This window comes from Sceloporus occidentalis, unplaced genomic scaffold, assembly GCF_023333645.1.
Source record: "Sceloporus occidentalis isolate IW3139 unplaced genomic scaffold, rSceOcc1.0.p SCAF_3, whole genome shotgun sequence".
NCBI classification, from domain to species: Eukaryota; Metazoa; Chordata; class Lepidosauria; order Squamata; family Phrynosomatidae; genus Sceloporus; species Sceloporus occidentalis.
Window position 1 is genome coordinate 8,812,177 of NW_028316983.1, and position 110,732 is coordinate 8,922,908.

General features: G+C 42.6%; 2 protein-coding genes and 1 non-coding gene across 10 annotated transcripts; all 3 read left to right on the plus strand.

The window, feature by feature from the left end:
- The first annotated feature begins 2,891 nt into the window (after positions 1 to 2,891).
- Positions 2,892 to 33,641, plus strand: PCMTD2 (protein-L-isoaspartate (D-aspartate) O-methyltransferase domain containing 2). 6 transcript variants are annotated; one of them, XM_089513600.1, is made up of 9 exons: positions 2,900 to 2,980; positions 8,484 to 8,608; positions 8,938 to 9,064; positions 10,355 to 10,539; positions 12,665 to 13,003; positions 17,268 to 17,370; positions 25,990 to 26,161; positions 28,155 to 28,278; positions 30,095 to 33,641. In XM_089513600.1, exons 5-9 carry the CDS (start codon positions 12,697 to 12,699, stop codon positions 30,472 to 30,474), a joined length of 1,086 nt encoding a protein of 361 aa, XP_089369726.1. In that variant the 5' UTR covers positions 2,900 to 2,980; positions 8,484 to 8,608; positions 8,938 to 9,064; positions 10,355 to 10,539; positions 12,665 to 12,696; the 3' UTR covers positions 30,475 to 33,641. The 6 variants fall into 6 exon arrangements, with proteins under 6 accessions (XP_089369729.1, XP_089369727.1, XP_089369726.1 ...); XM_089513601.1 differs by lacking the exon at positions 8,484 to 8,608 and having other exon boundaries at positions 2,894 to 2,980; XM_089513604.1 differs by lacking the exons at positions 8,938 to 9,064; positions 10,355 to 10,539.
- An 11,008-nt stretch (positions 33,642 to 44,649) lies between these two features.
- Positions 44,650 to 109,239, plus strand: LOC149315532 (peroxidasin homolog). 3 transcript variants are annotated; one of them, XM_089513606.1, is made up of 23 exons: positions 44,650 to 44,885; positions 58,775 to 58,846; positions 68,394 to 68,465; positions 70,239 to 70,310; positions 73,939 to 74,010; positions 75,088 to 75,159; positions 78,469 to 78,638; positions 79,795 to 79,912; positions 81,567 to 81,736; positions 83,533 to 83,805; positions 85,596 to 85,712; positions 87,514 to 87,672; positions 87,798 to 87,910; positions 89,949 to 90,105; positions 91,437 to 91,545; positions 93,286 to 93,443; positions 94,503 to 96,006; positions 97,527 to 97,661; positions 99,093 to 99,301; positions 100,551 to 100,665; positions 101,159 to 101,252; positions 103,159 to 103,270; positions 104,974 to 109,239. In XM_089513606.1, exons 1-22 carry the CDS (start codon positions 44,722 to 44,724, stop codon positions 103,255 to 103,257), a joined length of 4,224 nt encoding a protein of 1,407 aa, XP_089369732.1. In that variant the 5' UTR covers positions 44,650 to 44,721; the 3' UTR covers positions 103,258 to 103,270; positions 104,974 to 109,239. The 3 variants fall into 3 exon arrangements, with proteins under 3 accessions (XP_089369732.1, XP_089369733.1, XP_089369734.1); XM_089513607.1 differs by having other exon boundaries at positions 105,229 to 109,239; XM_089513608.1 differs by having other exon boundaries at positions 107,328 to 109,239.
- On the plus strand, positions 56,091 to 56,206 carry LOC149315533 (U5 spliceosomal RNA). The gene has a single exon (XR_016280762.1). It is a non-coding gene; the product is annotated as a U5 spliceosomal RNA (small nuclear RNA).
- Positions 109,240 to 110,732: the final 1,493 nt, after the last annotated feature.

Here is a 110,732-nt window from a genome sequence, read left to right on the forward strand (position 1 = left end):
GAAGGCAATGGCAAATCCCATATGAACAAAGCTTGCCCAAAAACCTCTGTGATAAGGTCACCTTAGGATCACCATAAATTGGAAATGACTTGGAGGCACACAACAACCAAAACAAGGCATAATGTCATTAATTAGCATGTATATGGAATTTTCATGTGTTCAAAGTGCTTGATATTCTGTTGGAAAGTTATCAATGCCAATAATTGTTGGAATGTGCTGAGTGCGCAGCCTGCGTGGATTTACGCAGAAGCTTCACGCCAGGAGAGCCACCAGGCAGACTGTCACGGAGCTGTGTGGCTGATTGGAATCTCCTCCTTCCCTGCAGGTGTTGAGAAAGCACACTGAGGACCTTATCAGACAAGGGAAATTGGAAGTATAATCCAAACGCAATCCGAACACAATCATGGGGTTTCACGTTATTGCGTGATAGACTACCACACACAAATTCGGGCAATGGCATGCTATTTTTGGGCAATGGGAAGCCAGTTTGAATGCAATTCGCATTCATGTAAATTCGCTGAACTAGCAAATTCACGTAAATGTGTTCTGGCCCCACTTTCTTTTCATTCAAAATTAAGAGAAATTCCTGACATGTGATAAAGTCCTGAGACAGGCGTCTCTTCAAAGAGGCTCTTTAATCTTCCAGTTGCTATATACAGAAACCAAATGCCAAAGGTACACATCCACCACTGACAACCAACAAACCCACACTGTACAAGGAGGGCCACCTGGACTTTATATATGCTTTTTCCATGCGGCCACTAAGTCCAGCCTTTTCCTGCTGTGTCACCTTAATTGTTGTCCCCCAACCAAGATGACCAAGCATATTTCGTTAGTTTCCCAACACTTCACAGTGCTTTCCGGCACACGATGACCTTGCAGATACATCACAGGTCCTGTACCGGCTGTAACCAATTCCTTGGTTATCAGGCTGCAAGTGACCCATTGTTACCTTTGTCAGTTTCTCCACATCTGAACATTTTATTTCAGGCTTTATTCCCTAACAATACTGCCATCTTAAGGGATTTGTGCAGATGGGGGACTAGGGCATGTGCTGAGGCTAAAAGATTGTCACTTTCCTAAACTGCTTGGAAAAGTTACATTTTCGACTACAACTCCTAGAATCCACCAGCCAACACGGCAAATGGTTTTCCAAATGACATAACCGGACTCCTTTTTGTTAGTATCACCAGGCTCTGCTCCCTGTTGCATCACAAGGGATCATCCCTAGGTCTCAGGGTCTTCATCTGGCAACCCAGATTTTACTGCAAAGGAATGACACAGGCAACCAACATAATAAGGTAAATAATAAAATGAAGCATCTTTTTAGGAGAAAAAGCTACAATACGAATAACATTTCTAATGTTGAGGTGACGGTGGGAGAAAACTAAGGAAGGGATATAACATACTTATCAAAGGATGAATGGACTTTAACTACCATGGCTGCATCCTACAGAATCCTGGGATTTTTAGTTTTGTCAGAGAAAGCTAAAGACCTTGTAAAACTGCAAACCCTAAGAGTCCATAGGATGGAGCTGCCACTCTTAAAGTGGTGTAAAATGCATTAATTCTTTAGTGTAGATGCACCCTTTAGGCAAAAGCAAACTGCTGCAGCCTCTCCTGGCTTATATGTTCTCCTCATGAACAGCTTTAGCCATCTTGACCACACTCTGATGTTGCTTGGCTGAACATGTCCCAGTTTTCATTTTCTAAGTACAGTATATATGTGGGCATTCATATCAGTCGTTAAATAGTGTGTGTCTGTGTGTTCATATCAGTCTTATTTGTGTGTGTTTTCATATTCGTGCTTAAGTAGTGCACATGTCTGTGCGTTCGGATCTAAGTATGGTGAGTGTATTTTCATATGTGTTTAAGTAGTGCATGTGTCTGCGTGTTCAGATCTGCCTGATTAAGGAGTGTGTGTGTGTGTGTTTTTGTATCAGTGTTTAAGTAGCGTACGTCTGTGTGTTGAGATCTGCCTGTTTAAGGAGTGTGTGTCTGTGTGCTTCCGTGTCAGTATTTAAGTAGTGCATGCGTATGTGTGTTCAGATCTGTCTAAGTTGTGTATGTGTGTTTTTGTATCAGTGTTTAAGTAGCGTATGTATCTGTGCGTTCAGACCTGCCTGTTTAAGGAGACTTGTAGTGCTGTGTTCCTATCTAAGTATAGTGTGTATGTCTTCACATCAGTGTTCAAAGTGTGCTATAGAGAGAGAGAGATCATATCTGTTTAAGTACAGTACGAAGTTTGACGTCACTGTAACTGCCGCAACTCCCTCCAACAGAATCCTGGGATTTGTAGTTTGGTGAGAAGCACCGGCGCTATTTGGCAGAGAAGCCCAATGACTTTGTAAAACTACAAATCCCAGGATTCCATAGGACGCAGCTGCAGAGGTAAAAGTGGTATGGAAGTGCATTATCTCCACAGTGTAGGTGCACACTATAGGCAGAAGTAAGCTACTGCTGCAGCCTCTCTAAGGCTGCATCCACACTGGAGAAGTAACCCAGTTTGGCACCGCTTTTAACTTGTCTGGGTAAAGGCTATGGAATTCTGGGAGTTGGAGTTTGTTGTGGACCCACAACAAACTCCAACTCCCAGAATTCCATAGCCTCGAGCCAGACAAAGAGAGTTAAAGCGTCTTCGAAGTGGTCTATTTCTGCAGTGCGCATTGCTGCCTCAGAAGCCATTCCTTCCGTCCCCCCTGAAAAGAGGTGACAATGGTACGCCCCGTCGCTCCATCCACTTCGTGCTCTCCCCCTCCCTTCAGGGCCCGAATGGTACGCTCCCCCTTCTCTCCTCTCTTTTTCGGCGTCTTAGTCGCGGCTGGCTCGCGTCGTCCTCTGCGCCTGCGCAGTGGCGCTGCTACTTGGAGAGCTGGGGGCTGTTCCTTCTTCTTCTGACTGTTTACAGCTGACGGGGAGCTCGGCGCGTGGCGCGGCGGGGGGAGTGGAGGCGCAGAGGAGAAGAGCCGGCGGGGGACAGGTAGAGCTGCGCCCGGCTGTTCCGCCTAGAGGGGCTCTCCCCCCCCCCCGCTGCACCTCCAATTGTGAGGAAGAAGCCCAGGGTGCAAGCCCCGCCCCCTCGCTCTCGCCCCGCCCCCAAAACTAAAGGGGGGGGCTCTAAAGCCTCAGAAGGGCTGCTGGCCTTCCTCCCTTCGTTCCTCCTCAGAGACCCCTGACTCTCTCTCTGTCTATATATATATATGTGTATATATATCCCACCCCACAATCCCACTACAAACAGTCCCACCCCATAATCCCACTACAAACAGTCCCACCCCATAATCCCACCAGAATAAAAAATAATAATAATCCCACCACAAACCTCCCCATCCCCAAAAATCCCACCACAAACTGGTCCACCGCAAACCCACCGCTAAAAATCCCCCCAAATGCCCACCGCAAAAAATTGCACCACAGAAAAGCCCACCACAATCCCACCACAAATAATGCAACCCTACAAAATGTCCACCACAAAACAATCCCAACCAAAATCCCCCCACAAGTCCACCACAAAAAAAACCCTCACCCCAAGAGCCCACCACAAAAAGACCCACCACAAACAATCCCACCCCACAATCCCACCACAAATAAAACCCCACCCCACATTTCTTCCCAAAGTGAGAGGCATTAGATTAGGACTTCTCATATGTGTCTGTGTATTCATACTTGTGTGCTTAAGTATGGTGTGCGTGTGTGTTTTCTGTCTCTTTTAAGTATACTTTGTCTGTGTGTGTTTTATCTGTCTCTTTAAATATAGTGTGTGTGTGTGTGTTTATACTGTATCAGTATTTAAGTAGTGTGTGTTCATATCTGTACATATAGCAGGTGTATGTTTTCATATCAGTGCTTCAGTACAGTGTATGTGCACGCGCATGTGTGTTTAGCTAAGTATAGTTGTGTGTTTTCATGTCAGTATTTTGTGTATGCATGTGTGTTTATATCTAAGGTCCAAAACACACTGCAGAAATAATCCCAGAATTCCCTATCACTGAACCAGGGCAATTAAGACGGTCTCAAACGGGATTACATATAATGTGTGTGTTTTAAGTACTGAGTGTGTGTTCATATCTTATCTCCATAAAGTATAGTGTGTGTTTTCATATCAATGTTTACGTACTGTGTGTGTCTCCCTTCATATCTAAATATAATGTGTGTGTTTTCATATCACTGTTTAAGCAGTGAATGTTTGTGTGTGTTCATATTTAAGTATAGTGTGTGTTCATATCTGTCTATTGTATTTTCATATCAGTATTTAAGTAGTGTTTGTTTGTGTGTGTTCATATTTGTTTGCTGATACTCTGTGTGTTATCATATCAGTGTTTGTATGTATGTGTGCTCATATCTCTGTGTTGAAGTGGTTCCTGTGTGTGTGTTCATATCTCTGTGTGTGTCTGTGAATGTGTTACTCTGCCCTCAAGCTGTTTGTCAACTTACTTACACTAACCTCATGACTTCCAAAGGCTTTTCTTAAGGAAGAAATACTCACAGATGGTTTTGCCCTTGACTTCCTGCAGCCCTTGGCATTCCTTGTGGTTCCTCATCCAGGTACTATACAGAGCTGGTTCTGCTCAGCTTCAAAGATCAGACAGGATCCAGTGCCTTCAGGGTGTTTAGTCTGTGTTCATACCTATATGTGTGTTCATATCTGTGTATCGGTATGTAGAGAGATCTTGTAGCACCTTTGAGACTAACTGAAAGAAAGAATTTGGTAACATGAGCTTTCGTTGACTTGAACCTACCTCCTCAGATGTATCTTCAGATGTATCTGAGTAAGCAGGCTCAAGTTTGCAAAAGTGCATGCTGCCAACCTCTGTGTTTTCTGCCTACAAAGAGGCCTGTGACCAGCATTGCCAATTTCTGGGGAATTCCTCGAAATGCGGGCAATTTAATTACTTTCTTTCCAGGGATTTTGACTGAATATTCTGGTAAATATTGGGGAATTCCAGGGATTTTGGATTTTGTTAAAACATTCCAAGGAATATCTTCAAGGCTTGTTGGCAACAGTGCCTCTGACCTCACTGGAATGGAGACATATTGGATTGAAAAGAGGGGTCCCTGTTGAGATACAAATGGACTTTAAATGTCCTGGCCTTTGAAGATCTCCCTATTGCTGCCTGGCCAGAAGGAGGAGGAGGAGGAGGAGCCTGCCTGCCCAAAATGTATCCTCTCCAGTATACCCTCTTTACTAAGGACTGAAACAACATGCAGGCATCTGACTAACATCTCCAATTGTTTTGTTTTGTTTTCCCCTCCTGTTTGGTTTGTAACATCTTGCCTGATGAAGAAGCCCATGGAGCTTCGACAGCTTGCAACAAGTATATTGTGCATTTTGGCTGGCCAGTAAAGGTATCACTAATAGATTTTTGTTTGCATTTGTTAAATGGCCAACACAGCTACCCCTGAATGTTTTCCCTGTCTTCGGTTTGTGTTTTTTGATAATGAAATCAGTGGGTGTGGTGTGTTTTGATGTGTGTTTTAATCTGGTTTTAATGTTTTGATTGTTAAATCTCATTTTATCTTTTGTATCTTGTGAATTTTTAACAATGTGTTTTTTAATTTGTTATAAGCTGCTTCAAGTCCTGAACTGGGGGAAAGGAGGGATAGTAATAATAGTAATAATAATATCATCCTGTAATTTCTCTCCTTCTACTTGAACATCAGTCTCCAAAATGAATATAACACTTCATTTCTTTTCCACTCCCTTTCCTCCAATCTTGTGAGCATGAGATCGGTTGCCTCTTTATAATGTGTGTTAGGCTCCTTCACTCATGTGTGTAAATACCCTGTTTGATCTGGGAAGCTAAGCAGACTCAGTCGTGGTTAGTGCTTGGATGAGAATCTGCCAACAGTTACCAGGAACTATAGGTTGTATTTCTGAGGAAGGAACTGGCAAAACTGATTACTCCTTGCCTAAGGAAACCCTATGAAATCCATGGGGTTGCCATAAGTTGACAGGTGACTTGAAGTCACATACCCACATGCTCCAGATTAAGAGGTGGAAGGTTGTCATGTTAGCTTCTGTCACCCAGGGCAATGAGGTCCATCAAGTTTACCTGTAATCTGCATCTCATCTCTTTCTGTCCCTCCTCTCCAGTCTCCAGTGGATGCCAAGCATCGGTCAATCCCTTTCCCTTGTTAAGCCCTCTCTTGTGACCATGGGGTCATGTAATACCTGCTCTTTCTACTGTCAATCCCACTGCTGGGCAGTGGGTGCAAAGCCTAGCTGTTACTTTCCCAACTTTGTGGTGGTATAGTCAGCCAATCTGTCTCTCTCCTGTCTGCAGTAATAGGATAGTTTTCCTAACAGTAAAAACGACACACACAAACCATAACGTTCTACTGTTTGGGATCCCTTGCTTACCCACCATGTGCTTAATAACCTGTATAATGGGGCTTATTTCTCTTCTTCCTCTCTCCAAAGTTTTAGGACAGTGCTTCTTAAGCAATCAGATATAGAGGCCTGGCAACTCCCACCACCTCCATGATCCAAGTGCTGTATTTGTGCCCATTGGCTACAGTTATTTCTTTCTGCCTTGTAAGATATTGAGGACTTAGCAGAAGATGTCTCAGGGACTGGCACCAACCTGCCAAGCATCACTTTGAGTAGTACTGTTTTAGTGGTTGTACTTTTCTGCTTTGGCTCTTTCTGCACTGTCTCCATTTATTGTAGCAATAATTTGCTGTTCTGTACAGACCGAATTGTACACACCTTTTAGACATAAAGTGTTCTGCCTTTGTAGTAAAGGGATTACCCAGCATCAACTCAGCCTGCTAGGTTAAACCTTTTGCAAAGTTTTAACAAGTTCCCCCATGCCATAGAATAGGATTTTGGTCCCCCTGCCTTCATATTTAACATTACTTCTTCTTTCTCCATCTACCATAAGAGGGCTTAGTTTTTCCTTCTCTCATTTGTTGTTCTGTACGTTCAAGTCATTTTTTGTTGTTGTTTATGGCAATCCTACCATATGGGGTTTTCTTGGCAAGATTTTTTCAGAGGTGGTTTGCCATTGCCATCCTCTAAGGCTGAGAGCGTGTGACTTGTCCAAGGTCACCCAGTGGGTTTCATGGCCAAGCTGAGAATCAAACCCTTGTCTCCAGTCGTAGTCCAACACTCAAACCACTATCCCATGGTGGCTGTCATCTCCAGCTTAATCATAGCAGTTTCCCTGCTTCTTTGCTTCTTTCTGTATTGCTGTTATCCTTTATCTGGATTCTTGTAATCTGAAATATGCCAAAATTGTCCATAGTGACACCTTCGCTTTTGGATGGTTCAGTTGTAAAGTAACAATTGTTTTTTAAGTACCATTCTGACCAGTGATGGTTCTATCTGTTTTTTTGGCCTCGGTTCCAAGGTCCATTCGCTCTCCAGCCTGATAAACAACAATAGATTCCCACAGTTAACTGTCACAGAGAAAGCTGCTATAGAAATTAAAAGCAATTGTATATTCCTTGCTTGACCCATCCTAATAAGGCTATTCCCCCTCCCCTTCCAGAAATTTTTCTTAGGGTTCTTCAAGACAAAAGGAATCAAAACACATTGGAGTTTATCACACTAGCAAGATCCCGTAGAAAAACGGGAGTTAAACGAGAGTTAAGTTAAATTTGAATTTAAACAGAACTTGCAAATTCAGAAAGTTTATCACAGTAATTGCTCCTAAAATGAAATAACGCAAAGTTAATCCACAGTTAAAGCGGAGGAAACCAGCAGCTTTTTAAGCTGCTGGTTTCGTCCGCTTTAACTGTGAATTAACTTTGTGTTATTTCACGTTAACTGCAATGTTGTGTGCTAAACTTTGGGCATTTCCTGGTTATCTTCATGTTATATTGTGTTTAACTCCTGTTTTCCCTCGGGATCTCGCTAGTGTGATAAACTCTATTGTGCACGAAACCAGAATAAAAACCTCATCTGAAGACATTATAATCTTTTTACAGTGTTGCTATTTTCATTGAAAGCCGAGCATTTGTCCTACTCATGCACAGGAAAAACTATCTCCATTTTTCAGGTGGCATTCTGGGGTTATCAACACACTAATGCAAAGTTCTGTAACTCTGCTTCTTTTTGGTACCGTAAGTTTCTTGGTTTGTAGTCCAGAGAAAGACCATAGAGAGTATTCAGGCATTTTCTTGTCCTTGATGAAAAAGATGTGCCAAAAAGTAGTCAGCTGCTGTGAGAAATAGTTGTTTGCCCCTTTCTGCAACTAAAAAGAACAAGTGGGGGATTTTCCCTCTTTAATTTGCTCACAAATGTTGTATTTTCACCCCAAAAAAGTCCTTCAATGTGAGAAACCGTACAAAAATGCACAGAACACTCACAATCTCACCCACCATGGAGAAAACTTTTTCATTTTCAAGTGCAAGAATGAAATGAGGAAAGACGGACATCTCTACTATAAGGCATGGGAAAGGTGCCAGAGACTTTAATTGTAAGGGGGCTGATCCTTGGGTGGTTGTAATTTCATTTTGAAACTCTGGTGTCTGTGCAGGTCTTGGCTTCAAAGTGAGTCCTGGTCTGTGCTGTGGGAAGACTATTCATTGCCACCCTGGACCCCTCCCCTTGTGCTACACAGCTCTTCTGTGAGAGGGCAATGAAGACAGGAGACTGTTTTCAGTAAGTGTGCCCTGAATTGGCTGCAAACCAATTATCTCTTGTAGTGGCACAACGGAGTGCGCAGAGGCATGCTAATAACCCTGTAACTGGACCGCAGCCAGGTCAGAGGGCAGCTGTCTTGTATTGGGAATCTCTGTGACTTTACACTCAAGGCAGTTGGTGAAAAATGGGAAACAAATAAAAAATGAAGTGGTTGAGGCCCTGCGCTTGCGTGCTTGAAATAAGCATTAAGCCTGTAAAAGACCAAGAAAAGAAGGTTTGGCAGAGGTGCTTTCATGCTTAAAATTACATTCAAGGCTCTTATTTTTTGTGTTGTTTTTTTTCTTCAGCTCTCCAGGCTCATATTTTTTATGGAAGGTGATACTTCATGTTGAATATTCATTCTTCAGTTAAGAAAAAAAATTTGAAAGCATCACCTGACGATAGAGAGGCTGTAGGGGAGAGAGAAAAAGTAAGGTATGAATGTGAGCAAAACGTGCTTTAACTTTATTTTAGTTAAAAATTAAACAGACAGTTGTACTACACAACTGTACCCACAGAGCTCTGATATCACCTGAATTGTCATGCCTTCCTCCTGTGGAATCCTGGGATTTGTAATGTAATGAATTCTAAGTACCTCATTAAACTACAATCTATGGTTCCATAGGAGGGAGCCATGACAGTGAAGGTGATTTCAAAGTGCTGTAATTCTAGCATGAAAAGAAGCCTAAGACTTCATGGGAAAAAGTAGGCTTCACAAAGTTACTTGATATTACAGGAAAGTATGGCACTGCGTGTGCTATCAATATCTGCAAAAGTCTGTTGGGATCACGGGTTATGGAGTACCAACTGAATAAGGTGTTCAGTTGGATGTCACAGAGTCACATCTGGCTGGCCGCTGTGAGAGGCAGGATGCTGGACTAGATAGACTCAGATACAGCTTTGGTAAGAGGGGGCATTGTTTTATGGCTTTTTGGCTCTGTAGAAATGACCTGTTAGGCCCAGTGAATCAACAGCTAAAGTAGTCAGAAGGTTGATCTGGAGCAGAATACAGAAACAGATTGTCCTTTTGACCATGTGCATGTTTGGCGGAGTCTGAAAGCACAAATTGGCTGGCTGTCCTTCCTGAAAGAAGGAAAAAGGCAACAAGCTGTGCATATCGTGCCCTCCTTCTTATGTCCATATAACCTATAAACATCCTAGATTTTTTTTTCCGGAGTTGGAATTTACCTTTTAGCTACCAGAGGAGATTGTTGGATAGAGGCCAATACAGTCCTTGACATGTCTCTAGCCTGTCACTGTTACCTTAGCATTCCTGCTGTTTCACTATTGTCTTCTGGGTTCAAGTTATGCAAATTAAGAAAGCAGGGGCAAACAAAGCAGTTTTGCATAAACTTTCAGTGTGATGTATTTCAAAGCAGACTTTTATTCAAAGTTTGGTTTTTCTAGTACTAACCACAACTGCCTTTCTGATCATACTTAAATGCCAGCACTTTGTATCAACATAACAGTTCAAATGTGTGCAAGTTACATCCCTTATTCAAATTCTGCAGTAACATCAGGTTTTGTTCTTAAGTTGTTGTTTGTGTGTGCGTTTTATGTATAAAGGTAGCATGTTGTTTGTGCTGAATGTGTGCAAAAACTGAGCTGAGGCAGAACATTCTAAGCTAGGCACAAACACAGAATCTGCCAGTTATGCACTTTTTCTCAGAAAAGCAAACCGCTACTATTTTTTTTAAAAAAAATCACATTGTTTTCTTCCTACAGAGAATGTTAACAGAACAGTTTGCATTGCTGAAATCTTGACCTCCTTAAAAAAAACTGGTATTGTCTAAAGGCTGTTGCATGTAGCTAATACCCCAGAGGACAGGATCAAGATTCAAAATGACCTGAACAGACTAGAAAACTGGGCCAAAGCTAACAAAATGAAATTCAACATGGAGAAATGTAAGGTACTGCACTTAGGGCGGAAAAATGAAATGCATAGATACAGGTTGGGGGGACACCTGGCTTAAGCAGACTGCATGTGAAAGGGATCTAGGAGTCCAAGTAGAGCACAAGTTGAATATGAGTCAACAGTGTGATGCGGCAGCTAACAAGGCCAATGCAATTTTAGGCTGCATCAATAGAAATATAGTGTCTAGATCAAGGGAAGTAATAGTGCCACTCTATTCTGCTTTGGTAAGGCCTCACCTGGAATACTGTGTCCAGTTCTGGGCACCACAATTCAAAAAGGATGTTGAGAAAGTGGAGCATGTCCAAAGGAGGGCGACTAAAATAATAATATGTTTTAAAAATGTTAAAAATGGTGAAAGGTCTGGAAATCATGTCCTATGAGGAATGACTTAGGGAGCTGGGAATGTTTAGCCTGGAGAAGAGAAGGTTAAGAGGTGATATGATAGCCCTGTTTAAATATTTGAAGGGATGTCGTATTGATGAGGGAGCAAGCTTGTTTTTTGCTGCTCCAGAGACTAGGACCCAGAGCAATGGATGCAAGCTCCAGGAAAAGAGATTCCACCTCAACATTAGGAGGAACTTCCTGACAGTAAGGGCTGTTCAACAGTGGAACAAACTCCCTCGGAGTGTAGTGGAGTCTCCTTCCTTAGAGGTCTTTAAACAGGCTAGATGGCCATCTGTTGGGGATGCTTTGATTTAGATTTCCTGTATGGCAGAATGGGGTTGGACTGGATGGCCCTTGCAGACTCTTCCAACTCTACGATTCTATGATCTATGATTCTATGTTAAATTTGTGTTGCAGTAGCTGCAGTGATCTCTCCCTGTCTCCTGAGGTTACTGTGGTTATCATGTGTTAGACTTCATAGCAATACCTTGCTTAAAGTCAATTTATCATCACCTTCTAATTGTTTTTTCTTTCCTTATCAAAGGCTGAAATTTTCAGTTGATTCTAAAACTGAGATCCATGGAGCTCTTTTAAGCACACCTAGGGTTTAGGGGGAAAGTTTTTTCTTCTTCTACCTTTAACATTTAGGCCTAATTTCTATTTCCCATTTGGCCAGGTGATTGACCAAGACAAACATGCGTATCCATTTTGGTCCATCTCAGACACTGTAATTTATATATAAAACATGCATGCATTCACAACTGCAAAAGGCTTACACATATTTTCTCTTGTTTTCACTACCACTATCTGTCTTGCATCTTCCTACGTACATGTCAAGTCTTCGTGGATCCTGATTATCTCTAAAGAATGTCTTCTTAAATGCCAAGGAAGGCTTATGTGGGAGTCCATCTCACTTGGTAGGGGGCCCTGAATCACAGTTTTCCCTCCAGCAAACACCACTGGAATGATATAAAAGAGAATACAGAACAAAAGCATTTTTTCTTTCTTCTCTAATTTGAAGCAAGGGTTCCTCAGCTAACAGAAATACACTTTCTAATCAGATTGGATCTTCTTGTTCACAAGATTCACCCACCATTCCTAACTTCTAAGCTAAGTAGCTAGATCTCTTAGGACTCCTCCTTGATCCCCAGTGGCACTTAGAAAACCAACAAGAAGTCAATTAGACAAAAAAAAAAAAAAACAAGCTGAAGGCAAATTATTAGTTACCATATCAGAAGCCTTACAGACCAGAAGACTCAATCTGATTTGACCATTTGGCCTGAGGTTCTCCTCTCCTTGTTTAAGGGGGTATTTTCAGAGTTGTTCAATGATGGAGGCAAATAGTGCTTTTTTTACTTTGAATGTTGGCCAAAATTGAACATGCTTCTCTGTGTTTGGAAAAATGCAATATATAACTGTCAACTAGAATCCATGTTTCCATATCCAAAAGCATCTAAAGAGAACAGCTGACAATGCAGTAGAACATGTTTGTCAGGAATGATCACTGGTATGTTATTTCAAAGGTTGTTTCATTGTACTAATGAATATACATATGAAGGGAAAATCTCTAAACAACAAAAGAGACCTGTGGTTGTAACTGGCAATCTCTACATATAGAAAATTCCTTTTGAGTCTATTTCTTTTTATGTATAGAATGTGCCATACATGCAGCTAGTGTCTTCTTATTTCTTTCAACCAGTAATGTTTATATTATTCCCTCTTCCCTCCTTCTTCAGCTATCCAGAGTTAATTTTTGCATCTGTGAACAATGGGAGGTGCTGTGAGTGCAGGAGAGGACAATGATGAGTTGATTGACAATCTAAAAGAGGCTCAGTACATCCGGACAGAGCTGGTAGAGCAGGCCTTCCGGGCTGTGGATAGAGCAGACTATTACCTTGAAGAGTTCAAGGACAATGCTTACAAAGACTTGGCTTGGAAACATGGGAACATTCACCTCTCTGCTCCCTGCATCTACTCAGAGGTCATGGAAGCTCTAGATCTGCAGCCGGGGCTTTCCTTCTTGAACCTGGGAAGTGGCACAGGCTATCTGAGTTCCATGGTTGGGCTTATCTTAGGTAAGTGAGCTTTCTTATCGACCAAATTGGCCACGTGAATCAAAAATTCTTTCTTTATTGCACCAAAACATACTCTTCTCAATATTGACAATACACCAGACATATGCCATGTTATTCATATTATGCATTTCACCACAGCCATGATCTATCCTGTGATTAGTACTCGTTCTGCAAATCAAAGAATGTCCTGTATAAGGAGAGGTTGTATGGCTTGGAATAAATGCAACTCTCAGTGGGCTGTGGTTGGTTATGTGTCTGCAGCAAAGCTTGGGAAAACAACTCCAAGCTCTGCTCTGGAAAAGCATCAGTTTTCCAAAACTGTTATAATAATACCTGTATGCAGTTTCAGAGGCTGAGACTAGGCTTGCCATATCCCACCTGGGGGCGGGACTTTCCCGGTTTGGGGCGGGGCCACACAGTCCCGCCCCAGTTTGGCACCTCCCCCCTCCAGCAAGGCCCTGGAGGCAGCTCCAGCCCTCCCCATGGCTGTGTGCCACCCTCCCCGCCTGGCTTAGCCTAGAGAGCAGGTCTTCAAGACAGCTGCCACTCAGAGCTATTGCCAGCCCACTTGGTATATATACCCTGCAAAAGGCATTACTTTCAGGTTACAGTGAGCAAAGAAAAAAAGGCCATCAATCGTTCCTGTTTCCCTGGGAGTCTAAATGCCTCCTCATCTTTTAAATGTCTACCACTCAGTATTGTTGTAATTCTTTATCACAGGGTCGTTTTTGAGGCCCAAAACACCTTTCCTTGGAATATGCAAATTTCTCCCGAAGCTGACCAATGGGAAAGAAGCAATCAGCCCTCCCCTTGGGTTGGTTTTCAATGGCTTGGAAGGAAGAGATTTTGCCTTGCAAGTTGCTGGTAAATAATAGAAGGCTTTGGGGTAGCAAAGGCTGCAGAAATAGTTTGACACCCCCCTTAAACATCCATGGCTCAGTGCTATGGGATTCTGGGAATTGTAGTTTCTTGTGGCACCAGAGCTCTTTTGACAAAAGGAGACTGAATGGAGGCGTTGCCTGGCTGGGGGCAGAGCCTCTTGCCAGCAGTGAGAAGGCTGCGATGATGAGGAAAAGCAGGGGCTCCTCTGATGGTCCTGGCCACTTCCCTTGGCTCCCTCCCTCCTCCTCCTCCTCCTCCTCCTCTCAGAGCTCATTCACACTCCCTGGCTTTTCTCTCTCTCCCCCCCCCCTCTGCACTTTGAGACCCCTTTAACTGCCAAAGGTCAATGCTTTGGAATTCTGGGGTCTGTGAGGCATTTGGCCTTCTCTGTCAGAGAGCTCAGGTGCCACAATAAACTACAATTCCCAGGATTCCATAGCACTGAGCCCTGGCAGTCCAAGCAGTGTGTTTTGGACACAGAGATCCTCCAAATGAATCCAGTCCCTAGCTTTTATATCTCTCACACACACTGCAGGAATAATAATAACCCACTTTGAGACTGCTTTAACTCAGTGCTAGGGAATCCTGGGAATGCGAGTGTTTGGGAGACATTGAGACTTCTCTGTCAGTGATGGCTCTGAGGCCACAATAGACTACAATTCCCAGGATTCCCCAGCACTGAGCAGTCTCAAACTGGACCATTTCCTCAGTGTGGATGCACCTGGGGAGGAATTCTGGGCACTGGGGCCACAGTGTACTACAATTCCCAGCATTCCCCAGCACTAACCCAGGACAGTTAAGTCACTCTCAGACTGGATTATTTCCTCAGTGTGGATGCAGCTTTGGTGAGGAACTCTGGGCATTTCAGTCCAGCATTGTTTTATTTCTGCAGTGTATTTTGGACCAGAGACAAGGTGACCAGGCATCCTCCTCCTTTTCCAGGACATGTTCTCCATTTGGATCATGGTTAAGAAGCATGGATTTATAATTACATGGGTGTTTTTAGCTTTTATTTTTGGCCATGTCCTACATATTTTTGCTCGGGTGCCCTACATTTTGGGGTGAGGGCATTGGTCACCTTGGTCAGAGAACTTTCCAGGGGTTAACTGCCATTCTGCTGTGGTGCTGGAACAAACCACCATTCCCAGAATTCCATAGCATTCAGGCAAGACAGTTAAAGTGGTCTCAAACCAGATTATTTCTCCAGTGTAGATGCAGCCCAAGCCTTTTGCCTCTCTTATGCCTGAGATTTCAAAGCCCAGCCTTGGCACCACAACAAACTACAAATCCCAGGATTCCATAGGATGGAGTGATGAGAGTGAAAGCAGTGTGGCAGCAGCCTAAGTGTGCTTAATGCAGTTCTTAACATGGTTCACCTCTTGCCTACAGAGTCTCACAAGACTTTTTTGTTTAACAACTTGTACCCATTAACTCCATTTCATGTCTCCTTTATTTAGTGGGGAGGAATACAGACAAAACAAGTCAAAATGAAGAAAAACCAAAGTCCCTTGACCAAAGGGTTTGTTTGTGGAATAAGCCTCTGAAATATGCAAGAGGCAATGTTAAAATAAAGCCATGTTCAATGCTCAAATGTGCTGTTTGGAATGGGGAGAGGGGGTTGGCCAGAAAGGGAAGTACATTTCCGTGATCTGTCTACGAATAATGTCAAAATGTCCTCCATTTTGATCATGCCTAAGAAACATGGATTTATATTAACATTTCTAAAAAAGCCTCAATTTTTTGCGTGTCCTCCATTTTTAAAAAATGTGTCCTACATTTGAAAATGTTGTCCTGCATTTGTCCTACATTTGTCCCGGTTTGGAGGTCCTCACTTATGGCAACCCTAGCTGAGACCCACTTGAGAATTTAAACTAGGAAGTACTCCCAATGGTTGCCTGACTTCTGGTTCTGTTTTGTTGGGAGGACGTGGAGGGAATGAATGTTTATTATTACTTAAAGCATTTCTATCCTCCTTTACAACTTTAAACAAAATTTGCAGCACATTTTAGAGCTGTTAACAACAAACTAAATCAAAAGTGAAACTATAAATGAACAGTATTTCATCCAGCAGCTATGTTTTCAAGAACAGACTTTTCTTCAACAGTTTCTTCTTAAAGCTTTCTTGACCTACAGTCCATCACTTCATTAGGTTTTACACATGTATTTAAAGTTTAGCCCACACTTTCTCAAAGGTGCTAAGAGTATGTTATGCTTTTCCCTTTATCTTCATTGCATCCTTATAAAATAGGGCTAGTAAGAAAGAAAATCAAGAGTGTGACCAAGGTTTTTTGTGGGTTTTTTGGGCTATGTGGCCATGTTCTAGAAGAGTTTAGGAATAAACTCTTCTAGAACATGGCCACATAGCCCAAAAATCCCACAAAAAACTAAGGATGCAGGCCATGAAAGCCTTCGACTTCACAAGTCTGACCAAGGTTTCTTAGTACATTTTTGAATGATCAGTTTCAACTTAAGTCACCCCAACTTGAGTCCACTGTCACCACTATAGTACATTGGCTCTTGTTCGTTTTTTGTTTGTGCATAATTGAAATGTGGCCATGCATTCAACTGCTAACTGGAATGAATGTATCTAAAACAGTGCCAACAGTCCTAGCTCTTTTGGATTCACATGATAGTTCTGGAGCAGTTCCCAGGTTCTATAGATTTGAAAACATTTTTGCTGCCATCCATGCCTATCACTGATGTCATTAATCATAAGGACTACGAGTACCATTTTCACTCCACCCCTAGCATCTGTTAGCATCATAGGCAAGCATTTGCTTGTATCCACCTATTGACCATCTGTCAGGTGTACTATCTTGCACTTCCTTTGTAATTTTCCTCTGGGTGCAATTTTCTCACATTCCTTCCCGGCTTGTCACTTTTAAAGTGGATTCTTCAGAGACTTTGGCCTGTTACAGACTGCCAAAATAAAGCTGCTTCGGGTCTCTTTGGAGGTATGCTGTTTAAATGATGCATGGGTCCTAAGAGTCCGGAGGTCACGCCAAAGCCACACTCCATTCCTAAGCACCGGAGTGCAGCTTTGGTGCAGCTTCCAGATTCTTAGGATGCATGCATCATTTAAACAGCATACCTCCAAAGAGACCCGAAGCAGCTTTATTTTGGCAGTCTGTAACAGGCCATGGTTAGAATAGACCTCTTCTTCTTCCTGTTCTATTTCACATTTAATGTGACTGTGATAGTAAGTAAAACTCTCTAGAAAGATTCAGCTTGTATCTCCATTTTAATGCGGCACTGAAGCAGCAATCTGCGGTGACTCTTCATAGATCCTTTCTGAAGCTGAGATAAACATTTTGAACTGTTGCTTGTTCTTCATCTTGTTACCTTTGAAATGTTTTTTTCTTTGCATTTCTCAAATATTCAGGTCCGTTTGGTGTTAATCATGGTGTGGAGCTTCACTCCGATGTTATAGAATATGCAAAGCAGAAACTGGACTTCTTCATCAGAACAAGTGACAGCTTTGACAAGTAAGATCAGAGGACATGTTTTATTTGCACTGAAATTGACTTCCAGGACAGATGTATCACTTTGGATGTTAACCATCAGTTGTAACATAAAATGAATTCAGGGTGACTGTTTCATTTGTGTGATGTTAGCTGCTGGAAAGCTGGAAGATAACAGTAATTTCTTCTGCTGTTAAACTGTTAACTTTCGTACCAGGGGTGTCACTGGGTGGGGTGGGCACATCAGGTGACACCCTAAGGGAGTGAGACCACTGTTCCCCAAACATCTGTCTTTTGGCAGAAACAGGCTATGGTGTACACCAGTGTCCCTTTAAAACACTGAAGAGTGGGGTGAGGCTTAGTGGGAAGAGAAAGGAGAGAAAGGAGAGGCCCTAGTGTATGTGTGTGTATACACACACACACACACACACACATATATTCAGATTTAAAATATTTTAAATTTAAAATTTTAGCAATTATCTTTAAACTTAATTTTTTTTATTTTTAAAACTAAAATTTAATGTTTTAAAAATATTTTTTACTTTTTTAAAAAAATAATTTTTAATTATTCTTTTTAAATTTTCCCTAAAAACATCACATCTTTCCAAATGTTCACTTTAATCACATGAAACTTTGTACAGTGTGCCTTTGTCTTATGCGGGGATCCGTTCTGCCCCCTCTCCCCATGTAAGGCAAATAGCACGTATGCTCGAGCCCCATTGGATGTAATGAGGCTCATGTATGACACATGGCACACGCACCAAGGCTGCGCACGCCATTGTTTCTTCCGCATATGACACGGGTGCACTGTATATGTAAATACAACAAGGCTGTGTGTATGATATTGTAATTTAAAGATATAATGCTAATATTCGTAGTTGTTTATTTCACTAATATTGCTGTTACATTTATGATATATGGGAATGATGATTTATGAGTAATATTAGTACAAAAACATTAGTAAGGATTTTGTATGGGGTGGTATGGGTGGGAGTGGTGACACGCATGAATTATCGCACTAGGTGACACCAACCCTGGTGACGCCACTGTTACATACTACACAGTTATAGCTCTATAATTCCACTTTGTCTGAAATGGCAACATCCTTTGGAATTATTGGGTTCAGAATTTGGTGAGGCAGTTTAACTCTTTGATGAGAATTGTTAACAATTCTTGTCTACAGAAGGGTGACCAAGATGATCAAAAGTCTGTAAACCAAGCCTTATGAGGAATGACTTAGGGAGCTGGGTATGTCTATCTTCGAGAAAGAGATAACTTAAGAGGTGACATGGTAGCCATCTTTAAATATCTGAAGGAATATCATGTAGAAATTATACCCAGCATGTTTTCTGCTCCTTGAGAAAACAGAACACAAACAAATGGATTCAAATATTTTTTTTTTTAAAGATTAAACATCAGGAAGAACATCTTGACCAGGCATCGGCAACCTACGGCCCGCGGGCCGGATCAGGCCCGCGGAGACCGTCAGAGCGGCCCCAGGCCGTCCCTGCCGCCGATTGCCGCCGGCGGCGCCCCCCTTCCCCCGCCCTGTGAGAAGGCTTCGGCCTTCCCAGGGGGCGGGGAGAGGCTGTGGGGCCGGGGGCCTGGTGAGAGGGAGGCGGGGGTCCCCCTCGTCCTTTTCCTCAAGCCTGCGGTTGCTGCAGAGCCGCGGGCCTGGCGAGAGGGAGGCGGGGTTCCCCTTGTCCTTTTCCCCAAAGCAAGAGGCAAAGCAAGGTGGGAAATCACCCTCCTCAGGGATTTGGGTGCAAAAGGCGCGCTTCTTCTTCTTTGCTGTTGCTGCTGCTGCTGCAGGCGCCTTTTCCCCCTCTCAGAAGTTCCTGCGGGGGCGGGAGGAAGAGGAGGAAGGCAGAGAAAAAACGGAGGAGAAAGAAGGAAGGGAAACCCCTGCCTTTCCCTTCCTTCCTTGTCCTCTTTCTCCTCTGTTTTTTTCTGCTTTCCTCTTCCTCCAGCCTCCTTTACCCTTCTCTCCCCAGAGTTTGCCTCCAACTCTCTCCTTCTCTCTCTCTGTCTCACACACACAAAATCTCTGGCCCCACTTTTCTCCCCCCCCCCTTCCCCTCTTTTGAGTAAGAGTAGGAGAGAGGAGGCAGCCACGTGGTTGTTGTTGTTGTTGTTGCAAATGTGTGCCTCCATTTGCAACTTATGGAGACCTTGAGGCAAAACTATCATGGGGCTTTTAGGTCCAAAACACGCTTTGCAGAAATAACCCACTTTGAGGCCGCTTTAACTGCCTTAGCTCAGTGCTAAGGAATCCTGGAAACTGTAGTTTATTGTGGCACCAGAGCTCTCTGCCAGAGGCTAAATGTCTCATGAAACTACAGTTCCCAGAATTCCCTAGCATTGATCCAGGGCAGTTAAAGCAGGCTCAAACTGGATTATTTCTGCTTTATGTTTTGGGCCTCAGAGGGGATTTTTTTTTGCCTTTGCCACTGTCTTCTCCTGAGGCCGAGAGAGTGTGATTTTCCCAAGAGGGAACCCAGTGGAGATTCAAACTTTCGAGGGCAGAGAGATTTGTTGTGTGCCTTCAAGTCGTTTCGGACAATGGCATCTCTAAGGTGAACCTATCATGGAGTTTCCTTGGCAAAGTTTTTCAGAGTAGGTTTATCATGATTCCTCCTGAGGCTGAGAGAGTGTGGCTTGACCAAGAGCACCAAGTGGGTTTCCATGGATGAGCAGGGCTTCAAACTCTGGTCTCCAAGCACACAACTCAAACCACTGAACCATGCTGCCTCTCTGTATCTTCTGTGCTTTTAAAATGCTTGTTGTTGTATGCCTGCAAGTCGTTTCCAGTTTATTTCTATATGTATATATCTGTGGGTGGGTGTGCATGTGTGTGTGAGAGTGTGTGTATTATATATAAATAGATGTGTTGATGTATATATGTGTATGTGTGGGAGATATATATATATATATATATATATGGGTGTGGATGTATGCATGTGTGTTTCTGTGTATATATGTGTGGGTGGGCATGAATGTGTGAATGTTTATATGAGTGAGTAGGTGTGTATGTATGTATATATGAGACAGACTCTGCACACTAAGTCTAAGGGGGAGCTGTAAAGGGTTGTTGTTGTTATGTAGTTGTGTGCCTCCACTCTCCTCCCCCTCCAGCTCTCTGTTGGTGGTGAGGGGGTTGTTGTTGTTGTTGTTGTTGTTGTTGTTGTTGTTGTTGTTGTTGCTGCTGCTGCTGCTGTACACCTTCAGTCTATTTCCAATCCTGGCACAAAGTTTTTTGGTGAGTTTCTCCAAAGGAGGTTTGCCAGTGTCTTCCTCTGAGGCTGAGAGAGTGTGATTTTCCCAAGGTCTCTCAGTGGGTTTCATGGGGTTTCCTTGGAGAGAGTTATATATAAAGAGATGTGTGGGTGTATAAGTGTGTGTGTGTGTGTGGGTGGGTATAAATGTGTGTGTGTAAATAGTGGCTGGGTATACATATGTCTATGTGTGTGTATGTATGTATTTGTGTGTGTGTGTGTGCGTATATATATATATATATATATATTGGGGCAGACTGTGCCCCACTATGTCCAAGGGGGAGCTGTAGGGTTGTTGTTGTTATGTAGTTGTGTGCCTTCAAGTCCTTTCTGACCTATGTGGCAACCCTAAAGTGGGGTTTTCTTGGCCATTAACTTTAGAGGAGGTTTGCCCTTGCCATCCCTTGAGGCTGAGAGAGTGTGAGCCTGTGGGTTTCCATGACCAAGCTGGGATGAGAACCCCAGTGTACAAAGTTGTCCGATGGTAAAACCACTATGCTGGTTCCTTTTTATCATCCTCTATTCTACATTGTAGAACTAATCCAGTGTGACACCAATTTTTAAGTGCTGTAGTTCCATCCTATGGAGTCCTGGGATTTGTAGTTTTACTTTGGTCTTCTCTGCAAAAGAGTGCTGGTGCCTCATAGAACTACTAATCCCAGGATTCTATAGGATGGAGCCATGGCAGTTAAGGTGGTCTCAAACAACGTTACTTCTACAGTGTAGTTGCAGCCTACATTAGAGCCACTGAATTGATGGAATCCTACTTGTTCATTCACTATTCATTCAGCAATTGATTGAATGTTTTTTTTTCCTTAGTTGGGAATAACCAACAGGAATTTATTTATTTGTTTGTATTTTATTTATTTTATTTGGTTTATATGTGGCTTTTCTGTCCAGGAGGCTGTCCAAAAGATGCCCGATTTTGAGCAGGATTGTGGTTGTTTCTGACTTACTGTGACCTAAGGGTTTTCTTGACAAGGCTTTATAAGTATTTTTCCCTTTTTGCTATGGCATCCTCTGAGGCTGAGAGAGTGTGACTTGCCTCTATTTTTGTGTGCTTTCAAGTCTTTCCCAACTTAGGGCAACCCTGATTTTCTTCACATGAGGTTTGGGTTTGCTGAAGGCTGAGAGAGTGTGACGTGTGTGTATGGTGCCTACAAGTTGCTTCCAACTTATGGTGACCCTAAGCAGAAAATATTATGTGGTTTTCCTGGCAAATTTCATCAGGGGGATTTATTATTGCTAGTCTGAGGCTGAGAGAGTGTGCCTTGGGTTTTTACCTGGAAGTCCCACCCCAGAAGGCAGAGGTCCTGCTCCCCAGAGGGCAGATGCCCCTCCCCAGAAGCCTTGCCCCCAGAGGGAGGAAGTCCCGCCCCTGGCACCCAGTGCCACCCAGTGAAGAGATACCTTTGAGTTTGGGCACTCAGCTTCAAAAAGGTTCGCCATCACTGGGCTAGAATAACTCTCTATTTTCTATTTATTTATTTAATTTTTTGAAATTATTAAATTATTTATTTTTTTGCTTCGGCCCCCCAGTTGTCCGAGGGACAGGAACCCGGCCCCCAGCTCAAAAAGGTTGCCTACCCCTGATCTTGACTATAAGAACTGTTTGGCAATGGAATGGACTACCTCATTGGGTGGGTGGGGGGTACTCACCTTTGGAAGTCCTTAAATAGAGGTTGGATGGGCATCTTTTGTGAGAGCTTGGGAGGTTGGACTAGGTGACCTACCTTTCACCTCTAAGCTTCTGTGATTCTGAATTGTTGTTGTTAACTGCTGTCAAGTCAACTTCAACAATAATCTTTGAGAACTGGAAAACAGGAGAAGTCCCAGCAGACTGGAGAAGGGCAAATGTTGTCCCAATCTGCCAAAAGGGGAAAAAAAGAGGATCCCAATAATTATTTCCCAGTTAGTCTGACCAGAAAAAATTCTAGAGCAGCTAGAGAGTACCAGGGAAAATTTTTAGAGCAGCTCATTAAACAGACAGTTTGAACATTTAGAAGGGAATCGCAAAAAAGTAAACATGGGTTTCTCAGAATGGTGAAGGCTTGATTTGTTCTTGGACCCCTCTCTAAATGGCAAATCCTAGGATTCTGTAGAATGTTGCTACAGCAATTCAGATGGAATCATAATACTATAACTGCAGTGTTAAAGGGCCCTTGGCCACTGACACTTCCTCTCTTACCCCAAACCAAAGCAACTCATTCACTTTACTCTAGAAGCTTTAATTTGTTTGTTTATGGTAAATAAGAAATCGACACATTCCAAAAATGCTGCTGTGATGGTACTCTGAGGGGCTTTATAACAGGAATATGCAACTTACAGTCCTTCAGATGCTGTTGGAGTTCAAACTCTCTTGATAACTGGCTACGTTGGGTAGAACCACAAGGACTTGGAACTCAATCACATCTGGTGGGCCATATCATCTCCTTCTCTACTGCATGTACTGTATATACTCAATTATAAATTGACCACATGTACAAGTCGAGGGCAGATTTTGGGGCCAAACCTATGGATTTTGATATGACCCATAGATAAGTCAAGGGAAAACTTAGTTGCATGGAATAAAGGGTATAAAGGATGAAGGGAAGGAAAACAGTGCCAAAAAACCTTACAAAATGCCAACAGGCATAACTGTTTGTGCTCAGACTAAAGGCTGGATGGATGAGACAGTAAAGGAGGGGTCAGTGCTTCCAGGACAGATTACACTCTTGCCTTTCATCAGAGTATGATTCCCTTTTAATGAGTTAAAGTACAGTAGTTACGTTGACCCGTGGATGAGTCGACTCAGGTTTTTTGGGGGGTCAGTTTTTTGACTAAAATTTCTAGACTTATACATATTTTACTTATATATACAGTAAATCTTGAACTTCCTTATCCCTCAAGAAATAAAAAAAAATCAACATTAGCATTTCAATGACCATTTTAGGAGGTGAGGGATATCCTCACAGCAGACCAAAACATATTTTACTGTTGGGGCAGCTTTTCCAAGAAAAACAGTGAAATGGGTCCCTGTGAGAAGGAGGGAGAGTCAGTCATCCAGTGGCAGAGCATGTGAAATGGATGCAGGTGGTTCAGCGGATGGTATCTCCAGTATACATGATAGGAAGTGTGTTGTCCAGGGCATGATTTCTCTTAGCGAGGTGGGGGAACTGCTGCCAGTCAGCAGACAATTCTAGATTTTATCCGTTTTCCCTCTAATTGCCTTGGAAAATACTTGTCAAGCTTCTCTGGGAGAGGTTTTAATAGTTTTTGAGTGCATATGTGTCCCAGGAGGCAAAGTTTATTAAAGGTTCAGCATTTTGAGATATGTAATTAAAATTCATGAACCGTATAATTTACTTGCCTCAAAATAAAGGGTGCGGTTGTGTGACTCTGTTTTGTCCACTCTTTGAATCTTATCACACTACACTGTTATAGCACTATTCTTTGTTGATGCTGTGCCTTCAATTCGTTTCTGACTTACTGCAAACCTAAGGTGAACCTGTTATAGGATTTTCTTGGCAAGATTTATTCAGAGGAGGTTTGCCATTGCCTTCCCCTGGGGCAATATATATACAGTCGGCCCTCCATATCCATGGATTTTTTATCCATGGCTTGAAAATATTCCAAAAATATATAAATTCCAATAAGCAAACCATGATTTACATGAAACCGCTGGGAGAGATCATCCGGAGACATGGGGCGCGGGGTTATCAGTACGCTGATGACACCCAAATCATTTTCTCTATGTCTCCGACTGATGCAGTGACTGAGGATGGCGTCTCTCCTCTCGTGGCCTGTCTAGAGTCAGTAATGGGCTGGATGAGGGAAAACCGACTCAAATTGAATCCAGAGAAAACGGAGGTACTAGTGATAGGTTCTCCTGGTCCAGGAATGGCGGTGGTTCCACCTGTCCTGAACGGGGTCACACTCCCTGTGAAGGACTCCGTGCGCAGTTTGGGGGTGCTTCTTGACTCGTCGCTTCACCTGACAGCTCAGGTGAATGCGACGGTCAAGAGCACCTGTTATCAGCTTCGGCTTATTCGCCAGCTGCGCCCATACCTGGCCCAGAGGGACCTAGAAACTGTTGTACATGCTCTGGTAACTTCGAGACTGGATTTCTGCAATGTACTCTACATGGGGCAACCCTTATACCAAACTCGGAAGCTGCAAATGGTGCAGAATATGGCAGCCCGGCTGGTCACTGGTGCTCCCAGGACCAGCCATATAACACCGGTTTTGAAAGACCTCCATTGGCTGCCTATCCGCTTCCGAGCTCAATATAAGGTGTTGGTGATCACCTATAAAGCCCTAAATGGCTTGGGCCCAGGATACCTAAAGGACCGCCTCTCCCCGTACATTCCGCCTCGCACCCTCAGAACGTCTGGGCAGCAATTACTGAAGGTGCCTGGGGCTAGGTTAGCCTCCACCACACGGAGGACATTCTCCACGGCTGCCCCAGCCCTTTGGAATACGCTGCCCACTGAGCTCCGCTCGACTACCACCCTGGCCCAATTCAGGAAGGACCTGAAAACCTTCCTGTTCCAACAGGCATTCCCCGACTAAAATCCTGTGGGCCTCCCTCCTCTTCCGTGGCCAAGAGGTTGGGCTATGGGGCTTTTATGCCTGTTATTTTAAATGGAGGGCTGATGTATTTGTATTTTAATCTTTTGTATTGTATGGATTGTTTTAATCTCTGTTGTAAGCCGCCCTGATCGCAGGAAGGGCGGGATATAAATAAAAATTTTATTATTTATTATTATTATTATTTCCCCATAATATATAAGAGACACAATTTTACTATGCCATTTTAGTTAATGGGGCTTGAGCTTTCACGGATTGGTGTATTCACAGGGGATCCTGAAAGCAAACCCCAGGAGATACTAAGTCCCACTGTATCTATATATCTATAGATATAAATATTGATATAGATATAGCACTGTATTCCACTTTAATTGCCATGGCAACATCACATAGAATTCTGAGGTTTGTGGTTTATTGAGGATAAAAAGTCCTCTGGTTGTCAATTCTAAACGCCTTTTCTTAAACCCTGAATCCCAGGATCCAGGATGTTGCCATGACAGTTAAAGTGAAATATAGAATTCAGAGACATAACCATGTTAGTCTAGAATATCAGTGTGGAAAGTATCTTGTAGCACCTGCGTAAAAGAAGTAGCATAAGCTTTTGCAGATTTGGTCTACTTTCTCCAATCTGAGAAAGTAGACCAAGTCTATGAAAGTTTATGCTAAAGCATCTTTCAGTCTCAAAGGTGCTATAACAGTGTATTGTGATAAGATCTTTTATGTGTTGGGAAATACTCCACCTGTTGAATATTTATGCAGCCATGCAAAACCATGCACAAGCAGCCTTTTTTCTTCTGAGGTTTGAATTCTGTGAGCCATCCTTCGTCACTGGCAATTGCTTGGAGATTTCCCCAGATTGCTCTCAATATGACCGTGTGTACTGCGGTGCTGGGGTCCAGAGAGAGCATGAAGATTATATGAAGAACTTGCTGAAAATTGGTGGAATTCTCGTCATGCCACTGGAGGAAAAGGTTAGCTTTGTGGGACTGGGGTACTTTTGCCTGTAATTTTGCTTCAAGTCTTGAAATACTCTGTAAACTCAAACAGTGCTGTAAAAACATGAAGGCTTAGATCTTTTGTGGCATGAGCTTCCACGAGCACCTTCTGTGCTGTTCCAAGGTGCAGATGTGTGTAAATGAAGAAAATCTATGACATACACTGAAGTGGATGGTAATTAAGTCAAACTGAAGATGGTGCCGGAAATAGACAGACAGACAGATATTTTAAAGTGGCACCATCTTGAAAAAGTTGGCTTTTCCATCGAGAAAGCAAAACAACTATTCTAGGCATGAAAACTGTTGTTTCCTGAAAAGAGGAAACGCTTGTAGCAGCTCTGGTAACTGAGTTGAAAATAGTTAACAAAGCAAAGGGCCTAGGACAGTGGTTCTCAAACTGTGAAATAGGATGAGAGGGGTGAAAGTTGCTCAAGAGGGGCATGAGACTTGGAGGCTCTGGTTCCCCCCTCCCCCCAGCTTGGAGAGTGATCCCCAGCTCCTCCTCTTCCCAGATTTTTCTGTCCTGGAGGGGATGAGAAAGGCAAGGAAAGCATTTGGAGCAGCCATCTCTGCCAGAAGGAGGAGAAGGAGAAAGCTTGCTGGATTATGGCCTCTAGTGGAGCTTCCACTTCTTCTTCCCCACCTGTCCCATTAGTGCCCTAGTTCTCAGGTCAAGATGCTGCTGGAGCTTCAGCCAACACACCTACTCAGTCCAATGGGCCCTAGATGCACAGCAGCTGAAGGAGAAGCAATACCTATGATGGCCCCTGGGGGAGGAGGGGGCCAGCAACACCTCTTGGCTCTGGCTGGGCACCCTCAGAGGCAAAGGAAAAACAGCTGAGAATGATTGTGTGTGAAACAGTGTGTGTAAAATTTACACATGTGATAAGTATTGAATTTATTTAAATAAAACTGTTCAAATTCAAATACTGTTATTTCCTTATAAAATGTTAAAATATGAATGTGCAAACAAGAATACACACACTAAACAAAGAAAATATTTAATCCGAAGGAAGAAGCAGGAGATATAAATAAAATTATTATTATTATTATTATTATTATTATTATTATTTATATGCTAAATCAAGCATGGGAGTGTAATGTCTGCATGTACAGATGAAAAGGGGATCATAGTGGTAAGTGTGGGAACCACTGGCCTAGGAGAAAGGGACTGGAGCCACCCTGTTCATTACCAGCTTGTCTGAGATTTTACAGAGCTTCCACTAGTGCACTATGCAACATTAACTGCTTGTATAAAATTTAGCCATGTTAGCTGGGGGTTCTAATTGTTTAAAGTCTTATTTATATATATTAATGTATACTTAATTATTTAAGTATCATTTTAGTAGATGAGAATTACTTATTTAAAGGAATAGTGTTGAAAAAAAAACAAATTTAAATAGTACAGAAGCCTTCATAGGCTATACCCTGCTAGTTGATTTTTCTCCTCTTATTTTCTCGGGGTTTTATGTTCTTTTATGTTCTTTGTCTTGTACCCCAATAGACCAGGGTTTCCCCCCTAGTGTGTACTGGGGTTTTTTTCTGTTTTATTAACACTAATTGAAGGTATCCCAAACAGCTCAAGGTGACTGCAAAATTACTACGTTATTTCTATATTGGGCAGCCCTTTCCTGATGGTTGTTTTTAAGTTTTGTCTACACTGTTCATTTACTGTGGAGTTGTCCATTTACTACAGCTGACCTACAGACTTTGTCCCCTCCTTTTTCTGCTGCTTTGTGACAACTTTTTTTGTAAAGCAATAACAATCTCTATGAACCAATAGGTGTTTGTTTACAAGATTTATGTAGAGCTATGATTCTATGATTCTAAGATTAAAGTTACTATTTCCAAAGTTGTGTGGTAGAAAAAGAAAAGGTTGACCTTTTAAAGCTAACAGTGGATACTCTTATTCCTGCTGTCCTCCATGGCATGCCGTGCTTCACGTTCTGTTTTTGTTCCTTAAACACAGCTGACTAAGATAACTCGAACTGGCCCTTCAGCTTGGGAGACTAAGAAGATCTTGGCTGTTTCCTTTGCTCCTCTGATCCAGCCCAACCATGCGGATTCAGGAAAGTCAAAACTTGTTCACTTGCGTAAGTTGACCATTTTTACAGATAACTACTCTGTTTTTCATTGCCACAATCTTTGGGATGCTCCATGGGAGGCATAATAAGAAATTCCTCAAAGCCAGTAATTTTTTGCTGTTATCTACAGTCAGGGTTGCCATAAGTCAGGACCTCCAAACTGGGACAGATGTAGGACAACATTTTCAAATGGAGGACACATTTTTTAAAATGGAGGACACACAAAAAATTGGATGATTTTTAAAAAATGATATTATAGATGCATGTTTCTTAGCCATGATCAAAATGGAGGACATTTTGGCATTATTCCTAGACAGATGACAGAAATGTACTTCCCTTTCTGGCCAACCCCCCCCCCCCATTCCAAACAGCACATTTGGGCATTGAACATGGCTTTATTTTAACATTGCTTCATGCATATTTCAGAGGCTTATTGCATAACCAGACTCTTTGGGTTTCACACTGAACATGGGTTCACATGGCTATGCATATTGAACATGTCAAGGTGGTTTAACAAGAAGTGGATTTGCCCTCGGTTTCAGGTGTCTTGCACCAATTATACTTCTCAGAAGTGTGTACTTGGTCAGTGTACTTTGGTTTTTCTTCACTGTGCATGAGTTTGTAAAAATAAGAGCAACTTAAATTGGCCATGCCTCAGAGGCTTGCTGATATCAATACCACCATCGTCATCATCACTATCATTGTTAAAAGAAGGCAGACCTTTTAGCATTAAAAGCACCGAAAATACATAGAAATACACTTTGGAAAGTCACACTCTCTCACCTTCAGAAACAGTGAGTGCATGCCTCAGAAACTGACTGATATCATCATCATCATCACACCACTATTGTTGTTAAAACAAAGCAGCCCTGTACAAATGGAATGGAAATCCTCCTTCTCCTGCTGCTACTCTTCTTCTTCTTCTTCTTCTTCTTCTTCTTCTTCTTCTTCTTCTTCTTCTTCCTCCTCCTCTTCCTCCTCCTGCTACTCTTCTTCTTCCTCCTTCCTCCTCCTGCTACCTCCTCTTCCTCTCTCCTCCTCCTTCCTCCTACCTTCCTCCTCCTCCTCCTCCTCCTTGGGCCTGGCCCAGCCCACGTAGGGACCAGAGGAGGAGCTCCTCCTCTTGAGGCTGGCTGGCCAATGGGGGCAGACTGGAGCTCCAACAGCCCGCCCCCTGCCAGCAGCCATTGGCCAGCCAGCCCCAGGAGGAGAAACTCCACCTATTTAGCCCTGCACGCCGCCCTGCAGGTGCACACAGGGCAACAGGAAGCTGCCGGCCTGTGCCAAAGGCCACGGTGGTGGCGGCAGCAGCGCTGCATACAGCACAGCACAAAGGCCACAGGAGCGGCCGTGCGCAAGGCGCAACAGCCAGCACAGCCACCACTGGTGCCAGCGGTGGCAGTGGACCCAGGGCAATCCCAGGTCCGGGAATGAACTGGGACGGGGCACCCCCCCTGGTTGAAAAGCAGGATTGTCCTGCCGGGGAGCGGGACATGGTGACCCTATCTACAGTGCTAGTTGCCTGCCATGGGACTCACATCAGTTGTGTCTGTCACATAACATAGCCTTGATTACACAGTAGATGTTGCTGTGACCTGCCTTGCTTAAGAATGAAATGGAAGGTGGCCCAGAGATTAACCACCTGTTTGCCTTTGCGTGAAGCGTATACCTCATTTTTCCTGACAAACTTCTTGGCAAGTTGTTATTTTCTCTTAGACTAGCTGCCTCCCCCCCCCCTTTTCTGATTGCAACGTGAACAAATATCTGCTTTTCTCTGCGTCAGACAAGGATGCACTTGTCCCACTTTCTGCTTTTACCTTTTCAGCCCCTGTGATGGTTCGCAGCCTTCAAGACCTTGCCCGCATCACCATCCGCAGCACCATAAAAAAGCTGATCCACCAGGAAATGGCAGGCAGAAATGGGAACAGCCTCAGGAACCCACCCCGGTTTAAGAGGCGCCGTGTCCGGCGCCGTCGCATGGAAACCATTGTCTTCTTGGACAAAGAGGTCTTTGCCAGCCGGATTTCAAACCCCTCTGATGATAACAATTGTGAGGAATTGGAGGAGGAGAGCAGGGAAGAGGTGGAAAAAAACATCCCTGAACTGAAGCCCGAGCCTCCTGTAAACCTGCTGAGGGAAAAGGTCTTGAGCCTGCCCCTGCCTGACCCTCTGAAATATTACTTGCTTTATTATAGAGAGAAATAAGGTATTTGTCAGCATAAAGCAAGAAGGGTAGGCAGGACAATAAAACACCTAGTAGGGCTTGAGAGCTGTATGCCACTTGCTTGCCTGTTGATGTGACCACACGTGGTGGTAGTGGTGAGCTCGTCCGGGGAGGTGGCTGCCGTCTACCTAAAAAAAGTGATAGCATTTTTCAGATTCCTTCCCTTGGTTTGTGTGCTCCAGTTTTGTCCTGCAGCAGAACTTCCTGGTGGGAGGGGTTGGGGTGGGGCCAGGCTGGCAGCAAAACCTTCAACTCCTTATTGAAATGAAGGTTTCATTGATTAAAAGGGGAAAAAAACCCAAAAAAACTTTGTTGAGGTATCTGTGGATCCCCCCCCTTTTTTTTTTTTTTTTGCCAAGTGACACTTCCAGAAAGTATTCAGGAATAAATAATTTCACCTGAAATGTGGAAAGCGGTAAGATTACTAAACTGTTTCAGTGAGCCCATGTGCTTTTAAAAATCCCAGAGAAAAGTTCAGTGTCTCGACAAAAGAGTATAGGATCAGTAAGCCCAGTTAAAGCTCTTTTTTGTCTCTTATGGAATGAGTTTAGGCTGGTCCATTCTTTGCAAGGAAGAATTCTAATCCCAGAGAATCAGGGAGGTATCCCAAAGAGACTCATTAGGATATCTGTTTGATCTGAGTTGGAGAAAGATGCTGTATGAGGTTCCAACAAAAAGAAATCTAAACACAGGGTGTTATACTACAAAACTCAATTTTTGCTTTCGAGTTGGTCACCTAAAAACTTGCTTGGGCCCATCCAGTTTTGGTAACATTCTCTAAATGTGAAATGGCCAGGAAGAGCAGCATAAGGGAAAGAAAAGTAGGTGTCTGTTCTTTAAAAGCCATCAAATATATCTTTATTGTCGAACAGAGGACATAATGTTGGCAGTAGGCAGTTATAATTAGAGGCAGTAGCACCTAGTTCTCTTGTAGAGTGGTTCTGTTTTTTAGGGTGTCCAGAAACTATATTCAATTAATAAGCTTTAAAAAGCTAGGTGCATTGTCTTTTCCATTGGTAAGTAGGAACATCTGCTACAACAAAAGGGTAAGAAACCTTTTGGTTAGTGCTTTATAGCTCAAACAAAGGCAATTGCATCCAAATCAATCTTTCCTTAAACCACCTTACACAAATATATATTAGTTTGTTAGTACACTAAGATATGTTTGACTAATCGACAGGACATCAAACTGAATCCTTTCCCTAAAGAGGCTATGGGATTTTTGTTTTGTTTTATTTATAGCCTTAGAATTTGGAGCAGGAGGAGTACTGGTTTTGGGGAAAATTCTGGAGTTTTCCTCCCAGCTGAAATATTGGCAAGAAATACCAAATATTCCCTACAAGGTTAAAATCATTTTCAGACCATTTTCATTTTCCTTTGGGGTTGTCTGTTTTGATTCAGCCTTGAAATGTGTGTCTGTTTGACATGGTCTTCCTTATCTTTCAGAGACAGGTTAGCATTGTCCTATTTAGGAGTAGATAATGTTTCAAGGGTCTTTCAAATCCTGCTCTGTAGTGTGCAAAAGGTGAGCCCGAGCTGTGAATAACTACAGCAGTAATGTACTACAATCTGCCAGAAGCTTGATAAAATTTGCTATTATGGTCCTTCTGGGGCTAACTGCAACCTGGGTGTTGCATGTATGGTGTCCCATTTCATCTTGTGCCATCTGAGGCTTTTAAGGCGGGGAATCCAGCAGCAGTTCAGATATTGTTGGACTGCGAATCCCAGCAGCCTTAACCAGATTGGCCATTGGTAGGGACTACTGGGAATTGTAGTCCAGTAACATCTGGAGGGCCTGCCTGTGTGTTTCCTTCTCCCACTTTAAGGCAAGAAAAACTAATCATTTGTAGAATTTGAAGCCCTGGTGTGTACCTGGGAGTTCAAAATGTACTATCTCTGTGAAGTAAATGCTGAAAGTGACAAACACAGCTGTCTTTGAAAATCTTTACTAGTTCTGCTGCTGAACAATGCTTTAAACAGTTTGATAGTCTAAATCTATATAATGCTGCCTGTCTGATCTTGGAAACTAAGCAGGGTCAGCTCTGGTTAGTACTTGGATGAGAGACCATCAATTAATACTAGGTGCTGTAGGCTGTATTTCAGAGGAAGAAACTGGCAAAGCCACCTCTAAGGAAACCCTGTGAAATTCATGGGGTCGTCATAAGTCGACAGATGACTTAAAAGCATAAACCACACACATAGAGACATACTGAGCCAGAGCATTGACCCACTGTAGTCCATTGTATTGTCTTCTGTGACTGATGATGAGTCTCCAAGATGTTATGCCTCTGTCCAACTGCTAGTCAGGTTCTCATCCTCCAAAAAATGGTTTGTCAAAAAAGCTATCAAGTATCCTTCTACAGTTTAGTTAAATCTTCAAGTAATCTGAAAACAAGCCCATTTGCAGTTCTGGCAAAATCTGCCCTAAGGGCAGGGGGCACTTCTCTGTTAATCTTGGTTGATTTGGCTTCCCCTAGCCATTATGAAAAGATACTCTGTGAATGGGTTTTCTCCATCAATTTGTCTCTTTTTTTTTAGTTACATACTGCTCTTGATTTCCCAGATAACCATAGACAAGTAGCACCTCGCAGGACTTTCTCCTTGTTTTGGTTGAAATATACATTTGCAAGCAATTGTGAGCACTCTGGTTATCATATTACCAAATTACACAAAGATAGCAAATGTGTGTGAGAGTGCAAATACAGCATAACTGAAGTAATGTAGGTTGTAGCAGCATAACAGGGGAGGCTAAATCAGTGTGGCATTTTACACACCAGCATTTACACACTGTTTAATTCAATCAGTTGATGTTCTTAGTAAATCTAATTTGTGGCTGCTGATATTAATTTTGGTAAACTATGTTACTATTTTACTCCTCCTATTCCTCCCTCCCAGCCAGTTGTCTACTGTTACAAATTTCACAGATTTGCATTTAAGCTTCATGTTGTTATTTCATTGCTTGTCAAGTTGTACACAAGCAGAAAGACAATTTCCTACATAGGTTAAGCTTTTGTGTGATAGCTAAAGGTGTAAATAGATATAGAAATGAAGATCAAGAACATACTTTCTGAGGCATGGGGAAAAGTTGGGAGCAAGTGATTTTTAAAAAATTACAAATTTTATCAAAATAAAGGTCTATGTCAGTAAATATGGTCCCACTTTAAATTTGTGTCAATGTTGCTTTTGCCAGATGTTGAGAATTCCATATACCTAATGTTTTCCTAATGTTCTGATGATAATTTTTAGATGTGATAAACCCAGGTATTCGATGGTGGCTGGCCTCAAGAGAAGGCTTGAAATGGCTGTACACTGGAGACAGAAGAAACTCCTCCAGACCTAAGTTGTCAGTGCAATTCTAGGCTGCATCATCAGTGTGCAGATCAAGGGAATCGGAAGTACTACTCTATTCTGCTTTAATTAAACTTCTCCTGCTCCCTGTTTGGGGCACAACAATTTAATATGGATCTTAGCTGGAATATGTTTGCAGGTGGGCAACCAAAATGGTCAGCGTTTTTTCTGAATCTAGAAAGGGCCTTTTAAGAGACAGTTTTCTTTACAGCTAATAAAATACCTCTGTAATAGTTCCCACTCTTGCTAAAGAAAGGTTCACAAGAATTACAAGAAAGGTTTGGGCCACTAGAGGGTACCCTTCCACCAACCTTAACAGGAATTCTCAGGACTTGGTTCCAGCAAAGTTTGTCCTTGGGTTTTGAATCAGGGCCAAGAAAAACAAACAGCAGATTGTTTGAGACTTGGAACATGGAACTATGAGCTGTATGGCCTATAGTGACAGGCAAGATAGAAGAAAGAGGTTTTACCACTGAATATTGCTTTCCTTTTAAACAGGAAGATGGGATCAATGTGAGTGATCTCTGTCCTTCACAGAGAAAGGTGCAGTGCCTTCATCTTTAGTGTTACCCCCTCCTGAAACTACATTTTTGGTTCCTACTTTCCAAATTCCCCCTTTTAGACGCTTCTCATGTGAAGGGGGGAATAACATAGCCACTTCTAGTTAATTCTCAGTTGTCCCACTTTTTCAGCTCTTTTTAAAAATGTCCCAGCTTCTCTCTCCTTCTACTTTCTCCCTTGGTCATCGGCTGACTTTCACTTCTGCAAACCAAGTTCAGAGTGCAAAAGCAGACTTAACTTCACAGTGGGGAGAGAAGAGAGCAGATTCTTGCCTTGACTCAGCTGAGCAAAAAAACTGCTGAAACACCTTCTAATATCCAGGGCAATGGATTCAAACTACAGGAAAAGAGATTCCACCTCAACATTAGGAGGAATGTCCTGACAGTAAGAGCTGTTTGACAGTGGAAGATGCTCCCTTGGAGTGTGGTGGAGTCTCCTCCATTGGAGGTTTTTAAACAGAGACTGGATGGCCATCTATTGGGGCTGCTTTGAATGTGTGTTCCTGCATGGCAGAATGGGGCTGGACTGGATGGCCCTTGAGGTCTCTTCCATCTCTTATGATTTTTCTTGTCTATTCTTGCTCAGTAATTTTGCCATCTTGAGCACATTCTGATGTTTTTTGGCCACACACATCCCAATGTCTGTTGGTGAAATGTTGGAGAGTTTGAGGACCTCCAACCAGGGTAAATTTACCCTTTTGGACTATAGTTCACAGAATCCCCCAACCAGCATGGGTTGGGGAATTCTCTGTTAGTTGCAGTCCAAAAACAAGGTTTGGGCAGAAGGCCAATAGTTGTATTTATCTTAGGCTGCAATTCATGAACCTTGAGCCAAACAAAACTTGTTAGTGCCATGGGACTCTAGGTTGTTTTTCAGCAACAAACTAATGACCTCATACACACACATAAATGGTGCAGAAGGTAATTGTGATCTGCTGGTATATCTATTACCTGAAATAGATCAGCAAGGATTTCTGACTTTTAGATGTCTTAACAGTAGCAGGAGGGGAATGGCTTGCCTCCCCTATGGTCATATTGATGAGAAGAAGACAGCTGTGGTGAGTAGATTTTGTAGGAAGGACTAAGCTCTGTTCGGTTCTGCTGCTTAAATTGTTGGCCACAGAAGGCTTTCATTCTAAAGCTCTTTTGCTCTCAAGGTGGATTTTTTTTTTAAGCACATAGTAAATTCTGCAGATTTGAACTTGTCTGAGGCCCAGTTGAGTTACCCTTCTGGACAGCACAGAGAGAAATGTAGATGGCAGAAAGAAGCATTAACGTCTCCCATACAACTCCCAATTCATAAACAGATATGTCTTACCCACAGATCAGTCCATGTGTGTCACATAGCGTATCACAAATGCAAAGGACTGGTGCTAATGTAGAAAATATCCTCCATAATAACAACCTCAATTGTCTTGATTTGACAGGCAAAGTCATTCTTTCCCATCCCACTTTCTCAGCAGCTTTTAAAGCGTTCCAGTTTCTCTCTGCTCTTGCCACTTTCCCCTTTATCCTCAGCTGCTGCAAACTATGTACAAAGGGCAAAAATCAGTAACTCAGAAGGATGGAAGGAGAGGAGTATTGCCCCTCCCTGTAGACTCCGGCAAAAGCAAAAAGCTGCAGCCTGTCCTAGTTCTTCTGTACTCCCCTGATTAATCACTTTGATATCTTGATCACACTCTGATGTTGCTTGGCCACATGCTTCCCAGTTTTCATCTATGAAACCTTGGAGAATATGCAGTAGTGCCGTATCACTCATGCGAGCAAGCCAAACCACACACTACTAAGGAAAGCAAATACCTCCCGGCCTTTCATTTCTATAGCACTGTCCTGAAGAAAGATTCCTTCCTTAATCCCTAAGGCAGTGATGAGTCAGTCCCTGAACACGAACAAGCCCATCTGCTGATTCATCCGGTAGAAATGTTATTGAAACCTATTGAGTGTTTTGTCTCTAGCTGTGAGAGTCCCTCATGCTCTGGAACCTGTGCAGAAGTAAAGGGACCTAACTAACTAAGGATTCTTGACCTCAGTGAGTTGCTGCAGCTAAGTCCTCAACTGACACAGATGCTTAAGTATTGCAACTTTGCTCGCTTGCAAAATGCAAACAGACCCAAACATTGGTCTGCTTTATATAATGAATCTGGGGAAACTGAACTAATTATGCAGCCATCTGTTGAAGGCTTAAACAGTTTTCTCTAAATCTGTTCCAAATTAGACTGGCCCTCATTGTGTGGCCAAAAGAGCACTCAAAAGGACCCAAGAAAACTTAATCATTTTGCTCTGTTTTAGCCCTTTGGGGGCTCCTTTTGCAGTATAGGTATTTCACAATTTCATCTACAAACGGAGATAGGAAAATATTGATCAAGTTCAAAATGCAAACCCAATAACAGTGAGCTTTGAAACTTAATTTAGACCTTCAAGTTTCCATCTCTTCCATCATCACACCTTTGTGTATTCCGAGAGTTGTGATGCAAAAGAAACCCTTTTCAAATCTCATTTTATTATTATTAATATTTGTTTGTTTCTTCAACAAACTGCCTCCCTTTACGTTAAATTCCTCAATAGGTTCTTAAGGGCCACTCAAAGGAACATGGAATCAGAAAACTGGAAGGGATAACAATGGCCATGTATTCCTTGCCACAGAGGAATGCATAACTAAAGCACTCTCAAAAGATGACCATCCATCAGTTAAAAGACCTCCAAAGAGGTAAAGTCCACCACAATCCATTCCATTTTCAAACAGCTTTCACTGCCAGGAAGTCCTTCCTGATGTTTAGGTGGAATCACTTTTTGAGATTTGAATTTGAATCCATTGTTGCTTCATGTAATAATCTCTGCAGCAGCTGAAAGCAAGCTCATCTTCCATCACTTACATGCAATCTCTTCAGATACTTAAATACATTATGTTATTGCTCTATCTCTTCTCCAAACTTCTTCATACTCAGTTCCCTAAGCAATCCCAGGGCATGTCGACATGGGCCATTTACACAGATTTTCCCATCACTCTGACCACACGATGCAGGGCCAAAGCCTCGATTTGAGTGTGGACTGTATTCATTTGGAAAGTCCAGTTCATGAAATCTGGGCTATCCTTTCCTTAAATTAAATTTGTAAAAACTTACCAGGGAAATCCAGAGGAAGAGGAAAGTTTTTAAAAATTGCTCCACTCCAAAATTTTACTCCAGAGTGAAGTTGGCTTGCTGTTTACATGTGCATTCTGCTGTGCTGCCTAGCACTGCTGCCACTTCTGGTGCAAGTTGCTGTCACTGATATCACAGCAAGGTGCCCAGCCATGTGATTGACAATGGGTGCCTCATTCTTTATCTCAGAGGAAGCAACTTGTGCCAGTGGCAGAGGGCATTGGGATGCACATGTAGATACAGTGGGCAGTGGGACACCCAGCATTGTTCCAGAGGGCAGAGATAAAGGAGTAGCTTGGGGCAGATCTGGCATCAGAATTCTCCAGTAGCAGCCCAGAGTATTCTGGCCAGTGTAGATGCACCCTCTGATAGTGGATGGTTTCCAGACTTTTGATCATCTTGTTCACCCTCCTCTGAACATGTTCCAGTTTGTCAAAATCCTCCTTGAACTTTGGTGCCCAGAACTGAACACACTATTCCATAGAGGTCAGACCAAAATACTATACTATAGGTGATTTAAAGTCTACTATTAAGAATCTTTAAAAAATTTGCTACTGACCAAAAATACTGTATATACTAATGTATAGGTCTAAATATTTTAGTCAAAAATTGACCCCAAAAAACCTGAGTTGTCTTATCCATGAATCAATCAATGTAAGTACTGTATTTAAACTCTTATTTGAAAAAAGGAACAATCCCGATGATAGGCAAGAGTGTAATTTGTCCTAGAAGCACCAACACACATGCACGCACGCACACACACACACACACACACCATTCTCTCATCCATCCACTCTTTAGTATGAGCACAAACAGTTATGCCTGCTGGGATTTTGTAAGTTCTTTGGCATCTATTTTCTTTGCTTTGTCCTTTATATCCTTTGTTGCATGCCCCTAAGTTTTAACCTCAACGTATCCATGGGTTATATCAAAATCCATACTTTTGGCCCCAAAATCTTCCCTCAGCTTATAAATGAGGCTGACTTATAGTCAAGTATATATGGTACATTGATCTCCATCAGAAGTAAGCAACCATTTCTAATCTCCTTCAGATGATTATCTTTTGGCATACTCTGTTTCCCCTGGAACTGTGTAAATTTTTATTTTGGCTTGTTTACCTCATAAAGCATATATTGTTGATTTTATATGAATAACAGTAAATTGTAATACCAAATTGGAAGATACTCTGATAAATATGTTCAGCTCTTGTCATGAAGCCAGTGAACTTATTTTTGCTCCAACAAGTAATGTTAATTAATGTTCATTAATGCCCAGAGGCTGGCCAAGTGTGAATAATCCCCCAAACTCATGACGGCTGCTGCTCTATTTGGCACTGTTTGGGCCTTCACTGGAATAATTTGTCTGGTTTGGGTCACTGCATTCTAAGGAGAATGAAGATGTCGAATAGAGAAGAGCAATTGAAGGTCTGGAACATTTGAGAAAAAGGCAAGAGATATACCCATCATATGCTTAAAGTTGTTTAAGAAAGTACATAATGGATTTCTAATCTTTTCTAAATGAAGCCAGCATGGTGTTGTGGTTTGAGTGTTGGACTAGAACTCGGATCAAATATGGAATTGTCCAAGCCATAGTATTTCCCATAAGCATGTACAGAAGTGTACAGGCAGGCAGTACAGACATTGAAAAAGGTAGATAAGAGGGGGGGGGGGAATCAACTCCTTTGAGATGGCGTCCTGGAGAAGAGTGCTGAGGATACCATGGACAGCCAAAAAGACCAAAAAAAAAAAAAGGTCCTGACCTGATCTAACCAGACCTCTCCCTTGAAGCCAAAGTGATGAAACTGAGGCTGTCACACTTTGGCCACATCATGAGATGTCCTGACTCATTTGAAAAGGCAATATTTTAGAAAAGGTGGAGGCAGGAGAAAAAGAGGGAGACCACTCACCAGACAGCTATACTCAGGCAGGTCCTGAGTATGAATCTACAAGACTTAAGCAAAGGAGTGGAGGACAGAGGGGCTTGGAGATGTCTCACCACAGGATCACTATGAGTTGGGGTCAGTTTAGTTAACAACAAGAACCAACTAAATTATTCTAAGTCTGTGATGCTTTCCGTGAGTTAGCCCTGCTGGTGCAGCCACTCACAGCCACAAGGTTGTGAGTTCGATCTCAGACAGGGCTCCAAGGTCCACTCAACCCTCCATCCTTTCCTAGGTTTGTAAAATGAGTACCCCACTTGTTGGAGGCAATTGGCTTACACATTGTAAATTAAGATACAGCGATGTTACTCTGTAGAATCAGTACGTAAAAAGATCTTGTAGCACCTTTGAGTCTAACTGAAAGAAAGAAATTGGCAGCATGAGCTTTCATAGACTGAAGTCTACTTCCTCAGATGCAGAAACTGCCTCGATAGGTTCACCTATTTGAGAATAAAAAACAGTCATTTTGCTTTGTTTCAAATATACAAGTGTATTTAAGGCAATAAGAGGCAGTTATGAGTGCACAAGGCAGGCAACAAGGGATAAAGATGCTAGTTAAATGAGCATTGGACTACATCTGAATTTTTTTTTTGTAAGAATGAACCAATGCTATGCCTGTTAAATAAGGAAGGATGGAAAGGGAGAAATACCACTTCTGTCCCTCCAGGGACGCATCCAAGGGGAGGGGGTTCTTGGGGTCCGGACCCCCCTCCTTCCATTATAAAAATGAATGGTGTGTGCTGCTGCACCGCCGCACTCAAGCCCCATTATTATGGAGGCACTTAGTTTGGACCCCCCCCCCCCTTCCTAAAATCCTAGCTACGTCCATGGTCCCTCCATCTCCAGCTCTGGACCTCTCCCAACCAATTCTCAGGTACTGGAGGAGAGGTTTTAACATTGGATTGGGGGGGGGGAAAGAGAGAGAGAGAAAGGAAGGAAGCAAGTGGATTTAAATGAACAGTTGTTTCCATAGGAAGCAAAGGCTTGCAAAATGGAGCAGAGAGAGAAGCAAGTGGATTTAAATGAGTTTTTCCAATAGGAAGCAACGGCCTGTCAAATGGACTGGAGGGGGAAGGAATTGGTGTTCAGTGGAGATTGGGGCATCAGATAACAAGGTCAATGCAATTTTAGGCTGCATCAATAGAATTATAGTGTCTCGATCAAGGGAAGTAATAGTCCCACTCTACTCTGCTCTGGTCAGGCCCCACCTGGAATATTGTGTCCAGTTCTGGGCACCACAATTCAAAAAGGACATTGAGAAACTGAAGCATGTCCAAAGGAGGGCGACTAAAATGGTGAAGGGTCTGGAAACCATGCCCTATGAGGAATGACTGAGGGAGCTGGGGATGTTTAGCCTAGAGAAGAGAAGGTTAAGAGGTGATATGATAGCCCTGTTTCAATATTTGAAGGGATGGCATATTGATGAGGGAACAAGCTTGTTTTCTGCTGCTCCAGAGAACAGGACCTGGAGCAATGGATGCAAGCTACAGGAAAGGAAATTCCACCTCAACATTAGGAGGAACTTCCTGATAGTAAGGGCTGTTCGACAGTGGAACAAACTCCCTTGGAGTGTAGTGGAGTCTCCTTCTTTGGAGGTCTTTAAGCAGAGGCCAGATGGCCATCTGTCAGGGATACTTTGATTCAGATTTCCTGCATGGCAAGGGGTTAGACTGGATGGCCCTTGTAGTCTCTTCCAACTCTATGATTCTATGAGAACCTGTTATTAGCCGCCCTGCTCAGGTTTTGCAAACTAAGGAATGTGGCTTCCTTGACATGTAGACAGGGCGCTGCCATTTTGACATCCAGTCGATCTGTAACAATGGCGGGATACAGACTGCCCAAAGCAGGCAGTCTCCTGCCGCCCTACTTTGCTCCGCAGGAAAGCCGCAGCCTCCAGACCACGGGACTTCCCTGAGAGCGAAAAGATCCCTTAAAAGACGGGTTCTTTATGTGGTGCGCTTGTGATGCCGCAATGCACCAATGGTGCACTTGCGATGTCACAAGCGTGCCAGGACATGCGGACGCTAGGAGTCTGTCACGTCAAAATGGCGGTGCCCATGTAGACAGGGCGCTGCCATTTTGATGTCCTGGCGACATACTAGGGTTAGGGAGTGTCTAAAAACTACACTCTTGGGCAATATTAGTATATCGTCAGGACGTACTCAAAGGCCCATGTAAACAGGGCCATAGTTTTCCTGACTTATTCCTATTTCTTCCTAATGGTAAGAGCTGTTTGACAGTAGAATACGGATTCTCCTTCTTTCGAGGCTTTTAAACAGAGACTGGATGGCCATTTGTTGGAAGTGATTTGTTTGGGTCTTCCTGCATGGCAGAATGGGTTGGACTGGATGTCCCCTGAGATCTCTCCCAACTCTATGATTCCTTGATTCCTCTTTTCCTAAAACCTTGCAGTTTACAAGACTTGATGAAACAATTCAAAATGAGACATGGTAATGAATGGGGAAGTCAATGGCAACCCCCCTCTGAGTAAATCTTGCCAAAAAAACCCATTATAGGTTTCCCCTTAGGGTTGCCATAAGTCAGAAATGACTTGGAGGCACACAACAACAAATGAACAGGACATATTGTACCTTACGGCAAATATTTATATCTAGTCCTGAAGTAAGCTGAGGAAAGTGGGAGAGGGTGAAAGAAACTGGAACAATTTAAAAGTAGCTGAAACAGAGAGATGACAGAGGATTAATCAGGACTGTCCTTGCCAAACTAGGACAGTTGGAGGATATGCTATGGTGATTCTATCTTAGAGTTTTCTTAGCAAGATTTATTTCAGAAATTTATTTGGAGGAGGTTTGCCATTGCCTTCCTCTCAGGCTGAGAGAGCATAACTTGTCCAAGATTACGCAGTGGGTTTCTGTGGCCGAGCAGAGATATAAATCCTGGTTTCCCAGAGTCTTCAAGCACCACTCAAACCACTACACTATACTGGCTCTCTTAAGGGTATTTTGCAACTTTAAATTGGGGTAAGGATGGGGTGGACATAACTGGTGTTTGTCCTTCAGGCAGCAAAATATATTGGACAAACAGTGATGGCTGAATCAATAAATTCCTGACTGGTCCAAATATAATGTAATATAAAGTCTCCATTGGAAAGAGCAAAATTTGACCAGAAACCAAAAGATGATTTGTGTGATTGTTTGTTTGAGAAATGGAAGTGGTTCAAATAGACACATACTTGTACAGTGCTCCAGCTCCCTACTCCAGTCATATAAATGGAGGGTTTATATAAATTCAACCTTGATAATGAGGAAATTGAAATAGTGAAAGTGTTCCTGCACCTTGGATCAAACACTGATCAGAATGGGGACTGCAGTCAAGAGATCAAAAGAAGATTAGGAATATATTCCCCATTACCATGTAGGGATGTGAGAGCTGGACAGTGGAGAAAGCAGATAGGAAGAAAATCAATTCATTTGAGATGTGCTGCTGGAGAAGAGTACCAAGAATACCACAGACAGTCAACAAACAATTGCATCCCAAAACAAATCAAGCCTGAACTTGTGGGTTATTCGGGCTATGTGGCCAGGTTCTAGAGGAGTTTATTCCTGATGATTCATCAGCATCTGTGGCTGGCATCTTCAGATAACCCACAAAAAACTATGGATGCTGGCCATGAAAGCCTTCAGTTTCACAAGCCGGAACTCTCCCTGGAAGCCAAGATGACTAAATTGAGGCTGTTGTACTTCAGACACATCATGACAAAGCACAACTTGTTAGGAAAGACAGTGATGCTGGAGAAGATAGAGAGCAATAGAAAGAGAGGAGGGGCACACACCAGATGGATAGACTCAATTATTATTATTATTATTATTATTATTATTATTATTATTATTATTCCCACCTCTCCCCACAGATCGAGGCGGGATTACAGCCAGTATCAAATCAATGATACATCATAGATTTGATACTGGCTGTAATCCCGCCTCGATCCATGGGGAGAGGCGGGAAAATATAAATAAATTTTTTATTTTTATTATTATTATTATTATTATTATTATTGATAATAAGGGAAACTGTGGCCCAGTACAGACTGCTGGTTTGTGGTGGCATAAGGCCAATTTTAGGGTTCCGGAGAGCGCAACATCTACATGCTCCGGAACCCTAGCACGTGTGGATGGTGCCATCTTTACGCAGTGCCATCCATATGGCACATGCATACATGACACAAGTGCAGTGCAGTGTCCGCACCTCTGGGCACCATGCTGTCATGGATGCATCACAGTGCACCAATGATACACTGATGATGGCGTCCCCGCATTTTGGTCCTGAGGGACACCACGCATTTTGCCTGCTGCGGCGTCCCTCCAGAGGAAAACCAGATGTCTGCAGCCCAGACTTTCAAGGAGATATGTACCAGGCCCAGAGGCCTAAGCCTACAGGACCTGAGCCAAGAAGTAGAGGATAGGAGATCTTGGAGACATCTCATTCACAAGGATCATCATGAGTGGAGGTTGATTCGAAGGCAGCTAACAAAAAATGGGTTTGACAAAAGGAACTGTGATATAGTGATCTGAGTGTTGGACTACACCTTTGGAGACTATGGTTTAAGTCCCCCATAGAAACTCACTGGGTGGCCTTGGGTAAGTCACACATTCTCAGCCTCCTAGGAAGACAAAGGCAAAAACAACAATCCCTGAACAAATCTTGCCAAGAAACCCCTGTGATAGTTTCGCCTTAAGGTCACCATGAGTCGGAAACAACTGGAAGGTACACAACAACAGGAACACAAATTGGTTTGACATGTTTTAGTAGCCTGCTGGCAAAGGTCTTGACAGATCTGTTTGACTACAAACAACAGCAGGAGACAGGGGATTTGTGTGTATACCATGCGTAACTTTGCCTTTGTTGTCCCACAGTCAATCCTCTCCCAGTCATTGGGTACCCATGCAGATTTTGCCATCATTTTGGGTTTTCAAATCTGCCCCCCTCCTTGCCACCAAAGGAAAGCAAAGAGTCCTCCTTAATCAGGCAGGGAGCCAATAATAGATTTAACTTTTTAAAAATTCTGCTGCGGATACCAGGGTCGCAGTGTGATTCTCGGATGTAGTATATGCATCGTAAGCTGAAAGGGTGGGAGTTGGGCTGTCAAACTGCCTTAACTTAATTAGAAACACATGTCTGTGTGTCCCCTCCTCCTTCACTCTGGCCCTCAAGGCTGGGGAATTTTTTTGTTTGCTTCTTTGCAGCTCAGAATCTGGGGAACTTAACATTCCTGCAAACACCATGCTGGGACGAAGCACAGGCCTTCAAAGTATCTGCCTTCTTCTCCTCTTACCTGTCTCAGCCAGCTCTTGTCCTAGCCGCTGCTTATGTTTTAGGACTACAGTAAGATGTATGCATCTGAGGCTGGAAACTATCCCTGAGGTCCCACCGCAGACAAATGTCCTGTAAGTAGCAGCTTTATTGGAATTTTTTCCCCAAGAAATCTCTGTGTTAGTCCATTACAACAGAAAAAGAAAAGAGGGCAGAAGGAGGAATCTTCACAGCACCTTTAAAGCTGATTTCAGCCTGGGGGTTTATGCATTTCAGTCTACATTTGTGGAGGTGCTGGTGGATATAATATTAAAGCTACAGGTATTTAAGCACAGTTGTACAGTTGTGAGGTGGGGCAGGGTGTAATAGGATAGAGAAAGATGTAGATTGTGACCCCTGCCATAAACCTCAGAATTGTGTGAGATGATGCAGGTCTATCAAGTTGGTTTATTCGTTCTGAAGTGAGAAAGCAATAAAACCCACTACTTCATGTTCTTTGCCTACCAGATATTTTGGACTTATGGTGACCCTAAGCAAACCTATAATGGGATTTTCTTGGCAAGATTCATTCATTGTCTTCCTCTGAGGTTGAGAAAGTATAACTTGATAGTTTTTTGTGGGGTTTTCGGGCTATGTGGCCATGTTCTGGAAGAGTTTATTCTTGACGGTTTACCAGCATCTGTGCCTGGCATCTTTAGAGAAGGATGCCATGGAAGTGGTGAAATGTCAGGAATAAACTCTTCCAGAAGACAGCCATATAGCCCGAAAAACCTACAAAAAACTATGGATGCCAACCGTGAAAGCCTTTGGCTTGACAGTATAACTTGAGTTTCCAATGCCAAGCAGGGATCTGAACCATGCCTTCCAGCATCCTAGTCCAAAACTCAAATCACTACATCACATGGGCTGTCTCAAAAATTCACAATAAGGATGGGATTTGAACCCAAGCATGCAGAGCTCTGCATGTCCATGAATTTAACCTCTGAGTTGCTTCATCCAAAATCTAGTTACCTGAAAGTCTGAAGTAGAAAAAATTTCTAAGGAGAACTGAGCAGACAGTGTAGAGCACAATGAGTGAACCTATGCAGCTCTGTGGCTAGAAAGTCAGATTTTGAATCCAGAAGTCCTGGGTTCAAGTCTTGCCTCTGCAACTTTTCAGAATTCCTGTCTTAGTTTTACTTCCTTGTCTGTATGACAGGAATGGCAACAACAACCATCATAGAATGAGAATAAAACCAAGCAGACTTGCCATGGCTACAGATATATTCAAAGTTCTGAACCATTTTCCAAATGATGCCATATCTTGACATATCAGGAGAAGACATGACTCACTAAAAAGACAATGATGAGTACAGTAGAAGGTAGATGGCAGTACAAAAAGAGGAGGACCACATTACAAGTGGACAGAGTCAGTAAAGGAAGCCATGGCTCTGAGTTTGCAAGACATGAGCGGAGCAGATTATGACCAGGGATCTTGGAGGTCTCTCATTCACAGGGCTACCATGAGTTGAAGTTGACCTGATGGCAAATAAGAACAACAAAGGGCCATATGACTATGATTTTCTTGTAGGTTTCCTACTGTACAACCAACACAATCACTTCCCTTGAGATTTTATTGTGGCCAAGTTGTGGCAACTGGGAATACTAAGAAAAGGTTTCATGCAAATCGATGTGCCTTTTGTTAAATTACCAAGTCTTCTTTATTTAATGGGGATCTGTAAATGTAACCAGTAAGGAGGCATATAAAAGTAACACAGTACTGTCGAGGATGCTTTGAATGTGATTTCCTGCATGGCAGGAGGTTGGACTGGATTGCCCTTGTGTTCTCTTCCAACTCTATGATTCTACTCTACTAAACTTTGGTGAGACCTCATCTAGGCACCACAGTTCAAGAATATATCTAGAGAAAGGCAGCTAAGATGGTAAAGGGTCTAGAAATCAAGCCCTACAAGGAATATCTCAGGGATCTGAGTATGTTTAATTCGGAGAAGAGGTGACATGATGGCCATCTTTAAATATGTAAAGAGATAGCATGTAAAAGACAGAGGAAGCTTGTTTTCTGCTGCTTCAGAAACTAGGGCACAAACCAATGGATTCAAATTACAAAACAAGATTTCACCTAAATATTAGAAAGAACTGCTTGACTCTAAGAGCTGTTTGAAAGTGGAATAGACTGCAGCAGAGGGTGGTGGATGCTGTCCTTCATTGGAGGTTTTCAAACAGAGGTTGCATGGTATCTCTCAAGAGTGCATTACCTGTGTATTCCTGCATGGGAGAGGATTTGGTTAGTTGTTCCCTTGAGGTTCCTTCCAGCTCTCTGATTCTATGATATTCATTTCTCCAGACCCTGCTTCTTTCCACATGCTTATGATCAGAGATGTGCTGGCAGCAATCCCTTTTCTGCAAAGCGGGTGGGGTTAAGAGGGAGAGGACAGAACAGGTGATCACTTTAAGTCAAGATATCAAGAGATTTTCCTATCTTCCTGTGTGTGTGTGTGTGTGTGTGTGTGTGTGTGTGTTTCTTGCCTGAGGAAGAGGAAATGGTAGAATGGTTTTAAATGTGTTGTTTATGTGTTCAGTCTGTACCACTTCTACACTTTGAAAGCAAGCACAAGAACATTTTAAATTCCAGTTTGCACTGCTAATATCCTTAATTTTTTTGTATGGTAGACTGGTAGGCAGAGTCTGGGGTGAAAAGGAAACCATTTTTATTGCCAGCCCGCAAAAGTAGCATATAAATATGCCTGCCTACTTCAATGTACATAGTGACTGGGTGTGATTTCACTGTGCAGAGGAGCAGTTGCAGAGGGGAGGTGTGTTGGTGGCTGGTGGGTGGGGGGTGGGGGGGAGAGGTTGTCCCTACAGTATTTTCAGTGGAGAATCTCAAAAAAAGAAAAACGAAGGAAGTTGCTTTGGCAGTCTGGAGCTGAGAGAGAGATTTGTGAAGGCAGAGCATGAAAGTAGAGGGGGGGGGGGCACATTTCTACTGCCTGCCAGCGTCCAAGAGGAGAAAAATAGGTACACTTGTTTCCAGCTGAATGGACAAAAGGTCCACAGTATAGTAGTAAGGAAGCCAAATGGGCCAGCCTCTCCCATGGCGCCTGGCGTTGTCAGGCCTTTGCCAAAACTCATTTCTGAAACAGCTGGAGAACGCACGTTTCAGTCTACCAAACGGTCTTCCACATGTGCATGGCACCAATGTTATGATGGTGTTTTACATTCCATGCAGTTTTAAGCTCTATCCAGCTGAGAGCCTGATCTTTTCAGCAACTCAAAATCCTATGCAGACACAGTGCAGACTGCATACTCTCCAACTGTCCTGATTTGGCATGGATAGCTCCAATGAATCCTCTGCCATCCCACTTTTTTTTTACTACCTTTCAAACATCCCACCTTTTCTCTCCTCTACCCACTCTCTCCCTTTGTCTTCAGCTGATTTCAGGGGCTGCAAACCAAGATCAAAGAATATCCCCCATGATATTCTTGCAAACAGGCTAATAAAATGTGGGCTAGACAATGGGCCTTATCACACATGGAGGGTTTGCAGCTCAGATCCGCAGTCACTCCTGTTCTAGCAACACGAAACGTGATGTTTTTTCACACCAGATACGGAGTCACTCCTGTCTAGCAATGTGAATTCATGTTAAAACGTGATGTTTTATCACACCTGGTTGCCTTTCCGTTGCCCTTCCGAATCGAGGGGGAAGTGGAGTCAGTTTGATTCCAGACAAGTCACATGATGCGGATTCAAGCAAAGCGTAGTGAGTGCACATTGTATTACCACACCAGAGGGTTCAACGATTTGAATCGACACCCTTGCGCATGCTCAATGGGGCTCTGGACACTGCCCTCCTTCCCTGCCCCCCCTCCTTAGCTTACCTTCATCGGGGTGAAGGAGCAGTCAGGGGATGATGGGATAGGTCGCAGGGGGTCACTGGGGCCAGGATTGGGATGAAGGAGCAGTCAGGGGATGATGGGATAGGTTGCAGTGGGTCACTGGGGACTGGATCGGGGTGAAGGAGCAGGCAGGGGATGGTAGGATGGGTGGCAGGGGGCAGAGAGGACGAGATGGGGTGGAGGAGGAGGGGGGATGAAGGAGCAGGACGCAGAGGGCCAAGGGGGGTGACATTGGAGTGATCTTCCACACCAGACCAATTCGAAGTGCAATCGAAGTGAGCTTAGAAGCAGATTTTGGTGAATTCACTTGTTTCCGAATTCACCAAAATGAGGAGTCAGTGCAGATTGAATGCGGAAGCGCCTCGTAAGAACCCCCCATAGAAGGCAATCACATGAGACAACACATCGCGGTTTAGCGTGAATTAGCATTGTTGGACCCGCAGTCACATCGGAATTGAGCTGCAAAAAGCTGCAAAAACCTCTATACGATAAACACCAATGCAACTGTTAGGTCGATTTGTAATTGGTTGACTGGCCAAACCCAAAGGTTATGTCCTGCAGCCAGTGCTATTCAACATCTTTATTGGTGACTTGGATGAAGAAATAGAGGGCATACCTATCAAATTTGCAGAGGACACCAAATTAGGATGGATAGCTAATACCCCAGGAGAATCATAGAACCATAGAATCATAGAGTTGGAAGAGACTACAAGGGCCATCCAGTTCCACACCCTGCCATGCAGGAAATCTCAATCAAAGCATCTCCGACAGATTGCCATCCAGCCTCTTTTTAAAGACCTCTAAAGAAGGAGACTCCACTACACTCCGAGGGAATTTGTTCCACTGTCAAACATCCCTTACTGTTAGGAAGTTCCTCCTAATGTTGTGTAGGAATCTCTTTTCCTGTAGCTTGCATCCATTGCTCCAGGTCCTGTTCTCTGGAGCAGCATAAAACAAGCTTGCTCCCTCCTCAATATGACATCCCTTCACGTATTTAAACAGGGTTATCATATCACATCTTAACCTTCTTTTCTCCAGGCTAAACATCCTCAGCTCCCTAAGTCATTCCTCATAGGGCATGGTTTCCAGACCCTTCACCATTTTAGTCGCCCTCCTTTGGACATGCTCCAGTTTCTCAACATCTTTTTAAAAGAGGATCAACATTCAAAATGACCTTAAAAGATTAGAAAGCTGGGCCAAAACTAACAAAATGAATTTCAACAGGGAGAAATATAAGGTACTGCACTTAGGCAGAAACTTAGAAACTTAAGTGGAGAGGAATCAGCCTGAAGATGTTCCACCATCAAGGTGCTTTTGCATGAATCCACCAAACTTATCTCACAGAGTGTTGGAACGCACAGACAGAGTCTTTTAAAATGTCCATCTTCCCATCTCCTATTAAAGCATCAGGATACAGAACAGAAGGAGCCACCATGTAGTATAGTGGTTTGAGCAGTGGACTATGAATCTGGAAACCAAGGTTTGAATCCCTGCTCAGCCATGGAAACCTATTGGGTGACCTTGGGCAAGTCATACTCTCTCAGCCTCAGAGGATAGTAATGACACACACACACACACACACACACACACACACAAACTTGTACAAAAAAAAAAAACCTCTGTGATAGATTCTCCTTAGGGTCACCATAAGTCAGAAATGACTTGAAGGCACACAACAAATACAGAGCAGAAAATTCCCACACTGCTAAGGGTTATGTTTTCTTCTGCCAGTGGTGAGAATTTCAAAATAAAACAGCTGCATGACTTGAAACAATTCTGCTCCAGGTTTGAATGAAAGCCCAGTGGAACCACATTTTTGTAAGATATGTACGTTTCCCTCTGATTCTGTACTTATCCATACCTTCTTGCTCTCCCAATTTGGAAGGGACAGTCCCGATTAATTCTCTGTTATCCCACTTTTTCAGCTGCTTTAAAATGTCCCAGCTTCTCTCCCCTCCTCCTCCTTTCTTCCTTTGTCCTCAGCTTAGTTCACTTGCTGCAAAGTGAGTTCAAAATATAAAAGTAGCTTGCACTCAATTAGCTCAGGAGGGAAGAAAAGAGGGATAGAGAGCTCAGGCCAAAGCAAATTGCTGCATCCTCTCCTAGCTTGTGCATTCTTCTTCAGTAACCCTTGTCATCTTATTTACACTCTGATGTTGCATGGCCACACGTCTCAGTTTTTATCTGCAAAAAGCTGGAGGGTATGCCTATGATTCCCATTCCTACCCTTCACAGCTGAAAACTGCTGAAATCCAGGCAGATTCACTAGCCCTCACTGCCCATGAGTGACCCATTTTTCCTCAGTTCCAACATTGCTCATAATGCTTTATCCCAAATACAGAAACCACAGAGGGCAAGCAAATAGATATGTCAGCTCTGTAAAATATGTGATGGATGACAGCAATTGCATCTTGGCTCTCTGTCCTGCTTCTCCTGTCCAGATGTGAACTGGTAGGATAGAGCCAATGGACTTGGAGAAAAGTCTGCAGTTGTGGAGTATTTGTTTCAGTGACTTTTGAACCAAATGGGCCTTTTTGGCTATTTGTTTCACAATGTGATATTTGGATTTATTTTTTTTTTTGGAAGGTTCAGCATTAAGCTACATGGAAAGAAGCAAGGGAGAAAGGAAAATAGATCCTATTTTAGTGCTGTATGGTTTGTTCTCTCTCGTATTATGTATGGAAGTAGATGAAAATCATATTTATACATTTCCTTTCACCAAATGGTTGTGGTGTTTATTCCATACAGAACCTATATGCACAAAAATGCATTACTACATGGATTGTTTGTTTGTTTGTTTGTTTTGGAATATTTATACTCTCAGAGCAGCTTACAAATTGTTAGACATTTCCCTACTCCCACGCTTCTTGGTATGCCCAAAATATGACACTCAGTTTAGTTACCAAAGAAATAAGGGCAGCATATAATCCAGCATTTAAGATTATTCACAGTTTCCGCCATGTTAGTGGACCAGTGAAACCACTCTGTCTTTTAATATGAATTATATAGCTCCCCATGGGGTTGTCTACATGGGCCAAAAGGCCATGGTTGTCTCATCTAGTTTAGATGATGCAAGTCAAATGGATTAGTGTGCCTTTTGTTCAAGGGGAGAAAACTGGACACATCAAAGAAAGGTACATGGTTCTCCCTACCATCCCACTTATTTCACAACAACCCTATAAGGTAGGCTAGGTTGGAAAATGATTGACTAACCCAAGGTCACCCAGTGAGGTTTATGACTGAATGGGTATTGGACCTTGCATCTCCCTGGATTTAGTTCAATGCTAAACACTAATCCACCATCTTTCCTCATCCTCCTTTTTTAATTTTTTAACAAAATTATTATTATTATAAAGTACAGCAATCTGGAAGAGAAACTAAGTATGTTATGCCACACTATTGCCAGTTTGGCAATTCCTAGTTTCTTTTTAAAAAGAATTACTTTGTCTGGCATTCTCCTTGGCACTTCCACCTTTCTAAATAGCCCTACATGTGTGCAAAATTGAATTGAGTAGTTTTGCAATGTCCATACTGACCTCAGGACTGCCATGATGTTACAATGTATGAGCATCTGTTGTAGCCAGTGAAGTGACTGATGCACCATAGTGCAATGTGCATTGGGGCACTTCTCAGTGCACATCTACATAGTGGCTGGGAAATGTTGGGGCACAATAGGAGTGGTCAATGCACATCAGAAGTGCTCAGTACTCATCAGAAATGCCTAGTGCACCTTAGAAGTGCCCAATGCACATCAGTGCTAGGGACTCCTGGGAACTGTAGTTTATTTTGGCACTAGAGCGCTATGAAGGAGAAGGGTAAATGTCTCACAAAACTATCATCTCAAACTGGATTATTTCTGCAGTGGGTTTTGGATCAAAGATGCAGTGGAGGAACTCGGCTCTGGGCAAGAGGAAAGGGCTGTATGTGAATCTCCAGCTCAGCAAGTAGAGCAGCAGCTTGCTACAGTTTGGCCTGTTACAGACTGCCAAAATAAAGCTGCTTCGGGTCTCTTTGGAAGTATGCTATTTAAATGATGCATGGGTCCTAAGAGTCCGGAGGTCGCACCAAAGCCACACTCCATTCCTAAGCACTGGGGTGCAGCTTTGGTGCAGCTTCCGGATTCTTAGGATGCATACATCATTTAAATAGCATACCTCCAAAGAGAGCCGAGGATCTTTATTTTGGCAGTCTGTAACAGGCCTTTGTAAGGGTTAATTGATTCCTTGCTGCAACTTTCAAAGGCTCTCCAGGGAGGGTTTACTTTATTAGCTTCCTTCCTCCTTTCTTCCCCATTGTTGTGTTGCCAGGGTTCACCCTCCATTCTGCTCTGTGTCTCAATGATTCCTAAACTTTTCTCTTCCAGATGTTTTGGACTTCAGCTTCCAGGTTTCCTGGCTGGGGGCTTCTGGGAGTTGAAGTCCAAAACACCTGGAGGAACAAAGTTTGGGAACCATTGTATCCAGTTAGAAGGAAACAGGTTAGATAAAATGTTTCTTATCCTGTCTCCCTACATGAGTGAGAACAGATAACCCCCTCATGTCAGCTTGATCTGGAAACCTAAGATTTCTCTCTTAATTTCCAAACAGGAAAATATGTTCTCTGTGGGTGCATTGACACTGTAGAAATAATGCAGTTTGTCACCACCTTAAGTGCTGGAGCTTCAGCCTATGGAATCCTGGGATTTGTAATTTTCACAGGGTATTTAGTCCTCTCCACCAAAGAATGCTGGTGCCTCACAACACTACAAATCCCGGTATTCTGTTGGGTAGTGCCATGACAGTTAAAGTGATGTCAAATTATATTATTGCTACAGTGCAGAAGCAACCCTTGTGTATGTATGCATGCGTTTAAATTACAATATGGGACAACTATGGTTGGTAATTAATCCCTAATGGGAAACATTTTTAGGTCTCAGGTTTTCACTTGGAATACTCAACCTGAGACAATCCTGAACTGGCAGCCCTAACCTTAACATTTTCAAAAATTAGAACTGTGTTGTAAACTCAATTATGGGAAATAAATATAAATATTTTAAAAGGGCAGGCTATTAACAGCAAGAATGTTATTTTATTTATTTATATCCTGCCTTTTATCATGGGATCTCAGGTCAGCGTACAAATAATGTAAACAGTTGGAAACAATTCCAGATGAAAACAATAGTTTGTCAAAGGATAAAAATATATAAAATAAGCAACAGGTTGCAGTAGGTTAAAAGGCAACAACAAATTAAAACCAGGTACAGTGGGCTTTGGTTTCTTTTGTGGTTTGGTTCCAGGACCCCCAGGGATGCCAAACTCCATGGATGCTCAAGTCCCATTAAATACAATGGGATATTATCATTATTATTATTACAGTGGGCCCTTGGTGTCCTTTGTGGTTTGGTTCCAGGGCCCCCCATGAATGACAAAATCTGGGGATGTTCAAGTCCTATTAAATACAATAGGATATTATTATTATTATTATTATTATTATTATTATTACAGTGGCCCCTTGGTATCCTCTGGGGTTTGGTCCCCCGTCCCCCCCGTGGATACCAAAACCCATTCAATATAATGGGGTAATAAATGGTGTCCCTTCTACAAAATGGTGAAATCAAGGTTTACTTTTGGGAATTTATGTATTTTTTGGATATTTTTATGCTTGGATGCTTGAATCCGTGTATAAGGAAGGCTGACTGTATATGTGTATTTCAAAATAAATTAGGGCCCAAAGTCTTTAATGCAAAACCACGGTTTGATTTACTGCTGAAAAGAAAGCAATGCTGGCCCCAATGGGGCCTCCGAGGGTGGGCATTCTTCATTGGGGTGCCACAGCTGAGAAGCACCTCTCTTATGTTCTCCTAGACAGTATTACTCCCACCGAAGCAACACAGTGGAGAGCTCCTCCAACAGACCCCAGTTCTAAGGGCGGGGATATATAGGGAGAGGCACTACTTCAACCGTCAGGGATCCAAGCCCATCACCTGTCCTGCTCAGGTCTTGCAAATCTGGTGCAGTGGCTGCCACACTGCAGAATAAATGCAGTGTGACACTGCTTTAACTGTCATGGCTCCATCCTATGGAATCCTGGGACTTGTAGTTTGCAGTAGCACCAGAGCTCTCTGACAGAGAAGGCTAAATAGCTCACCAAACGACAGATCCCAGGGTTCCATAGCACTGAGCCATGACAGTTCATGCAGTGCAAAACTTCATTAGTTCTGCAGTGTGGACACAGCCCTTGTTTTAGTCAATCTACCTTCTTTTCCTACAGCCTCTCATTTTTCCCTTGGAGGTTGGCGGCAGCCTTCACAGTAAATAACTGATAGAGATCTTGCCAAGAACAATGTTTTCTTTCAATTGTTTCTCGCTTATTCTCACTGTAATGAAAAGTACTTTGGGCTGGCTTGATTTGGAATGAGGAAATCAAGACCTACAGAGCTGTAGTCCATAAAGGTATCTTTGGCATATTATGTCGCTTGACCAAAGAAAGCCTTTTTTCTGACAGGGCACATATTTTGCTTAGAGATGCCAGGTTTAAAGCAACCTTCATTTTTTGAAGGGACAGAGTTTGGGAAACATATCCAGGGGTAGCTGTATTGGCCATGTAGCAAAGCACAATAACATCCACAATCCACAAAACAGTGATACCTTATTGGAACAACCACAGGCAAAAGTGTTGCAAGCTTTTGAAGCTTCACTGGCTTCTTCATCTTTGCCTGATAAAGAAGCCAGTGAAGTTTTGAAAGCTTGCAACATGTATTTCTTTTGCATTCGGTTGGCCCAATAAAAGTGTTATTGTTTTGTGGCTTTGGGTTGTTAAAGTTTGGGAAAGTTACTTTTTGGAGTACAACTAGCTTCCCCTCAGCCAGCATGACAATCATTATTATTATTATTATTATTAAGTGTTATTCATAAAGTGTTGTAAATTTACACAGCACCGTATATACAATCAAGTAAAATAGATAAAATAAACCTGCCTATGAGGTACCTTCTATGAAAATAATAGAACATAATGCATATTAATACATCTTAACATTCAAACAATCAAATATAGCAGACAACAGATTAAGATAACATTGGACTAGGAACTTTTATCCAAAAAAAGTAATTTTCCCAAGCTCTCAGTGCTAGTTCAGGGATCTTGTTTAATGTCAATTTAAAGGTTTTTCCTAAAACCTAAGGTTTCCTGTTCGGTGACCATCAGTCTCAGCTGGGCAGGCCTTAGGCTCATTTGCATCTCTTGCAACCATGATGCATTGCACAGAAGCAAGCCCAAAACCTTCTCAATTTTGGTCATTTTATGTTAACACCAAGGGTCTGGTTTGGAAAAAAGAATATTGGGGGGGGGGGGGGATTAGAAGATGTTTTTCATTGCTACCTGTTGGAAAATGTTTGGGCTCAGTGCCACCATAACATGAAAGGCAGTCGATGCTGAACTGGCTCTTTGCATCTGTATTGCAAATTATACTCTGGTTTCTCTTCATATTGTATAAATCTTTCGCCTTTTACTAAAGATTTCCGTGGAGAGGAACGTCTATGAGTTTCAAAGTAATTTTTTGAGGCTCTGCTGATGCAGAGCTGTCTTTGCTTTGCTAAAAAATAGAGTTGATTGTGTCTGAGAACTTTTCTTCTGCAACTCTTTTCTGCACTTGCAAGGCTGAACTTTTTTGGATGTTTTCCAAAGATGCTTTCCCCTTCCAAATGCATAGATGTTTTCCCCTGCCTAATGCAGGGTGACCAGATGTCCTCCTTTTCCAGGATGTGCCCTACATTTCAGCCTTCTGTCCAAGAGGAATTCCAAAATGTATTGCATTTTGAGCAAGACTAAAAAGCATGAATTTATATTTATAGGAGTGTTTTTAGCTTTTATTCTGTAACATCCTACATGTTTCTTGGATGTTCTACATTTTGCAGTGCCTTGCCCTCCTTTGCAGTTAAGACATCTGGTCATCCTGTTCAAACGTCTATAAAGAGGAGTATGGGAAAGCCAGCATGGTGTAGTGATTTGAGCATTGGACCATGACTTGGGAAACCAGAGTTCAAATCCTGGCTAAGCCATATAAATCCACTGGGTGACCTTGGTCAAGTCACACTCTCTCAGCCTCAGGATGCCCCCTCCGAAGAAACCAGCCAGAAACCTCATGATAGGTTACCCTTAGGGTCACCATAAATTGGAAATGACTTGAATAAATATCATGGGGTGGCTTGGGTGTTTGTTATATAGGGTGGATATCATGGTTTTAGTGTGAAGGCACTCAGCAACAACAACAACAACAAGAAAGCCAGCCTGCTGTGGATGTTTTATTCCTGCAAAAACTAATTTTGTATTAAAGAGCTAAAGGATATTTTCTTCATCCCACAGTACATCATCCCTCCATATCTGTGCCTTTGATTTTTGTGGATTCACTTTTGCTCTAGGAAGCTCTAGGTCTTCCAGTGCAATTCTGTGTCAACGTCTGCCAGAAGTCACACTGGAGGACCTAGAAATTCCTAAAGTTAACAAATTAATCAAACCCATGAATATTCAAAAGCCCATAGGTTTGCCTTAGGGTTGTTGTCATAAATCAGAAACGCCTTTGAAAGCACACAACAACAACAAAGGGCATTATGACCTAGGATACTGCTTTTCAGCAGTTGCTCTCTCATCTTCCTGTCTGTAGAGATTGTGTCTGAAATGGTTTCTAATTTTTGGAGACCCTAAGAAGAACGTATTCCAGGGTTTTCTTGGCAAGATTTGTTCAAAGGGGGGGGGGGGGGATTGTCTTTGCCTTCCTTTGAGGCTGAGAGAATGTTACTTGCTCAAGATCACTGGCTGGCTTTTCCATGGCCGAATGGGTATTAAAATACAACCAATGGCACCACTTTTCTGCAGTGGTGGGAATACTTTGGGATGAAGAAACTGCCCTGTGGATTTCTAATATAAATTAGTTTTTACAGGAACAAAACATGGGACTATCGGAGACTCCCCCCCCCCTCATCTGAAGGGCATCTATGTTGTTGAGCTGCTAGTATTGGGAGAAAGGGTGAAATACAAATAAAATAATCAAATTAATAAAATGAGCACGGGAGATGCCATTTCCCTTGTTGGCGGAAGTAGCAAAATGGCTTTGGCTGGCCTTCATGGGAAAGAGTAGACAGGGCCTTCTTGGTGGCTGCACCCAGGTTCTGAAACACCTTTTCTAGAAATGCTACAATGGCCCATTACAAACGGGCCAGAAAGTACGCGCAGAGCGCGTACTAGGGTTAGAAAGAGGCGGTGCTTCCGCACCCCCTAACCCTAGTGCGCGCTCCGCTCACACAAAATGGCGGCGCCCGTTCCACACGGCCGCCGCCATGATGACGTCACGACCGCGCCACCTCTATACGGGGTGGCGCAGACGTGACGTCCTCGCTCCGCGCCAGGGCGCTTAGTGCGCCCTTAGAGTGGAGCAGGAAGGAGCTCCGTTTCGGAGATCCTTCCTGGTTTGGTCCGCTGGGTGCAGCCTTCACACGGCTGCGCCCAGCGGACCAAAGGAGAAAGGGGCCAAGTGGCCCCTTTCTCCTCCTCCCCGCCGCCGCGAGGTGTCCTTAGGGCTTGAAGCCCCAAGGACACCCCTTTCCAGGCTGTGGGGAAGGGGCCTTTTGATGCTTCCCCGCAGCCTGAAAAGTGGCGGATTGGGGCCTCAGCGGCTGCCGCTCTGGACACTGAGGCCCCGATACCCCGGGGAAAGGGGCGGGTGCAGCCCGCCCCAAACGGGCGGTCTGTAACCCACCAACGTCTCTTTGCTTGCTGTCCTTCCATTGGTAGGCAAAGATTTTTTATTCCAGCAGACTTTCAGGAACTTAATAGTTTTAAAGTGAGGGTTTTTAACAGAGTGCTGTACTGCTTTTAATTATATTATTTTAAATAGTTTTTTTCTTATTTTAATGATGTATTTTTCATTTTTTTAAAAATGTTATTCATACTTTAATTCCATTGTAAAATGATAATCTTTTTGTATGATTTCAGCTTGTATTTGTCCTAGTTTGTGGGGGTGGAGGTTAGAAATAGATGAGGAGGGTTAGGGCAGAGAATGGTTAGAATCATGAAATCAGCATTGCAGGTATCAGTAGGATCATAGAACCCTATATATATATCATTGACAGACTGAATGATTTCTCTGTTCCAGGGATCTGCGCTTCAACCATATCAGAGAAATCCAGCCTGGAGCTTTCAGGAATCTGAAGAACCTCAACACACTGTAAGTCTGCGCTCCACAGGAAGATATCTGCACTGCACACATATAGCAGTTTGATAGCATCTTAACTTTCATAGATTCATTATATGGAATCTTGAGAGCTGAAGTCTGAAGATGTAGAATAAAAGGATAATATTGGGAGAGACCACAAGGGCCATCCCTGCCATGCAGGAAGACACAGAGTCTCATCCTGTGAGAAAAGAAAGCCAAAAGAGAGTGGGAAAGTAGTGGCTTTCTCCATGTCTTCTCACATGATGTTGTAGTACTTCCGTTCTCTTCCCAAGGGAGATGATAGTAAAAGCATGTCTTTTGTCATGCTGGAAAACATCTGTATGACAGAAGGAATGTTTTTAAGACCATCTCCCTTGTGAAGAAAACAGAAGTGCTATGATGTAAAAGCCGCTACACTCTTGCTCCATTGCAGCTTTCTTTTCTTATACAGTAAGTCTCATAATCAAATCACTCCTGACATATGGCCATCCAGCCTCTGTTTAAAAACTTCCAAAGAGGGGGACTCCAACACACTTCGAGTGAGTGTGTTCCATTGTCAAAAAGCTTACATCAGGAAGTTCTTTCTAATGTTTATGAGAAGTATCTCATCAGAGAGGTACTTTTCTGCTAGAGAGTTTTAATTCATTCCACTGAACTACAGCATTGGTGCTGCATAGCGAACAAGTCTTTAGTACCATACAAACCACACTTCTCAAGATTCCTTAGAATGGAGAGATGGCAGTTGAAGTGGTATAAGTGTGATTTTATTCTTTGGAGTTCTTTAAACAGAGGCTGGATGGGCATCTTTCAGGAGGCAAGTCATCAGATTATGTGGTCCTTGTGGTTCTGTCCATCTCTATGGTTCAACAAATCTAGTTTAGTGTGGATATACCCTTTACCGTTTCTTGATGTTGTTTGGATTTGTGGTTAACTTTTGTAGCCCTAGACCTTTTAAAAAACTGGAATAGTCAATTTATACAAAATGAACATATAACTGTCATATAGAAAGATGTATATATGTCAATTAATACATTGTATTTTTCTTTTTAAACTAATAAAATTTAATTTAAAAAAACTCATCATGAAGGTTATCAGGAGTGGTGGTTTGTGGCATCTGTATAAGTGGGATGTTGAATCCACTCTGAATTTTACTCTGAACTTAATTTGGAGATCAGGTTCTGAGCACCTTGGATAGATCTTTTAAAGTTTGGGCCAAAACCTATAGTGCATTCACTACCTCACTAACTTGGAAGCCACCTGTTGTAAGGGACTAGTAGTCCCTATTGTGGGGAGGGAAACCATGGCTCCTTTTAAGAATCTCTTGATAGCTATAGCTTGATCCCTTTGAGAAGGTGGTGACAGCTAGAAAAATGGACTTTAACAAAATTTTCAAAGTAGGGAGGAAAACAAATGCCTGGGTTCTAGAATCATAGATTTGGAAGAGACCCCAAGGGCCTTCCAGTCCAACCCCCAATACACAATTAAAACACTCCCAACATATGGCCTTCCAGGCTGTTTAAAAGCCTCCAAAGAAGGAGCCGCTACTACACTTTGAGGCAACATATTCCACTATCAAACAGCTCTGACCGTCAGAAAGTTCTTCCTGAGATTTAGGTGGAATCTCTTTTCATGTAGTTTACATCCATTGCTGTGTGTCCTGGACTTTGAGGCAGCAGAAAGCAAGCTTGTTCTATCCTCAATATGATATCCCTTCAGATATTTAGACATGGCTTTAACCTTTTCTGCTCCAGGCTAAACATACCCAGCTCCCTAAGCTCATAGTGCATGATTTCCAGATCGTTTACCATTTTGGTTGCCCTCCTCTGGTCACACTCCAGCTTGTCAGACTGCCTTAAATTCCATTTGGGACTTAAAGTCCCCTTTGCTGTTCTTAACTGCTTCTGCGCTCTTGTATTTTATGCAGCATCTTACCTAAGCTGCAGAAAAGGAGATACTGATTAAATTTGTCCGGTGGGCTGCTTGATCCAAAACCTTGGCAAGAACCACCCTGCAAATGATGGTCTCACTAGCTTGGCTTGCAGACAGAGGGTAGGTTCAGTAAGAGTCTGCTGGATGCTCTTCAAGCCAGCTTTATTTGTTTTTTGGCTTGAACTGTGCAAGCAGTATCACCTGCTCTATCATTTTTGGCCAGATCTGCATTTGTCTTGGATCTTAGCTTTTAACAGCTCATGTGCTTGGCTTCAGACTTTGTTGGATCCTGTGAACACTTGGTATTTCGGGGTCCTTTCAGGATACAGCACAACAGCGGGTGCATACCCAAGATGCTCTTTCTTTTAGTCTTGGCCTCAATGCATTTAGCTGGGAGAAGTGGAATTAATTGATATTGTTCAAGGATAGAGAGCAATTTCTTGTCAAGAGTGTGTGACTCAGCAACAATGTCAGGAGGGAAAGGGGCAAGGGTGCATGTTGGAGGTGAATGGACACAGAGCTAATGGGAAGTAGACCCATAGCCAAAACCATGTGGGACTCTCCCTTCTCCCTCCTCCTTCATCTTCTCGGCCACACCATTATCCTTCCTCTTTCTTTATGCCATCCTCTCTTTTTGTCACACTTGTGGTTTGTTTGTTTGTTGTTGTTATTTTTGTGTGCCTTCAAGTTGTTTCCAACTTATAGTGACCTAAGGTGAATCTATCATGAGCTTGCCTTTTGACAGCCCTTTAAGTTCTGTAGCTCCATTTATTGACTCCTGGGGTTTGTAGTTTTGCAAAGTCTTTAGCCAAAGTGTGCTGGTACCTCACAAAACTAAAGGTCCCATGATTCTTTAGGATGGAGTCTACAGCATTTGCTGCATCTTCTATAGCAAATATATGGGTCTGGGTTTGGCCCTTTTCAGATCCCTAGTTCTAACCCTGAAAGCCCTCCATAGCACAGCCAAAGAACTTGTCTGACGGTTGCAGTTTTGACAAGTAGCTTTTCCAAGCTCTGCTCTGGTCAGATCAAACCAATGAAGAGATTTCTACCAGTGGCAGAAACCAGAGTCTTACATGTGCCTAAATAAATAAATGGCAGGGTAGTAGGACAAGTAAGGCGGGGAAGTGATGGTAGAATAGCATAGGATAGTGTTAAGTTCTGTCCTTCATCCTAAATAAATTTCCCATGCTTAGTGTTAGAACTTGACATTTGCTGCCTAATTTGGGATGGGGAGCCTTTGATGCTCCAGATGTTTTGGACTTCAGTTCCCAAAAGCCCCAGCCAACTTGGTCAAAGTCAGAGATGATAGATGTTGCATGTCCTTGAGCTTTTCTTGGCTGAAAACTGAGATACATGGGGCCAACCAACATCAAAGTGTGGATCAAGATGACAAAAGTTATTATAAGGACGACTAGCAGCATTTCTCTGGGACTTTGGCGTGTGTGTGTGTCTTTCTCAGCCCTACCTGCTGAACTTGGAGAACCTTCTGTAAATGAAGCCTGGCATGTACCAAAGATATCTGATTTTGCTGATTTACTAGGGAACCATTGCCAGCAGTGGTCTGAATGTTGGATTAGGACTCCGGAAGAGCAGAGTTCAAATTCATGCTCAGGCTTGGGAAACCCCTAGAGGATCTTGGACAAGTCACATTATCTCAGCCTTATAGGAAGCCATGGCAAACTGTCTCTGAATACAAAAGGATCTTGTAGCGCCTTTGAGACTAACCGAAAGAAAGAAGCTGGTAGAAAAGCATTTGTCAACTTCAGTCTACTTCCAGTAGATTCTATGAAAGCTCATGGTACCAGTTTCTTTCTTTCAGTTAGTCTCAAAAATGTTACAAGATCCCTTTGCATACTGATTTTCCAGACCCTTTGAACATCTCTAAATTGTCCCTCCAGACTCCTTGAACTACTGTACATCTTTTCTGCTCCCCCCCCTAAAAAAAGGTGAATTGTCCCACCTTGAATTTTCCAGGAGCTGCAATAGGCTGCAGTCTGCCCTGCACTGTTTAATATTTGAAAAATCATTTTTAAAAAAATCATAAGTGGACCTCAAGCTACTTCTAATGGTTTTGTTTGTTTGTTTTAATTTTATTTGGCATTTCTGATGGTCAGTCTGGTCCCTAGGGTCCCAAGTGCAGAAGAGTGGTCCCTAGACCCACATACCCTTCACCATTTCCCAGATCAACACATGGACACATGGCCAAAAAGGGGGGGGGGGGCATGTCAACAGGGCAAAAATTATTAATGAGAAAGGAAATACAAGCTAGTAGAGGCATCAACCGTTTGTTTTTTGCTTGTGGGAAGTGCACAGGATTCTATCCTCTCCTCTCTTCTCCACCTCCCCACACCCCTGGGTTAGTTGAGTGCAAACTATTTTTGAACCTTGAACTCAGTTTGCAATAACAGAAGTAAACTGAGGAGAAAGTGGGAGAGAGTGAGAGAAACAGGCATTTTATAAGCTGCTGAAAAAGTGGGATGACAGAAGGTTAATTGGGATTGTTTCTATGAAATTGGGACACTTGGAGGCAATCTAGGCTGCTGCCACACTGCAGAATTGATGCAGTTTGATACAGCTTAAACTGTCATGGCTCCATCCTATGGAATCCTGGGATTTGTGGTTTGTTGTAGCACCAGAGCTCTTTGACAGAGAAGGCTAAATATCTCATAGAACTATAAGCCCCAGAATTCCATAGCATTGAGCCATAGCAGTTAAAGCGGTGTTGAACTGCATTAATTCTGCAGTGCAGATGCAGCCTGTGTGTGCAGATCCCTCACAACATCCACAAAGTTGCAGTCAGGGACCTGTGACTTTGACAGAGTTGCTACTTCTTTAAAAGACGTACAGTGGACCCTTGTTGGGTTTGGTTCCAAGATCCTCCATGAATAACAAAATCTGTGGATGCTCAAGTCCCATTAAATATAATGACCAAAAAAAATGGAAAATCAAGGTTTGATATTTGAAATTTATACTTTTTTTAACATTTTCAAACCGTGGATGCTTGAATCCGTGTATAAGAAATCCGTGTATAAGAAGGGCCGACTGTATTTCCCATGTTTCTTTCTTTCTCTTCTCAGAGTGACTTTTAAAGCAGAGGAAAAATAATTATAACTCCATATATTTTAATGAGTTGCAAGACAGAAGCAGTTGTAAAACCAATTAAAACAGGAGAGCAATCCAATCAGAACAGAGATTTAAAAGGCCAGATTAAAATGATTAAAAAAGAAAACCTGGGTAAACAAAAAGGATTGGGTGAATGGAGGTTGTTCCAAGGACATTTGCATGGCTAAGCCAAGAATGTTATCACATCTCTGTTTGCACAATCCCATAATGTGAATGTTGATGACAATGGTGGGTTGCGATTTTCATTGCCTATTAAACCTCTGTGTGGAAACAGATGGGTAATTGTGAAATCAAATGCTTTCACAGCCGGCATCTGTAGTTTTTTGTAGGTTTTTCGGGCTATGTGGCCATGTTCTGGAAGAGTTTATTCCTGACTTTTCACCAGCATCTGTGGTTGGCATGAGGATACATCCAGATGCCAGCCACAGATGCTGGCATAACGTCAGGAATAAACTCTTCCAGAACATGGCCACAAAGCCCAAAAAACCCACAAAAAACTATAGATGGGTAATTGTTTCTTGACACAGTCTAACTGCAGACCATCTCAGATCCTGACTGGTCCTCATTGGCTTTATTGATCTCTTTGTTTATGGTTGTCATAGCAGCTTGTCCTGTGTCTTCCCCTGGGAGAACCATTATAGGTCTTTGCAATGGAAGGAGTGAGCATGGTTCAGAGTGTGGTCTGGAAAAGGCTTCAAAATACAGGAAACCATTTAATCAGACTCCTGGTTTATTCAGCCCAGTATTGTTTACAATGTTTGGAAAGGGCTCTCTGGGGTTTCAGGTAGGATTCTTTCCCAACCGTATCTGGTGGCACCAGAGGCTGAACATGCAGGACCTTCTGCAAGCAGAGTGTGGACCCTATCAAAGATACCTCTTCTCCTGAATGACTATGGAGTTAGTACCATTGCCAACAGGGTGTCATGGTCTGAATGTTGGGTTAGGACTCCTGAATACCAGAGTTTGAATCCCAACACAGGCATGGAGGCTTCTTGTGCAAGTAATATTTCCTCAGACTTAAAGGAAACTATGGCAAACCTCTAATGCGTCTGCAGCCTCATTCCCACTACTTTTTAAATCGGATCGCAAATCGGTTTGAACCAGTTCAAACGACCCTGGTTTCCATTTAATCAGAAGCACTAAAGCGATTTCAAGATGGGGGCCATGCTCCAGACCCATTTAACCTGTGTCTTTTTGACACTGATATTTTCCGCTTCTTTTTCAATAAATCGATTCCGTGCAAGTGTGAACCACAAGCGGATTGGAATCGATTCAAATTTCCCCTTGGGCCGGCTGGAACCAAATCATTTAGAATCGATTCATTCATGAATGGGAACCACAAGTGAGTTATTTTGATGCCAGAAAATAGCAGAAAATGTGATTGGGGCAAGTGTAGTGTAAACCACGATCTGATGTCAAATCGATCCATCGATTCGGATCGCACACCGATTTATCTGTAAATGGGAATGAGGCCTACACTGCAGAACTAAGGCAGTTCAACACTGTTTTAACTGCCATGACTCAATGCTATGGAATTTGGGGGATTGTAGTTTTGTGAGATCTTTATCCTTACCTGTCAGAGAGCTCTGGTGCTTCCACTAACTTCAAATCCCAGGATTCCATAGAATGGAGCCATGACAGTTAAAGCGGTGTCAAACGGCATTAATTCTGCAGCGTGGCAGCAACTCTCCTCTGACTAAATCATGCCAACCCCCATAAATAGACTACTTCCATTGGTGGTTGACTTTCCATCTTTGGAGGTCCTTAAAGAAATATTGGAACAATGAATTCAGTAAACAGGTAAATATACACAGGATTGCACAATTCATAATTAATTGTGCAGAGATTTCCCTGAAGCCTGGTATTAATCCCAACTAATGTAGACCCACTGAAGCAATGAGGCTTACCTATGTGTTGACTCACCATTCAATCATTAAATCAATTGGTCTCCTCTAGTTTGGAGTAACCTAAAGGAGTTAGGCTGTCATACATGTTTGTTAACTGTTCTAATGGAGCAAGTAGCTCATGTCTGATAAAGACTTACATTTTGATCTAGCAACTTGGATTCTGTGAAATTTATCAATGCTCATATGTGAGACATCCTATCTTGAAGTATATATACCACCTCGACCAATTTGGAAGAAGGGTGAGATGTTTGTCATTTGTTCATAACAACAACAACAAATTTTAAAATGAGAGTGGTTTCCATGCTGTGATATCCCACAACTCTGGAGGCCAGGTTGACACCAAAGCTAGCTTCATTTCAGTACTAGCTTCCTTTTTTTGTTGTTAACTGAAGTCTTTTAGAGCCTAATGAATTTGCCTACGCCTGAAAAAAGCATGGTTTTACACCATTTAACCTTTGTTTAATAGTTAAATTGTTTCTTATGCTTTTAGACCGTTTGAATACCTTTTTAAAGATTTATTTTTTTTAATTGTGTAACCTGACGTTATGGTAAGACTCTCAGAAATCAGGGCAAGATATAAGAAGTAAACAAATAATAAATAATAATGGGGTTGCAAAATTGCCTGGGGTTAAACCCTCAACAGAGGTGGCTACGGAAATGATTGAGAACATTGGAGACTTGTTCAAAACAAGCCAGGATTTTTATTTGCCAAGGGTTCAAAATAATGCCAAAAGATTAGCCTGGAATCCACTGCCCGGAGGCTTTTTCTCAAGCGCTGTGGGACTAGAAAGGAATATTATGACAACAAATGTGAAAACAAGGCTGAAAGAGTACAGATTGCAAGCAGGATCTTGCTGGGTCAGTCCTGACCTTTCCTCTGCTATTCTGCCCATTTACCTTCATTAGGGCCATCGGCAGGAGTGCACCTGTGAGAGAGGGGTAAAATATGGGCATTGAGCCTCACCAGGGAATAATTCTGCCCCACCAATGAAATTTTTCTCCACTCCTCAAATTTCTAGCATTGCAGTAAGTTAAACTTCAGCTGAGCACTTGGAAAGACAATAAAAAGAGGCAAGTGAAGTGACCAAAGAAATGCTAACACAGCAAACAAGAGAGTTCTCAATGCAAACAATTTTCCTGTGTCCCACTCTTTGCAATGCTAGAAATTTGGGGACTGAAGGATAATTTTATTAGGATGCAGAATTCTTCCTTGGGAAGGCAGTGCCATAACTATCCTCCCAGCAGAGCTTGTTGGCTTTCCAATCCTGAGAGCATCCCACTCCCTAGAAAGGAGAATACTTTCCAAATAACATTGCAAGCCTGTTTTGGAGCAGGTACCCTGTTTTCAGGAAAAAGCTTAACATGCACATTAATAAAAATAGATAGATTTTATTTCTATCCCGCTTTTCCGCGATGATCAAAGAGGCATACAGATTAAAATTTCAACATAAAAATACATACATATCGATAAAAAATATCCCATTAAATGCTATTACACAGCCAGCTTAGTTGAATTGATCCAAAAACATTGCGAAAATCGTTACACAATGGGGGAGAGGGCATAATATCACATCTCATGGGGGGAAAGTTGGTGAAAGAAAAAGGTCTTGAGGTTCTTTCTGAAAACGTCCAGGGAGGTGGTGGAACAGAGCTCGTCGGGAAGGTTGTTCCACATTTTTGGGGCCGAGATGGAAAAGGCCCTTTGCGAGGTCGCCGCATATTGCACAATTGGGACCCTCAGCAAATTCTTCCCAGCTGACCTGAGTGTGTGAGGCGGATTATATGGGGAGAGGCGGTCCTCCAAGTACCCTGGTCCCAAGCCATTTAGGGCTTTATAGGTAATTACCAACACCTTGTATTGGGCCCGGAAGCGAATAGGCAGCCAATGGAGATCTTTCAGGATAGGTGTTATATGGTCTGCCCTGGAACATCCAGTGACCAATCTCGCAGCCATGTTCTGCACTAATTGAAGCTTCTGGGTTTGGTACAAGGGTTGCCCCATGTAGAGCGCATTACAGAAATCCAATCGAGAGGTTACCAGAGCGTGTACTACAGTTTCAAGGTCCCCCCGGTCCAGGCAGGGTCGCAGCTGGCGTATCAGCCGAAGCTGATAACAAGCACTTCTGACCGTCGCATCCACCTGAGATGTCAGTTGGAGCGATGAGTCCAGAAGCACTCCCAAGCTGCAAACGGAGTCCTTCAGGGGGAGTGTGACCCCATTCAGGACAGGTGGACAAATTGCACTAGTCTAAGCATGCAACTAAATGAAACAACAAGGAGGCACATGATCCAAATGTATGTGGGTCTGGCTTTTTTAAAGAGGAAATACACTACAGAAGTTCTTATTTCAAATCATGGCATTGTAGAGGTGGAAAGTATCCTAAGAGTCACATATTCCAGCTCCTTCCTGTATCGAAGTCAGCTACCATGCTGGGGAGGATTTAACTCTCCAACCTTTGTATATTCTGAATTCCCCCTCCTCTTCAGTTGTGTATCTGCCAGTTGTTCCAGTTTGGCAAAGGCAGTACTGATTAATCCTCTGTTATCCCCATCAATCCATTACTTTATTCCACCTTCTGTTTTTTTCCCCCCAACAGGCTTTTGAACAACAATCAAATAAAGCACATTGTACGAGGGTCATTTCAAGAGCTTGAGAACCTGAAATACCTGTGGGTAACTTTCTCTCTTTAAGATTTAATATGTTATAATTCACAAAATGTTTGTAACAGAAAATATTGCTGGAATACAATGTCAAATCACACATGATTGTTTTTGAAATATGTGTGTGTGTATTGTGATTGTTGTTGTTGTCAACTGCCATCAAGTTGACTTTGACTTATAACAACCCTATGAATGAGAGACTTCCAAGTCTCCCTATCATCACCAACCTTGCTCAGGTATTGCAGACTCAGGACTGTGGCTTCTTTAATTGAGTCTGTCCATCTGGAAAGTAGCTCCATCCATCCGTCCATCCATCCATCTTCTATCTATCAATCTACCTATTTACCTATCCATATGTCATCTACACATCCACCCATCCACATATACACACCCTTTTCAAGGTAGAATTCTCACCCTGAGATTCTTCCCCTTCACCCTGAAAACCAAGGAAGAGGGCAAAAGCTCTGAAGCTCAGGGACAGGCCCTGGCATCTGGAAAGCTTATGTATAAGTGTGACTTTTTTTAATCTGAAAAACAGCTATCAGAAAAAGGGTTAACAATGCCCACAATCATAAGCATTCGCCCACATGCAACATCACAGCCAATTGCTGGTAAGTGTTGCCCTGGGTGCCCTTCCCTAGTTCTGCTTCTGTTGCAGTAGCAATAGCCAGGGCTGGGTTATTAATGGTTCAATTTGTGCAATTGCTCCAGAGATCTCACTGTCTAGGGCCCTGATCCTGAAAGAAAAAAGTGTGTTGTTGAGATCTTCTCTTTCCACAGCCATTTCTGAATCTCCTGCTATTTGTGTTACCTCCTGTGCTTTGTGTTTTACTTGAGTAATTGGATAAAAAGGCATGGGATTAGTCTCCCTGGAGTTGCAGAGCTAAAAATGGGTTCCCGCATGGAAGATGTTTATGCTGCTGCCCATTGTACTTTGAATGTATATAGGTATTTATATAATCTCCATACCATAGCTCCTAGAATAGCTCACGTATCTGCAGAGAAGGGGCCTTAGTTTTGGAATTATTCCAGAGCCCTAACCATTTTAATCTAGCCTTGGCAATTGCACAAAAGGCTTTGGGACCTAGTCTTTCAAATATGTTGACCAGCCTACAATTCCCAGAATCCCAAGTCAGCATGTCTGGAAGGCACTAGGCTGGGGAAGGCTGCCCAAGAGCAATGTTATGTCAGTGTCACATGTTCATCAGAGATACATCACCACACTCCTTCTGTGATAGAATATCTGAGGCTGTAAAGAGCTAAAATAAAGAGAACAAGGAGGTGGAGGCAGCAGAATGCTCATCAGATGTGATCCTAGAAGTGTGACTCATTTGCATCTCTTCCACCCTTGCTTTGCACTTCTTGGTTTTGTTTTCATAGTCATTTCTGGAACAGATGAGTCAATTAATGGCCATCTGTCAGTCCTTATTTGCAAGGAATGTATAGAAAAAACTAGAGTAAGAAAGAGAATGTATGAACACACTGCCCCAGGTGAAACCATATCATGTAGTAACAATAGCAGTAGATTTCTCATTGAGGCCTGTGCTGTAGACATACTTGGTTAAAGCTGGGAATTCTGGCATTAGTAAAATAAGGAAGATTTTAAAACACACATCTCTCTCTCTCTCTCTCTCTCTCTCCTGGAGAAATGTAGCCACTGGAGAGGTGGGTGGCTTTCTTGTGATAGTTACCTTCAGTTTACAATAAGTTTCCCCTAAGTCCTCACCCTGTCAGGCATCATTTTTAAAAAGTAATCTTCTCCTTTCTCTCTCTTTGCAAAGCTACCTTTACAAGAATGAAATACAAAGCATCCAGCAACATGCCTTCAAGGGGCTCCATTCCCTGGAACAGCTGTAAGTTGGCTGAGGTTTGTGTTGGGAACAGCACAGAGAGACGGACGGAATTTAGCCTCTGGACTGTAGCCAGTCCCTGCTGAGACATCAACTGCAAACTGAAATCCTTTGAGAATCAGGATTGCGGTTGGCATACACTAGTGGGATGTGCAATCTTGTCTCAGCATGGAGTGCAGCAAGAGTGGGCAGTGAGGGGGGACAGGGTCTGACGACCCCACTCAGCCTCTAGGGGCCACAGTCCACCATTTCCCCCAAAGTGGAAATGATGTTCTGGCCATTTCTGGGTTCTGTTTTTCAGTGTTTCTGGTGTTGTTGTTTTTTTGGGGGGAATGGATCAGGGAATGACTAAACAGAGAATTGTGACTCCTGTGATGGAGAAAGAAAGCCATCGAGGTGACACAAACGCTAACCATAAAGGGCCTGAAATCCATGCTCCTAGACAAAATAAAGAGTTCCTTTCTGGTCTCGGGGAATCTAGGAAAGTATGCACCTCTTCACAGATGATCTCATGCAGTACTGTAGCCAAGATCTAATCTCTTCCTAGCGTACATAATCAGTGGCTTTGCTGATGATGTATGGGGGGAAGAATGGCCCCAACTATCTCAGCGGCATGCTGTGTTTTTGGAAATAAACTCCAAAGGCCAAGGGATAAGCCACACAAGGTGTGATTTGTATTAAAACAATGCAGAACAAAGTATCTAAATATGCCTGTTTTTGAAGAGTCACACTGCTGGCTGTAGCTATATCACAGCAGTAGCTCTAATGCAGGAGTAGGAATCACGCAGCTCTCCAAATGCTGTTGCACTGCAACCACAGGTGTAGCTATGCCAGGGTTGCAAAGTGAGGGCATTACTCCCTTCCCCATAAGAATTTTGCCCCCAGGAAAATTTTCCTCCAGTCCTGAAATTGTCCAGCATTGCAGGAACATAAAATTTCATTTGAGCATTTAGAAATACAGTTTAAGCATCCAAAGACAAGGGGCAGCCTGGTAACCAAAGGAATGCAAAGAAAGCAAATAGAGGAGTTTTAGATGTGAACAATTTTCACTTCTCACTCTGCAATGCTATGAACGAAGGAAAATTTCATTGGGGAGATGGAGTGCTGCCACACTGTAGAATTGATACACTTTGACACCAGTTTAACTACCATGGCTACAGCCTGTGGAATCCTGAAATTTGAAGTTTGTTGTGGCACTAGAGCTCTCTGACAGCTCACAAAACTACAGATCCCAGAATCCAACAGCATTGAGCCATGGCAGTTAAAGTGGTGGCAAAGTGCATTAATTGTGCAGTGTAGATCCAGCCAAAGTCTTATTTGGAGGCGCAATGATTCCATTTTGCTACCCATAGCAACAAACCCAACTGCAACTCCCAGCAGCCACAATGGTGAAAAACGCAGAGAGTTGCAGTCCAACAAGATCAGAAGAGCCATTAGTTTGCCACCTCTGCCTTAACAGATCTGGTGCCAGAAGAAATAAAGCAGGGCTTGGAAACATTACCATAACCACCAGTGTTTCACAAATGAAGAGTGGGGCATATGTAGCCAAGCAACATCAGAGTGTGGTCAATATGGAAAATGTTATTAATGGGGAAGAACCCACAAGATAGGAAAGTTTGCTTTTTCCTGATCTTACTGGGAAGGGCAAGATTCTGCCCCCCTCTCCCCCTGCTGAGTTAATTGAGCAGAAAGTACTTATACTTTGAACTTATACTTTGCAGTTTGCAGAAACTGAAGTAAGCTGAGGACAAAGAGGGAAGGTGGCAAGAGGGGAGAAAAACTGAGACATTTGAAAAGCAGCAAAGGGAAAAGGGGACTACAGAAGATGAATCTGGACTGTCTCTGCCAAGTCAGGACAATTGGAAGGGGGTGCATTACTATTTTGGACAACAGTTCCCAGACTCCCCTTCACCTCATGGCCATAATGGCTAGGAATTTCTGGGAGCTCTGGTTATAAATAAATAAATGTTTCCATGCTCTGAAATAAAAGGCCCATCAGTTTTCAGTCTTTGAAACAGGTTTAAATTCTTAGCTGATTGATGGATAGTGTCAGATGTATTTGGGTTCCGGTCTGTTATGATGGGTTTGCACATGAACGCACCAGCCTCTGTTTCCAGCCTACCCCTTCCCTCCACTTTCCCACAAAAGTGGAGAGCATTTGATACAGCTCACTTTTTATGCCTTAAAGACAGCACTTCTTGAATGTTCACTGCACTTGGTCACGTTGAATTTGCCATGCTTCATCATATATCCAGATAACAACTTGCTGTCTCTGGACAACATGTGTAAACCAATGGAGGGATTTTGATGGCCAGATTTTTCCCAGGCTGGAGCTATGAATTTCTAGGCAAAACCCACCTGTTGCCCCTGATTTCAGCTGGTCCCGTTTGTGCGGCTGTACTTGCCTATCTTTACAGTTGGTGATGTTAGCCACCAGCTCCATATGCTTTCATGAATTCATTCCTCGTTCTCTGTTGCACTGCACTATGGGTTCTGTACTCTTAAAGAGTTATAGCTAGCAGGCATCATTCACTCAGAGATGCAATCAAATCTGTAGAGAAATTGGGAAAGAAATTGTTGCTACTTTGTCCCATCCTGGCTAAAGAAATTGTGATGCAATTGAAATTAGAGCTGGTGTTCTTGGTCATTGGATGGTGGTGATGAGCAGGAGCAGTTGGGCGGGTGGGGGGGGATAGAAGAAATAAAACAGGTTATAAGCATCCAAATCTGATGTGAAGAAGAGGCATGAGATTCTTAGAAAGGGTTATTAAAAGTTTTGTTGCAAGGATTTTACAGGACACCCCATGGATACCAAAATCTATGGATGTTCAAGTCCCATTAAATACAATGGATAGTAAAATGGTGTCCCTTATATAAAATGGTAAAATCAAGATTTGCTTTGGGGGATTTATATATTTTTTGAATATTTTCAAGCCATGGATGCTTGTAGCCATGGATAAAAAAAGGTCTGTGGATACAGAGGGCCAACTGTAATTCAATCAATGTAGCTTTCCCCCAGCAATGAGATGTGCTATTGGGGAAAAGTTTTCATGTTTCTGTCTGTCTTGCAGCTGACAAAATGAGTTCTTCACATACTATCCATTGCTAAGGACTCTGTCACATGAGGCTACGAAAGCAGAATTACAGCAAGATAGAAGCGTTTGTGGCTGTACCTTATCACAGAACAACATGTCTGTCCTGCAGCTGCTTCATCTTCCATCCTTTTCTGGAATGCTCCTTTTCACTGATTTATAAAACCCATTAACACCTCCAAATCACACTGCTTTTCTACCATTGATCCATGTGTGATAAGTTCCTCCTGCTGCAGTTCCGAGATGCAGGCAGTCACATGATGCAAGTGGATGTGATTATGCTCCTCTCCCACTTGTTATTCCAAAACAGCCAGTTTTTATTTTATTTGTTTTCCAGTTTCTTTTCTCTTTTTTTAAACTCAATCAATATCTGTGACTGTGCAATTGAAAATACAGCTGTTTTAGACACACACACAAAGCAGATTTTAGAAACAGGTTTAATGTCTTGCTTTTGATACACAAAGGTGCTCCAGCATACATCTGAGAGATTAATGAGTGCCATGTTGTATGTATTGTTTGTGTGTTGTTCTCTCTTCCAGTTACCTGCATTTTAACAACCTTGAAACCTTGGAACCAGACACTTTTAGTGACCTGCCCAAGCTGGAAAGACTGTAAGTCCTGGCATGATAGTTGTCAAGGGATTTCTATCTTTGCCCTGAATATCTTGTACTAAATCCCAGGAGATAGCAATGATAGATAGATAGATAGATAGATAGATAGATAGATAGATAGATTTTGAATATATTTACAAACAACAATGAACCATTCCTCCCCTCAAAATTAGTTAAATCAGGACACAACTATCACAGCCTTACAAATCTTAGCATATTTTCATCAAGTCCAGACACTGCTGTCCTTTCCCATTGTAAAATATTGTGTCAAAAAGCAATATTCCAAAACTCCAGTTGATTAATAGGTGGTCCATGTACTGAAGTCAGAACCATACTGTAGAGGAGAAATGATGAGAACATTCTACAAAACCATCTTCCTTTATCAAGGTGCTGCAGGATGATGTTTCCAGCCTCCTCCTGAAACTATATCCAATGCAATAATCACTCCTTGTTGCACAAGAGATTGCTGGTAGGAGGGGAATAGAAACACTATCCTGCTGCACTCTGATCACTAGAAGAATAGACTTCCGTCACTCAGTGCAGCTGATGACTGTTGAAGAAGGTTTGGGGAATTGGATCAAGAGACTGTGTGTGTGTGTTGTGTGCCTTCAAGTCATTTCCAACTTATGGCAACTCTAAGGCAAACCTATCATGGGGTTTTCTTGGCAAGATTTGTGTAAAGGAGGTTTGCCATTGTCTTCCCCTGAGGCTGAGAGCATGTGACTTGACCAAGCTCCCCCAGTGGGTTTCATGGCAGAACTGGGAATTGAACTCTGATCTCCAGAGTTGTGGTCCAACAGTCAAATTGCTACGCCATGCAGGAGACAATACATAGTTACAGATACGCAACTACATCTGTGATGTACAAAACTTAGCCACCTATGTTTTTTAGAAACGGAAAGTGATTAGATCAGAGTTCAGATGGGTCTGGCAGCCAGATAGGGCTCACAAACTGCCATCCTGTTTTAAAGCTTTACTTTGTCACTGACAAATCAGCTTCTATCTTTGAGTATCTTGGAAGATGACCTTAACAAATTCTAAGTTATGTTCTGGTGTTCCTCATTATCCCCAATGCAGCTTCTTGCATAACAACAGGATTTCCAGAATCCAGCCAGGAGCCATCGCCCGAGTGGAATCTCTGAAACGCTTGTAAGTGGATAACAGCTGTTACAAAGGACAACTAATTATTGCCTCCTCCATCAAATGTCTGGAATGGAGGCTGAAGCAGATCCAGCTGCAGCAGCTGCTTGGGGATACCTGTGGTGTTTTGCTAACCCTGGGACCCCACTGTCCTGTATGATATGACAGGCCTTAACCTCTGCAGCAGCCACATCAGCAGGCCTCAGCCACCCATGGAGATTTCTTCCTCCATGGGAGAGGGGATCTAGTACCTCCAGGGACCCTCCTGTTCTCAGCTGAAGGAGTGATAAAGCACGCCCTTTTCAATATAGTATTGCATTATCCCTTTGGTTTATAGTGTTCATGCTGTCTGGAAGATTGTGGGAGCTGTAGTCCAAAAAGACAACTTTCTTAAGTAGTTGCAGGTCCCACTTTTGATGTCATGCACCTCTAGATCTCCCAGGTCACAGCCAACAGCTAGTATACTAAGACAAAAATCCCCACAAAATCGCTGATAAGACGACGCTTGAACTGAAGTAACAGATACAAACATGTTACTAATAAATAATAATATTGTTGATATACAGTATATAACAGTAAACATTAAACAACACTCTACAAAGGTTGCTACAAATGACATAAACACCATACAAGATAAACTAGCTAATGTCTAGTTTATCTTCTATGGTATTTATGTCATTTATAATAACTTTTGTAGACAGTTGTAGCAAATAATGTTATGTACATATTGTATATCACTAAGATTGTAGTTTACCAATAACATGCTTGTACCTGTTGCTTTCGTTTCAACAGAGCTAGTATACCTCTTTCTGGATCTTATGGGGAGAAATAGAAGTCAATATTGCAAACACAACAGCTTCATACATTCCAATATATCATCAATGAAAACTGTGAGGCCAAGCAACATCAGAAGGTAGTCCAGATGGCAAAAGTTATTAATGGAGAAGAACTCACAAACTAGGGAAAGCTGCAGCAGTTTCCTTTTGTTCAAGTCTGCAGGGAAGGATAAGATTACATCCTCCTCCTCTCTTCTCTCTGGCTGAGTTAATTGTGTAAAAACTATTTTTGTTTTGTTTTGAACTCAGTTTGCAGCAATTGAAGTAAGCTGACAACAAAAAGAGTAAGTTGGAGAAAGAGAAGGAAAATGGTACATTTGAAAAGCAGCTGAAAAGTGGGGTGACAGAAGACTACTTGGCATTATTCCTATCAATTGGGACAGTTGGAGAATACGGGACTAGCCATTCTTTTTTTTATAGGCACCACTCAAGAAAAAAAAACGGGTTATCAGACCCTTCTAAGGGCTTAGTTGCTTTTTGCTTCTTCCTTTTTTTCATTTTGGGCAGCCCACGAAGATCCCTGGGAAGAAAACTTGCTACTGCATTTGCCTACTTTAAGGTATGATCTGTGAGCCCTGCCCAAACCTAGTCATACCCTCCAACTATCCCAATTTGGCAGGGACAGTCACAATTAATCCTCTGCTGTCCCATTCTTCCAGTTGTTTTTAAAGTCTACCATCTTCTCTGTCCTCCTCCCATTTGCCCCCTTTGTTCTTGGACTTACTTCAATTGATGCACACACAAAATTACAAAAATAGTTCGCACTCTACTTTGCCCTTCCCAATAGACTCACGCAAAAGCAAACTGCTTCATTCTCTTGTAGTTTATGTGTTCTTCCTCAAGATTAACTTTTGCTTTGATGTTGCTTGGCCACATTTGTCATAAGTTTCATTTCTGAAATGTTGGAGAGTATGGAAACTATATGAGAATCTCTAATGTATATAATGTTTCTGAGGCAACTCCATGTGTATGAGAGAAATCAAGGGTCTTGTTTATAAAATTATATCTGGTGGGTCCATCATTACATATTGATAGAGTATATTAATTATTAATCAGTTTATTAATAACCCACCTTTCTTGAGGTGGTTTACCTAGTATTCCCAAGCAGTAACTAATCCAGGCAGGCGACCAGATGCCAGTCAGCAGAGCTGGGTATGTAAAAGCCTTTGGATCCAGTATCCAGAATCTTCAGTAAGAAAGATATGATGTGGCCAGACTGGGAAGGACCTCTGAGAGGCCAACCAAGAGGTTGGAAGTAGGACTAGCACATGAGGCTAATAAAGCAGAATTTTAACAGGATAAAAGCATATTTGGCTGATACTTATCGCATGACATTGTGTCCATCCTGTTGTTGCCTTGCATTCCATTCATTACTACAGTGCACCTTTTCATTGATGGGCAAAACCTGTCAATAGGCTCTCAATCTCGCTGCTATTCCATTATTGCCTTTGTGTGACAGGTCTCTTCTGCTGCAGTTCTGCTTGTCAGGCAGTCCTGTGCTGTGAATGGGCATGATTCTACTTCTCTCCTCCTCCCCTCCTTGCAGCAATTACAGTTGTCAACAGCTTCCTGAAGCTGGTTGCATATTCACACAGCAGTTGGCTTCAGGAGACAGTTTGCTGTCCCAGTGGCTTGCCACTCCCCCTTATTCGTAGAAAATAATGTCTGGCAGCACTAAAAACTGATCACATAACCATGGATTGCAAAAGCACTATTGTGGGGAAAGGTGTGATAGGAAAATATGCCAGACCGGTATGTTTCTATTCTTGAAATACCATGATTGTGGTGGGACACCAGGCTGGTGTGATAAAGTGTTTAGGCTTCTCCATTGTCCCACTTTCCAGATGTATGAACTGCAACTCCTGTCCTTCCCAGACCATAATGGGTTGAATGATAGGAGCTGTAGTCAGTGGTGTTCTTGCATTGGGTGGCACCCAGTGCAGGCGGTGGAACTTCCAGGGGGATGGGATGTCCAGCACCAAGAGTTCCGGCATGGAGGGGGCACACATGAGTGCCAGAGGGGCAACTGGGCAGGTTGGAGGGGCAACTACACAGCTCTGGGTGATACCCATGCAGTCTTGAGAAACTCCCACAGGGAGAGGAGCAGCAACCGTGGCCCTGAGTGGCAACCGCACAGCCCCAAAGAGTAGCACCCATGCGACTCCAAGAAGCTCCCACAGGGGCCAGAGCTGTGCCCACATGGGCTGAAACAATGCCCATGGGGGGTAGGAAACTGACTGTCAGCCCCCCTTCTGGGGTGTCACCCAGTGCGGTCTGCAAACACACACTCTCAGTGATGCTCCTGACTGTAGTCCTACAAATCTGAGGAACTCCAGGTTAGAGAAGGCTGATATGGATCATTCTGGATTCAATGACTCAACATAATGCAGAATGTTAGCTTACTGTTTCTACACACCTACCAGAAAGTATTGAGCAAATTTGACAGCCCCTCACTCATCTTGATTTTATTTCCTCTTCCAAGGCGACTGGACTCTAATGCGCTGCTGTGTGACTGTGACCTGATATGGCTGGCAGAGTTGCTAAATAAATATGCCATCCAAGGCAATGCCCAGACCGCTGCTACCTGTGAGAACCCAAGGGAGCTGCAAGGTCGTTCCATTGTCAGCTTGACCACTCAAGAATTTCACTGTGGTAAGCCTCTTGCAAATAAGGCCAGAAAACTGATTTTATTTTATTGTATCCCATGCGGTTGTCACATCTATGAAACAATATCCATACCTCCAACATTGCACAGATGAAAACCGGGACACTTGTAGCCAAGCAACATCAGAATATGGTCTTGATGGCAAGCATTATTTTTTTCTTTTTCTTTTTTAAATATTCTTTATTGAAGTTATACAACCAATTAAAAAAAGCCCAAATATTTACAACATCCGTTTTTCTGCTCTTATTTACAAAAAAGGAAAAAGATTCCCCCCACCCCCCTCCCAAATTTATCTATTCAATGTTGACTGATATTATACAGATAGCCCTACTTGTTTGCGAACCTCGATTGATTAGTATTTCTTACATTGTACCTTACACCGCGCTAACTAAATGCATTTTGTTTTGCGATAAAGCCCGTATTTTCTACTCCATTGTTTCTCTTAAAACCTTATACCATACAAGGGAAGAGAGATAGTTTCAGAGAACCTTCCTGTTCATTAGATGCAAAGGAGGTTATTTAGTCCTTAGAGAGGCACCATCTCTTTTTACAGTAATCCATGAAAGATTCCCATGTTTTTTTCCCTTCTTGAACCTTATCCTTTAAGTCCATCGTTATTTTGTCCATTTCTATTATTTTAAAGGATTTTTGTAGCCAATTGTCAACTGTTGGAATTTCTTCTATACACCAGAATTGCGCGATCGTCATTCTGGCGGTGGTGAGCAGATATGGCAAGCATTATTAATGAAGAGGACTAATGAGGAGGACCTTTGTCACAGTTTTCAAATGTTGGAGGGTTTGGAAACTACACAAGAATCTCTAGTGTGCATAACGTTTCTGAGGTGACTCCATCTGTGTGAGAGAAGAGAAATCAAGGGTCCTGCTTATAAAAGTGTATTTGGTGGGTCTATCATTACTTACTGGTACAGCATATTATTTATTAATCAGCCAGCATAGTTACTGGTATGAGTCTAGAGGCCAGAAGGCGAGAAGTTCTGGAAAATATTTGTTCACACCTCTGTATGTTCAGTGGAGCAAACGTGGGAGAATACAGAGTAGAAGTCAGACTTATTACAGTTCCAAGTCCAGATACCCAAAGCTCCTTCAGCTCTTAAGCAAGGCATCATTCATGCTATGTTTCAGAGAGTCCTCGCATCACAACTGAGCCCCAAGATGTGGACGTCACAGTGGGCAACACCGTTTATTTCATCTGCAGGGCAGAAGGTAACCCAAAGCCCAAGATCATTTGGCTCCACAACAAGTAAGTCTCCAGTAATGAGCAATGGGGCAAAGCCTAGTGGTGCTTTTGCATTCAGAATTCATCCAAAGTGAAACTGAATCTGATTCGACTGTTTCCTATGGTTTTCTTCTACATATCCTGAAAGTTATAGTTTGGATGAAAGTGGTAAGGCTTCTCCATGACAGGGCAGCCTGTGGGACTACAACTCTCATCCAAGAGCATGGGCATGCCAGCAAAGAGAATGATGCAGCTCTTTGGAGGCTGCCAGGCAGTGGTATAGCTATGACAGAGGCAAAATGAGAGCTTTGCACCTCCCAGAAGAGCTCCGGCAAATAAAACTTTCCTTCAGTCCCCAAATTCCAAGCATTGCAGTACCATTAAAACTTTAGCTGATTATTTAAAAATAAAGTGGAGGCATCTAAAGAAAAGGGGGCATGCAAAATGACTACGGGAATGTAAACTCAGCAAGCAGAAGAGTTCTAGGTGTGAACAATTTTCAATGTATCACTCTCTGCAATACTAGAAATGCAATGTATCACTCTCTGCAATACCAGAAATGGCATATTTATTTAGAAATGTGAGGGGCATTCCGTAATCAAAGTGCCACTCTTCTACAGGTCCTCATAGCATCTTAGCATTGGAAGCGGTAAGGGCCATATAGTCCATACAGGAATACACAACTGTAGCACTCCTGAAAATTGCTCATCTAACTTGTGTTTAAATATCTTCAAAGAAGGAGACTCCATCACCCTCCAAGGCATTCTGTTCCACTGTCAAACAGTTCTTATTGTTCTCAATGTTTAGGTGGAATCTTTTTCTTACAATTTATCAGCTCATGTTCTACTTTTGAGAGCAGCAGAAAACAAGCCAGCTCTCATGTCATCTCTCAGTCTTTTCTTTTCCAAATTAAACATATCATAGTTTTTTGTGGGTTTCTCGGGCTATGTGGCAATGTTCGAGAAGAGTTTCTTCCTGAGTTTCATTAGCAAACATACCATACTTCCCAAGTCATTCCTCATAAGGCTTGGTTTCCAGACTGTTGACCATCTGGGTCACCAGTCTCTGGACACATTCAAGCTTGTCCACACCTTTCTATAACTGTAGTGCCCAGAACTGGATGTAGTATTCCAGATGAAGTCAGACCATTGTAGAACAGTGGCACTACTTCTTTCCTGGACACTATGCTCCAGGTGATGTACCTTAGAATTACTATGGCTTTTTTGGATGCTGCATCACATTGTTGACTCATGTTTAGCTATTTCCTCATCTTATTCACATTAGGTGGGGGAATCTAAAGAACAGTCTTTAAAAATCTTTAAGACCAAGCTTGCATGTGTGTGTGGGGCGGGGGGCAATTCTTCAGGTAAATCAGCTTGTTCATTTCCCCTCTAGCAATTCCTGTTAACTTTCCCAGGCAAATCAAAATACTAGAATTCAATGTGAATCCATGAAAATCCAAACATCATCCAGGGTTAGCTTACCAGAAACCTGTATAATTCAGGCTGTTATGGTGGGATGGAAATCAAGCATCCTTCCAGATGTTGTTGGACTGCAGTTCCCAGCATTCCTTACTACTGGCTATACTAGTTGGGGATGCTGGGAATTACCATCCAGCAACATCTGGAGGACTGAATTGTTCCCACCCCTGGTTTATAGCTTTCTTCCCATTTCCCAGCAATGAGATTGACATGCAAGAGGACGGACGGCTGAACCTGCTGCAGGATGGAACACTGATGATCCAAGATACCAGAGAATCAGACAAAGGCGTCTACCAGTGCATGGCCAAGAATATTGCTGGTGAAGCCAAGACTCAGGAAGTTGTCCTACGCTATTTTGGCAATCCATGTATGTAATGAATTTAAAAGTCCCCTGAAAGTTAAGATTTTACTGCTGTGCCCTGAGGTTGGATAATTCAGGCAACCTCTTCCAAAATTATTGATCCCACTTTTCTCTTTATTTATTTCTTACATGTTGTTGGCAATTCCAGTTTTGTGAAAATATACCATCTGAAAGACATGTAGATAATTTTGGTCATTCATCTAATTACCAATGTCAGTGCTCACAGGTGTACCTCCCAAAACTGAGACAATATCAATATGGAGGTGTGTGTGTCTGTGTGTTTAGCCTTTACAAAATATGCCTGGGATTGTCAACAGCCATGACGGAAAAAGAAAGACAGTTGCCTAACTCTGAACATTTCCTGAAACATGGGATGGGCAATGGTGGTGAGTCCAGGGCCACTCTTCTGGTCCTGTGACTTTCAGAGACCAAACACAGCACCAGAAATGAGAATTAGATTGCAACTCTCTCAGCATTTTTTACTATTTCTGCTGCTGGGGGTTGCAGCTGGGTGACCTTCTCTAGCTTCCAACTTGAAGAAACCTTCAAGTGTCTCCTGCATATGGTAATCCTAAGGCAAACCTATCATGGGATTGGGCCGAGTTGGGCCATAAAACCCAATGGGTGACCTTGGGCAAGTCACATGCTCTCAGCTTCAAGGAAAAGTAATGCCAAACCTCCTCTGAACAAATCTTGCTAGGAAAACTCCATGATAGGTTTGCCTTAGGGTCATCATAAGCTGGAAATGAGTTGAAGGCTCAAGGCAACAACAAAGATCACTTGAAGTCTTCTTCCAAAATGCATCCATGGATGACCTTTTTCTTTCACCAGCCTCAGCTTTTCTTATGATTTCCATTTTGGTAGCCAAAATCTTTGCTTTTAAAAAATATGTTGGGGGTAACAGATGAGGCAGGCTTACACGCTTTCCCCTTTTCTCTCTGTTTTGTCTTAAGGAGGTTCAAAATGTTTCTGTCTATTAATATAAGATTTAAATTAAAGAAATAATGCCCAGGAATACATCAGGTTTGCTAACTGGGGCATACCTGTAATGAAGTAGACAAAATAATCACTGCCACAGAGAGTTGTTTTGAGGATAATGCCCCTCAAATGGTGGAAAATGCTATATCAATGGAAAACCTCCTCATTATTCCGTAAGAACAGGTGTATAATAGTTTGATTGCACTTTAATTTAGGATTAATAGTTTCATTCTGCTATAACTGTCGCTGACAGGATTAGAGCACTATTAAAGTGAGAAGATGCCCGCACAATCATGGAATTTGTAGTTTGGTGAAGGGCTTAAAGGTTTTTGGAGCAGAGTCTTAGCTATATCCATTGAACGAAAACATTAAAACTCTCCAGCCAGGAAAATTCCAAGTACTGCCCCAAACTACATATCCCAGGATTTAATTGGAATCTTGTTAATTTTGTTGCTGTTGTGTGCCTTCAGGTCATTTCCCTAAGGCAAACCTATTCTGGGGCTTTCTTGGTAAGTTTCTTTAGAGGAGGGTTGCCATTGCCATCCTCTATGGCTGGGAGAGTGTGACTTGCCCAAGGTCACCCAGTGGGTTTCCATGTCTGAACTGGGATTTGAACCCTGGTCTCCAGAGTCATAGTCCAACGCTCAAACCACTACACCACAGTGACTCGCTCTTGCCACTTTAGTCTCATTCCAATCCTGTCATTCCATACAAATCCCAGAAATCCATAGGTAGCAGCCATGACGTTTAAAAAGGAATCAAACTGCTATACTTGTATAGTGTAGATACAGCCCCAATTCTCTCTCTGTTGTTTTTGCTTCCAGCCAAGCCAAGCTTTGTGATCCAGCCCCAAAATACAGAAGTCCTAGTTGGAGAAAGCGTGACTCTGGAATGTGGGGTGTCTGGGAAGCCTCCTCCTCGTGTCGTCTGGGTGTTGAGTTCAGGTTTGGCCCTGCCACAGGATTCTCGCTTCACCATCACCAACTCCGGAGGCCTGTACATACAAAATGTCACCTTCTCAGACCAGGGGCAATACAGCTGCAACGCCAGTAACAGCGAAGGCTCCATCCAGGCGACAGCAAATGTTATAGTGCAAGGTGACTCAAATTACTTTGACATACCCTCCAATGTCCTTATTTGGCTGGGACAGTCCTGATTAATCCTCTGCTGTCTCACTTTTCCGGCTGTTTTTAAGATGTCCCAGTTCCTTCCACTTTTCCCTTTTGTCGTCAACTCACTTCTGTTGCTGCAAACCAAGTTTAAAGTGAAAAAGTAGAGTGGGACCTTGGTATTTGCTGGGATTTGGTTCCAGGGTCCCACATGAATACCAAACTCCATGCAAGTCAAGTTCCATTATATACAATGGTGTAATAAAAGTGTGTACCTTATATAAAATGGCAAAATCAAGGTTTGGGTTTTTTGGGTGGGTGGGGGGAATCAGGAATATATTCCAGCTGTGGATGGTGGAATCCATGGATACAGAGGGTCTGACAGAGGGGTAACTGTATATATATTAGCATGAAGACAAGGTCCCCAGAACTGTTTTTAATACTGGGAGGGCTCTGCCTTGGCAGTCAAGTTGCAATTCATTTTGCCCGCTTGCAGGTACTTTTAGAGGGAGATCAAACTATGTTTCCCATCCATTATCACTGAAACATCCTTAAATGTGAAGGCTCTTACAAATTCAACATGTATCATGTTCCTGCCATCAAGTCCATGTTGCTTACTCCAACTAATGCAAAAATGTGAGTTCTCTCACAACAGAAAGCTCCATTTATTATTTGGAGCTTCCTAGAAAAGCATTTTCAGTCCACATGGGTCTCTCCAACCAGCAGGGAAGGGATGAATGAAGCTAGGTTGGCAATTTTGCCAGTAAACATTCAGATTTCAAAATGTTATAGTCACAGATCTCTTGTGTCTCTTTGCTTATTATTGGCTCTGGAAACCTTGATTGCTGCCACACTGCAGAAGTAAAGCAGTTTGATACCACTTTAATGTCTGTGGCTCACTGCTCTGGGATTCTGGGATTTGTAGTTTGATGGGGTATTCTGACAGGGAAGGCTAAATATCTCACAAAACTGCAAACTCCAGAATTCCATAGTCATGGCAGTTAAAGTGGTGTCAAACTGCTTCATTTCTGCAGTGTAGTAACAGCCAAAGATGGACATTCCTTCTTTTTAAGAGAGAGTATTCCAGGTCCTTGTATTCCAGGTTAAAGGATCCATGTTCCACCTTCCCATTTGTCCTCTCTCAAATACCTGTTATAAATTAAAGGATGTTACTTATGCATTCAGTAGAGGCTGAATTAGCCACTCAGCTGCTGCTCAATAAAGTACTTTGCTTTATTGAGTGTGTTAAAGCATCTGTTCAGTCGGCCCTCCTTATCCAGAGATTTTTCATCCACAGATTCAAGCGTCCACGGCTTGAAAATATTTTTTAAAAGTATAAATTCCAAATAGCAAACCTTGATTTTGCCATTTTATATAAAGGACACCATTTTGCTCTGCCATTCTATTTAATAGGACTTGAGCATCCATGGATTTTGTTATCCACGGGGGGAACCAAACCCCAGCGGATAACAAGGACCAACCGTATGGTGCGTTTTGCATATGCAACTTTACAAAGCTGTTTATAAAATTTTAAAGCCGTATCAGAGTGAAAAAGATCAGTGCAACACAGCCAAAGAAGACTGCAACAGGGAAGAATTTAAAATTTCAGATAAAGCCATCAGTTGAAGTTTGTGTGGGTGAGCGTATTAAAAAAAAGGTTATGCTGGAACGAACTGCTGCAGTTTTAACATATCCTCTTAAAAAGGGTGTCTGAGGAAAGCAATTGTGGTCAGACTGATTTATCTTCTGGTCTCTGCCCTGTTTTTTTCCGTCTTCAGCTACTCCAAAATTTTTGGTCCTCCCAACTGATCAGACCGTAACAGAAGGTCAAAGTGTGGATTTCCCATGCTCTGCAGAAGGCCATCCTCTCCCTGTAATTGCCTGGACAAGAGCAGGTATTTTGAGGGCAGTGCCTTCTTCTGTGAGTATACAGTCGTCCCACCTGATTCACGGTCTTGCCATTCGCGTCCCTCGATCTTTCACAGACTGTAAGCCGGGAGAAACATAATGATGCTCACGCCTGGGAGCGCAGTTCAATTGTAATCAGTGGGGCTCCAATATTGGCAATTTCCCCATCTTAGAAAAGGTACTGCAACACCCAGGGGTATGGTCCAAAACTTTCCCAAGCTCCACATAGAGGTATACAACTGTGACCACTCCTGATAAACAAATTGTATCATTGAGATTTTTGCTATCATTAGGAAATATTTAACCTCCTGCAGGAGAACAGAGGGAATTCGAAACAGCTCCATTGTGCAGATTGCATGCTCTGTATTCAAAATACAAGAAGGGCAACTCAGGCTCCTCAAATTATAAATACCAAAGTAGTTACTGAAGCTTAATTGGGTTTTTTTCTCCTCTGGAAGGATTAGTATTTGGCTTTAAGCCTGCAGAAGATCTGAATTGGGGTTAAAGGGATGATGTGAAAAAGTCCTGAAAGGTTAAAAAAAAATCCTCAAAGCCAGCTATAGACTCACTGAAACCCAGAAAAGTTTAGCAATGCCTCTCATTCCTCTTCTTGGCTTTGACACCACTCTGGAAGCTCACTTGTTCACACTTGAATGACTGGGGATTAAGTGTCTAATCATTTCTGTGTGGCACAGTGGTGTTTGTACAAGAAACATTTTGCAGGGTTTGAGGTTCCTGTTGCTATTTTTCTGGGGTCTGTATTCTCACTTCAGTTTACCCCTGGAATACGTGCCTGCCAAGCTAATGTTTCCAGTGGTCTTCTGAATTCCTGCTAAGACCTCCCTGGCCGACCAAGGGTTTTCTTGGCAAGATTTATTCAGAGGAGATTTGCCATCACCTTCCTCTTAGGCTGAGAGTGTGTGATTTGTCCATAGGCACCCAGTAGGGTTCCATGGCTAAGTGATGATTCAAACCTAGTCTCCCAAAATCCTAGTCTAATACTCAGATGAATATACTGTATCTGCTCTTACTGCTTTATCACACTGGCGGGCAAACAGGATTTAAACGAGAGTTAAACTAGAGAAAACCAGGAAATGCCTGAAGTTTATAACACATTTCCTGGTTTTCTCTAGTTTAACTCTCGTTTAAATCCCATTTGCCCACTAGTGTGATAAAGCAGTTAGACTTTATTTCTTTTCTCCTTTCTGAGAGCTCATTTCCACTGTTTCCTCTGTAATGGCTCGGCCACTGGCAAGAACAGCTTTAAGCCAAAATGTGCTGGTTCTTTTGATCCCACTTATTTTGTCTTTGGAATGCAATCCTCAGGAACATTTCTGAACCTGAATATGGTCCTCGATGTGAAAGAGGTTTCCTGTCCTTTATTGTTAAGTGCCTTCCAATCTACTAATGACAATTCTACCATAGGATTTTCTTGGCAGGATTTATTCAGAGTAGGCTTGCCACTGCCTTCCACTAAGGCCAAGAAATTGTGGCTTGCCCAAGATTGTTCAGTGGGTTTCCATGACTGAGTGAGGATTCATACACTGGACTCCCAGAATCCTAGTCCAACACTCAGACCTCTATACCATGCTGGCTTACTAGGCATCCATAGTTTCTTAAAAGAATAATTGCTGTTTTTTCCTCACCATCCTGTTGTAAAGAAGTAGCCACCCATAGACACCTCCTTACATTTGGGGGTTAATGGGAAAGAATAGGAAGAATTGGTAAAGTTTTATTTGGTAAAATACATTTTCCTCAGCCTGCTTAACATGCTGCTGTTCTCATTAGGTGGTCCATTGCCAAGCGATCGAAGACACAGTATCCTTGCAACTGGTACCCTGCGAGTTGTCCGGGTTGCCCTTCATGACCAAGGCCAGTATGAATGTCATGCCATCAGTGCTATTGGTGTTCGGAGCTTGCCGGTGCAGCTATGGGTGACTCCACGAGGTATTTTTCCATCATTCCCCTTGGTATCTCTTGTCCCTTGAAACCTTCTCCCCATCCTTCAAGTTGTTCCAGGTTAAAGGGGTACTAATACATATTCCACTCTGTTTTTGTTCACTCTTAAACAGTTATTCCAGTCTTCCTTCATCCTCCACAAGATATGGTTGCAGAAACTGGGCAAGACATTGAGATCCCCTGTGCTGCCCAGGGGGATCCACAGCCTACCATAACATGGGCCAAGGTCTGAGTGTTTGCTATCTAATTTGTTGGTGAGCATGCCCTCCAACATTTCACAGATGAAACCTGGGCCATGCGCAGCCAAGTAATATCAGAATGTGGTCAAGAGGGCAAAAATAATGAGGAAGGTCACACAAACAAGGAGAGGCTGCAGCAGTTTGCTTGTGTCTGATCCTGCTGGGAAGGGCAAGATTCTGCCACTTCCGCTTCCTCTTGCATGGAAGAATGAAATAAACAAAGAATTACATGCCTATTAAGAATATGCATGGGTAAATAGGAAATAAACAATCCTGTGGACAGGGACGTAGCCAAGGGGGGGGGGGTTCTTGGGGTCCAGACCCCCCCCCCTTTCCGTTAGATAAACTGAATGGTGTGTGCTGCCGCGCCGCTGCACCCAAGCCCCATTATAATTGTGGCACTTAGTCTAGACCCCCCCCCCCTTCCCAAAATCCTGGCTACTTCCCTGCTGTGGATCAAATAATATATTTTGTATATAGCTTGAGGTGATTTTTCCATCGTGGCCTCCTGAATGTTCCAGTGTGGTTACTGACATCTAGTGGTTTGAAATGCAAAAAACAACACAATGTCTTTTGGCACCCTGAAGATTAACATGTTTCACATTTACATGTGAACGTTGACATTTGCATGTGAAAGGGATGGGGAGCCTGTGTCCTTCCAGATACTATTGGACAGTCACATCCATCAGCCTTAGCCAGCACAGACTATAGTGAAGGATGATGAGAGCTGCAGTTCAACATCTGCTGAGGCCACAATCTTTGGCAAATGTATCTGTGGACAGCAGTGCACATCATCAGATTAGTATATGCATGCTTGGATGGGGGAATGGGTAGGGGATGTTATTTGTGGGATAAAAGGAGAAAGAAATGCAAAAAGTACAAATATTGATTGTTATTCAAATCTGTTATTTATGCAATCCCACAACCTGTATCCTGAAGTGAGCACCATCCATTCTACGACTTTAGCTCTCCATGTAGACTGAAAATGTACCCTCCAACTGTCGATTTGGCAGGGACAATACCGATTCATCCTCTGTCATCCCACTTTTTCAGCTGCTTTAAAAATGTTCCAGTTCCTCACTTCTTCCTTTGTCCTCAGTTTACTTCAGTTGCTGCAAACTGAGTTTAAAGTGCAAAAGTAGTTTGCGCTCCATTAAAGGGGGAAGAGGAGAGGAGAAGCCAAAATCTTGTCCTGTCCAGTAGACTCAGACAAAAGGAAACTGCTGCAGTCTTTCCTAGCTTCTGTATTCTTCCTTATTAATAACTTTGGTCATCATGATCGCACTCTGATGGTGCTTAGCCACATGTGTCCAGGTTTTTATCTGTGATACGTTAAAGGGTAAGCAACATCTCATTCTGTCATGTGTGCAGACAAGGCCTCTATATCCAAGAAGAGAAGAGCTGTTGTTGTTGTTGTTGTTGTTGTTGTTGTTGTTGTTAACTTCCCCTGAGTCGACTTTGACTCATGGTGATCCTGTGAATGAGACATCTCCAAAATCCCCTGTCCTCAACCTCTCTGCTCAGGTCCTGCAGGCCTAGGCCTATGGTTTCACTGATCAAGTCTAACCATCTTGCATGTGATGTTCCTATCTTTCTACTGCCCTCCACCTTTCCTAGCAGCATTGCCTTTTTTCATGAATCATTTTTCTTTGTGATGTGGCCAAAGCACAATAGTCTAAATTTAATCATTCTGGCTTCCAGAGATAGTTCAAGCTTGATCTGTTCTAGGACTGATTTTTTTTGTCCTTTTGGCCATCCGTAGTATCCTCAGCATTCTTGCCTGAAGCATATGTCAATGAGTTGATTTTCTTTCTATCAGCTTTCTTCACTGTCCTGCTCATGCATCTGTAGATGGTGATAAGGAATACAATGGCTTGTATTAGTGTTCAGAGTTATAAGTTTATTCTTTATGATCTGTCCAGTTCTTTCATAGCTGCCCTTTCTATTCCTAGTCTTCTTCTGATTTCTTAGCTGCAATATCCATTCTGATCAATATTTGAACCATAGCCTTTCTTTCTCCAACAGGAAGGCATTCAGATCACAGAGAGTGGGAAGTTCCACATCAGCCGAGAAGGGACCCTGTCTGTCAGAGACCTGGGAACAGCTGATCAAGGGAAATATGAATGTGTAGCCAGGAATACTTTTGGGTTCACTTCCAGCACCATGCAGCTGACAGTCATTGGTAAGATAAGTTTCAGTTTCCATTTGTAGCAATAGTTGGTGGAATTCATTGATGGAGTTGGCATTTATCTGCCTCTGCACCCAGTGGGTGCTGCAGCTTAGAGGTCTAGGGGAGAGGTGAGCAACTGCAGTGCTTGTTTTTTTGCCCTTTGGACCATCAAGGGCCTGCCCAAACTTCCAAAAATTCAGGAACTGAGCAAGGCTGCATCTGCAATGCAGTTTGACACTGCATTAATGGCTCAATGGCATGGCTCAATGCTGTGAGATCCTGGGATTTGTAGTTTGTTGTGGCACCAAAACTAAGAGAAAACTAATTCTCTCAAAAAACTACAAATCCCAGTATTACATAGCATTGAGCTGTGACAGTTAAATCGGTGTCAAACTGCATTATTCCTGCAGTGCAGATGCAGTCCTAGTAACTTTCTGGATTTGAAAAAAAATGTATTTCTTTGATTTTAAACCTGACATGGACAACTGGTTTCCTCTGTAGGCCTTCTCAAAATGTCGACCACGATGTCACCATTTTGAGAGGCGCAATGAGAGGAAATGGAGATATTTTGGTGTAATGAAGAGTTCTAAAGGGTTGTGTGGGTGGGATAAGGGTGCATTTTGGAATTTTCTGCACATTTTTGAGGCAAAAAAAAATGCTCAAAAGTCACACCAATGTTTTTAAAGCCCAGAAGCCCTACACAGCCTGTGGGCCACACTCTGCCAACCCATGTTAAAAAGTGCAGGGGAGCAGGTATCCTATTGAAATGGTGGATTGCTTATCTTAGGAACCTTAGTATTTTCTCCTAGTACACTCCCCAACCTACAATCCCTAAAATTCTGAATACCTCACTACACCATAAATCTCAGCTTTCCACAAGATGTAGTTGTGGCAGTTAAAGGGGTATCAAAGTTCTATAGCTGTGTAATGCAGATATACTCTTATTAGGGAATTTATGGCAAGAGAAAAGAGACCTTAGGGGAAATGTAGGCACATGTAACCCTTCCTAAGTTTTCTCTCTTTTTCTTGGAGGTTGTGTAAAGTGCAAGTGCAGACAGAGTAAGAAAGAAAGTGGCACCAAGTGCTATGGTGCACAATTATACAGCTTTAAAATGTGTAGGCATAAAACAAAAAGACAAGATTTATTTCTTAATTTTTTCTCATTTAGATAATATGAGCAAATGAACTTGGAAAAACTCCCTTGCCCAGAACACCTAAGTGTAGTGGTTCTAACACAGGACTTTGTCTATGAGCTGTTTTAGGGAGAAGAAGGTGAAATGGACACTCCTTTAATTCTAACTTTCTTTCTTTCTTTCTTTTACTTTGTCATGGGTAAAATAAAGCCACAAATGTTGGCAGAACTGGTGATACTTTTGTAGCCACCTCAATCCAGGAAGCCATCAGCAGTGTGGACCATGCAATCAATTCTACACGCACCGAACTGTTTAGCAAGTAAGGCCAGAATCCTGTTGATGCATTGTGTCTTCATAAGTGGTCTTATGGCCCCATACAGACAGGCCAAAAGCTGCTTTGGGTCACTTTGGAGATATGCTGTTTAAATTATGCATGCACACTAAGAGTCTGGGAGCTGCGCCAAAGCCACGATCCTAAGGACTGGAGCGCAGCTTTGGCATGCACCTCCAACGTGACCCGCAGCAGTTTTATTTTGGCCTGTCTGTATGGGGCTTTATGTCTTTGGGAATTAGAATTAGGATTGCTCAATTGCACAACATTAGTATCACGTAGAGAACTGCTGTTATATAGGAAAGCCAGTATGATGCCCAATGCCCAATGGAAGAGATGCACAATGCATCAGGTTAGGGTTGCCATATCCCTCCTGGGGGCGGGACTTTCCCGGTTTGGGGCGTGGCCACACGGTCCCGCCCCGGTTTGGCCCCGCCCCCGGGACCCCCCCCCCCCAACCGACACCAGGCAGGGAAAAGAGCCTCGCCTCAGCAAGGCTCATTCCCTGCTTGGCCTCCTCTGCCAGCCAGGGAGGCGGCCTGGGAGGGCCAGGGGAAAGGGTCTCGCCTCGGCAAGGCCCTTTTCCCCTCCCTTGCTGCTTTCCCTGCTGGCCACGGAGGCTTCAAGGCAGGGACGAAGGGTCTCACCTCGGGGAGACCCTTTTCTCCCTGCCTTGAAGCTTCCTCCTCTGGCCAGGGAGGCTTCAAGGCAGGGAGGAAGGGTCTCTCCGTGAGGGGAGACCCTTTCCTCCCTGCCTTGAAGCTTCCTCCGCCGGCCAGGGAGGCTTCAAGGCAGGGGAAAGAGCCTTTCTTCTTCTTTCTCCTCCTCCTCTTCTTCTGTCTCCTCTCCTCTTCCTCTTTTTCCTCTTCTTCCTCCTCTTTTTCCTCTTCTTCCTCCTCCTCCTCTTCTTCTCCACCTCTTCTTCTCCACCTCATCCTTCTCCTCTTCCTCCCCTTTTTCTTCCTCTACTTCCTCTTCTTCCTCCTCCTCCTTTACCCCTCCTCCTCCTCCTCTTCTTCCTCCTTTTCTTCTTCTCCGCTTCCTCCTCCTCTGCTTCTTCCACTCTTCCTCCTCTTCTGGTTTTTGGCCAGAAAGGGAAGCACATTTCTGCCATCTGTCTAGGAATAATGCCAAATGTCCTTCATTTTCATCATGCCTAAGAAACATGCATTTATATGAAATTTTTTTAAAAAACCATCAATTTTTGAGCGTCCTCCATTTTTTCAAAATGTGTCCTCCATTTGAAAATTTTGTCCTACATTTGTCCCACATTTGTCCCAGTTTGGAGGTCCTGACTTATGGCAACCCTACATCAGGTGCATCCCGATGCGCATCACATTGGTACCAGTGTGCACTGGGTACCAATGAGCATTGAGCACTCTTTCTGGTGTCCCATTATGCATCTTTACAATTCAGTAACTGGTTTTCTTAGCACCTCTGCTACTCAGTTAGGCATAAGCAAAGTTACATTATATGAAAGATGTAGGATTTCAGTGTAAGGCTGTTATGCCTTACACTGAAGTTGTGATTACCTGGCACCAGTGTAGGGAAAGGTATCCTTTGACCATCCCTGATTATGTGGAATGTCAGCCCCATGGGAGATGGATGCTGCCACCCAATCACCAACCAGCCAAGAGCTTAGATAAAGTTAACAACAGTACTGCCAAATATTAGACTTAGGGCAAGTTTGATACTACAGGCAACCTCACTTTTTTTCCCCCCAAACAGACGCCCCAAAACTCCTAATGAATTGCTGGCCCTTTTCCGTTATCCACGAGACCCATACACAATTGAGACGGCCCGGGCTGGAGAGATCTTTGAGAGGACTTTGCAGCTCATTCAGGAACATGTGCAACAGGGGCTGGTTGTGGACATGAATGGAACAGGTATGAAGCAGCAGCAGAGAGCAACTGGCATTCTTAGAGCCACCATGATGTCCTGGTTGAGAGACCTGGGTTCTAATTTCCCCTGAGCTATGAAAGTCATTGGGCCAATTCAGACCATGCACTTTCAGCCGATCTACCCAACGGGATTGTTGTCAAAAGTGGAGGGGACTCATCTCTACTGCCTTGAAACTCACTGGAGAAAAGAATGATATTAATGTGACTAATAAATGAAATAAGCAACAAGTCACCCTTTTTGCTTGATAGGGCAAGTGAGCAGAGCCCATTTGGCAAAATATTGCTTTTATGAGGGAGAAACATAGTTTGTGGTATTGGCTTTGGCTTTGCCTTTGCTATTTTTGCAAATTCATCTGAAGAAAATATGCAAACAGTTTTGTGTTTGTTTGTGGCCTTGATTATAAAAATATGTATATATTTCCCTAGAATTGGAATTTCTAAGAGGAACAGATTTGTTCTGGGCATGGAATGAGACCCAAAAATACAGGAGGCTAACAGGGGAAGAAGCTATGAGCTAAACAAAGTGTAGTGGATTACACACCCTGGCAGTGAAAATCCCAAGCAAACTCACAGTGCTCACTCTTTTGTCTTAAAAAGATACTGTGTTTCTTCAGGTTGCGTGTTCACTTATGGTGACACTGTGATTTTGCCAGTTCCCTCCTCTAAAATATAGTCGACAGGACCTGGTGTTCACTGGTGGTCTCCCATCCAACTATTGACCAGGGCTGCCCTTGCTTAGCTTCTAAGATCATATATTTAGGCCCTCAAAAAGATGCTACTCATATGTATGAGTATACATTTAGGTTCTTCCTCAAAGGGGCTAAAAGGGGACTTTTTTGCCCTTGACAGTAGGCTTTTAGGAGAAACACTGATATGTTATGGGCAAGTATGAGACCCCCAAAACATGGAAACTAATAATCTCACCTGAGTGTGGCATCTGGAGAGAGAAAGGGAAGAGAGGGAAATTATATATTGAATATATTGAGTTTCATATTGAATGTTTATTTTGACTGTAATACATCAGTAATAATAGTCATTTTGCAGGTTACCGCTACAATGATCTGGTCTCCCCTCACTACCTCAACATGATTGCCAACCTGTCCGGCTGTTCTGCCCACCGCCGCACACCCAACTGCTCCAATATCTGCTTTCATAAGAAGTACCGGACCCACGACGGCTCATGTAATAACCTCCAGCATCCCATGTGGGGGGCGTCCCTTACGGCTTTCCAACGCCTGCTCAAGCCAGCCTACCAGAATGGCTTCAACCTCCCCAGAGGCTTCTCTTTGGTGGAAGACTCCAGAGAGCTTCCCCTTCCTTTGCCTCGCTTGGTTTCCACTGCCATGATTGGCACGGAGACCATTACGCCTGATGACCAGTTTACCCACATGCTTATGCAGTGGGGCCAGTTCCTGGATCATGATCTTGACCAGACGGTGGCTGCCATCAGCATGGCCCGGTTCTCAGATGGAGAGTCTTGCAGCCAGGTTTGTACCAATGACCCTCCTTGCTTCTCCATTATGATCCCGGCGAATGACCCACGGGTGAAGATTGGGCGCTGCATGTTCTTTGTCCGCTCCAGTCCTGTATGCGGCAGTGGGATGACCTCTCTGCTGATGAACTCCGTCTATGCCCGAGAGCAAATCAACCACCTTACCTCTTTCATTGATGCCTCCAATGTCTACGGCAGCACGGAACATGAGTCCCTGGAACTCAGGGACCTCACAAACCAGAGGGGGCTCCTGAAGGAAGGCCAAGTGGTTCCAAGCTCTGACAAACCCCTCCTTCCCTTTGCAGTGGGACCCCCAACTGAGTGCATGCGGGACGAGACTGAAAGCCCTGTGCCGTGTTTCTTGGCAGGTGACCACCGGGCCAATGAACAGCTGGCCCTGACCTCCATGCACACCCTGTGGTTCCGTGAGCACAACCGTGTGGCCCGCAAGCTTCTGGCCCTTAATCCTCACTGGGATGGGAACACTGTGTACCATGAAGCTCGCAAGATCGTAGGGGCCCAGATGCAGCACATTACTTACTCCCATTGGCTACCCAAGATACTTGGGGAAGCTGGGATGAAAGCCTTAGGAGAGTATAAAGGTTATGGGCCCAACACCAACCCAGGCATCCTGAATGCCTTTGCCACTGCCGCTTTCCGCTTTGGCCACACACTCATCAATCCTCTTCTCTACCGGCTCAATGAAACATTCCAGCCCATCCAACAAGGCCATGTCCCACTCCATAAAGCCTTCTTCTCTCCATTCAGGATCATCCAAGAGGGGGGCATTGACCCTCTGCTCCGTGGGCTCTTTGGGGTCCATGGGAAAATGCGGGTCCCTTCTGAACTCTTGAACATGGAGCTGACAGAAAAGCTTTTCTCCATGGCCCACTCCGTTTCACTGGACCTTGCAGCCATCAACATCCAGCGGGGGCGCGATCACGGCATCCCACCATACAATGATTTCCGGGTCTTCTGCAACCTCACATCTGCTCAGGAGTTTGATGACCTCAAGAATGAGATTAAGAACCTGGAGATCAGGGAAAAGCTCAGGAGGTAGGGCAACCTGGCTAAAAGATGTCAAGGAGGTCAACTGTAATTGTAACCTCCCCTCTTTATGTTTATGACTCTTGTTTAGCAGTACAAATCCAGACATCCTAATTTACAGCAGGGCTCTGGAGCTAAACATAGGAAAGTGGATAAAACCATAGGTGGGAAAAACATGGTGCTTTATCCTCCTGCTCAGCACATAAGCCCTGATGGCTTTCATGTCACTGAACTGGTGTGAATCTGCTACTGGTTTTAGATTCTGAGCTCTACCTCCAAAGTAGGCTCAGCACCTTCAATAGAACTTTAAATTAAATTAAAACCGAGGAAGGATTCACAATCCCACCAACATAGTAGCCACCTACCATCACTTACCAGCAACTGGGCTGGCTGTTGCCTCCAACAGCAATAGTGAGCAAATGGGGATTGCAATGAATTGTTGCAACTTGGAGTGCCACTACTCAGGTCTCCAACCACTCTGCTCCATCTCCCCTCCCCAATTTTCCATTTCCAACATGAACAACTGGGTTGCATTTTCTGGCCCACTGAACACACACAGCCCCCGCTGGCTTTTCTGCTTCCCATTTTTTGGTTTGAATCATATGCTATGACAAACAGATGTCTTGCACTATTTGAGAGAGCATCACATTTAAATACAAGCTAACCATTTAGTCTGCTTTGACCTTTAAATGCTGCAGGGGCTTTGAATAATACATTAAATGTCCACTCCAAAATTGACATGCTATAGATATTTGCTTTTTTTATTGCTGAAAGTGTCAAAACAGGTGAGACATTTTAAAACTGCTGTGAGGGACTGCCAATTCTAAGCAGAGCAGTATGGCTGGTGGAGGAGTTTCTATGGGCTTTCCCCTAACACACTATTTATCTGATTTACATTTCGTTATTAACTCTCATAAATAAATAAATAAATAAATAAATAAATAAATAAATAATAAAATGCCTGTATCTTCCTTCCTCCATCAAATGGGACTCATATACGATTTGGGTCCTTTTGGATTACACCTTCCACAATCCCTTGCCATTAGCCATACTGGCTAAGACTTCTAGAAAATAAAGTCCAAAACTTCTGGAAGCCCTAATTCCCCAAACTTTTACATAAACTAATTACCAATCAGTGCAAATAAATTCTGATAGAACTACCAGGAAGATACATTGGGAAGTGAAATGAGGCTTGTTGACTTTCAGGACAAAGGCAAAATTTTATCTAACATTTTTATAACAATTAGGGATTTACATTAGGAACCGAACACAGGATGGGATTTGATGGAAGAATGGTTAAACCTTTTAATTTGGAGTGTTGCTGCTTGCATCATGTTGGATCTATGGTGTATGTCATGCCTATTTCAGCTCCTACAAGCTAGACCTTCTGAATTAGAGACATCAGTACAGCTATCAGAATTACCATTCTCTGCGGAGTTTAAAATCATGATGCAAACAAGGCTCTTTGATAGATGAAACACAGCAGATCCTTGCTGTATCATCTAATCTCATTTTCCTTTCCCTTGCAGTTTATATGGAATTACAAAGAATATTGACCTGTTTCCTGCACTGATGGTGGAAGATCTTGTCCCAGGGACCAGAGTGGGGCCAACTCTCATGTGCTTATTCGTGACCCAGTTTGGAAGACTCCGGGATGGGGACAGGTAATTTAGCATTTTGACTCACATAACCAAAGCTCTTCACCAGTCCATGTAAGAAAGTTGTTCCTTCAATTAAGAAGACATATCTTCCAGCAGTCCCTCTTTGGCAGGAACAGTCCCAATTCATCTTCTGTTATCCCACTTTTCCAGCTGCTTTTAAAATGTCCAAGTTTCTTCTACTACTTCCAACATTCTCCCTTTGCCATTAGCTTGCTTCAGTTGCTGTAGTTCACATTGCATTCAGTTAACTAGAGTAGGGGAAAGCAGATGAGGGGTTGGAGTCTTGCCTTTTGCAGTAAGCTCAGGAAAAAGCAAACTGCTAGAGCCAATCCTAGCTTGTATGCTTGTCCTCATTAATAGCTTTTGCCATTTATACCATAATGTGATGTTGCTTGACCACACATAACCTGGTTTTCATGTATGAAATGTTGGAAGGTATGAAAAGACATTAAAGACTTGACCATCTTTGCGTGGTGCCTGGGTAAACTGCCCTGTGTTTCACGGATGGGGGAAAACAGGTTTTTTTTTTAAAAAAAAATACATGGTTTATTTTTTTGGTTTACACCAGGTTATTTATTTATTTATTTATTTATTTATTTATTTATTTATTTTGCAACAATGTATAGTACTGCACCAACACAGGACTAAATCAGAAAATTAGGTAGCAAAATGCAGTTCAGAAACTTCAATAATAGCTCTTTTAAAGCAAGTTGTTTGGGTTGAAGTTATGTTAATTGAAGGATTGGTTTCTGGATGGCATTTCACGCACTATAAAACAAAGTGATTAAAAAGAAGCAACTGAAACTGGATAGTGGTCTAACAATAAACAGCTGCCAATAAACTATTAAAGTTAAAATCTTTAAATTCAAACAGTCGTTGTTTCAGTAACAGGGTTGGAAAATAGTAATAATAGCCAGACTTTTTTTTTAAAAAAAATACATGAATGGAAAAAGGAGTGATTTTTTTTAAAGAAGTCATTTGAACCCTTCCTGTGCTCCATCTCTGATGTCTTCAAGCTGAAATGAGATAGGGCCTGATCAATAGAAGCAACCCATCTTTAAGATCATTATGGCATTTAATGAAGACCTTCTTTATTCTTCCAGGCATTTTACAATCTTTTCTGACTGAGTGCTTTTAAACCTTACCACCCCTTTATCTTGCTGTTGGATTTGCTTTTGAGTTCATTTGCTATAGTGTGTTTGGTGTTTGTTTGGTTTTTGTTTTGTATTTTTTTTAATTCTTTGCTCCTGATTTTATCTTGGATTTATTACATGGAGTCTTTAGTTCTTATTTTATTAGCTGGAGATTATATTTATGACATCTTCCACAATGCCGAGAGAGACCCCGGTATCATGCAATCTCAATGGCCTTTCATCATTGTTTTGCTGCTAGCTGGTCAATTGCTGATGGTCTTGCTTGCCAATTTCCCACCAGGTTTTGGTATGAGAATCCAGGTGTGTTCACCCCGGCTCAGCTCACACAGATAAGACAGGCGTCGCTTGCCCGTGTTATCTGCGACAACAGTGACCACATCCAACAGCTCCAGAAGGATGTATTCCAGGTTGCCTCCTATCCACAGGGCATGGTGAGCTGTGACAATATCCCTGAAGTGGATCTACGCATGTGGCAGGACTGCTGTGAAGGTAATGGCTGAGATGAGAACATCATGGGGATCAGACTGTAGCTCAGTGTTACGGCACTAGCTTTGTAAGCAAAAAGGCCCCCAGTTCAGTCTTCAGCATTTCCAGGCAGAAATGCTGGCTGGGAGACTCCTGTTTCAAGCATTAGAGAGTTGCTACTAGCCAGTGCCAACAGTACTAGCCTAGGTGGACCAACAGACTTGCTGAGAATAAGGGTAGAAGCACAAGAATGCAGAAATATCTTAAATTTCCAATTAAATAAGCAGAACACAGAATTGTTTCATCTTTAGTGCTCGGTGGCAGAGCACTTAAGAGAGCCAGTGTGGTGTAATGGTTTGAGTGTTGGACTGCGTCTCTGGAGACCAGGGTTCAATTCCCCACTTGGCCCCAGAAACCCACAGACTTAGGGTGACCTTAAGCCAACCTGTTCATTGGGTTTTCTGGGCAAGATTTGTTCAGAGGAGGTTTGTCATTGCCTTCTGAGGCTGAGAGCATGTGACTTGCACAAGGTCACCCAGTGGGTGATGCAATGCCATGCTTTTTTTTTATTAAGCCAAAAAGCATCAAGTAAAACATATTTTTTTACTTCTAATAACAAATGGAAAACAGGCAATAGTCCCTAAAAAAATCTCTAGTTTGTTCGATCCAGCTAATTTGTTATATGTGTTTTAATGAGTTTTAATTGGTTTTTATATTGAATGATTGTTTAGAATGTTTTTAGAATTGTTGTATTGTTTTTAAGTGGTACGTGTGGGTTTTTCTATTGTCGGGTTATGGGCTTTCACTTTGTATTGTCTTTTGATGTTAAATTTTGTAAACCGCTATGATCTCTAAGGAATAGTGGTCTAGAAATAAACTTTCATTCATTCATTCATTCATAGTTGCTAAAATCTTAAAACCCCCCCCCCCCATTTCTCACCAACTGATGTGACTTTTATAGTATAACAAGATTCCATTGCCTTTTAAATACATATAATGAAAAATCATCTGCATTCATCGAATGTAACCCAGTCATTTAGACAGCAGCAACATCCTGTTTTCTGGTTGAAAGCTTTGGAGCACAACCAGCTGTGTAGCCACCTCTTCACAGTTACAGCAGTTGGTTCCCACTTTAACTGCCATTGCTCCATCTATGGAATCCTGGGATTTTGCAGACAAATAGAAAGCTAGTGTGGTAACAGTGGGGAGATACGTTCAGAAATCCCACCATTGACCCCAAACTATGCTTTTTCCTCTCCCCCTCCTTCCCAAGACTGCAGGACAAGGGGGCAGTTCAGGGCACTCTCACAACATTTCCGAAGCAAGAGATCTTCTGGGTTCAGCTATCCAGAAGAAAACCCCTCCAACGACAAGCCTGGTGATACAAGGTACCATGTCCTAATCAACTTCTTTTCCCTTCACAAAAGGTGATGTTACTTCCAAATCAATGCTAGGAATGTCAAGATAAGGAGGGCTCTTTTATATATGTGTGTGTGGTGGACTTGTAAGAAGATCTGTATGTTAATTCAAAAAAATTAAAAGTAGATTTGTAATCTTACCAGAAATATTTTGGTTGGATATTATGGATAAAGAACTGGAATGTAAATATGGATTACTTCTTTGATATATGACAACAGCAGCAAGAATATTGTTTGCTCAAACTTGGGAATGGATGGAAGCATCAATGATGAAAGAATGAATTGTTAAGGTCAGTGAGTTGGCCAAAATGGCCAAATTAACTTGGGTTCAAAAGATAAGCCAATGTAAGATACATAAAGACTGGAAACCGTTTACGAATTTTTTGAGCATAGCATTACAGGCCACTCACTTGAAAGACACCTCAAATGAACTCCCCTAACTCTTTTTCACTTATTCTTGCAGGATGGAGGGACTATCTCAAAACTACTCCCCAGAAGAGGATGTTGAAGCTTTAGTAAAAGACCTAGAAAAAACTATCTCCTCTCTTCGGAAGCAGGTAGATTTTCCATTTTGAGAGATATCTGAGATAAGAATATAGCATCATCTAATCACAGGTCTGCAAAGTCTTGAAATATTGGCATTGCCCAGTCTAGACCTATTCCACACTTTCTTGCTATTAAAATCCAAACAATGGCATACCTAATATATTTGACACACAGTGCAGGTAATTTTTTAATACTTCCCCTCTCTTCAACAGCCTTTTCCAGGTCTGGCAGAGCTGCTGGCTGGACAGGAAAGAAAGGCAACTCACTTTCCCGCCTTGCCAGCAGGCCGCCTAAACCCATAAGGTAGCCCCTTCCCATCAGTGGCTGCTGGTGGGAATGGGTGCTATTGCCACCCTGAAGCCTTTCTGATGGCCAGGTGGGAAAGGTAGGAGACTCACTTTCCCTCTTGACCAACAGACCAGCTAAACTGGAAAGGCAGCCCCTTCCCACCAATTCACCTGTTGACACCCCATCTGAGGTGTTATTTGGGCCGCATTCCCACTTACAAATAAATCGCTTTGCGATCCGAATCGATGGATCAGTTCAGCAGCAGAGCGTGGTTCACACTACATTTGCCTCAATCGCATTTTCTTGCTGCAAAATAAAATAACCCACTTAAGGTTCACACTGATGAATAGACCTGCTCCAGCTGGTCAAAGGGCAAATTTCAATAGATTCCGATCCGCATCTGGTTCACACTTGCGCGAAATCGATTTATCCAAAAAGACAAGGAAAAAATCAGTGTCAAAATGACACAGGTTAAATGGGTCTAGCACGTGGCCTCCCTCTCCTAATCACTTCAGTGATTTGGTTTAAGTGCAAACCATGGTCATTTAAAATGGCTCAAACCGATTTGCGATCTGGTTTAAAGGGTGGTGGGAATGTGATGGAAATGGTGAATCCACTTTTGGGCTTATAGGATCTTTGAATGAGCAATTCAGAATGCCAAAAGGCTTGGAAACCTTGGATAGTCCATTTAATGTTTGGACTGGAACTGGAGGAGATTCACCAACCCACTGAACACAAATCACCAATTGGCACTGTGTGGTACTCATGGCAATGGACAAACACTGGGAAGAGTGAGCTCTTGCATCCAGCAAGCTTCTTGTGCTCTGAAAACTCCATGATCACTGCACACAAAATATACCCCACTCTCACTGTCACATCTACTTTGGCTAGAAAGGTTTCCATTTCATCTTCTTGAAATGACATCCTTCCTGGAACTCTCTGGCTGAAAGGGAGACATCACATTCTCCCTGTTGGAACTGCACCACATCTCTCATCCCAGCTGCAAGATCTACAACATGGCCATAAACTGACCTATGAAGTGCAGGACAGCAGGGAAGCTTCTAGCTTTGTTTCTGTAGCTGAACACACATTAACAAGGCATACTCCAGTATTTCTCAGGGGTCTTCTTGAGGTTTTGGAGGATGACATCATTGTTGTACATCCAAGAACATAACTAGATAGTTCACCACTGCTGCCAACTGTCCACTGGCCATACTGGCAGTGATGCAGCAAGTAAAAGGTAGGTTTGCAGAAGTGGTTGATCATTACATGTAGTTAGTAGAGAAGTCCAACCCCTAAACCAACCTAAAAACTGACTTATGCAGGTGGAAATTGGGTGGTGATCTCTCCATCTTTGGAGGTCTTTAAATAGAGGTTGGATGGACATTTTTCAGAAGTGCTTTAGTTCTTTTTTTTTTTTATGGCAGGGGTTAAATTTTATGGCAGGGGTTGCATTAGATGGTCTCTAAGATTCTAAGTTGGACTGAACACCTGCATAAGTTAGGGATGCCAGCCCCTATTTCTAGATGATATTTTCTAGATGAAATATACTGGTATTAATCGATGTGCCTCGGTTGTATCCTGTCCTCAGATGCAGTGCCCATTTATGAATGACCCCTTTGCTTTTAGGTGAGTGGCTTGGAAAGAGAGATGAAAAGGCATCAGAGAAGGACTGCAGCTAAATATGGTCATCAGCAGAAGACTGGAGAAAACAGGAGCAAAAGATGACCCACTTTGCATGGTGAGAGGACAAACTACACTGAATGTGTGCATGACTGTTGAATATTCCCAGCAGCAGACTGAATATTCAAGAGTAACTGTTATCTTTGCTGCTGTTAATTGTTGTCAAATCATCTTTGACTCATGGTGACCTTATGAATGAAACATCTCCAACAGCCCTGCTCAGGTCCTGCAAACTCAGGTCCCTGGTTTCCTTGAGTGAGTGCATCCACCTGTAATGCTGCCTTCTTTTTCTTTTCCTACTGCCTTCTATCTTATCAAACATTATTGTCTTTCTATTAAGTCACATCTTCTCATGATATGTCCACAGTATGACAGTCTCAATTTAGTCTAGGGAGAGTTCAGGCTTGATTTGCTGTTGGACCCATTTACTGTCACCTGCACTACCAAACTTGAGCTCCACTTCTTCATGGATTTGTCCTGGGAGGCAAATAGGAGCAGGGGACCCCTGGAGAATCTTCATGGCAAGAGTGATGGTTAAATGGAGAAAAGCCACAACAAAGGAGGACCACCCATAATAGAAAAGGCACAAAACAAATATAAGTCCGGACAACAAGGGTTCCTCCAGAAAGGTCTAAAAAAGCATGAGTTCTTATGATGTAGCTCCTGTTGGATTCTGCCAGGTTTTTAAGGTTGTTGTCACCTCTGCCTCTATTTGTTTCATTTTTGTTAGGGTCTGTTTGTAGTAGATTTGGAGCTCTTCCAAATGTATTTTAAAACAAGGGCACAGTGTGTTGAGGAGGACATCCTTTGGCTTGTAAATCATATTTGGTCCTCTATGATTCTTTTTTTTTTAATTTAGAGTTATGGTGCTATATGGCAAAAGTGACTGATCTCGTCCCACTTCAAGGTCAGTTCTGCCACTGCCCTTCGGACTAAACAATCCTAAAACATTTATGCCTAGAGTTATGTTTGATCCTTGGAAGTCTTGGCCATAGCTGTTTGGACAGATCAAGGGACAAAGAAGCAGGGAGGCATGTAATGTGTTGGTTTCACTCTTCCAGCCACCCTTCTCCTGGGTGGGGCAGGTGACAGTGGGCGATACATATCCTCTTTTTTTTTATTTTGCATTAAAGTAAAACCATGTGAGAAGCACTTTAGCACTTTACTTCTAAAGGCCTTTAAAATACTAAATGGGGCATTGCAGAGCAAAAGAGGCAGGAATGGTATCTGGGGTCAAAATGATAAGGGGATTAGGCACATGTACATAAAGCAGTCAAAACACGCATGACAAACATGTCCAACATCGACCCAGAAATGAAGTAAATGAATGTATTAATGAATGAGCCAGTTTGGTGTAGTGGTCTGCGTGTTGGAGTAGAATTCTGAAAGAAAATAAGTCAGTGGGAGAGGCGAGAAATATTATTGTTGTTGTTGTTGTTGTTGTTGTTAGGTTGAAGACACATAACAACTAAACATAATATAATATATTGGATTTCCCCACCCTGCCCCGTAAATTTAACTGAAAACTTAATCGCTTAGAAAACTTAGAGACAGGTAAGACTGGAATTCAGGCTTCCTGCCTGACCTTTGGTTTCTCAACTGGGACATTTCTGGTTATGGGCTTTGACACAGTTGTGTACCCAGGGGTTATTTTTTCCCCATGCTGCCATAATTGGGCACTTCTTAGACCATTGTGCACAAACTGGTCTGATTGAAAAATTCTTCCTTAACTTTCCATTCTCTGTTTCATCCTCCTCAAAGGTTTTTTCAGGCAAATGCCAGCAGGTTACATTTAATGTCCCTCCTCCTCAAAGAAGAGCCTGATTTACTTCAAGGTGATCCTGTAGCATCCACATCATGATCCAGACTCCACTAAATCTTGGATATGCTGCTGTAGTCCACTATACTTCACAGAATCCTTCACCCACTGAAGTAATAGAACACAAACGTCTCAGAGTCCTAGACTTATTTTCTAGGAATGGTTTACTCTGCTCTCCTCTGCTATCTTGTTTTCAGAACCTTCATAGTGATTTTCTTCCCTTCCATGGAAAGTCGGCCTTCCCACAGTACTTGTCTCAGAACAGTGGCCACTATTTCAGAATAAGCCTCTCACTTCTGGAAGATCTCCATTATTATCATCTCCCTCTTTGGCAAACCACCTTCGCCAACTCAGCCTTTGGCAGACACTGCTGAAATATGCCATCTCTGAAAGTCAAAGCCTCACCGGAGCCCCAAGCAAAGCCAATATTTGCTGCATCTTCCAAATCAGCAAGCAATTGAATCAAAGGAAACTCTGATAGGCATGTATAAGTCAACAGGCCAAGGCCCAATGACTGTGGCATGTAAGAAGGGACACATCTGTTGGAACTGGCCCCTGCCATACCTAGTGTGCAGATGTCTGTCTTGAAAAACAAAGCCAGAAATGAAGATTGACTGAGTTTTCCCTTAGGCCACTACGCTTCATCAGTCATCATTCTGAAGTTATGGGAAACTTGAAATAAACACCTGGCAGGGTGGACCCACTTTTCGCTATTCTGAGCTGACAGTGACTTTCCTTTCTTTTTGAAACTATATTTTTCCAATTGGTTCTGTTCTTTCCACATTAGATATTTCCTACCACCATGATTCTGGGCAGCTTTTATAACACAATGCAGGGAAAACAACTTGTTGCAGTGATCTACTGGACAATGAGCCAAGATCCCATTAAGAAATAGCATCTCCAAAGGCTGTTCTTGGAAACACAGATCCGATTTGGACCAACAGATCTCTTTTCTACCCCAGACCCAACCAATCTCACCCTGTGTTTCCCTACTCACATGCAAATTGATTAGAAGGCCAAAGAAGAAAGCACTTAGAGGCAAGCAGAGATTTTCTTTTTGCTCCCTTAGGGAATAGTTAGCTTCTTCTACATTGCACTGATAGCCAATGTGCAAGGATGGGAAGCTCTGCTAACAACACATCAAATATGAGTTACAAGACAGGGTTGCGCTGCTGAAGCTGTAGTGGTTTACTGCAAAGTATCCTGTGAACTATAGTTCTGCAAGGGAGTTGTGTTTCTCTAAGCATAATTTCAAAATTAGTTTCCATGAACATTGCAGAGAAACCATAACCATTACAACTAGTTAATGCTTTTAGAATTAATTCTGGGCCAAGTATTGCATGATTTGCCTTTGATGTTGTTTCAAAGGCAAATTGTGCAGTACTTGGCCCAGAGTTAATTCTGACGTCCTCTGTATTGTCTATATCTACTAGTTTTACTCTGCAGCTTCAGCAGCAAATGTACCTCCACTATTCTGAGTCTGATTTATGGTGCTCTTTCTATTTTGAGGTGCTTTTACAAGAAATTAAAAATAATAGTGTTACATTGTGTCTCATACCAGTTTACTATGGTCCAGGTAATTTTTATGTGCCTTTGATTCTAGATATAAGGGAATCCAAAACATAGGTGCTAATTTCTCATATTTTCTGATTATCTTTTCATCCCTTCCTACCCACTATACATATTCTTCCCATGTTCCATCTCCTGTAATGCAAGAGTTTGCAAACTGAAAGGTGCTTCTTCTTTTGCATCCTAGTAGAATTTTTAGAAAGGAGCTGGGCTGCAGAGAATCCTCACATGAGCTGGAATTAACCTTCCAGAACCAAAAGATCAACCCAAAGGATAAAGTGGGTGACAGTAGTTTCTTGGCAAACCAGGCTCAGGTCTACTAACGGGCAAAGTGGACGTTTTGCCAATTTTAAGCAACATTACTAAATGAATCTTCAGTTGCTTGCAAACTAGTTCAGTTTAGTCAGTAACTGAAGTGCCATTTTTTAAATGGAAAATACAGATCATATTGTGGCAAAGTCATGGCAGTCCCGTGTTTGCTATCCTACTGTTTATATTCAGACTCGATTTGTGGGGTGCAGAGAATAAATGAAACAGCAGTACAGTCTGGCAACTGTGGACTGGCATGGTGTTTTAACGGTCCCTGCATCTATATAATTAGTAGATTCTTCCTCACAGCTTTTGCTCCTGCTGTTGCTTCCTATTCTGCACCGAGCAGTATAACACAATTTTGCAATGAAAAATGAAAAGGAATCAGTAATTAAAGTTCCTCCTCTGCAACTTATAGGACTTCGTGAGCAGCTGAGACTTTTTCAATAACATTTCTGCCATGCTGAAAAGGAAAAGACAACAGGTATCAAAGCTGATGGGAGGAATTAATTCAATCTGCAGAGGACCACTGTGGAACAGGGCCTGCTTCTGAATACACACTCACATTGCCATTGGATTATACTTCCAATTTCCCTTCTCTGATAACATCCTCTCTCTCTGAAGCATGAACTACGATTTCTGTATTTAGATTAACTGAGAAGGAAGGGAGGTGTCTTTTCTCACATATTCTGCCAATAGAAAAGTAAGGAGGATACATGACCAGAACTCTCCTTTAGCATATCCTCCAACCATTCCAATTTTACAAGAACTGTTCTGTTTAATCTTTTGTCTTCCTATTTTTAAACTGCTTTAAAAATGTCCATTTCTCCCCCCGTCTTCCCACTTTCCCCCTTTATCCTCAGCTTGCTTCAGTTGGTGCAAACGGAGTTCAAAGTGCAAAAGTAGTCTCAATTCAATTAATTTAGTGGGGAGAGAGGACAGGAAGGGGCAGAATCTTATCCTTCCATGTAGGTTCAGGCAAAAGCAAACTGCTTCGGCCTCCTAGTTTGTCCATACTTCCAAATGAATAACATTTGCCATCTTAACCACACTCTGATGGTACTTGGCCCCATATGTCCCAGTTTTCATCTGCTGGGTGGTATGCTTTAGCTCAGTGTGAATAAATGGAAGCAGTAAGCTAGTATGTCAGATATCCTCTAATATACTTTCATGCTCTTGCATGAAATTATATGGCCACAGAAGAGAAACTGCTGCTATCACCCTGTCCATACCAGTATTGACCTGAGCACATCATAATGCTCATAGATTTGTGAACAAAAATGTAAATAGCCTTGTACAGTTATCTTTGATTTTACATATATGTGAGAATTCTGCAACAGAGAGGAATTGCCTGGCACAAGAAATAGTATCTTCCTTTTGCATGAAGGAAGGCAAGGAGGACGGGTTTGAGAGCTTCTTTCATACAACCACAATTTTCTTCCTGTTGTGCCATACCATTGTTCCGTGTTTTCCACAGTCACTTGTTTTTGGGAAGCATGTGATGTCGTCAGTGTCAGACATGTACTAGAGGCTTCCTCCATCATCATCTCTCAAGAGGAACATCAACCAAGCCACTCAGGTGCGATTCTTCTCCAGGGAAGCGTGACCAGAAGTGATGTGTGTCACCTCCAGCCACCTCTTGGCTAAAAATTTGGGTGGGATGCCAAGACCTTTTGGGGTCAGTGGAAGTTCCTTACCTCTCTATTGACGTATGGGAAGAGTCATCTCCATTTTACTTCCTTCTCACTTAATCTACAGAGATAGTGAGTAGTGATTCAGGAGGAGTATGTATTCTGAAGCAGGCTCTGTTCCACGAACAGGCTACTTTTAACCTGTGGGCTGCCCAATTTCCACCTCTGTTTGCACATAATTATTTGTTGTTACGCACAGTTTTTTTAGTAGTGGATTTTGATCGTGTCTGTGTTTTGACATGAAGAGCCTGTAATGTAACTTTTCTGACTCAGTTGTGCAGCATGTCATTGAGTCCTTCATCCCATTTAGAAGTTTCTTTTAAGTACAATGCACCCTCCAGATCGCAGGGCTGGCGATCCATAACTGCCTATGGATCACAACTCCCCATATTACTGAGTGGCAGCAGGTGCATGTGCACTTGCTAAAGCATCCACACACACATCACCACCACTGAATAGTATAGAGGGCGAGCATCCACATTTTTTCCCATTTGGAGGAGGTGCTGGGACTGAACCCCCACAAATGGGAATGATCCACTGTACTAGTATTATGCTGTGGGGGAGGGAAGGAGGGACACTGGTGGTTGAGAAAAGATTAAACTTTGTCATTGTCAGAAATAAAACTATTTTTAAAATAAACTGATATGGTGTGTCTATGTGTGTACCTTTGGCACTTTTTAAATCATATTTCTTATTGAGGCAGCTCTTGAGTTAAATATAGAGTTTAATAACATCTTGGAATAAACTACTGTTGGCTTATGAATAGTTTAGCTCCAGAATTTGCAAAATATCAGTTAATCTTCATGTTTCATGTCCATGTGAATGGTGGAGTATCCTAAAATCTGAAATACTCTAAAATCCAAAATTGTCCACAGGAGTGGCTGAGGTAGCAACACCTTTGCTTTCTGATGGTTCAATGTCCACAAAGTTAGTTTCACACACAAAATTATTAAAAATATTGTGTATAAAATTGCCTTCAGGCTATGTATATAAAGTGTACAGTTGGACCTTCGCATCCTTGGAGGATCCATTTTGGACACCCCACCCCACTTCCGCAGATACACTTGGATGGAGACATACTGGATTGCAAAGGAAGTGTCTTTGTTGTGATGCAAATGGATGTTAAATTTCCTGGACTTTGAGAATCTCCCAGTTGCCACATAGTCAGAAGATGCCAGCCTGCAAGTTATGCCCCTCCATACCATCTTCATTAAGAAGAGAAACAGCAAAATGCAGGCCTATGACTATAATCTTCAATTTTTTTCCCTCCTGTTTGGTTTGTAACACCTTGCCTGATGAAGAAGCCAGGGATGCATCAAAAGCTTGCAACATGTATATTGTGTATTTTGGTTGGCCAATAAAAATAGCACTGTTTTGTGGATTTTTATTTATATTAAAAATAATATAAATAAAAAACTATATAAAGCCACCTTGGGTCCCTTTTGGGGAGAAAGGCGGCATAAAAATAAAATTAAATAAATTAAAATAAAATGGTACTGTCATGGAGATTTTTATTAAGATGCATGTAAGAATAGGGCACTAAAAATAGGGCACTAATGTACATTACAAAGAGCAGCATAGCAATTTTTATATGCATCTTTCAACAAAGAGGTTTCAACCATATTTCTTTAGCTGCTTGTACAATATATTTATAGCATGTCAGCCACTGCAATCATTTCCAATACTCAGAGAAAAGTATAAGGTACAGAGACCTATTATCAACTTACCTGATTTTTTTTTACCTGGAGAAATACGTGTTTAAAAGTTCCTGCACAACAAAATTTGCTAGCCCATTGAAAGCTGACATGGCAGGGGTGTTTGTATTTGGAAGTATGATCTAAGCACAAAGGCAGACAAAAATAATACATACTGTACAGGTTTAAATGGTCCCATTGCATATGTGCTAAAACTGCACCATGAGCTTTACAGTATTCAACAGCCTACAAAATCCATTATATAGTGTGACTGGGCTCAAAGTATGCAACCATGGCAATATATGGAATTTGTATAGCATAGTAATTTGTCTTTATACTTTATTTGTGGTCTTGCTGCATCTTATGTTTTACACATTACTCTGTAAAGGTGTGCAGAAGCGGAAGCATTAGAGACCACATAAAAACCACACAGATGAA

Coding starts and splice junctions, on each gene's coding strand:
- LOC149315532 (XM_089513606.1), top strand. CDS start 44,722: ATGCTGGGACGAAGCACAGGCCTTCAAAGTATCTGCCTTCTTCTCCTC. Junction 44,886..58,774: donor CCACCGCAGACAAATGTCCT/GTAAGTAGCAGC, acceptor TCTCTGTTCCAG/GGATCTGCGCTTCAACCATA. Junction 75,160..78,468: donor GTGGAATCTCTGAAACGCTT/GTAAGTGGATAA, acceptor TCCTCTTCCAAG/GCGACTGGACTCTAATGCGC.
- PCMTD2 (XM_089513603.1), top strand. CDS start 12,697: ATGGGAGGTGCTGTGAGTGCAGGAGAGGACAATGATGAGTTGATTGAC. Junction 13,004..17,267: donor CATGGTTGGGCTTATCTTAG/GTAAGTGAGCTT, acceptor TCAAATATTCAG/GTCCGTTTGGTGTTAATCAT. Junction 28,279..30,094: donor GTCAAAACTTGTTCACTTGC/GTAAGTTGACCA, acceptor TTACCTTTTCAG/CCCCTGTGATGGTTCGCAGC.